This window comes from Telopea speciosissima, chromosome 10 (genome assembly GCF_018873765.1).
Source record: "Telopea speciosissima isolate NSW1024214 ecotype Mountain lineage chromosome 10, Tspe_v1, whole genome shotgun sequence".
In the NCBI taxonomy this organism is placed as follows: Eukaryota; Viridiplantae; Streptophyta; class Magnoliopsida; order Proteales; family Proteaceae; genus Telopea; species Telopea speciosissima.
Genome location: NC_057925.1, coordinates 52,908,231 through 53,026,420, shown reverse-complemented (window position 1 = coordinate 53,026,420; position 118,190 = coordinate 52,908,231). Strand labels below are relative to the sequence as shown.

General features: G+C 40.0%; 2 protein-coding genes across 4 annotated transcripts; one reads left to right on the top strand and one right to left on the bottom strand.

The window, feature by feature from the left end:
- Positions 1-49,043: 49,043 nt before the first annotated feature.
- Positions 49,044-53,127, bottom strand: LOC122643962 (F-box/kelch-repeat protein OR23). Of its 2 annotated transcripts, XR_006330202.1 has the most exons (3): positions 52,088-53,127; positions 49,196-49,595; positions 49,044-49,160 (listed from the first exon to the last, which is right to left on the bottom strand). XR_006330202.1 is itself a non-coding variant. In XM_043837542.1 (2 exons), exons 1-2 carry the CDS (start codon positions 53,038-53,040, stop codon positions 49,304-49,306), a joined length of 1,245 nt encoding a protein of 414 aa, XP_043693477.1. In that variant the 5' UTR covers positions 53,041-53,127; the 3' UTR covers positions 49,044-49,303. The 2 variants fall into 2 exon arrangements, 1 of the variants encoding a protein (XP_043693477.1); XM_043837542.1 differs by having other exon boundaries at positions 49,044-49,595.
- A 6,295-nt stretch (positions 53,128-59,422) lies between these two features.
- LOC122642699 (myosin-11-like) lies at positions 59,423-111,477 on the top strand. Of its 2 annotated transcripts, XM_043836254.1 has the most exons (39): positions 59,423-59,503; positions 59,696-59,728; positions 60,940-61,068; positions 62,725-62,868; positions 62,982-63,127; positions 63,206-63,362; positions 63,463-63,521; positions 66,078-66,237; positions 66,357-66,506; positions 66,619-66,755; positions 66,844-66,990; positions 67,114-67,215; positions 67,325-67,382; positions 67,465-67,566; positions 83,158-83,195; positions 83,380-83,506; positions 83,593-83,763; positions 83,938-84,069; positions 84,172-84,281; positions 84,440-84,500; positions 84,787-84,964; positions 85,195-85,400; positions 85,494-85,613; positions 88,894-88,992; positions 89,230-89,451; positions 92,346-92,485; positions 107,932-108,046; positions 108,145-108,195; positions 108,299-108,550; positions 108,643-108,798; positions 108,899-109,105; positions 109,248-109,391; positions 109,652-109,722; positions 109,936-110,035; positions 110,117-110,173; positions 110,329-110,385; positions 110,479-110,559; positions 110,703-110,785; positions 110,889-111,477. In XM_043836254.1, exons 2-39 carry the CDS (start codon positions 59,726-59,728, stop codon positions 111,010-111,012), a joined length of 4,596 nt encoding a protein of 1,531 aa, XP_043692189.1. In that variant the 5' UTR covers positions 59,423-59,503; positions 59,696-59,725; the 3' UTR covers positions 111,013-111,477. The 2 variants fall into 2 exon arrangements, with proteins under 2 accessions (XP_043692189.1, XP_043692190.1); XM_043836255.1 differs by lacking the exons at positions 59,423-59,503; positions 108,145-108,195 and having other exon boundaries at positions 59,514-59,728.
- Positions 111,478-118,190: the final 6,713 nt, after the last annotated feature.

The window sequence follows — 118,190 nt, the reverse complement described above, 5'->3', positions numbered from 1 at the left end:
AGATTTAGGTTTTAGTTTTTTATTTTGTTTAATTAAATTAAAATACATAAATATGTATTAATACAGCATTTAATATGACGATTAATACGATTGTTTTTAAAAGTCACGCACAAAATTAAGCTATCCCATAGAATACGATAAGAATTGAGAATTTAAATTATACGATCAAATACGATAATTAATATGATAATTAATACGTAAAACTATGGATAAGAAATTGGAGGGGGTAAAGATCTGTGTCGTGAAACTGATTAATCAGGTTACACCTGTTAATTAAAGTGCTTCTTGTGTAAGAAAGAAACAAATTTTAATTACTAAATTTTAGTTTTTCAGTTTTTTACTCCTAAAGTACTGATCTACCACTAATATATGTTTGTTTTATACTTTTACTGTTTGAATGGATTATTATTTTCTAAAAGGATTTTGGGTCAGCTCTTACGGTTGGGTTAACTACCAATTAAACTAAAGACTCTCTTTTTTTGGTAAAATTAAATTAAAGAACACTTGTCGTATAAACGATTCCATGTTTGAAACATTTTTTTTTCCACTGTTTGATTTGGTTCAAATACGCGGGAACCCAATGGTAGAGCTCGTCATCGAGGCTAACGTCATCGCACAAAACCGTGGATTATTATTTATTTCATTTGATTGGTTGCTAGTCTTGTTGTTGTAGGAACATTTCTATTACAAGTGTAGCAACAAATTTTTTTTTATTTGGGGATGGAACAGAAGGAGGGGAAGACGGGAAGGGTGAGGCGTGGTGGTGGGGTGGGGTTGGGTTGGGTTCAGCAGGGACTAGGGGCAATGGTGTTGCAGGATTTGGAAGAAGGAGGGTCGTTCCCCCTCCCCATGATTAGGGCCAATCAGAGTCAGCTTAACCCAACCCTAAGGGCAGGTAAAGAATGGATTTTTCTGGCTCTGAATCAGGGTCTGGTCGGGTCGGACATGGGCCCAACTAATGGGACTTAGGGTTGGGCTAGGGTTTTAAAAAGCTCGGCCAGCCCGACTCTATTGCGGCCCTAATCCCAACACACCCAATTCTGATTGATAGTTCAGCAATACCTTCTCGATGATATTTTTTAAAATAAGGAGAAAGAACGCTATATAATTGTGTGCTATGCGCGGTCCTTGCACCCAGACACAAGGCCATGCAAAATGACCACCGTGCCTTCAAGAATTTCCTTGGAGACACGGCGGTCATTTCACGTGGCTATGTGTCTGGCATAGGAACCACGCGCCGCACACAACTAGGTAGCACTCTTTCTCCCTATAAAATATTTATAAGATTGGATTGATCAAATCTACCGATTCTTTTCGGGATCAATGGTTTATGATCCGTTCTCTTCTTGATATTTAAAACTTTAGATAGCAAGAAAAAGATGCATTCATTTGTATCAAATTATCAATCACATGTAGATTATCAAGAAAAAAGATACCCTTAAGCTTGTTTGACTTAACATATAGTTGAAATACATCACCAAAATTTAACATAGATGGCTTAAAAGGAAATTCCCAAGTGTTTGGAACAGTCAAACTGCAAAATCACCAAATCATGTATTATTGCGGTTGGGGTTGGATTGGTGGGGGGTCTCTAAGCGGGCAGTTTAGAAAGGAATCTCCAAGCAGGCAGATGAATATGTAACAGGTAGTATTTCAGGTAGGCCCAAAATTAATTTATAAATAAGTAGACCCTGAGATCTCCTATACACATGTAAAGTGTCTTCCCAATTAGAAAATTTTCAGGTGGCCAAATACATGTTTTGAGAATTCTACAGGGTATTTGTTGGAGTAATACATTAGGTGTGCATGGGAAATATGGGGTTACATGCATGCCATGCCAATATTGTATTTAATTGCAGGAAAAAATAAGGTTATGTGGCGTCTCTTCCCAGACAAAGGAAGGGAGAAATGACCACCACACCCCTCGTGAAACGAAAAATTCCATCCTTGTTGGATGTCGTTGTGTGCGCTCTCCTTGCCCCCCCCCCCACATTGGTGCATGACTGCATGGGCTACTCGTCCAAAGATTGAGAAGATTTTTGACTGATTAGTATTATTATTAGTGAAATCAATTAATTATTAGAAATCTTTTTATGTACATTAAAAAAATAATTAAAGGGAGAAATAATACTATCTGGGTGTGTGCGATGCACTGATCCTGGGTCTAGACACAGGGCGGGCAAAATGACCGTCACACCCCCATGGAAAGGTGGAATTTTCCAGGGACATGGCTATCATTTCACCCACCCCTATGTCTAGGTACAAGGGTATCATAGGTAGGGTTCTATTTTCCATGCATGCAAGAAATAGAGTAAGAAACTAGCCAGTCTTAATTTATGAGGTTCTCTACCTACTTGTCTTCCACGTCGAAAATAAAGCCATAATATGAGGGAGAAGATGCAATATTATGCATTGGTTGAAGCTCTGCGAAAGCTGACGATGGGGCTTCATCGCCAGTTGAGATGTCTGCCTCTCTCTATCTCTCTCTCTCTCTTTTGTTAGTTTTGCCTGAGAAGAGACTAGGACTGAGGGATGAGATTGAGAAACCCTTGCATGAGAGAGCTCTCTTTGATTTGCTGTATTTTCAACTTGGTTCGTTTTGAGTCTAGAGTTTTGACTCCCAAAACAAGGGGCGGCACATGACCCTGACTTTTAATTTACAAGAGAAGAACTTTGATCTCTTCCTCGTTTTCAATCTCATTTTCCTTGGAAGAATACTCAGTGAAGATGAAGTCATGAAATTGAATAAGATCAAGATGGAGGAGTACTTGGAAACGCTGAAGATCATGTTATCTTAGATGAGAACGATTGGTGGTTAATCATATCTATCTCTTTCACATACTCCTGGGGTTAGAAGGGTTTGGTGCATTTAATGTTGAGAATGCTGAAGGAAATACCCCAACTATTTCTAGATTCAGATCTTCTACGGCTCGTTGCCCTGTCCTGTCCCTTTGCTGCACAAACACAGGGCCACGCACAATGATCGCCTTATCACTACCCGAGCGCCTTGCCGGAGTGGGGGTAAGGCGGTCATTATGCATGGCCCTATGTCTACACAGCACAGACAGGACAGGGCAGCGTGTCGTAGAGAAACTGTTTCCACCAATACCCACCAACTTGATAGGACCCCTACAGCCATTAGGAAGAGGGGTAGGACTACATAACTCGCAGGGGCTGTAAGGACTATATATGAGCTATCTTGAGCCATACTTGAGAGGTCCATCTCATCGATCTGCTCCTGTCGACTATAGTGTGAATCAACAATTTGGATCCTCTACTGCCGAGCTGCCCGTCCTCTGTCGGAGTTCGGTTCCTCTAGATGTACAAACTAGTGAACGTACATGTGAGAGCCAACCACCTGTCCTATTTTTGCCATTTACAAGGGAAGGAGGGGTATTTATGGAAACAAAATTAAAAAATGATTGGCTCTCACATGTACGTTCACCTATTGGTACGTGCAGATGATCCATTCTCCTTGTGCCGTGCTGCGCAGACACAGAGAGGCGCACAATGACGGCCTTACCCCTGCTCGATTGGGGGTAAGGCTTGTTGTGTCTACACAGCCCGGCAGAACGAGCAGCCCGGCAGCTCGGTAGTAGAGATTCTGGATCCATGAATCAATGTATGCTTTGTTGTATATACAACGTGCGTGAAATGAATTGAACTACTAATTTTGGTGTCGTCAAAGCATTGTAATGGGAATACAATTCAAATTATCAAGACTAACGGTTGTAAATTGTAATGGTACGCGTGAAAATGGTTATTGGTATTTTTGCAAGTTGTCTCAATTGTTAAATACTTGAAAATGGTATTTGCACACTTAAAATGGCATTTCCGTAATTATCAGTGTAGGAATTGAAGTGAATCCTTCCATTGCATACCAAGTGCTAATTCCATTCTACGTCTATTCAGGAATTGATTCCAAAAATGTTTTACCAATCGACGATCTTGCTCTCAAAAATCAAGAAATTAAAATTTATAAAAAAAAAAAAAAAAAAAAAAAAAAACAATTTCATCCAGAATCAATAAATTAAATTGAGAGTAGAATTATTACCAATCAGGGCTTATAGTTCCATGATGACATAATAGATCTGTTCGAGAGTTGATTGGTCAGGTGGGTCATTTTTCTTATGGTTATTCGATATGATTGAACTTAATAGCAACTTTAAAGATCGATGCCTGATGGATACAAAGGGAATGAAGAAGTATAGTTGCTTTTGCAAACCCTCAATAAGTCTATAAATCCAACTATTAAAAATCAAATTTTGGAAAGATTTACTTTTGAATGACAAGTATTATTATTAATGAAATCAATCAATTATCAGAATTCTTAAATACACTTAATAAATAAAATAATAATTAAATGAGTACCAATTACGTACATGAGTATATATAACAATTAACCACTATGACATTATTCTTCAGGCCATTGGGTTTATTACCATGCATGCAAGAAAAAACAATTAAGAAATATGTGAAACTAGCTAGGACCCCCCCCCCCCCCCACCTTATTAGAGGGACTAGTGATGGATTGGGTCGGGAAGGGAAGTGGAGGAGATAATTTCTGTCTTTATGAGATTTTCTACTTGTCTTCTACGTCGAAAATAAAGTCATAATTTGATAAGGGAGACGATGCAATATTAAGCATTGGTTGTGGCTTTGCGATAGCTAACGATGGGAGCTTCATCAACATGAACACGGCCACCACCGCCACGGCGACGGCCGGCGAAGCTCTTGGAGTTTACTGATGGGCAACTACCACCACTGTTGCTTGGGACGTTTGTGCAACCTGAAGGTCCAGAAGGTGGATTATTCCCTTGTGGGAGGGATTGAAGCACAACGTCGTGCTTCCTTAACCATTCATCTCCATCGAGAGCTCTTGTCGCCGCAAGAGGCAGGAAGGCCGAAATCGAGATGATGAAGATGAAGAAGACTCCGAAGAGATTTAATATTGGACGCGAAGAAGCCATTACGTCAGACCTGCTTTGTTTTGTTGTTAATTTTGTTTGAGAAGAGAATTAGAACCCAAGATGAGATTGAGAAACTCTTGCATGAAGAGGGGTTATTTATATAGGAAATGGAGCTCTCTTTGATTTGTAGATATTTTTCAACTTAATTAATTGGTCTTGAGTTCAGAGTTTTGACTCCCTAAATGAGGGGCACAAAGACCCTCTGACCTTTGATTTAAAGAGAAGAACTATTTAACTTTGTTCTCTTACTTGTTTTCCTGGAAGATTACTCAGTGAATGAAGATCAAGTCATTAAAACTGAATATTAAGATCAAGAAAATCCGATTCACGCTGTTACGTTTATGTGAATTGTGTGATTATCAAGTCACCCTTGTTGATCAAACACTGACTTGTCAAAGAAAGAACTTTTTTTATTTTTTGGGCCAGGTAAGGGTGTCTTCAGTCTTGGTTTGCATGCATAGACCAAGAAACCAGTCCGGATCGTCTACTTCCGCTGCCCCTACTTCCGTATGCGCCCTACACACAATGAGGCACTCAAATACCGCCTTATCTCCACTCAGGCAAGGCGCTCTGGCAAGGCACTCAGGCAGGGGTAAAGCGGTCTTTGTATACCCCGTTGTATGTAGGACGCACACAGAAATAGGGGCAGGTGGAAGTAGAGGATGTTGATTCCCAAGAAACTTACCCAATCTGCACATTTTTGTTGCCACATGGCAAGTTACTCGAGACTGAAATTTAGGGATAAGTAGACCCAAAGAACCTTGATTATCATATGTCAAGTTTTGGTCCAAACAAAATCTGCCAAATGGCAAAATAAATTAAGAGAAAATTACTTTGATACCCCCTATACTATAGCCTAATTACTTAATCTCCCCAATGTTTGAAATAATTACTTGAACACCCCTGCAGTTTATCATATATGCATTGGATTGTGTTAGATACTTCATCGATACACTAAAAGTGCATTCCAGAGTTGATGGAACACATTAAATCAAGTTCTTTAACCTATCTAATACTAAGCTGACTCAATCTAACGCCCATACACTAGAGTGAGCCTCATCAGGTAGACCACCATGCTTCCGATGGCTCTCACTGTAGGCAGCTTTCATTAGCGGTAGGTAGCTCTTTCTTGACGGCTTTCACTCTACTCCTAGTAACCCTCTCCTAGATAGCCTTTTCCTAGACTAGAACTTGTGACGTGGTGACCCACTCTAGCGCCCATACACTAGAGTGAGCTCCATTAGACACATAACAGATTGGGAGGATATATTGTTAAATTTTAGACTGAAATTTGAAAAGTGGCTGAACCAAACTATTTATATCCAACTATTCATTTCCTAGATAGATATTCAATGGTTGAAAATTACCAATTCGACTCTACTCCAGCTGTGACCGAAGCTGGAGGATCCAACCCAACCAAAAGAGGGGCGTTTGGGTCATTTCACAAATGACCACATCATCTTTCCATGTGGCACGATTTTTATAAAGGGCGCAAAACATGCAAGTTAATTACAAAATTACAACAAACTCATTGTTGATCACTTCCCTATTTTACAAGCTTATCAAAGCGGTTCGTCCTCATTGTATCATGTGGAATGATGGGTGATTCTGATAATTGGACAAACTGTACATGGTTTGAACTAGAAACGTGTCAAATTTTGAAGCCAATTTAATCAAATATCTTCCCATTTATTGGCATAGTGACCATAGTCCATGCTTGCCTATAGTACTCACCTACCACTGGTTACACTCTTATAGACCTAAATTTTGAAGCTCTAATTTGCCACTTGGCAGACTCTATTTGGACTGAAATCCCACAACTGAGCAAACGACTTTGAAGTTTCCTGTCCACAAATTTTTTCCCACTTTGCATGGCAGATTTTTGGGATTATCAAAGCAGCTTACTTGATGAAAAGAAAAATTCCTTATTAATGGGAAAGTAGTCGTCTTTCTAATGGTGACTCATTAGATCATAGTCATTAATGTATAATATATCCAAAATCCGTAATTCATTTCTAAAAATTATTTGTATCCTTTCAAAAGCTAATCAGATGTAGATACGGATATTACAATTTCAAAGATGGTATTTCAATCCGTTGAAGTCCAATTTTAGATATAACACTTCAAAATCAACCCTAGTTGGGTAGTGGATGAAGTCCTTCACCTTCTCTTTTGGTCTTCTCAAATTTTTTTCTTCTCCGATTTTTTATTCGTATTTATATCCTTGAATCCGTATTCAAAATATGGGTTTCCGCAAACTATCCAAATCCAATAAAAAACACTAATCGAATCTGAATACGGATAATGTTATATTCGATTTGAATTTTGAGCTCTAAGATGTGTAAAACAAAGCCGTATAATATAATCAAAGACTATAAATCAAATAGTTACAATTGAATATATAATTGGAAAGAATATTGAGTGACATGTATTAATTTTTCGAGAACAGTTAATCACCAGTTGGAATTCCTTACCGGTACGTACATATACAAAAAATTAAATAAATTAGATACAATTTTGTGGGTTAACAACAATGGCAAAAAATAATAAGAAATGTGTACATGAAACTGGGTATACATTTAGTGTTTTGTGATCAGCTTCTACTTCTCTGCTTCCACCTCAAGAATATTGAAGTCATCGGCAAAAAAACTGAGTATTTATTGAGATGCAGTTTTTTGAAAGTTGACGACAACGACGGGCGGAGGTTCAACACGAGGACGGCGGCCGGCGAAATTCCTGGAGTTATTTAGTCGGCAACTGCCAGTACTACCTTTCTTTGGTATGTTTGTGCAAGCTGAAGGTCCAGTAGATGGATTATTCCCTTTTGGAAGGGATTGAATCACGATATCATGCTTTCTTAACCATTGATCTTCTTCGAGAGGTCTTGTTGCTCCAAGAGGTTGGAAAGCTGAAACCAAGATGATAAAGAGGAAGAAGATGAATCTGAAGAGATGACTTACACTTCGATTAGAAGCCATCACTAGTTTTTAGTAAAATTGGGAATGTAGTTAGCTCTCTTCGCTTCTTGCTTGCTTCTCTGGTGTGAGTTTTTCTTCAAAAGGTATTAAGGTTTGAGGTGAGATCGATGAAGAACACTAGCATGAAGAAGGGTTATTTATAAAGATAGAAAAACAGAGAGACGTAGGAATATGGGCTTTACTCGGTCGGGTATGGACTTTTGACTCCGACAACGCGCGCACAAGACTTGGACCATTAAATTAAAGTAAGAACTTTGATCTGTTCCTTATTTTGAAGGAGTCATATCCTCTACTGCGGAGCTGCCCGGCAGGACCGACATGGTGAAACGCTCAATGACCACCTTACCCCGACTCGGGTAAGGCTTTCAGGCAGGGGTAGGTTGGTCATTGTTCGCCCCTTGTTAGAGGCACAGGGGTCTGGGGAACTAGGTCGGACAAGGTTGTGGAAAATTATCTCCTCTAGTTCACTGCCCGGCCTAGTTCCCTAGTCCCTCTAATACAATTTGGATCCTCTACTGCCGAGCTGCCCAGTAGGACAGTGCTGCTTATACACGGTGACGCATGCAATGACCGCCTTACCCCTGCCTAAGCGCCTTGCTCGAGTGGGGGTAAGGTGGTCATTGCGCGTCTCACCATGTTAGGGCAGCTCAGCAGTAGAGGATCTGAATCCCCCTCTAATAAGGGGGAGTGGACCCCACCTGGGCAGAGTGTTTGGGTAGGGGTAGGGTGGTCATTATGCCTCTTGTTAGAGGCATGGGGGAACTGGACCAAGCAGGAGCATAGTTAGTAAATTCGGGTACGATAGTAATACAAGATCAGATATGTACACCAATTAATCGGCGTACACGACAATAGTTCCCTTTAAAAAGTTCGGTGCAATAACACACGTACGACAATTAATTGATACATGTTTAATACGTTTTTTAATACGATTGCTCTGAAATAGTACGGGAGCAAAAATATAGGTTTATCCTAATAAAAATCAAGGAAAAAACTGATTTTTTTGCAACTAAATTCTAATCTTTTCATGCATTCGTGAACACTAAAAACCAATATGGCTTTCCAATTTGAAATCATTTTCCATTCTTTTGGATTTCTATATCTAATATTAATTAAGTTTAACCATGTCCATCAAAACAAATGTTGATAGGTAATCCATCAACCACAATCTATCATAGCAAATAATAACATGTATCAATAAAAAATTAATAATAATAAGTAGACAACCAATTAATAGGGCATTTAATACGGTGATTAATACATAAATATGTATTGATATAGTAATTAGTACGGCATTTAGGTTTAGATTTAGGTTTTAGTTTTTTATTTTGTTTAATTAAATTAAAATACATAAATATGTATTAATACAGCATTTAATATGATGATTAATACGATTGTTTTTAAAAGTCGCGTACGAAATTAAACTATCCCATAGAATATGATAAGAATTGAAAATTTAAATTATACGATCAAGTACAACAATTAATACGATAATTAATACGTAAACTTACTAACTATGGATAAGAGACTAGAGGGGGTAAAGATCTGTGTCGTGAAACTGATTAATCAGGTTACACCTGTTAATTAAAGTGCTTCTTGTGTAAGAAAGAAACAAATTTTAATTACTAAATTTTAGTTTTTCAGTTTTTTACTCCTAAAGTACTGATCTACCACTAATATATGTTTGTTTTATACTTTTACTGTTTGAATGGATTATTATTTTCTAAAAGGATTTTGGGTCAGCTCTTACGGTTGACTACCAATTAAACTAAAGACTCACTTTTTTTGGTAAAATTAAATTAAAGAACACTTGTCGTATAAACGATTCCATGTTTGAAACATTTTTTTTTCCACTGTTTGATTTGGTTCAAATATGCGGGAAACCAATGGTAGACCTCGTCATCAAGGCTAACGTCATCGCACAAAACCGTGGATTATTACTTATTTCATTTGATTGGTTGCTAGTCTTGTTGTAGGAACATTAACATTCCTATTACAAGTGTAGCAACAAAATTTTTTCCGTTTGAAGATGAAACAAAGGAGGGGGAGACGGGAAGGGTGAGGCGTGGTGGTGGGGTGGGGTGGGGTTCAGCAGGGACTAGGGGCAATGGTGTTGCAGGAGTTGGAAGAAGGAGGGTCGTTCCCCCTCCCCATGATTAGGGCCAATCAGAGTCAACCTAGCCCGACCCTAAGGGCTGATAAAGATTGGATTTTTCAGGCTTTGAGTTAGGGTCGGGTCGGGCATGGGCCCAACTAATGGGACAGAGGGTTGGGCTAGGGTTTTAAAAAACTCGATCAGCCCGACCCTGTTGCGACCCTAATCACAACACACCCAATTCTGGTTGATAGTTCAGCAATACTGTCTCGATGATATTTTTTAAAATAAGGAGAAAGAATGCTACATAATTGTGTGCTATGCGCGGTCCCTGCACCTAGACACAAGGCCATGCAAAATGACCACCGTGCCTCCAAGAATTTCCATGGAGACACGGCGGTCATTTCACGCGGCTATGTGTCTGGCATAGGAACCACGCGCCGCACACAACTAGGTAGCGCTCTTTCTCCCTATAAAATATTTATAAGATTGGATTGATCAAATCTACCGGTTCTTTTCGAGATCAATGGTTTATGATCCGTTCTCTTCTTGATATTTAAAACTTTAGATAGCAAGAAAAATATGCATTCATTTGTATCAAATTATCAATCACATGTAGATTATCAAGAAAAAAGATACCCTTAAGCTTGTTTGACTTAACATATAGTTGAAATACATCACCAAAATTTAACATAGATGGCTTAAAAGGAAATTCCCAAGTGTTTGGAACAGTCAAACTGCAAAATCACCAAATCATGTATTATTGCGGTTGGGGTTGGATTGGTGGGGGGTCTCTAAGCGGGCAGTTTAGAAAGGAATCTCCAAGCAGGCAGATGAATATGTAACAGGTAGTATTTCAAGTAGGCCCAAAATTAATTTATAAATAAGTAGACCCTGAGATCTCCTATACACATGTAAAGTGTCTTCCCAATTAGAAAATTTTCAGGTGGCCAAATACATGTTTTGAGAATTCTACAGGGTATTTGTTGGAGTAATACATTAGGTGTGCATGGGAAATATGGGGTTACATGCATGCCATGCCAATATTGTATTTAATTGCAAGAAAAAATAAGGTTATGTGGCATCTCTTCCCAGACAAAGGAAGGGAGAAATGACCGCCACACCCCTCGTGAAACAAAAAATTCCATCCTTGTTGGATGTCCTTGTGTGCGCTCTCCTTGCCCTTGCCCCCCCCCCCCCCCCATTGGTGCATGACTCCATGGGCCACTCATCCAAAGATTGAGAAGATTTTTGACTGATTAGTATTATTATTAGTGAAATCAATTAATTATTAGAAATCCTTTTATGTAAATTAAAAAAAATTAAAGGGAGAAATAATGCTATCTGGGTGAGTGCGATGCACTGATCCTGGGTCTAGACATAGGGCCGCAAAATGACTGCCACACCCCCATGAAAAGGTGGAATTTTCCAAGGGCATGGCTATCATTTCACCCACCCCTGTGTCTAGGTACAAGGGTATCATAGGTAGGGTTCTCTTTTCCATGCATGCAAGAAATAGAGTAAGAAACTAGCCAGTCTTAATTTATGAGGTTCTCTACCTACTTGTCTTCCACGTCGAAAATAAAGCCATAATATGAGGGAGAAGATGCAATATTATGCATTGGTTGAAGCTCTGCGAAAGCTGACGATGGGGCTTCATCGCCAGTTGAGATGTCTGCCTCTCTCTATCTCTCTCTCTCTCTTTTGTTAGTTTTGCCTGAGAAGAGACTAGGACTGAGGGATGAGATTGAGAAACCCTTGCATGAGAGAGCTCTCTTTGATTTTCTGTATTTTCAACTTGGTTCGTTCTGAGTCTAGAGTTTTGACTCCCAAAACAAGGGGCGGCACATGACCCTGACTTTTAATTTACAAGAGAAGCACTTTGATCTCTTCCTCGTTTTGAATCTCATTTTCCTTTGAAGAATACTCAGTGAAGATGAAGTCATGAAATTGAATAAGATCAAGATGGAGGAGTACTTGGAAACGCTGAAGATCATGTTATCTTAGATGAGAACGATGACTTGGTGGTTAATCATATCTATCTCTTTCACATATTCCTGGGGTTAGGAGGGTTTGGTGCATTTAATGTACAGAATGCTGAAGGAAATACCCCAACTATTTCTGGATTCAGATCTTCTACGGCTCGCTGCCCTGTCCTGTTCCTTTGCTGCGCAAACACAGGGCCACGCACAATGATCGCCTTATCACTACCCGAGCGCCTTGCCTGAGTGGGGGTAAGGCGGTCATTATGCATGGCCCTATGTCTACACAGCACAGACAGGACAGGGCAGCGTGTCGTAGAGAATCTGTTTCCACCAGTACCCACCAATTTGATAGGACCCCTACAGCCATTAGGAAGAGGGGTAGGACTACATAACTCGCAGGGGCTATAAGGACTATATATGAGGTATCTTGAGCCATACTTGAGAGGTCCATCTCCTCCTCATCTCCATCTCATCGATCTGCTCCTGTGGACTATAGTGTGAATCAACAATTCGGATCCTCTACTATCGAGCTGCATATCCTCCGCCGGAGTTTGGTTCCTCTAGATGTACCAACCAGTGAACGTACATGTGAGAGCCAATCACTTTTTAATTTTGTTGCTATAAATACCCCTCCTCCTTGCGCCGTGCTGCACAGACATAGCGAGGTGTACAATGACTGCCTTACTCCTGCCCAAGTGGGGATAAGGCGATCATTGCACGCTTTATTGTGTCTGTGCAGCACAACAGGACTGGCAGCTCGGTAGTAGAGATTTTGGATCCGTGAATCAATGTATACTTTGTTGTATATACAGCGTGCGTGAAATGAATTGAACTACTAATTTTGGTGTCTTCAAAGCATTGTAATGGGAATAAAGTTCAAATTATCAAGACTAACGGTTGTAATGGTGCGCGTGAAAATGGTCCATTTGCACACTTAAAATGGCATTTCCGTAATTATCAGTGCAGGAATTGAAGTGAATCCTTCCATTGCATACCAAGTGCTAATTCCATTCTACGTCTATTCAGGAATCGATTCAAAAAATGTTTTACCAATCGACGATCTTGCTCTCAAAAATCAAGAAATAAAAAAATAAAAAAACAATTCCATCCAGAATCAATAAATTAAATTGAGAGTAGAATTGTTACCATTCAGGGCTTATAGTTCCATGATGGCATAATAGATCTGTCCGAGAGTTGATTGGTCAGGAGATCAAGATCGTCTACAGCCTTCCTGTCCGTAGCAGCCATAGCAGCGCCCTAATGAGGCGCAGCGCAATGACCGCCTTACCCCTGTCCGAGCATCTTGTCGAACAGGTGTAAGATGGTCATTGCACCGCGCCTCATTAGAGCTCTGCTATGGCTGCTACGGCAGCAGGCCGTAGACAATCTGAATTCTTGGTCAGGTGGGTCATTTTTCTTATGGTTATTCGATATGATTGAACTTGCAAAACTTTAAAGATCGATGCATGATGGATACAAAGGGAATGAAGAAGTATAGTTGCTTTTGCAAAGCCTCAATAAGGCTATAAATCTAACAATTAAAAATCAAAATTTTGGAAAGATTTAATTTTGAATGACAAGTATTATTATTAATGAAATCAATCAATTATTAGAATTCTTACATACACTTAATAAATAAAATAATAATTAAATGAGTACCAATTACATGAGTAAAACAATTAACCACTATGACATTATTCTTCAGGCCATTGGGTTTATTTCCATGCATGCAAGAAAAAAAAATTAAGAAATATGTGAAACTAGCTAGGACCCCCCCCCCCCCCCCACACACCTTATTAGAGGGACGTACTAGTGATGAATTGGGAAGGGGAGGCAACTGAAGGAGATAATTTCCGTCATCAATTATGAGCTTTACTACTTGTCTTCAACTTCGAAAATAAAGTCATAATTTGATGAGGGAGAAGATGCAATATTAAGCATTGGTTGAGGCTTTGCGATAGCTAACGATGGGAGCTTCAACATGAACGCGGCCACGTCCACGGCGGGCGAAGTTCTTGGAGTTTACTGATGGGCAACTACCACCACTGTTGCTTGGGACGTTTGTGCAACCTGAAGGTCCAGAAGGTGGATTATTCCCTTGTGGGAGGGATTGAAGCACAACGTCGTGCTTCCTTAACCATTCATCTCTATCGAGAGCTCTTGTCGCCGCAAGAGGCAGGAAGGCCGAAATCGAGATGATGAAGATGAAAAAGACTCCGAAGAGATTTAATATTGGACGCGAAGAAGCCATTACGTCAGACCTGCTTTGGTTTTGTTGTTAATTTTGTTTGAGAAGAGAATTAGAACTCAAGGATGGGATTGAGAAACTCTTGCATGAAGAGGGGTAATTTATATAGGAAATGGAGCTCTCTTTGATTTCTAGGTATTTTTCAACTTAATTAATTGGTCTTGAGTTCAGAGTTTTGACTACCTAAATGAGAGGGCACAAAGACCCTCTGACCTTTGATTTAAAGAGAAGAATTAACTATGATCTCTTCCTCGTTTTGAATCTTATTTTCCTGGAAGCTAGAATACTTAGTGAAGAGCAAGTCATTAAAACTGAATATTAAGATCAAGAAAATCTGATTCACGCTGTTACGTTTATGTGAATTGTGTGATTATCAAGTTACCCTTGTTGATCAAACACCGACTTGTCAAAGAAGGAACCTTTATTTTTGGGGTCAGGTAAGGGTGTCTTCAGTCTTGGTTTGCATGCATAGACCAAGAAACCAGTCCGGAACCTCTACTTCCGCCTGCCCCTATTTCCGTGTGCGCCCTACACATGAGGCGCACAAATACCGCCTTACCCCCGCTCGGGCAAGGCGGTCGGGCAGGAGTAAAACGGTCTTTGGGCGCCCCATTGTGAAGTAGGGGCAGGTGGAAGTAGAGGATGTCGATTTCCAAGAAACTTACCCAAACTGCACATTTTTGTTGCCACATGGCAAGTCACTCGAGACTGAAATTTAGGGATAAGTAGACGCAAAGAACCTTAATTACCATATGTCAAGTTTTAGTCCAAACAAAATCTGCCAAATGGCAAAATAAATTAAGAGAAAATGGTTTGATACCCCTATACTATAGCCTAATTACTTAATCTCCCATGTTTGAAATAATTACTTGAACACCGTTTATCATATATGCATTGGATTGTGTTAGGTAGTTCATCAATACACTAAAAAGGTGCTTCAGAGCTGATGGAACACATTAAATCAAGCTTTTTAACCTATCCCATACTAAGCTGACTCAATCTAACACCCATACACTAGACTGGGCCCATTAGGCACATAATAGACCTCCATGCTTTCGCAGTCGTCGTCTTCGGTGGCTCTCACTCTAGGCAACTTTCATTGGCGGTAAGTAGCTCTTTCTTGACGGCTTTCACTCTACTCCTGATAGCTCTCTCTTAGATGGCCTTTTCCTAGACTAGAACCCGTGACGTGGTGACCCAATCTAGCACCCATAGACTAGAGTGGGCTCCATTAGACACATAACAGATTGGAAGGGTATATTGTCAAATTTGAGACTGAAATTAGACAAGTGGCTGAACCAAACTATTTCTATCCAACTATTCATTTCCTAGATAGATATTCAATGGTTGAAAATACCAATTTGGCTCGCTCACATGGTGGGAAGATCACAAAAGAAGGGTGTTTGGTCATTTCAAATTTGATAAGTGGTTGAACCAAACTAATTATATCCAACTATTCATTTCCTAGATAGATATTCAATTGTTGAAAATTACCAATTGCTCTCTCCCAGAAAGAGGATCATTTCAACGGCCAACCAAAAGAGGGGGATCGTTTGGGGAGGCATTTCACAAATGACCACATCATCTTTCCATGTGCACGATTTTTATAAAGTGCGCACAACATGCAAGTTAATTACAAAATTACCAAAAACTCATTCTTGATCACTTTCCTCTTTTACAAGTTTATCAAAGCGGTTCGTCCTCATTGTATCATGTGGAATGATGGGTGATTCTAATTATTGGACAAACTGTACATGGTTTGAGCTAAAAACGTGTCAAATTTTGAAGCCAATTCAATCAAATATCTTCCCGTGTATTGGCATAGTCCATGCATGCCTATAGTACTCACCCACTACTGTTTACACTCTCATGGACCTAAATTTTAAAGCTCTATTTTGCCACTTGGCTGATTCTATTTGGACTAAAATACTACAACTGAGCAAACGACTTTGAGGTTTCCTGTCTACAAATTTTTTCCCACTTTACATGGCAGATTTTTGGGATTATCAAAGCAGCTTATTTGAAGAAAAAAAACTTCCTTATTAATGGGAAAATAATCGTCTTTCTAATGGTTACTCACCAGATCAAAGTCATTAATGTATATTCCAAAATCCATAATGGATTCCTAAAAGTTATTTGTATCCTTTCAAAAGCTAATCAGATGTAGATATGGATAATACAATTTCAAAGATGGTTTTCCAATCCGTTTAAGTCCGATTATATAATCATGAAGACATCTATGTAATTTTAGATATGACACTTTAAAATCAATCCTAGTTGGATAGTGGATGAAGTCCTTCACCTTCTCTTCTGGTCTTCTCAAATTTTTTTCTTCTTTGATTTTTGATCGGTATTTGTATCCTTGAATCCGTATTCAAAATATTGGTTTCGGCAAACTATCCAAGTCCAATAAAAAACTAATCGAGTCCGAATACGGATAATGCTACATTCGATTTGAATTTTGAGCTCTTAGATGCAAAACAAAGCCGTATAATATAATCAAGACTATAAATCAAATAGTTACAATTGAATATATAATTGGAAAGAATATTGAATGACATGTATTAATTCTTCAAGAACAGTTAATCACCAGTTGGAATTCCTTACCGGTACGTACATATACAAAAAAATTAAATAAATTAGATACAATTTTGTGGGTTAACAACAATGGCAAAAAAGAATAAGAAATGTGTACATGAAACTGGGTATACATTTAGTGTTTTGTGATCAGCTTCTACTTCTCTGCTTCCACCTCAAGAATATTGAAGTCATCGGCAAAAAAAACTGAGTATTTATTGAGATGCAGTTTTTTGAAAGTTGACGACAACGACGGGCGGAGGTTCAACACGAGGACGGCGGCCGGCGAAATTCCTGGAGTTATTTAGTCGGCAACTGCCAGTACTACCTTTCTTTGGTATGTTTGTGCAAGCTGAAGGTCCAGTAGATGGATTATTCCCTTTTGGAAGGGATTGAATCACGATATCATGCTTTCTTAACCATTGATCTTCTTCGAGAGGTCTTGTTGCTCCAAGAGGTTGGAAAGCTGAAACCAAGATGATAAAGAGGAAGAAGATGAATCTGAAGAGATGACTTACACTTCGATTAGAAGCCATCACTAGTTTTTAGTAAAATTGGGAATGTAGTTAGCTCTCTTCGCTTCTTGCTTGCTTCTCTGGTGTGAGTTTTTCTTCAAAAGGTATTAAGGTTTGAGGTGAGATCGATGAAGAACACTAGCATGAAGAAGGGTTATTTATATAGATAGAAAAAGAGAGAGACGTAGGAATGTGGGCTTTACTCGGTCGGGTATGGACTTTTGACTCCGACAACGCGCGCACAAGACTTAGACCATTAAATTAAAGTAACAACTTTGATCTGTTCCTTATTTTGAAGGATTCAGATCAATTTGCATCCTCTACTGCCGAGCTGCCAGGCAGGACCATGCTGCCAAGACATGGTGAGACATGTAATAACCGATTTACCCCCACTCAGGCAGGGGTAAGGTAGTCATTACGGGCCTCACCGTGTCTTGGCAGCATGGTCCTACCGAGCAGTTCGGCAGTAGAGGATCTAGATCTGGATTCAGATTGTCTACTGTCGAGCTGTCTGGCAGGATCGTGCTACCCAGAAATGGTGAGATGCTCAATGATTGCCTTATCCCCATTCGGGTAAGGTGCTAGAGCAAGGATAGATTGGTCATTGTGCCCTCCTTGTTAGAGGCATTGGGGTCTGGGGAATTAGACCGAACAAGGTTATAGAAAATTATCTCCTCCAGTTCATTGTCTGGTCCAGTTCCTTAGTCTTTCTAATAAGGGGGAATGGAACCCCACCTAGGCAGAGTGTTCGAGCAGAGATAGGGTGGTCATTATGCCCCTTGTTAGAGGCATTAGGGAACTCGGTCAGACAAGAAACCAGAGGGGGATAAAGATCCGTATCGTGAAACGGATTAATGGTTACACCTGTTAATTAAAGTGCTTCTTGTGCATGAAAGAAACAATTTTTAATTACTAAACTCTTGTTTTTTACTTCTAAAGTACTGATCTACCACTAATATATGTTTGTTTTACACTTTTACTGTTTGAAGGGATTATTATTTTCTAAAGGGGTTTTTGGGTCAGCCCGTACGGTTGACTACCAATTAAACTAAAGAATTTTTTTTTTGGGTAAAATTAAAACTAAAGAACACTTGTCGTATGAACGATTCCATGTTTTAAACATGTTTTTTTTGTACTGTTTGATTTGGTTCAAATATGCGGGAACCCGTTGGTAGAGCTCGGCATCGAGGCTAATGTCATCGCACAAAGCCGTGGATCATCTGGCCATTTTGATTGATTCCGTCTGAACGGTTAGACCACGGTCCAATCGTCCGGTCTGGAAGTGTGGACACGGTGGTCATTTTTAAAATATCTTTTAAGGAAATCAAATTTTTAAGGATATTTTAAAAAATATCAAAATTTAAGAGAGTATTTATGAATCCAAAGGGTAAGTGAATTATTCTATTTTCTTGGCTGCTAGTCTTGTAACATGAACATTACATTTATTTTCTATTTGGGGAAGGAACAAAAGGAGGGGGAGATGGGAACGGAACGGTACGGTGTGGTGGTGGGGTGGGGTTGGGTTGGGTTCCAATAGGGACTGGGGCAGTGGGGTTGCACGAGTTGGAAGAAAGAGGAGGGCCGTTCTCCCTCCCCATGATTAGGGCCAATCAAGCTTAGCTCGGCCTGACCCTAAGGGCGGGTCAATGGGGCTTCATCGCTAGTTGAGATGTCTGCCTCTCTCTATTTCTCTCTCTTTTGTTAGTTTTGCCTGAGAAGAGACTCTCTTTGAGTTGATGTATTTTCAACTTATTGGTTCGTTCTGAGTCTAGAGTTTTGACTCCCAAACCAAGGGGCGGCACATGACCCTGACTTTTAATTTAAAGAGAAGAACTTTGATCTCTAGCTTCCTCGTTTTGAATCTCATTTTGCTTGGAAGAAGAATACTCAGTGACGATGAAGTCATGAAACTGAATAAGATCAAGATGGAGGAGTACTTGGAAACGCTGAATTAAGATCATGTTATCTTAGATGAGAACGATGACTTGGAGGTTAATCCATCTCTTCTACATACTCCTAGGGCTGGGGAGTTTTGGTACGTATATTTAATCTTGAGAATACCGAAGGAAATACCTCAAATAGTACCCACCAACTTGATTGGACCCCTACAGCCATTAGGAAGACGAGTAGGACTACATAACTCCTAGGAGGCTATAAGGACCATATATGAGGTATGGGGAGCCCTACTTGATAGGTCCACCTCCTCGTCATCTCCATCTCATCGATCTGGTCCTGTGGACTATAGTTTAAATCAATGTATTAGGTCGTAGACTCTAAGTACCCGATTCTCTGAGATTATTTGACGCCTTTTAAAGAAGAGAGATATCACTTGCGAGATTACAGGAAAAGGGGAAGGCAAGCTAGAACCCCTAAGGATCGAGTTGTTTAATCACAGACATTCTTCTTTAAGATCATGTGAATGAATGAGTTTTTACGTTGTCAAAGGGTCAATTTTGTATTTTTAAGGTCTATGCCTGTACCTCCTCAAGATTCAAAGCTTTATCCCAAATGGAAGTTGGACCGAGGGATTGATTCATATCAACGTGTGAATGAACATGTGGTTACACGACATGCATGTATGCCATGAAGTTCAAGTTGACCGGACTCTGTTATACCATTACTATGGACTAACAATCTTCCTGGGCATATGGGTTTTTCTTTTGATATGATTCGTTGTATATACAACATATGTGAAATGATTTGAACGGCTAATTTTGGTGTCTTCAAAACATTCTAATGATACAATTTAATTTATCAAAACTAACTATTGTAATGGTACACGTCTGAAAATGGTTATTGGCATTTTTGCAAGTTGTCTCAATTGTTAAATACTTGAAAATGGTGTATTTGCACACTTAAAATGGTATTTTCGTAATTATATATGTACGAATCGAAGCGAATCCTTCAATTGTATACCAAGTGCTAATTCCATTCGACGTCGGAATCAATTCCAGAAATGTTTTACCAAGCCGTGATCTTACGCTCAAAAATTTCACAGACACCCCCCTATAACTATTTGAAATGACAAATACATCCTAAATTTTGCAAAAAAATCATAGATTACCTTTATTTTATATTTTTATTTTAATTTAATCTACCCCGTTAAGTCTGTGCTGACTGTTAATTCTTTTATAATGATGAAATTACCCTTACCATAGGGTGAACTTTCTATTATACCCTTAAGGTTAAATCCCCAGTATCCCAAATACAAACCAGATTTTCTTCATCGTTTTCGCTTGACTGAAGGTGGAAGAAGCAAGAACAGAGAATTCCTCCACCTGCAATAGATGCCATTATTTACCGATTTTCATGCTCAGTCTAGAAATTGGGAGAAGCAGAAGAGGTGGTGGTTGTGATTAATGAGAAGCTTAGGCTGAGCATAAGCATAAGATTCAGAAGATAGAAGATGCAATAGGGTGTGGAAGATGGGAGAAAACGAGTGGATTACAGAGGCTATGACGGACGATTGGCTTGTGGTGGAAGTGCTGATGCGGCTACGCCAGCCAGAAGAACATGCGTCGCTGCCGACAAAGAGATTGGTGGCTGTGTTGCCTGAGTGGGGATTGAGACAACCACGGTCGAGGCAGATTGTGCGATGCAGTAACGTTCAGGTGAAGAAGGATGGGGAGTCAAGGAGAGCCAGCCCGACGACGCCTCTCTCTTGGAGTGGTGGCACGTCTTTTAGCGGTAGCGGTGCTGTCGATGGTTACGAAGAGTCCCTTACCTGTGAAACCCATTTCCCCCACTTCTTCTCCATTTTCCACCGGACCCCTCTGACCTATACCCTCTCTCTCTCTCTCTCTCTCTCTCTCTCTCTCTCTCTCTCTCTCTACGAGTTATAAAGAGTAGGAATGTCTTACTATAATACCCTCGTCCCCTCCAGAGTTATAAAGCTTCAAAGTCCTTTCCTTCTTCTTTAGGAGGAAATTAAGCAAATATGCTGCACTCACAGCAGAGTACTCTGTTTTGCTACCCACGGCAACTCTCCTCCCTTGGGATTAACAGTACCCTGATCCATTTCACACATTATAACCTCAAAACCATAACCCCTGCCACCCGCGTCGTCAAACTCCGGCGACAGTCGGTTTCCTCTGTAGCAGCACCACCTCAACCACGTCCGGCAGTGCCAGGTCCGTCGAGGACACACTCGATTCCACCTGAGAAGGTGGAGATCTTCAAGTCTCGGGTGGGCTGAGGAAAATATAATCCCTCTATTCAATCAGACCCCTCACTGTCATTCTTTTGATTTTTTCCTCTCCGTTTTCTTTTCTCCCAACCGACATCCACCTCCATCTAACTAAAGCAAACCACTTTCCTTCTTTCTTCTCTACCAAGGCAGTGCCTCTTTGAAATCGTGACAATGAGTTCTACGGACATTGCTAGGAATCTGGAGAGCTCGTGGTTGAAGCTGAGACCCTGAAGCTAAGAACCGATGGCTGCTGCAACTCCCATGCGCCCTCCTGTGAAACCAAGTGATCGTTTGAAGATTTTGGGGTGAAGCTTTTGCAAGTATCAGTGTCGAACAGACTATTGACCAAGCCCCTTTAACTCTCAAATGAAGTAACACTATTGGTCTGAAAAGGAAACTAACGATATACCCAAATCTATGACTTTCACCTCTCTATAACCAACTCTCTGAGATTGCAGAGGACAAGCGATCATCCGCTCCCAACATCCTGTCGATGGTTGTTGTTGTTCGTTTGTTTCTTTCGGATTTTTTTTTTCTGGTTTAATGTCCATGGCTGTTGTTGCGGAGAATGCGATTGGTTCGGATGATTCTTACTATTGGTGATGTTGCTCCAAACTTTGATTCCAAATCTGAGTTTCAGAATGATGTGCGCAAGCTCGTTGATTTGCTATGGCGGTTGAGAAGAGGGGAAGAAATGAAATGAGAGATTTTTGTGATCGGAATTTATTCTCTCCGGTCGTAGAGAGCGTCGCCGGCGATGCTACTGCTCACCGTGTCGTACTTTTCTGCTTATGGGCTTCTGGGTGAAATCAGTGGCGGTCGGGGAGACAATGGTGGTGATGAGGAAGTTCGATTTGGGTAGATGATGGAATCTTAGTAATTTTTATTTAAATTATTAAAGGGTAAAATTGTCATTTTATCTTGGAGGGGTAACCTTGCTTAACATCAGGGAGAAGGTTGACATTTTTACAAAATTTAGGTTGTACTTGTCATTTTAAATAGTTATAGGGGGTGTCCGTGAAATTTGCCCTTAAATAAATTAAAAAATATATATATTCCATCCCTAATCAAGAAATTAAATTGAGAGTATAATTGTTACCAATCAAGACTTATAGTTCCATGGTGACGTAATCATTGCCCTTATTGTTCGATTGAACTTGGAACTTAATTTAAAGATTGATGCATGATGGGGGTACAAAGGGAATAAAGAAGGTAGTACCTTTTGCAAAGCCTCAATAAGTCTATAAATCCAACAGTTAAAAATCAAATTTTGGGAAAGATTTAATTTTAAATGACAGTTATTATTATTAATGAAATCAATCAATTATTAGAATTCTTACGTACACACTACACTTAATAAATAATAATTAAACAAATACCAATTACATGAGCAAAACAATTAACCACCACTATGGCATTATTCTTGAGGCCATTGGGTTTTTGTTACCATGCATCCAAAAGAAAGATTAATAAATAATTAAGGATAAAGAACTCTGTCTCGAGAGTGTGGTTTACGTCAGCACTCCCGATTAATAGGTGAAGAATTTACAAAATTATGCATGGGCTGAGGCTTTCTAAAAGCTGACGATGGGAGCTTCAACAAGAACATGGCCACCACCGCCACGGTGACGGCCAGCGAAGTTCTTGGAGTTTACTGATGGGCAACTACCACCACTGTTGCTTGGGACGTTTGTGCAACCTGAAGGTCCAGAAGGTGGATTATTCCCTTGTGGGAGGGATTGAAGCACAACGTCGTGCTTCCTTAACCATTCATCTCCATCGAGAGCTCTTGTCGCCGCAAGAGGCAGGAAGGCCGAAATCGAGATGATGAAGATGAAGAAGACTCCGAAGAGATTTAATATTGGACAAGAAGAAGCCATTACGTCAGACCTGCTTTGGTTTTGTTGTTAATTTTGTTTGAGAAGAGAATTAGAACTCAAGGATGAGATTGAGAAACTCTTGCATGAAGAGGGGTTATTTATATAGGAAATGGAGCTCTCTTTGATTTCTAGGTATTTTTCAACTTAATTAATTGGTCTTGAGTTCAGAGTTTTGACTCCCTAAATGAGGGGCACAAAGACCCAGCTGACCTTGGATTTAAAGAGAAGAATTAGTTAACGTTGATCTCTTCCTTGTTTTGAATCATCTTATTTTCCTGGAAGATTACTCAGTGAATGAAGATCAAGTCATTAAATCTGAATATTAAGATCAAGAAAATCTGATTCACGCTGTTCCGTTTGTTTGAATTGTGTGATTATCAAGTTAACCTAGTTGATCAAACACCGTCTTGTCAAAGAAAGAACCTTTTTATCTATATTTTTGGGGCTGGGTAAGGTAGTCCCGCTTTGCATGCACAGACCAAGAAACTTACCTAATCCACATGGCAAGTTACACAAGACTGAAATTTATGGATAACTAGACCCAAATAATTAAAATCCGGATCCAGATCTTCTATGGTGCCGTTGCCCATCCTGTCGTGCTGCGTAAACACAAGTCGGTACGCATTGACCGCCTTATCTCTGCCTAAGCGCCTTGCCCGAGCGGGGGTATGGCGGTCAATGTGTGCCGCCTTGTGTCTGCACAGTACAAGCAAAACAGGGTAGCGCGCCATGCACAGTGCACAATTTGGATCCTCAACTGCCGAGCTGCCCGGCAGGACTGTGCTGCCTAGACACGTCAATGACCGCCTTAGCCCTGCCCGAGCGCCTTGCCCGAGTGGGGGTAAAGCAGTCATTGCGCACCTCACCGTGTCTGGGCAGCACGGTCCTATCGGGCTGCTCGGCAGTAGAGGATCTGGATCCCTGCAGTGCCGGCATCTGGCGGTGCACTACAGTGCGGCCCTAAGAGCTCGACACGTGGAGAAGCTTCATCCAACGGTGCAAGCTCGATGCAAAGCAATTTTTTTTTCCTCTTGAGCTCGACACCGTTGGATGTCGCATCTTCCACATGTTGACATCTCTGGCCTGCATTGCAGTGCACTGCAGAGGATTTTTTTTTTTTTTTCACAAAGTTACTTATCATATGTCAAGTTTTGGTCCAAAAATAATCTGCCAAATGGCAAAATAAATTAAGTACTATGGTTGCAAGGGTACTCGTGTACCACTAAAAATGGTGCACATATTTATGCATGGGAGGGTATATTGTTAAATTTGAGACTGAAAATTGACAAGTGGCTGAACCAAACTATTTATATCCAACCATTCATTTCCTAGATAAATATTCAATGGTTGAAAATTACCACATCATCTTTCCATGGGGCACGACTAAGTGCACAAAACATGCAAGTTACATGGTCTTAATTTGTAGAAGTTAAATATATAAAAGAGAAATTTTTTAAAGGGTGCATGTTCTTTATCCGGGAGTGCATGTGGGCGCAGGTTGTGCCCAGACACATGGGTTGAGACGGGGACAGGATTTTGGCCATTCAGAGGGCGAGTCGATCATTTTACCCATCACCCCCATGTGTCTGGGCTGCGCCCCCGGTGCAAAGAACTTTATTCCTTTTTTAAATTTCACAAATGTTAGAATTTTTAAAATATATTTCATAATAAAAAAGTTATAGCCATCTCACATGAACAATTTAAAAGATCATAAAAACAAAATCTCGATCGAATGTCATAAAATAACATATAAATGGACCCAAGTTCACAAAAGAGAAGAAATAGAATCTAGACATATCACTAGACAATCACTCAACGATAGCATTTTCAAATATTTTGAATTTTTAAAAAAGACAAACCCCAACAAAGAAAAGTAGGCCATTCAATTTCATATATTATCACATATAAATTATTACAAAAATACGAAAAATTCATTCTTGATCACTTCCCTCTTTGACAAGCTTATCAAAAGGGCTCGTCCTCGTAGTACCGGATTATTGGACAAATTGTATATGGTTTGAACCATAGTTGGAAAACTAGGTTTTCTAGTTCGATTCGTCTTTCAAAAAAATCTGGTAATTCGGCCTTATCAAATCCGGTCAAGGCAAGTCACATTTATTATTTTTTTAATACAATAAATATGTATAAATTAAAGAAAAATACAGAAAAAATATGGGAAAAAACCAGATAAAATAATGAATCACATATCAATGCATTTTGAATTTATACCATTGAACAAGAGAAAGAAGTCGAACAGTTGAGGGTTTCTTACTATTGTAGAATACAGATATACTAGTTTACTCAACTCAAATTCCAAGTGAACCAGTTTTATGATTTCTTTTAAAAATGACTAAACACGTCGGCTTTGTCATGACTCGAGTCTTATTTGACTCGGATGATTTATGACCCAGTTTTGTCATTTTTTACCCTGACCTAAGTCTACACGACTCTTGAACAGGTTTTCCAAAATTTTGACTCAACTCAGGGGACTCGATCCAATCAAAACCCAATTTTCCAACTATGACTTTGAACTAGCAACGTGTCAAATTTTAAAACCAAATTAATTAAATAACCTCCCATGTATTAGCATAGTCCATGCATGCCTATAATACTCAGCCCCTACTGTGTGCACACTCATAGACCTAAAATTTTAAAGCTCTATTTTGCCACTTGGCAGACTCTATTTAGACTGAAATCTTACAATTGATCAAGAGACCTTGAGGTTTCCTGTCCAATATTTTTTCCCCACATTGTGGCAGATTTTTGGGATTAACAAAACAGTTTGTTTTGAAAAAAAATTCCCTTATTAATGGGAAAACAATCGACTTTCTAATGGTGACTCACTAGATCCTATTCATTAATGTATAACCCAAAATGGGTAATTGACTTGTGTTTGTATCTGTTTAGGAGAATATGTATTTAAAAAACTGATTTCTAAAAACTATCCGTATCTTTTCAAAAACTAATCAAATGCAGATATGGATATTTCATTTCAATTTCAAAGAAGATATTCCAATCCGTTTAGATCCGATTATAGAAAAAAGTACGTAATAATTTTATGAATAATATTTTATAATACTATAATACCTTTTATCAAATTCACATATATTACAAGTAACTAAACAAGAGATATATGGGGAAAAAATATTCATGAAGACATACATGTAATTTTAGATATGACACTTCAAAATCGACCCTAGTTGGGTAGTGGATGAAGTCCTTCACCTTCTCTTCTGGTCTTTTCAAAAAAAAAAATTCTCCGATTTTCACTTCGTGTTTGTATCCTTAAATCCATATTAAAATATCGATTTCCGCAAACTATTTGAATCTATTTAAAAACTAATCGAATCCGAAATTCGAGGACAGAAATGGGAAGAACTTCATAAACATACCATCGTAACAATTTTGAGCTCTATGATGTGTAAAACAAAGCCGTATAATATAATCGATCAAAACTATATTAAAATAGTCACAATTATTGAATGACGTGTATTAATTCTTCAAGAACAGTTAATCACCAGTTGGAATTCCTTACCGGTACGTACATATACAAAAAAATTAAATAAATTAGATACAATTTTGTGGGTTAACAACATTGGCAAAAAATAATAAGAAATGTGTACATGAAACTGGGTATACATTTAGTGTTTTGTGATCAGCTTCTACTTCTCTGCTTCCACCTCAAGAATATTGAAGTCATCGGCAAAAAAACTGAGTATTTATTGAGATGCAGTTTTTTGAAAGTTGACGACAACGACGGGCGGAGGTTCAACACGAGGACGGCGGCCGGCTAAATTCCTGGAGTTATTTAGTCGGCAACTACCAGTACTACCTTTCTTTGGTATGTTTGTGCAAGCTGAAGGTCCAGTAGATGGATTATTCCCTTTTGGAAGGGATTGAATCACGATATCATGCTTTCTTAACCATTGATCTTCTTCGAGAGGTCTTGTTGCTCCAAGAGGTTGGAAAGCTGAAACCAAGATGATAAAGAGGAAGAAGATGACTCTGAAGAGATGACTTACTCTTCGATTAGAAGCCATCACTAGCTTTTAGTAAAATTGGGAATGAAATTAACTCTCTTTGCTTCTTGCTTGCTTCTCTGGTGTGAGTTTTTCTTCAAAAGGTATTAAGGTTTGAGGTGAGATCGATGAAGAACACTAGCATGAAGACGGGTTATTTATATAGATAGAAAAAGAGAGAGACGTAGGAATGTGGGCTTTACTCGGTCGGGTATGGACTTTTGACTCCGACAACGCGCGCACAAGACTTAGACCATTAAATTAAATTACCAACTTTGATCTGTTCCTTATTTTGAAGGATTCAGATCCTCTACTGTTGAGCTACCCAGTAGGATCATACTGCCCAAACATGGTGAGACGTTCAATGATCGCTTTAACCCCACTTGGGCAAGGCGTTCGGGCAGGATAGGTTAGTCATTGTGCACTCCTTGTTAGAGGTACTGGGGTCTGAGGAACTGGGCTAGGAATTTTTATCCTATGCAGTTACTGCACGGTGCAGTACTACATCGTGCGGCGACTGTAGAGGTCATGTGCACCATGTGGGGCCCACTGTGCCATATGGCCTTTGTTGCGCCTCACGATGTAGTATCCTATGCAGTTACTGCACGGTGCAGTACTGCATCGTGTGGCGACTGTAGAGGTCATGTGCATCATGTGGGGCCCACTGTGCCATATGGTCTTTGTTACGCCGCACGATGCAGTACTGCACCGTGCAATTACAGGAGAGAATAATGATTCACTGGGCTAAACAAGGTTGTGGAAAATTATCTCCTCCAGTTTACTGCCTGGCCCAGTTCCCTAGTCCCTCTAATAAGGGGGAATGGGATTCCACCTCGGCAAAGTGTTTAGGTAAGGATAGGGTGGTCCTTGTGCCCCTTGTTAGAAGCATTGGGGAACTGGTCCGGACAGGAAACCGAAGGGGATAAAGATCCATGTCGTAAAAGTGATTAATCAGGTTACACCCGTTAATTACAGTGCTTCTTGTGCAAGAAAAAAACAATTTTTATTTACTAAATTTTTGTTTTTCACTCTTAAAAGTACTGATCTACCATTAATATATGTTTGTTTTACACTTTTACTGTTTGAAGGAATTAATATTTTCTAAAGAAGTTTTGGGTCAGCTCTTACGGTTGACTACCAATTGAACTAAAGACTTTTTTCTTTTTCTGGTAAAATTAAACTAAAGAACATTTGTCGTATAAACGATTCCATGTTTGAAACAAATTTTTTTCCCACAGTTTGATTTGGTTCAAATATGTGGGAACCCGTTGGTAGAGCTCGTCATCGAGGCTAACGTCATCGCACAAAACCGTGGATCATCTGGCCATTTTGATTGATTCCGTCTGAACGGTTAGACCATGGTCTAATCGTCCGGTCTGGAAGTGGAGACACGGTGGTCATTTCCAAAATATCTTTTAAGGAAATGGGATCTTAAAAGGTATTTTAAAAAATACTAAAATCTATGAGGGTATTTATGAACCCAAAGGGGAAGTGAATTATTCCATTTTTTTGACCGCCAGTGTTGTAGTATGAACATAACATTCTTGCTCCAAGTGTAACAGTAAAATTTTTTTCGTTTGGGGAAGGAACAGAAGGAGGGGGAGACGGGAACAGTGAGGTATGGTGGTGGGGGAATTTTTATCACCTCCAATTCGCTGCCCACTCCAATTCCTCACATAGGAGTAGAAATGACCACCCTACCCCACCTTGGGCAGTGTGTTCGGGCAAGGGGTAGGGTGGTCATTTCCACTCCTATGTGAGGAATTGGAGGGAATTGGAGCGGGCAGGAATTGGAGGTGATAATGATTCGGTGGTGGGGTGGGGTTGGGTTGGGTTCCACTAAGGACTGGGGGCAGTGGGATTGCAAGAGTTGGAAGAAGGAGGAGGGCCGCTCCCCTCCCCATGATTAGGGCCAATCAAGGTCAGCCCGGCCCGACCCTAAGGGCGGGTCAAGGTTGGATTTTTCAGGCTCTGAGTCAGGGTCGGGTCGGGTCGGGCATGGGCCCAACTAATGGGACTTAGGGTTGGGCTAAGGTTTTAAAGAGCTCGACCAGCCCGACCCTATTGCAGCCCTAATCCCAACACATCCAATTCTAGTTGATAGTTCAGCAATACCGTCTCGATGATATTTTATAAAATAAGGAGAAAGAACGCTACCTGATTGTGTGTTGTGTGCAATCCCTGCACCCAGGCACAGGGCCACGCAAAATGATCACCATGTCTCCAAGAATTTCCACCTTTCCATGGAGACATAGCGGTCATTTTGCGTGGCTATGTGTCTGATCTAGGGGTCATGCGCCGCACACAACTAGGTAGCGTTCTTTCTCCCTATAAAATATTTATAAGATTGGATTGGTCAAATCTACGGGTTCTTTTCGAGATCAATGGTATATGATCCGTTCTCGATCTTTTGATATTTAAAACTTTAGACAGCAAGAAAAAGATGCATTCATTTGTATCAAATTATCAATCACATGTAGATTATCAACAAAAAAGACACCCTGAAGCTTGTTTGACTTAACATATAGTTGAAATACATCACCAAATTTAACATAGATGGCTTAATTAAAAGGGAATTCCAAAGTCTTTGGAACAGTCAAACTGCAAAATCACCAAATCATGTATTATTGCGGTTGGGGTTGGGTTGGTGGGGGTCTCTAAGCGGGCAGTTTAGAAAAGAATCTTCAAGCAGGCAGATGAATATGCACCAGGTAGTATTTCAAGTGGGGCCCAAAATTAATTTATACATAGGCAGACCCTTAGATCTCCTACAAACATGTAAAGTGTCTTCCCAATTAGAAAATTTTCAGGTGGCCAAATACATGTTTTTAGAATTCTAGGACTATGAGAGAGTGCAGGGTATTTGTTGGAGTAATAATATGGCGTTACATGCATGTCATGCCGATATGTGGGAGGGTATTTAATTGAAGGAAAAAAGAAGGTTGTGTGGTGCCTCTTCGCAGACAAAGGAAGAGAGAAATGAGGCCCATCCCTCGTGAAATAAAAAAATTCCATCCTTGTTGGATGTCCTGTGTGCTCTCTTTGCCCTTGCCCTTGCCATTGCCCCTCCTCCCCCCCCCCCCCCTACACACACACACATTGGTGCAGGGGCCACCCGTCTTGCAAGCTTGGTTGCGATCCCCTTCCCTTAATTGAATTAGATTTTGAAATTTGACATATGACCAATTGATATACTACTATATATCTAAATATCCAATAATCAAAATTATCATATCACCCATCCACATGGCAGGTATTCAAGAGCCCACTTGGAGATTCCTTTCTAAACTGCCAGCTTGGAAGTAAAGTTATTGTGTAAACGCGTGTAAAACAAAGTCATATATTATCAATAAGGGGGCTGCTATATAGGACAACATTATTAGAATTCTTACCAACAGTTAAAATCCAAATATTGAGAAGGTTTTTGACGGACTAGTATTATTACTAGTGAAATCAATTAATTATTAGATTTCTTACATAAACTAAAAATAATAATTAAAGGGAAAAATAATGCTACCTGGGTGTGTGCGATGCGCTGTCCCTGCATCCACACACAGGGCGGGCGAAATGACCACCGCACCCCCATGAAAAGGCAGAATAAAATTCCCGGGGGCATGGCCATCATTTCGCCCATGTACCCCTGTGTCTAGGTAAAGGGGTATCATACCGTACGTGCCCAGGTAGGGTTCTCTTTTCCATGCATGCAAGAGAAAGAGACAGAAATATGTGAAACTAGCCAGTCTTAATTTATGAGGTTCTCTTGCTACTTCTCTCCAGTAAAGTCATAATATGAGGGAGAAGATGGATCTTTATCGTCTCCATTTATCTGCCTCCCATTTCCTCTATTTCCTCTCATAGGGAGGGTAGAAATGACTACCCTATGTTAGAATTTTAGTTCTAATAAAATTCCACATGGACATAATTAAATCCCTAAACCAGGCTAATTAGGGTTTTGGTCTAATAAAGTTGGGTCATTAAGTTATATTAGAAGTCTAATGTGGACTGGCTTAGTGTGGGCTAGATAGATTCCTATTGGGACTGTGATGAGTCAGACCCTATAGGGATTACTATATAAGGAGAGCTAGGTCCCCCCTCTACCCATCACAACTTATTATTCTCAATTGCTATTGAGGAGTGCATTCTTGAAAGAGAGGGAGATATTCAGTGTTCGTCGTCCCTGCACATTCGGTATTCTCATCAGGCCAGTGACTTTGGGAATAGAGGGGAAGCACCTAGATCTTTATTTTTTATTTTCCGCTGCAATCATCATCACTATGGATGCGAAACAAGGTTGGTGGTTCTATCCCTATTTTCTATTATTTATTTGATTGTGTTCTTGAACGCCCTATGAAGATCCTGGCTTTTGGGATTTTGTCCCTATTCGGATCGATTTATTCTAACATGTGGTATCAGAACCACCATAGATTCGTTCTTGAACCTATATGGATTCAAAATAATAGAACATAATAAGGGAATCGAAAATTTTTCGATTCCAATCAAGGTTTTTAGGGTTTTTTTCAGTTTTCCAAAAACCCCTACGGACACTGGCATTCTGTTGATTTTTTTAGCGGGCGAAAATAGAATCTGATCACATGGGGGCGTAGAGCTCGGAAAATCAGAATTTTTGGTGGGTGGATCACCGCCGGCGGCTGCCGGACTAGCTCTCACGCGCCGGCAGCAGCCGCGGGTGATCTTCACTCTCCGGCAGAAGTAAAAAAAAAAAAAAAAAAAAGGGGAATCTGGGTTTTGCTATTGTGCGCCTGGTATTATTTCTGGGTGATGCTAACGTGCGCCGTAGGGTCGGGGCGACCAGTTTTCCCGACCCGAAGACCCGACCCGCCGACCCAGGGTTTGACTTGGCCAAATTGACCCAGGTTCGGTTGGACCATAAGCGACCCGGTCTGATGAACCGGGTTTGGTTCAGAACTAATCCGGTTTGCCTGATCCGGTTTGACCCTTCGGACCAGTCAAACTAGTACAGTCAATCATTTTGGGCTGAAAACTTTGACCGAACTTTCTGGGGGCTACGAGACTCTGTTTGGGGTCCCGTTTTTTGCGTTGGCTCTGTTTTTCTGTGCTCTACACAGTGGTGCCCTCTGTTTTGATCAGATATATATATTTTAAATATTTTTGGTATTCTTTTGATGCATGCCCTATTCTGGAATTTATCGATTCGTTCCATTGGGAACCGAACTAATTTTCTGACTTACTAGAATACCTATTTTGATGAACAATACTATTGGCATATTTGTGTTAATTTTGAGACAGTTAAGCCCCTTGTCATAAAGTATAAAATAACACAATTTTGTTTAAGGATGTAAGTAATTTTGGAATATCCCAAGAGAGGGTTCAATGGGTTCGACAAGATGCAGTCGCCAAAGCGACCTTCCTTGTTGGATTTGTGAAACATCGATCTCATACAGTTGTGGGATGTCCTTCAACTCTAATGTGTGGTCATACACCCAAAGGTGGTGGTCATGTATTGGTACTTGAAGGGGTACATATACAGTATGCATATGAATAGGCTAACCCTAGAATTTTGCACACCCAAAGGTGGTGGATTTTGAAAGTTGAACTGTATTCCCATGGCCACTGGTATGTAGGGATTTTTACAATTGCATGTTGGGAATTCAGCCCAAATGTGTTTTCACAATGATGTGTGTAAAATTCTCATAAGCTTATAAGGTTTCAAGCTGTACTTGCATCATGCTGATTATTGTACTGTTCATTATTTAAATTTTCAGTCACCTTTTCTGTCAATAATAACATGGTCACTATTGAGATTCTTACTGGGTCAAATTTTAAGAAGTGGAAAGAGGACATTATGTTTGCCTTGGAAATGGCAAATGTGCATACGTCCCTTGTTATAGATAAACCAATGGACCTAACAGCTGATAATACTGAGGATGAAAAATCTGTGTATTCTGCATGGGAAAAGAATAATCGCTTAGTTGTACTATCTATAAAGAGGTCGATACCGAAACATCTTAAGAGTGGTCTACCTGATAAATGTACTGCCAGAGTATTGCTGGATGCAATTTCCAAGAGATACCAAGTTTCATCGAATGCTAAGATTGGGAGACTTCTGCAAGGGCTATTTAATATGGAATATCATGGTTCTGGGGGTGTTAGGGATTATATTGTTTGGATGATTGACTATCAAACCAAAATCAAAGCCTTGAATATTACTCTTCCTGATGCCTTGATTGTTCATCAAGTTCTTAATACCCTACCTTCTGATTTTGACATCATCAAAACCAACTACCTTTCCCAGGATGGTGTTTGGAGTATCGATGACCTTATTTCTAGGGTTGTATCCGAGGAAGAGAAACTACTTGTTATTTCCAAATCTCATGAGAGTGAAAAGTCTAAAAACCATACTCATAAGTCTGCCAATAAAGAGTGCGATCGGATTAACAATTTGGGACCTAAGAAAGACTCTTTCAAGAAAGAGAGTGATCGCTGCTTCTTTTGCAAGAAGAAGGGTCACATAAAGAAGGACTGCAACAAATATAAGACTTGGTTATCAACACTCAAGCCATCACGTAACGATTCTTTGACTTTTGTTTGTGAATCCAATCTATCATAAGCCTCATCCAGTTCTTGGAGGCTAGACGGCGGGGCAACTAACTAAGTTACCTTTACCATACAGGGATTAATAAACCGGAAGATGCCAAATCAGGATAAATCAAGGTTTGTCATAGGGAACGATGGATATGATTGACGTAAAGTTCATGGGAGATATCATTTTCTTACTAGTTTCTAGTTTTAATTTGACTGTAAAGAATACTTTTTTATGTACCATCCTTCAGGCGGAATTTAATTTCGATTTCAGTGTTGGACATTGGTAGTTACCATTTTAAAATAAAGAGCAGTATGATAAATTTTTTTCAAATAAAGTTGGTTCCTGCATTACGTCCAATGGATTGTACAGACTGTGTTTATCTCCCAATGATATCTACGCCTTCCATAATGTTGAAAACGTTGTTTCCAAAAGACCCTTACCTAAAGAACGGTCTTTCACATTATGGCATAAGATGTTAGGTCATATTTCTAAGGCAAGAGTGGAAAGGCTGATAAAGTCTGACATCCTACCTACTATCGAAAGTGATCTAGAAACTTATGTAGACTGATGTAAGGGAAAGATGACCAAGATAAAGAAGAAAACTGTAGTCTATAGTTCTGACCTGTTGGAGGTCATTCACACTGACATCAGTGGTCCCTATTCAGCCACATAGTGTAGAAATTTTTTATTTCATCACTTTTAACAGACGACTACTCCCGATATGGCTATTTGTTCTTAATTAAAGAAAATCTGAATCTCTTGACAAGTTCAAGATTTTTAGGACTGAAGTTGACAAATAGTTGGGGAAAATTATTAAAATTGTTAAATCCGATCGTGGGGGTGAGTATTATGGTAGACATGGCGATGCTGGATAGCTTAAGGGCCTATTTGCCAAATACTAAGAGGACTCTGGGATAGTTGGTTAGTTTACTATGCCAGGAAGTCCTGAGAAAAATGGTGTCGCCGAAAGGCATAACCGCACTGGTGAGGAGTATGATTAGTAAGACAAATTTTACCTTAGTTCTTATGGGAGAAGTTTTTGAAAACTACTCCTTGTATCCTTAACCATGTAGTTACTAAACCCAGAAACCATCTTAGAGTTTGGGGTGCCCTGCAGAAGTAAAATTACATTATCCGACTTTGAACAAATTGGATCCCAGGACTACTCATTACTATTTTGTTAGCTACCCAGATCATTTGAAGGGATATAAATTTTATAACCCCTACGGAGACACTAGAATTATGGATTTATAGGCAACGAAGTTTCTGGAATTTGATATGGCCAAAGGGAATGATTGTTCTCAGACTGTTCGAGATAGTGACATGGTTGGTACATCGGTACATGTTCTTCTACCTATTCAGACGGATGTGGGGCATACCACGCCATTAGTTACACCTGCTGGAGTTTAGGAGCCCGATATTGATAGCGATCCTTGACATTCATGTAGCACCTGATGAGATTCCTCTCAATCAGGATGCGAATGAGGATCCTATCATTGATGTAGTTCCAGCTGAGATTTCTCAGATTTAGGGTGAGGCAGTGGTAGCACCATCACGGAAATCCATCAAGGGGAGAAATTCAGAAATACCATCTATCTATGAGGTCTATCTGAGAGAACATGACTACGACATTGGTTGTATGGTTGATCCAGCTACTTATTTAGGCGTTGTTTCTAGTTCTCAGTTAGATTTGTGGTTAGATGTAATGAGAGATGAGGTGGAATCGATGAAACATAATGATGTTTGGGAGCTTATTGAATTAAACATGAGGGTCTTACGGTGGATGGTTTAGACCATCTTGCGTGGACTCAAGAAGTCTATTTACGATCTCAAACAAGCTTCCAGGCAGTGGTATTTGAAGTTTGACAGTGTCGTGACTTCATTCGATTTTGTGGAAAACAAAGCGGATCAGTATATATATCACAAGGTCAGTGGGACAAATTCTGTTTTCTCATATTTTATATGGATGACATCCTGCTTGCTAGCGGTGACCTAGGGATGTTGCATAAATGAAAGCAACTATTATCTAGGAAATTTGACATGAAGGACCTTGGTGAGGTTTCTTTTGTCCTTGGCATTGAGATCCATAGGGATCGTTCTCGTCGTTTACTAAGTTTTTCTCAGAGGGCTTATGTTGATTGTATTCAGGAGAGGTTTAGTATGCTGGATTGCAAACTTGGGAATGTTCCTGTTCTCAAACTGAGCTCGACACAGTGCCCGAAAAATGAAGCTGAGAAGGATGACATAATGAGGTGCCTTATACTAGCGCACTAGGTAGTATCATGTATGCTCAGGTCTGTACCAGACCGGATATTACTTTTGTGATGGGTCTTCTTGGCAGATATCAGTCAGATCCTGGTCTTAGCCACTGAGTTGCTGCCAAGAAAGTATCATGGTACTTGTAGGAGACAAAAGATTATATGTAACATAAAGACACATTCCTGAACTCAAACTAGTGGGTCATACAGATTCCAACCTTGCTAGCTGTGAGAATGATAGGAGATCCACATCTGGTTATGTTTTTCTAATGGCAGAAAGGGTAGTATTATAGAACAGTACAAAACAAACATTGGTAACCACATTGACTATACAGGTAAAGTTTGTAGCATGCCATGGGGTTGCTACTCAGGTTATTTGACTTAGGAATCTCATAAAGTAGTTGACCATTTTAGATTCTGTGGATAGACCCATCCAGAAATATAGTAATAACAGTTTTGTTGTGTTGTTTATAAACAACAATAAAGAACTTAGAGGGTCTAAGGACATGAATGTCAAGTATTTGACCATAAAGGAGATAGTAAAGAAAGGTGACATTGCAGTGGAGCATATTGATACAGATGATATGGTTATAGATCCCCTAACCTAAGGTCTTCGCCCTTGTGTTTTGAAAGACATGTCATAAGCATGGGTTTAGAAGCATCATGGGATGCGGTTGGTTAGTGGGAGTTGTTTTGCTCCATTGTAAAATAATGTTTATTTTCATCTGTAATTTTTACCTTATGGTAAACTTTGATTTATATATATATTAGGTGTCATTGCATGCAGTTTCTTTTAAACACATGAGTGTTTTATTTATTGACATGATGTATATATTTCTGATTTTAAAGACTTAAAGAATGTGTTAACCTTAAGCAAGGCTGGAGCATTAAGTTGTTAGCCTAAAGTTATGTTTTGTAACACATAAAGTATAACTCGAGTTATTTCTGATGAGACATACAAATTCGCTAGAATCACAAAGTTTATTTCTCTAGTGAGCCTGTGCCACTTAAAGAAGAGAAATTTTGGATTGATAAATGGATAATACATAAGGAATCACTACGTGAGTATTATCTCGTTGCCACACTACCACATTGAATCCATGTTAGTAGAGTTGAGGGCTCTCGTGACCATGGAAGGCTCTGTGTCGCTTGATGATAGATGCAGTTACCACCATGATTCGGTGTCTAAAACTCTATGGGATAGGATTGACTTTCTAATATGACCTCTAGACCAATTTATTTTAAAAATTGTGCACATAAAGTTTTCTTAAAGAGTTGTTAGCCTGTGATTTGTTTTGGTCAAAACTGTTTTTAAATCCTTTTAAAAATAAGGAATTTAATGTAAGTCCAAGTGGGAGAATGTTAGAATTTTAGTTCTAATAAAATTCCATATGGACATAATTAAATCCCTAAACCAGGCTAATTAGGGTTTTGGTCTAATAAAGTGGGGTCATTAAGTTATATTAGAAGTCTAATATGCACTGGCTTAGTGTGGGCCAGATAGATTCCTATTGGGACTGTGATGAGTCAGACCCTATAGGGATTACTATATAAGGAGAGCTAGGTCCCCCCTCTACCCATCACAACTTATTATTCTCAATTGCTATTGAGGAGTGCATTCTTGAAAGAGAGGGAGATATTCAATGTTCGTCGTCCCTGCGCATTCGGTATTCTCATCAGGCCAGTGACTTTGGGAATAGAGGGAAAGCACCTAGATCTTTGTTCTTTATTTTCCGCTGCAATCATCATCTCTATGGATGCGAAACAAGGTTGGTGGTTCTATCCCTATTTTCTATTATTTATTTGATTGTGTTCTTGAACGCCCTATGGAGATCCTGGTTTTTGGGATTTTGTCCCTATTCGGATCGATTTATTCTAACACCCTACCCCCTGCCCGAATACACTGCCTAGGTGGGGTCCACTCCCCCTATTAGATGAAATAGAGGAAATGGAAAAGCAGATAAATGGAGACGAAAATTTTCCAAGAGAAGATGCAATATTATGCATTGGTTGAGGCTTTGCGAAAGCTGACGATGGGGCTTCATCGCTAGTTGAGATGTCTGCCTCTCTCTCTCTCTCTCTCTTTCTTTTTAATTTTGCCTGAGAAGAGACTCTCTTTGATTTGCTGTATTTTCATCTTGATTCTGAGTGTGGAGTTTTGGTAATGTCGAGAATACTGGAGGAAATACCCCAACTAGTACCCTCCAACTTGATAGGACCCCTATAGCAATTAGGAAGAGAAGTAGGACTACATAACTCGTAGGGGGCTATAAGAACCATGTATGAGGTACGGAGCCCTACTTGAGAGGTCCACCTCCTTGTCAGCTCCATCTCATCGATCTGGTCCTGTGGACTATAGTTTAAACCAATGTACGTATTACGTCGTAGACTCTAGGTACCCGACTCTCTGAGGTTATTTGACACTTTTTAAAGAAGAGAGGTATCACATGCGAGATTACAGGGGAAGGGGAAGACAAGCTAGAACCCTTATGGATCGAGTTATTTAATCACAGACATTCATCTTTAAGATCATGTGATTGAATGAGCTTTTGGGTTGTTAAAGGGTCAATTTAGTATTTTTAAGGTCTATGCCTCTACCTCCTCAAGATTCAAAGCTTTATCATGATTATCTGTTGTGCGTGCTCTCCATAACCATATTAGAGATGAGCAAGTAGTAGACATCTAGTTTGCTGGATTGAACAAGAGACCGGCTGAGGGTGCCAATGGTATAGTTGAAGAATCTAGTAATCCACGTGGAACGGCAAGGGAGATGCATGAACTAGGGAAGAATATAACAAATCAGATGGCAATACTGCAGGGAATGGAACATATTTGAATTCAATCAATTATTAGAATTCTTTACATAAATTAAATAAATAATAAATAAATGAATACCAATTACATGAGTATAACGTACAATTATCCACTATGGCATTATTCTTGAGGCCAGTGGGTTTTTATTACCATATGCATGAAAGAGAAGAGAAAGATTAATAAATAATTAGGGATAAAAAATTTTGTCGGAGAGTGTGGTCTACATCAGCACTCCTAATTAATAGATGAAGAACTTGCAGTATTATGCATCAGCTGAGGCTTGACGATTGGGGCTTCAACATGAACACGGCCACCGCCACGGCGATGGCGGACGAAGTTCTTGGAGTTTATTGATGGGCATTTACCACCACTATTGTTTGAGACGTTTGTGCAGCCTGAAGGTCCAGAAGTTGGATTACTCCCTTTTGGGAGTGTTTGAAGCACAACGTTGTGCTTCCTTAACCATTCATCTCCGCCGAGAGCTCTTGTTGCCGCAAGAGGCATGAAGGCCGACATCGAGATGATGAAGATGAAGAAAACTCCAAAGAGATTTAATATTGGACGCGAAGAAGCCATTACAGACCTGCTTTGTTATGTGGTTAATTTTGTTTGAGAAGAGAATTAGGACTCGGGGATGAGATTGAGAAATTCTTGCATGAAGAGGGGTTATATATATAGGAAATGGAGATCTCTTTGATTTGTAGTTAGTCTTGAGTTCAGAGTTTTGACTCCCTAAATGAGGGGGCACAAAGACCCAGCTGACCTTGGATTTAAAGAGAAGAATTAGTTAACGTTGATCTCCTCCTTGTTTTGAATCATCTTATTTTCCTGGAAGATTACTCAGTGAATGAAGATCAAGTCATTAAATCTGAATATTAAGATCAAGAAAATCTGATTCACGCTGTTCCGTTTGTTTGAATTGTGTGATTATCAAGTTAACCTAGTTGATCAAACACCGTCTTGTCAAAGAAAGAACCTTTTTATTTATATTTTTGGGGCTGGGTAAGGTAGTCCCGCTTTGCATGCATAGACCAAGAAACTTACCTAATCCACATGGCAAGTTACACAAGACTGAAATTTATGGATAACTAGACCCAAATAATTAAAATCCGGATCCAGATCTTCTATGGTGCGAGTTGCCCATCCTGCCGTGCTGCGCAAACACAAGTCGGCACGCATTGACCGCCTTACCTCTGCCTGAGCGCCTTGCCCGAGCGGGGGTATGACGGTCAATGCGTGCCGCCTTGTGTCTGCACAGCACGTAGTGCACAATTTGGATCCTCAACTGTCGAGCTGCCTGGCAGGACTGTGCTGCCTAGACACGTCGAGGCGTGCAATGACCGCCTTACCCCTGCCCAAACGCCTTGCCCAAGTGGGGGTAAGGTGGTCATTGCGCACCTCACCATGTTTGGGCAGCTCGGCAATAAAGGATCTGGATCCCTGCAGTGCGGGCATCTGGCGGTGCACTGCAGTGCGACCCTGAGAGCTCGACACGTGGAAGAAGCTTCATCCAACGGTGCGAGCTTGATGCAAGGCAATTTTTTTTTTTTTCCTCTTGAGCTCGACACCATTGGATGTCGCATCTTCCACATGTCGACCTCTCTGCCGCATTGCAGTGCACTCTAGAGGATTTTTTTTCTATTCACAAAGTTACTTATCATATGTCAAGTTTTGGTCCAAAAAAAATCTGCCAAATGGCAAAATAAATTAAGGACTATGGTTACAAGGGTACTCGCGTACCACTAAAAATGGTGCACAGATATATGCATGGGAGGGTATATTGTTAAATTTGTGACTTAAAATTGACAAGTGCTAAACCAAACTATTTATATCCAACAATTCATTTCCTAGATAGATATTCAATGGTTGAAAATTACCACATCATCTTTCCATGTGGCACGACTGAGTGTACAAAGCATGCAAGTTACATGGTCTTAATTTGTAAAAGTTAAATATATACAAGAGAAATTTTTTTAAAAGGCGCACGTTCCTGTTCGGGAGCGTATCTGGGTACAAGTTGTGCTCAGACACATGGGGTGAGATAGGGGTAGGATTTTGGCCATTCAGGGGGCGGGCCGTTCATTTCTCCCACCCTCATGTGTCTGGGCACACCCTACACCCTGGTGCATAGAACTTTATCCCTTTTTTAAATTTCACAAATGTTAGAATTTATAAAATATATTTTCATAAGAAACAAGACAATTGTAATCATTTTACATGAACAATTCAAAAGATCAAAAAAACAAAACCCGATCGGATGTATGTGGTTTGAATCATAGTTGGAAAACCAGGTTTTCTAGTTTGACTCATCTTTCAAAAAATCTGATAATTTGGCCTTATTTTGGTCAAGGTGAGTCATATTTTTTAATTTTAATACATTAAATATGTATAAATTAATTAAAAAATTAGAAAAAAATCAGAAAAATATGGGAATAAAGCAGATAAAATAATGAATCACATATCAATGCATTTTAAGTTTATACCATTGAACAAGAGAAAGAAGTCGAAGATTTGAAGGTTTCTTACTATTTAGAATACGGATATACTATTTTACTCAACTCAAATTCCAAGTGAACCGGTTTTATGTTTTTTTTTTTTAACTTGTCAACTTTGTCACGACTCGGGTAAAAATATCAAGTCTTATTTGATTCGGACAATTTATGACTTAGTCTTGTCATTTTTTACCCTGACCTAAGTCTACACGACTCTCGACCAGGTTTTCCAAAATTTTGACTCAACTCAGGCGACTCGACCCAATCAACACTTGATTTTCCAACAATGGTTTGAACTAGCAACATGTCAAATTTTAAAACCAATTTAATAAAATAAACTCCCGTGTATTTGCATAATCCATGCATGCATATAATACTCAACCGCTACTGTGTGCACACTCATAGACCTAAAATTTTAAAGCTCTATTTTGCCACTTGGCAGACCCTATTTGGACTGAAATCTTACAATTGAGCAAGAGACCTTGAGGTTTCTTGTCCACAAATTTTTTTTCCACATTACATGGCAGATTTTTGCTATTAACAAAGCAGCTTGTCTTGAAAAAAATTTACAATCGTCTTTCTAATGGTGACTCACTAGATCATAGTCATTGACGTATAATCAAAAATTCATAATCGATTTGTGTTAGTATCTGTTTAGGGGAATATGTATTTAAAAAACTGGTTTCTAAAAAGTATCTATATCCTTTCAAAAGCTAATCGGATGTAGACATGTATATTTTAATTTCAAAGAGGATATGTATTCCAATCCGTTTAGGCTTAGGTCCGATTATGAATTTTTTTTTAAAAAGTATGTAATAATTTTATGAATAATATTTTATAATATTATAATACCCTTATCAAATTCACAGTATATTACAAGTAACTAAACAAAAGATTAAATGGAAAAAAAAAAGATTCATGAAGACATCTATGTAATTTTAGACATAACACTTCAAAATCAACCCTAGTTGGATAGTGGATGAAGCCTTTCACCATCTCTTCTGGTCTTCTCAAATTTTTTGTGTTTATATCCTTGAATCCGTATTCAAAATATCGATTTCCGCAAACTATCTAAATCCATTCAAAAACCAATCGAATCCAGTGATATACTCGATTTGAATTCGATCAATTTTTTCTTTTTTTTTTTAGTAAACAATTCGATCAATTTACATCTATAAATGTTGAAGACTTATAAAACAAAGCCGTATAATATAATTAAGACTATAAATCAAATAGTTACAATTGAATAATTGGGAAGATTATTGAATGACATGTATTAATCACCAGTTGGAATTCCTAACCGGTACATATACAAAAAATAAATAAATTAGATACAATTTTGTGAGTTAACAAAAATTCCATAATTCTTTCTACCAAAAAAAAAATGCCATAATTCTTGAGGCCCTGGCTAAGTTGTTCCCATGCAAAAAACAAAAAAAAGTGTGAAACTGGGTATACATAAAGTGTTTTGTGATCAGCTTCTACTTGTCAGCTTCCACCTCAAGAATGAAGTCATCGGCAAAACTGAGTATTTATTGAGCTGCAGCTTTTTGAAAGTTGACGACGAAGGCGGCCGGAGGTTCAACACGAGGACGGCGGCCGGCGAAATTCCTGGAGTTAAATGGTGGGCAACTTCCAGTACTACCTTTCTTTGGTATGTTTGTGCAAGCTGAAGGCCCAGTAGATGGATTATTCCCTTTTGGAAGGGATTGAATCACCACATCATGCTTTCTTAACCATTGATCTTCTTCAAGAGGTCTTGTTGCTCCAAGAGGCTGGAAAGCTGAAACCAAGATGATAAAGAGGAAGAAGATGACTCTGAAGAGATGACTTACTCTTCGATTAGAAGCCATCACTTTTAGTAATTTTGGAAATTAAATTAACTCTTTGTGCTTCTTGCTTGCTTCTCTGGTGTGAGTTTTTCTTCAAAGGGTACTAAGATTTGAGGTGAGATCGATGAAGAACACTAGCATGAAGAAGGGTTATGTATATAGATAGGAAAAGAGAGAGACGTAGGAATGTGGGTTTTACGCGGTCGGGTATCGAGTTTTGACTCCAACAACGCGCGCACTAGACTTAGACCGTTAAATTAAAGTAAGAACTTTGATCTGTTCCTTATTTTGAATCTCATGTTTCCCTAAAGAAGAACACATAGTGGAGATGAAGGTCGTGCCTCTAATAAGGGGGAGTGGACCCCACCTGGGTAGAGTGTTTAGGCAAGGGTAAGTTGGTCATTGCGCCTCCCTTGTTAGAGGCACTGGTAACTGGGCCAGCAGGATTGTGGAACATTATCTCCTCCAATTCGTGCCTCTAATAAGAGGTGAGGGAGTGGACCCCACTTGGGTAGAGTGTTTGAACAAGGGTAGGTTGGTCATTGTGTGCCCCCCTTGTTAGAGGCACATGGGCATTGAACCGGTAGGATTGTGGAACATTATCTTCTCCAATTCCCTGCTCGAACCAATTCTTAATGCCTAATAAGAATAAAGGGAATAAAGTGATCATTACGTTCCCTTGTTAGAGGCACAGAACCGAAGGGTATAAAGATCCGCCGTGAAACTGATTAATCACGTTGCACTTGTTAATTAATGTGCTTCTTGTGCAAGAAAGAAACAATTTTTATTTATTAAATTTTTGTTTTTAATTCCAAAAGTACCTGATCTACCACTAATATATGTTTGTTTTACACTTTGACTGTTTGAAGGGATTATTATTTTCTAAAGGGAATTTTGGGTCAGCTCTTAACGTTGACTACGCGTTCTATCAAAGTCATCAGTTCTTACATCATCTGACTTGGCTTTGGTCAATTAATCTAAAGACCACTTTTCGTATAAACGATTCCATGTTTGAAACATTTTTTTTGTTTTTGTTTTTCAAACTGTTTGATTTGAGTAGTTCAAATATGCGGGAATCCGTTAATAGAATTCGTCATCGAGGGTAACGTCATCGCACAAAACCATGGATCATCTGGCCATTTGGATTTGAGTTTGAACGGTTAGACCATGGTCCAATTGTCCGGTCTGAAAGTGCTTTGTCATAATAATCTTGATAAGGTTACGGTTCGATTTCGATTATTCAGTTTGGTTTTCGTTCGATTCAATATCTAAATAACAGATATAAAAAACAAAACCAAATCGAATCGAAAATAGAAACACATTTTTAATATTGAACCGACTCGATTTAATTCGTTTCGATTTTATTAGGTTCTTTATTCAGTTTTAATTTGCTTTCATAATTGATTTAGGTCCTATTTTTGGTGTTTGGGCAACTTTTTTTCTTACCCACCATGATCATTAAAGATCATTAAAGAATGAAAACTCAAGGTGTATTGATGAATTGGAATTTTTTTTTTTTTTTTTTTGGGGGGAGGGGGGGGGGGGAGAGGTTTATGGATCCAACAGTAGTGGACATTCAAGGACAGACCTGCGTGCCATGTTTAGAGGGAAAAGGAGAAAAACTGCATACTTATGGAGGTGGGCATCCCTTAATTGTTGGGGGTATGATGTCTTGTATTTCATCATTTGCATAAGTAGTTATCCAACTGTTGGATATAGGGTTTCACCATATATTTGTAGCGAGTGATTGTAATCTTATTCTCCATTGATGGTAAATCACATTTCATCTGGCCGTGGATGTAACAAACTATATTATCAAATCGTGTAAATCTTTGTGTCCGACTATGTTGACTACCTAGATTTTCTTTGTCAAACTTTGCTTGATAGATCACTTATCTGCCAGGTGCCAACATTCAAAGTACTCCTAGTTGTCATCGAAAATAAGTGTCAAACATTAATTAATTATATCAAAGTAAAAGATACACTTACAGGGTAATGTTCACGGAAATTTCAACTTAGGTATACCTAATGGACCCAAAGGATAACAAAAAGAAGGGTAATCCAGGTTATCCAAGGAATATATGTCTTAGGAAAGTAGGTACCCTTAACCAGTATTGACTATTCAAAGTTTTGAAAAAAAAAGAAAATTGGACAGCTTAGAGATATGAGAAGAAAAGTTCAATATGTGGAAACTATACCGGGTCATACAATTGAAAATGCCAGATAACCCTTGAAATTTTCCATGTAATCAGTCCAAAGGAGCGGCTAATTTAAGGCCACAAATAGTAATTATATGTCCATCTGATCTATCTAATGGATTGCTATCTAGCTAGCTAGACTCTAAATGCCGGTGGTCTGATGCAACCACATGTCCTTTCTTGTAATTTTTATTTTTTTTGGTCAAGTCATAATCTAATCTAAGCTAGAAGGGAAGGCTAAGACAAACCAACTGAATCCTACAACTATCAAGGGGAAAGGGGGAGGGGGGCGAGGGAGTGCCTTTATGGCACAAATGCAATCCGGGAGAGATGATCCCTTGACCTCCTGACGGGCATGCACTCAACCGGCAATGCCTCCAACCAACTGAGCTAGTAGTTATTTGTGTCCTTCCTTGTATTGGAGTTTTCTCCAAGTATCTCATGTGATAGTTTTTCTTCTTTTTTTTTCAGGCCGTATAAAATTTAGGGCAGGGGAGGTTTTCATGCATCGCCGTTTTATGTCATTTTGAGCCCCCGTTTATGAGAGGGAGAACAGGACTATGCATAGAAGCTTTTGCCTTAAATTTGTTTGAAAGAAGTGAAAAGAATAAATGTACAAAGAGGAAGGTGAGAACCATTCTTGTATGTCAGATGCTGCCCTAATGGAATCCAAGAGAAAGTGAGTGGATTCTATATGGGCGTCATCTGGCATACGAGAATGGTTCTTGTACGAGAACCTAATCCAAATTCCTTCATTTCATATGAGAAGAGAGACAGACACAAGGATGCTAGCATATCTAGCCCCACTGCGGTTTAGAAAACATTATGAACTCAATAAAATAATAATTTTTTCAAAAATCCAAAAAAAAATTAAAAAACAAAGGCTAATATAGCACTTGAAAGCATTGTTAAGGCATTCATCCAGTAAAACATCAAGGTTGTCACTGAACTTCCTTTTCACTAAACTTGTCCCATCCGTATAAAGATAGGTATTGGCCTCATCCCCACTCCCCCATCCCACTGGCTATGGCCTGCAAATAGAGGCGGTGACAAGAGGACAAACGGTTTGGGGGATAAAGGTTATCCAAGCCCTGCCCATTACTATTGCTCTTGCCTTAAAAGGCTCTTGGATGTGGAATAGCATTTTATCCGTAAGACAGATCAGTTCAAGTTATTGTGCAAGAGAGCAAGGGTGGGACAATGGGATCAACCAATTAGTACATGTATGGATCGCCTTGATCCCAAACTTTCTTATCCCTTTAAATGTAGACCAAATCATTTAAGAGACCGGATCCTGTCCCTGTACAAGTATCGTCCAAGGTCCTCTAGGGCCACTTACATAGAATCCACTCCTCCTATGGGTCTCACAGTGGATTCCATGTGAATGGCTCTGGAGGACCTTAGATGGTACTTGTACAAGGACAGAATCTGCGCTCATCATTTAAATGTAAGACCAAATCATTCTTGCTCTCATGTTCATGAGCTTTTGACCTCCTCAAGTGAATGCCTGAATGGAATATTACTACCTAAAAAAAAAAAGGTGAATGGAACATCAATCTTTTACGGGCTTTGTTCCCTTGTTCATAGCATCAGGATCAATATCCCTTGGTCAAATTTGATTGTTGGTTGTGTAGAAACGAATACACAATGTAGCAAATAAATGAAAATAGTAAACAAAAATTACACAACGTAAGGATATACATGGTTCGACAAGGTGCCTATGTCCACGAAAAGATGAGAGCAATTTCACTATTAATGGAAAAGGGATTACGAACTCTCTTCCTCACGTCTCTCTCTATGTTTACAAAGAATTCCCAGTAACCCGAATAACCCCAATTGCTACCAATTTGTAGAAAAAAACCAAAAAGATACAATTTCCTGAATCACCCTTATGTAAACCCTAATTATTTTCCTACTGATTTTTAACCATCCTTCAGAAGTAGCCCACAACCCAATCTACAGAATACAAGACATCAACCCTCAACAAATTGGGGCATTGAATATGGTCAATCAACCATAGCATCCCAACCACCTTTCCCTTGGGAGTAAATTTTGGCTTATCAAGTTGCATCCAAGGTTCCAATTACTCCTTTGGAAATTGATACATGGCCTCATCCCAGTCCGACATGCACTATCATCCTTTTTTCCTATGCAAGACATGTTTGGACTCAGTGGCTCTCATTCTGGGACTCTATGGCATTTGTTCCTCTCTTGTGAAATCTCCAAAAGAATTTGAGAAACTGGCCCCCTTGGTCTTAAAACTTATTTCAGCCTCTATTTTTCGTGGATTTCTATAAATCGATCATCTTGATAAAACATACTCCATCCTTGGAGAAGCATACTCTCTTGAGCATCATTACCATTACGTCTCATCTTTCAGAAGGAACCTCCCAATTCTATGAGAAGTATGACTAACATTGCTCGAAGGTTTCAGGTATTAAATCTTTTGAATCCAATATGAATTACAGAATCTCAGGTTGGCTTTGAATTAGCCCTCGGCCTTTTGATCCAAGAGTTGCTATTTCAAACCTTCCTTGGTGCAACTATCTTATGATTTTATCTGATGGAAGCCTTGACAGCCTAAGTAAGGCATCTGGTTGGGCCTCAGTTTTGATTTTGAATGTGAAATTGTTGTGTTCACATGGAAATTGGTTTCTCGGAATGTGCCTAAATCAGAAACACAAGCTCTCAGACAGGAACTCTGTGGACCAATGTCACTGGGGGTGGCGCATGTACAAATATGGTCTGATGCCCTGTCCATGGTCATGTGATCTTTCCATTCTCTTGCATGATATTGCTCAACTTATGAAACAGTTAAAGTCAATTTGTTCTGTTATTGTTTCAGCAGTAGCATATTGAATTATGGAGCTAAGGTCCAAAACAAGGAAGAAACAAGTGTTTCCACAACTCTACCACCCCGTGAATTCTATTCCACTTAATCCCTCTTTCATGGCTACATACCTTTCCGGCTAAGGATTGAAAATTCTTTCTCCTGTTACATGAATCAAATGTTTCATTCCATCTGGAAAAAAGCCATCTATATGAATAGCCCAGTTTGCAAAAATTGTGGTCCGGATGGAAATCCAGAAAATTCAAACAGAGTAGACATGATGTGGTGTTTGCACATGCTCTAACTAATAGAGCTTGCACACACAATAGCACTGCTACTCTATCTTCTGAAAATGTTGTTACTATAGCATCATAATTAGTCTAGTTTTCTTTCTCATTAAACAAAACAAAAACAAAGAGGGGAGGGAGGTAGGGGATTGTATAATTTCCATTTTTTATCATAAGAGTTATCTTCATTTTATGAGGAAAAAATAGAGTAGCTGAAACCATACGACAGTGAGGAACTCTGGCTAACTAGTATCTCAAGGCCAATCTCATACCTCTACTAATAATGCATAAACAATATGACAATAGAAGGATACAAAATGAATAACAACTTTATTATTTCTTAGCTTATACACAAAGTTCTCTTGTACAATTAAAAAAACAACTATAGCATTTACATACACCCACAATTTACAGATTCATGCCCTATAAAGGTAACGATCAAAGGCCACATTAAGCTGCATATTAGAAAATACGTACATATACTAACACGACAGAAATGAATTTGATATAAGCAAAACTTACAAAGATAATAATATTTCATGTTAAATAAAAATAAAGCAGATGTATACCACTACAATCGGACAGTACACATCACTGCAGTTTTGAAATTCAATGAACACTGCAATGGTGGTCTCGTTGTCATGAATCTCCATGTTCTCCTTTTTGGATGGTAGATCTGGATCTGGACATATAGTGTACTTGCCCTCTTCTGCAGTCGAGGATTTCGGATTTCAACAGAATCAACTGAAGTAGACATCACATGCAACTCTCCATCCAGTGCAACAAAACCAAATGAAGAGCCCAGAGCAGCTTTTCTTGGTACACTTGATTCCTTCCTCCATCGGTTCAAAGAGATATCATACCTGTTATAAAGAATACACCTTCTTGTTACAACAAAACGAGAAAAAAAAATAACAACGAGAGTGCCAACATTCCAAACAAATATCCTGGTTTACAATGCAAAATACAAATATGCATAGTGATTTTGCAGGTTGGCCCAAAACTTGGGCTGTGTTTAGTATGCATTCTTGGCCAGGAACGTATTCTGAAAAGTAAATAAAGCTGTTTGGTAAGCATTCCATTCTCAAATTCTTGGAATGTGGTCAAGAATGCAGCCCATTCTGGCATGGGCTTTTTTCCCATTCAACGTTCTAGTTCCTAGCTCGAGGTTTAAGTCACCTCATAGACACTCGCAGAAATTTGCAGCATTTTCCTTTTTCCTTTTTCCTTTTTCCTCTCTCTCTCTCTCTCTCTCTCTCTCTCTCTCTGTGTGTGTGTGTGTGTGTGTGTGTGTGTGTGTGTGTATAGCATGGCCACAGTGATGAGCTCACAAGCTTCCAGACCTTCAAAAAACCTCCAAACTCTTTGACCACAGCAGCATTGTTACCAGCGTCAAGATCCTCCTCTTCCTCTCTCTCTCTCCTCCCAATTCGCATGATTGAACTGAAGCAGCGAATCCCAACTCCTCCCTAAGCTCTTCGACCGAGACACCTACAGATCTCAAGAAGAATATCCAGACCCTCTCCCCTGATGGCAATGGCGCCAACAACCCCAAACGCGTTGTCAAGAAGGAAACCTCCTTGCCCTTCTCTGTTGCTCCCACTCTGATTACCCTTTGACCCATCTCACCAAGTCCGACGCCTCAAAAACTGATTCCAGCGTTCGCAGATCTTGTCATGATGCCATTGGAATATTATCGTCTCAGTACCTGCTGGGTGATGCTGATAATGGGAATATTGGATCAATCATGTCATTGTTCGTGAAGCCTCTGTTTGAGGCAATGGGAGAGGAAGCCGTGGTCTTTGTCAAATTGCGACCTTATAGGTTTCCCATAAGGCTCGCCTATATCGATGACACAAACCGACTCAGGTTACAACCGTCTCTCTCTGTTTGAGGGAATGGCAGAGGAAGCTGTGGTCTTTGCCAAATTGCAACCTTACAAGTTTCCCATAAGGCTCGCCTTGTGTGTGTGTGTACATCTCTCTCTCTCCAGCTGTAAGGCACACACATGAACCTTGTCCATGAGTTATTCCACAAAAACTCCATGAATTGTTGTTGACATTAAAGATTTCCCAACATTGAAAGTATTGTCTACGAGTTATTCGATGAAATGCTTATTTAAGAGTCAGCACTCTAAAATAAGATTGCATTTTAACCAAACATTTTAGTCAAACGGCATTCTCTTTCTCAATTAAGAATGCATTCTACATTCTCAGAATGAGAATGCATACCAAACACAGCCTTGGATAAAAGAGGGCAGGTTGCATCAGGCTGGCTGCTGGTACAACCTTTAGCTTAACCATTTGAACATGACTCTGCCATAGGCAAGGTAAGAAAGAGTGCAGTAATGGCACACAAAACTAGAGAGGATTTCAAAAACGTACAAGTCTCGGAATTAACTGGACATGGTGTTCATTTCTTCTTCTCCTCCTCTCCATCCCCACTAGTATATACACATGGTTCAATGAGTACACCAGATACTGATGAACACAACATGTACAGCGATTTTGACTTTATACCAACCTTTTTCCTTTTCTTATTTTAATATAAATCTATCCTTGCCACCACCTCCACCTCCAACCCCCAAAAAATAAAAAAATTTAAATATGAGGAAACATGCTAATATTGCTCTGGAAAGTCGCTCATGAATAAAATGCAAACCCCTCCACTCTAGAACAAGGATTACAAGCCAACATAGGTCCTAGCAATTCATTTTGCATGAGATCAGACACTTCCCACCAATTTGCTCATAAAACCAGAGGTCACCAAAAATCTCAAATTGACAAAATTTCGAAGACGTATCTACAAGACAGTAATAGGTGAATGCCTAAACTAGTAATTCTAAGGGAGCCTGTGAAAGATCTCTATCAGATATATTCAAGTACCATATAACAGAGGTTGTTCAGTGAGTAAACATGTCAAAACCAATAAGGCAACTTAAGTTCATCTCCTATCAGATAAACAAAGGGGGACCATCCAATCATTTTCATGCCAATTATCTGAAAAAGAGTACTTATACATAACACTATATCCATACCGTTTCAAAGCCAAATAATCAAGCAACTATTGATAAAACAACGTTCTAAAAAATGAAGGTTGCAGAATCAGCAACAGTAAGAGATGTTCATGAATTTCCCACTGTAAATCACCAACCTTAAATCCATGGCATCCCTAATTAGCCCCCTTCCTCCCCCCCCCCCCCCCTTTTTTTTTTCATCTTGCCCTGTTTTCGGCATTCTAAACTCTTCAGTCCTCTAAACAAACAAAACTGAAATTTAGTACATTTATCAATGCTCACAACAGATCAACCACAAATATGAAAATTTTAATAGAACAGAGGAAAAGAAGAATGCACCTGAATATATCAGTTCCATCGAGCATAAAAACGCCAGGAACTTGCCCTTCCTCGCCCTCAACAACAACAACATTGCCAAGACGGCCCCTCTCACCTTCCTCCCACATATCTCCAATCTCCCTCCATTTCCCACCATTTTTCAACTCCAAAACGACCCCATCCTTGTAATACTCATCCACCGGAAACACACCCGAAATCGTCCTCGACTGCCCATACCCACCCATCACCCAAAACTCCCTCTCCTCCGCACTTCCAACCAAGAATCCAACGCACCCAGCCCGAAACCTCGGCAACCCATCCAACGCAACCCATTCATTCTTCTCCACATCGTACCTCTCCACCGAACTCATCCGACTACCAGCAGCCCCAAACATAGCGTGCCGCGAGCCCCCTCCAGCGACCAGAATCTGACCCGAATTGGGGATCGCAGCGCATGCGAAGCTACCCCGAGGGGAGAGCATTGGAGAGAGTCGATCCCAGGACGAAGTAGAGACATCTAAGCGGAAAATGGCGGAAGAAGGGGAAGGACGATCGATTGGGAAGGATCGGGTGTCGAAGAGAGAGCCACCGATGACGTAGAGGTGAGGACCAATGGAGACGGAGATGAAATTGGAGAGGCCATAGACATGGGGGTTGCAGGGCATGGGAGGAAGAGGACACCAGGCCAAGTGGCGAGGGTCAAAGAGGTAGGGTCGGGAGAGTGAGGGGTCCTGAGGAAAGATGCAGAGGAGGTGGGAGAGCGTTGAGTTTGGGAGCAAGACTCGCCTGCGAGAAAGTAGGTTTTTCAAGGAAAAGAACGATCTCCATGATTTGCAAATTGCTCTGAGGCGGGGGTGGTGACAGTATGGGATGAAGGTGAGGATCAGCGAAGAGATGTCGAATGGTAGGCCTGGAATTAGGGTTAGGGTTTCATCTTGAGAAGATGAAGAAGAGGAAGACGATGAAGAACACATTCGATCTATGAAATGAAGAAGGAAATAGAAGACCAGGAGTATGTTTCAGGTGCTCTTCTGCTCGGAACTGAGTCTGAATGTGTGCGAAGCCTCTCTCTCTCTCTCTCTCTCTCTCTCTCTCTCTTTCTCTTTCTCTCTCTCTCTCACTTTCTCTCTGTAGCGTTGTCTTCATTTCCAAGCTTCTAGACTATTAAAACGGGTGAATAGTCATAAATGCATAATATTTGGACACGTGTCCAAACAGTAATAGGTCAGCAACCACTGCATACACGTCCATGTAGGATATCTCTGGTGTTTCATGATCACAATCGTCAGTTATACGAGATCGAGGATCAATAAAAATAGGATTTTCTAACCTGATGAGTGGGGCCCACTTTAGAGAGGCTGAGATCTCATTTTCTATGACGTAGCAGTTAATGGATGCACAGAGGATGTCCTAAAATTCGTACATAATCATATCTCAATCAATAGTTAAATCCGAGACTGGATTCCCCACAAGTGACCAACCAATGTGGATGAGGAGATACCCTACTTTGCAAGGGAATAGGTGCCAGTCCCACTGATTTTTGGAACAAGCAATTTTCAAGGCGGTGGTCCTGGTCAATTACAAATGGTAAACGTGTCAAGTTTTTGCGCAAAGATTGGATAGGCCAAGCATGGGACGAGATCCCGGAAATCCAAACTAATCCCTTTGGCCTTCCCTTTTAATCGATCACGTGCTGTTTTGTGGAAAAAGTAGCAATGCCCTCTTTCCACTTCATTTTGGCCTAGAACGGTAGGACGATTTTAGGGAGATAAGATAAAAAAGATAAAAATCCTCTGCGGTGCGTACTCTTGCCATGTCTTTATATTTCTGGTCTGTGAGCTCCAAACGTCGAAGATGCTTCATCTAATGGTGTAAATTTGAGAAAACCTAATTATTATTATTATATTTTTTCTGTCTGTTAGAGTTTGCACCATTGAACGAAGCATCTTTCACTTTCGTAAATCCTAACCACAAAGACACCGCAAAATTAAACATTGTAGATGATTTTAATCCATGGGGGCTTCAGGGCTAAGGATCTTCTCCTCACTCCACTAAAGAGGAGGAGGGTGTGGCTTGTCTTTGGTTTAGGGATGGATCGATATCGGATATTGATCCTGATCGACTCATATCAATCTGAATTTATGCCTGTTTTTCTTTAAATTAGATTTTTTTTCACTTTAGCTCGTGTCAATACAGTTCAATCCGGCCGATTCCATACTGATTCCTCAACCATTCTTTGATCACCTTAGAGAGCCGGTGAAACAAAATACAATGGGTGTCGAACGGTAATTGGGTCTCATATTCCACTCTCCTTTAGCCACCTTCATTCATACTTTTTAGGCGAGTGGAGAAGATCCATGTTCAATAGGATTTAAAAAACCTAGAATCGAAATTAGAATCAAAATTGGAATCAGCTGGAAATGATATAGAAAACCCTAGAATCCGCTTATAGATTTTAAGGATTATTGATACAATCAGTCCAATCCAAAATGGTTAGAATCGGGATTAGCGTCTGCTGATCTGGTCCGATTTTTAAATCTTTCTGTCAAAAAAGAAATGTGGGGCCCTAGCCTTGTCAATCCAAGTTCTCTAGAGGAGAGTCCCTTAAGCCCCATTTGTTTATAGGGGTTTATGGGGTGGGAGTGTCGTGGGATTACTGACGGGTGGGTCTCATGTATTTGAAAAAGTAAAAAATTAATGGATTATTGAAGCATTCCAAGGGAAAGTTGCACAATCCCATTCCCACGTATTTGGTGAGACTTTGTAAAGCCAAGGGGTGAGAAAATTATGGGATTTGTAATGCCATGTCAGTAAACAATGGTAATGATTATGTTCCCTCCATTATCTCAACATTCTCATTCTTTGCAAACAAACAACCTAGGGTGGGATGATTGCAATGCCATGTCAGTATTTTACCACAATTTTTCCATCTCTTGTAAACTATTCCGCTAAACAAACGGGGCCAAAGCATTCATCAAAAGGGGAGTTGGAGATAGAGGAAAAGGATTAGAAAGATCAGAATTAGGGAATAATTTAAGACATGATAACCAATGAGAAACATGATGTAAGACAAGCATAGTATTGGGTACTATATTTTGAAAAGCCACTTGGTTATGGTGAACCTTGTTAGAAGATTAGTCTCACATCAAATACTAACAAGCGTATAACCCTCACTGTACGTACACCTAGGAGTCCCTCCATTTAACAATTTGAACTTTTAGGATGAAAACTATGATGTAAGAGACGAACTAAGTAGTATCGGATAAAAAAAAAAAATGGGAGAACGTTCTCTGTGTCGCAGCGCAGCCTGTGTTAAGGCACATTGACAGCTTGTGCAGGGGGGTAGGTTGGTCATTGCACCCACCCCCATGTGCTTGAGCGTAGGCTGTACTGCGGCACAGAGAACAGCGCCCCAAAATAAATATACAAACTCAAAAGAGAGTCACTAGAAAGCCGATCAGTGCAATCCCAAAGCCCCTACATATTCCACTGAATGGAATTCCAACCCAAGATCACGAGCTGAACCTATCTTTCTCATTCCCAAAGCACATTAGCAGCAATCTTGGTGTATAAATTCTCATATTTTCATAAAGGTATTCTAGTAACTAATGCAGGCAATCAAAATCCCGATCCAAGGATCTTCCCAAATTCGAGTGGATGATCCATTTCCTATCCGAATACAAACCATTTTTCATAAATTAGGTAGTATACTTACAATACTAATCCAAGTCCAGAGATCCTCTTTTGAAAGTAATAGGGTTGTCCAATAAGGAATGATTAAGAAAATACTTAGCCTTGAGAATAGAGGACCATGGATTACGAATTTACGAGTATCATTCAAAACCCTCCAACCTAAATTAATAGAGATTTAATACGAATGGAAGAATCCCTATGCCCAAGACCCCCAAATATTTTTGTGAAACAAACTACCTGTCATGCAATCATGTTTGGCTTCCTTCTCTTGAGTACCCTCCCCCCCCCCCCCCCCCCAAAGCAAGAATTAATAGAATCCAATTTACAAAAAATACTCAAAGGAAACCTAATGCAGGGATCTTAGATATGAGAGAATGGAGAAACTTATGATCGACATACGAAGGGAAATTAGTTTTTCAAGATAGTTGCATATGTAAATTATTTTGAAATTTGAGGAAAACTCATATAAGCAGCCATTCTGATACGTTGGCTTATCCTCATTTTGTCATGTGGAATAATGTGACAATTTAGATTGCTAGATAGATAGTATATGGTTGGACTCTGGATTAGTTCCATGACAAATTTAAAAGTTTAATTCAATAAAGGGAGAATGGTGGACATGTTGCCCCCTTTTATACTAGCATCATGCATGCCTAGGGGAGGAGAGACATTTCGGTGAGTGTCAATTTGTATGCAAATGAGTTCATATCATTAAATAAGGAAGGAGAGAGAGAGAGAGAGAGAGGCCATGTACACCCGCGGTCACATGCCCACTTTTTGCCCTTTAATCTAACATCATTATCGTATCATATATTGTCATGCACACCTATGAATGTTCATGCATGTAAGGTAGAGTTTTTTTTAGAGGGGAGGGTAGAGTTGAAAACAATTCATAAGGGCTTACCTTGGTTGGGCTCTGGATTAGTTCCATGTCAAATGTAAAAGTCTAATTCAATCAAGGGAGAAGGGTAGACATGTTGCACCCCCTTTTATACTGACATCATGCATGTTTAGAGGAAGAGAGACATTTTGGTGAGTGTCAATTTGTGTACAAAAGAGTCCACATCAAAATATATGAAGAGAGAGAGAGAGACTACGAGGGGCCGTGTACACCGCGATCACATGCCTGCTTTTTGTCCTTTAATCTAACACCATTACTATATTGTATATTGTCAACCATACCTATGAATGTTCATGCATGCAAGGTAGAGTTTTTTTAATATTTTATTGTAGGGGGGGGGGGGGGGGGGCGGGGGTTTGTAAGGGCAAGGTAAAGTTTAAAACAATTCATAAGGGCTTACCTTGCTTGTCGGGTGTGGCTATCAAAGAAATGAAGGATCTTTATCACCTCTGGTTTGCTGATCGGCCCAGTTCCCCAGTTCCTCTAACAAAGGAGGGTAGAAATGACCTCTCTACCCATGCCCAAACACCCTACCCGGGTGGGGTCCACCATCCCCCTATTAGAGGAACTGGGGAACTGGGCCGGTCAGCAAACTGGAGGTGATAATTTTCCAAGAAATGAAGGATAAAATTTTCATTTCCCCACCTTCACTGCTAGCACATGATTGATTCAAGTACTCTGTGAGGAAAAAATTTTGCTGCTACGCCCATAGCAGGAATGTTCCTGCTACAAGGCTAGCAGCCAAGGAAATGGAATAATTCACTTCCTCTTTTTAGATTCATAAATACCCTCTTTGATTTTAGTATTTTTTAAAATATCCTTTAAGATCCCATTTCTTTGGCTGCTAGCCTTGTAGTAGGAACATTCCTGCTACTAGTGTAGCAACAAAATTTCATCCACTCTGTGAACTTAGGGAGCACTACCAATATGCACATTGCATATGTACTATGTGGCTGTGCTAAGGGTCTCAACCGATCTTTTTGATCCGGTTTTTGTTAGGCTGAATTGATTTTGGTTTGTTATTGGGTCAACCTGAAACCAACACAATTAAGTAAGTTTCGTTTTCAGTTCTGGTCCGATTTGGCTGATTTCTTGTCAGTTTTTTGTTAATGATTTAATCAGGCTGCCATCGAATTTGGTTTCGGTTTTACATGTGTACATAAGGAAATCGATGAAAAATTCTGTTTTTTTTTTGTTTTTGGTTTTTATGGGGTTCGATCAGTTTTTTCAGTTTCAGTCAGTGCATTCGATCGATTCAATTTTAGTTTCTAACGTTTTCATAAAACCAAACCAGTAAAGTTTTGAGTTGGTTCAGTCCAGATTGAACTGATCGGTTTGATTCGATCCAACCTGTTGTTCGGAGGAACTTTGACACATTTAGGCCGCACCCGTGGCCCATTAATCTCCCTACACCACTGGCGTGTATTAAGGGTGTCAAAACCAAACCGAAACCGTTTACTGAAACCAATAGGCCGGTTAGTTAAATGGTCCGGTTATGGTTTTAGAAATGACACCTTTTTTTAATCGATTCGGTTCGATTTAGACCGATTAATCCAACGGATTCAAACCGTGTAATCCAATTAAAATCGATTATAACCAAACTGTCTAACCGTTTAAAAACCTTTGTTTCAGGGGAGCTATTGATTCGTACTGTTATGTGCTTCTAGGTCTCTCCATTTTGAAGCTCTAACCATGGCTTCCATTGTTCTTATTTCATTCTTAATTTTTATATGTGTTTTCTTTAATGGTTATGTACACTGCCAAATGCCCCCATTTTCTATTAAAAAATGCCGCAGGTAATTAGTGTAAATTAAACTTTTTAGTAAATGGTTTATGAAACCATCTAGTAATCGTCAAACCAAAACTGTGTAAAACCGTTAAAAATCCATTTAACCAAAACCATCTAAAAATCATTTAACCGAAACCATTTAGTAAACGGTCCAGGTTTTGATTATGAGATCTGATTACGATTTCTACCCTCAAGCAGTCAAAACCGAATCATACCAAACTGTTTAATCAAAATCGGACAGTTTAACACCCTTAGCGTGCGTGTATATCCTCTGCTCTCCCCTTTACCTAATTAATGATTTGGGTCTGTCTTTGAGCAAGCGGCAAAGAGAGCACCAACGAAGTTGGAGGGAGTGGTTTCGTATATAGGGATGGTGAGGTCATTTCATACGACGAGGAGAGATAGATAGACGATGCCAGCAATCAGCATAATCTCTCCACGGTTCAGAGAACCTTTTTCTCTTATTTATATGTTCGATTACGAAAAATTTCCGCCAAAAGTTCTGCCAAAGTTAGAGAGAGCTGCGTGGCAAAGACTCGAGACTTGAGAGAGAGAGGTAGAAGACTAAATTAGCAGCCACGAATCTCCGACAAATTTGGCGAGGGGAATTTGCAGAGACGGAACAATTGAGATAGCGAAATTGAAGGGCCCGAATTTCAAGGTCTTTTGAAGAAATGTCACCTCAACAACCTGACAGACACGAACTCAGGGGAGACAATAGAAGAAAAACAAACCAGAATCGATTGATCAGAAAATTTAGGTGCCCCAAGGGGCTTTTTCCCCTTACGATACTCCTCGGTTCGCCTCGTTACCATGCCAGACTCTCGAAATCTAGACGTAAATACTGTTATCTGACGGAATTTGATTCAAAAATGGATTTGGTTTATCCCTTGTAAATGTTGATTGGAAAATTCTGTCTTACGAGGTTTGGGTTAGTGGAGACTAGGCTGATCCATGGAAGAAGGTTTTTCCAATGGAGACATGGATACGAGGAGTTGAATATGCGAGATCTAGCTTCAATTGAGGGTTAAATCTGATCGGTCAAAGAACCAATGCGTAATGGAGTTGGTTTACTGTTTCTTCTATGCAAATGCTTGTAAATGTTGATAGGAAACGCTGTCTTACGAGGTGTGGGTTAGTGGAGGCTAGGTCGATCCATGGAAGAAGGTTTTTCCGATGGAGACATGGATCCGAGGAGCTGAATGTGCGAGATCTAGCTTCAATTGAGGGTTAAATCTGAGCGGTCACGTTTCTTAGCTTTTCATTGAAGCACAGAATGGTATGTTTTCCTTATTGAATATGAGTTTTTTGTTTTTGATATGTAGGCCTCATGGATACTTGAATTCGGCAGTAATTAGTACAGTATTGGGACTTTATACAAATGCCATGAACTTATGGTCATAGGCTGGTCAAATTTTATCTGAATAATGAAAATAGTAGTCATTGGCAAAAAGGTTGAGTACTTCAACTTCATTTACTGATTTCTGTTCTCTTTCTTTCATTTTTCTATTCTAAGAAACATTAAAGGACTTGATGAATAAATATCTACCTAGTGGACGCGTCACATTTTAGAAAATGGTCAATTTATATTGGTAATGCAACAGCACAAAAAATAATGCAATCCTTTCACCAGTTCAAACAAATTTTGAGAGGGAAATGATATGGCAAGTTATTTCTAATTTATTTTCCTTTAATTGTCAAAATTTTCTTTTGTGAAGAAACTGCCTCATGTGGTTAGAGAACTGCACTTACATACTCTAGGACCTAGACTGGAGCACACAAAGAACTCAAGTAGAACTTAAAACAGAGCAAAGTCAGAAAAAAAGAGAACTGGAAATAAAGAATTGTTAGATATAAAAGATAGGGGGAAGTTTTCATACACGACCGTGTAAGCATGCACGGTCGTGTCCCCTCTCACAAAGAGTTGGAAAAGTCATAAACCCCCACCCATTAATTAATGCCTTGAAACTCCCACCCTCTCACATACATCTTACACAGCCGTGTATGAAAACTTTCCCCTAAAAGATATTACATTAAATTTTGGATCTTGCCTGAAGATTCATAGGGAATCAGTTGTGGAAAAAACTGTAGGATGCAGATCAAAGCATTACAAATCAAAGTTCATATGTCACTGGCAAAATTAGAATTTCATTAGTTGGAATCTCTCTAACGGATTGAAACTCAGTTATTAATTGTTGGAGCAAAACCCCAAGGGGGTAGTAGCTCAGTTGGCAAGGCCAGCACCTCACAATTAAGAGGTCATAAGTTCAACTTTCCTTGGGGCCTACCTATTAAAGCAAAAGGAGCTAAGTCTTGAAATCTCTAAACTTATTGTCCACTTGCAGCCTCATACTTTATGTTGGTGCATATGTGCAATCACAGTAGTTTTAGATGCATATTAATTCTTATATCTGGTCACATTTCTGAAATTCATTCCCATTTAATAGTTCTGTCACTTCTGTGCACTTATCAAAATCTTAATTACTGCAGGGTACACCAGTGAACATTATTGTAGGTTCTCATGTATGGGTTGAAGACTCAGCATTATCTTGGATTGATGGACAAGTAACAAAGATCACTGGTCAGGATGCTGAGATCCAGACCAGTAATGGAAAGACGGTATGTAGGGTTCTTATGTTTTCAACTTCATATTTCTAAATCGCTTAAGCTAAAAAATGAAGATTACAACGATGGTACAAATGAACATTTATACATGCACCTATCTTCTATATTTGATTGGACCAACTCGGGGAAAGTCAACGGTTGTTCTACATGCTAAGCTACAATGGACGAGTGAATAAGTATTTGTCATTTACTCATGTTAAATATTTCCTTTGATTCATTCTAGTTGCTTCATCACTTATATCATAACCTTTCTTCATCCTCACTTAAGGATTCCTAGCATCGCTTGCTTTTTCTATTTTGAGTTGTCCATGTCTTTGAGGACTCCCGCATTTTTGTTTTCCTTTTATTTATGGAGCTTCGTCCATATTTGGGCTGTCCTGTTTCTCTAGTGCCTTTTCTCTATATTGCAAGAAGGGGAAAAAAAAAAGTATTATATTAAGGAGTAAAAATTGTTTTACATGCTTTTTTGAAGTTTAAGTACCTTACCATCTGTAATTTAATCTCTTCCCCCCAACTTCGCCTCTCTCTATCTATCCCTCTTGTGTCTGTCTGTGTGCGTGTATGTGTGTGTGCCTATGTAGCATGATCAGGTCTTGCATGCTTACAACAACAAAAACTCAGCCTTATCCCAACTAAATAGGGTCGGCTACATGGATCCTTGCCCTCCAACCAGCTCTGTTCAAGGTCATACTTGATAGTTGATACAAGGCCTAAGCTGTGCATGTCTTTCCTCATCACTTCTCCTAAGGTCATTTTACGTCTACCCCTGGCGCTTTTAGTTTCTTCAATCTGAATTAATCACTACGCCATGCTGGGGCTTCCAAAAGCGTTCGTTGAACATGGCCATGACACCTCAAACAAATTTCTCGTAGCTTATCGTGTATCGGAGCTACTCCCAAGTCAGCTCTAATATGATCATTCTTTACTTTATCCTCCTAGTTTTGCCACTCATCCATTTCAATATCCTCATCTCCGCTACACTGAGTTTATCTGTATGATGCTTCCTAATTGCCTAACATTCTGCACCATACATCATAGCCAGTTGTATGACTGTCTTATAAAGTTTTCCTTGAAGTTTTAAAGGAATACGCCTATCACTCAACACTTCGGACGCACCTCTTTACTTCATACATCCTATTTTAATTCTCTGTTAAACATCATCCTTCATATCACCTTCTTTATTTATGATTGACCCGAAAAACCTAAAATAATCACTTTGCGGAATCTCCCTCTCGTCAATTTTCACCATCTCATTATCCATCCTAGCATAACCAAAGTTACAAACCATATACTCCGTCTTCGTTTTACTTGATCTTAAAACCTTTTGATTCTAAGGTTGATCTCCCTAACTCCAACTTGGCGTTAATCCCTACTTTTGTCTCATCCACCAAATAAAAGTTATACACCATATACTCCCTCTTCTTTCTACTTATCTTATATCCTAAAATATCTGCATTATCTGGGGAAAAAAAATCAATATTTTGCTTTCAGTTACAGAAGAACTAAGAACATATTGTGAAGTCAAAATTTAGTGTTACGTGTTACCTCATTCCTTGCTTTTGTCTTATCCACTGAAACAAAGTTGTCTTTAGTGTTGCATGTTACCTCTATGCAGCATCATGAAATTTGTTTCACTTTCTTTTTGTTCAGGTTGTTGCAATGTTGTCAAAAATATATCCAAAAGATATGGAAGCTCCTGCTGGTGGAGTTGACGACATGACAAAACTATCTTATTTGCACGAGCCTGGAGTACTGCAGAACCTGGCAACTAGATATGAACTTAATGAAATCTATGTATATTTTCCATCATGTTCATCTTCAGCTGCTGTTTGTTCTTCATTGCAGCATTTTTCTATTTATTGCAACAATTGTTTGTACCGTAAAATAGATGTCCTAATTCATGGCAGACTTATACTGGAAACATTCTTATTGCAATTAATCCTTTCCAACGATTGCCTCATCTCTATGATACACACATGATGGAACAATACAAAGGAGCACCATTTGGAGAACTAAGCCCTCATGTTTTTGCGATTGCAGATGTCGCATACAGGTGATTTTACTGTTATGGTTAAAATACTTGTCTTAAATAATGATGCTGATAATTTGTATTTGGATTCACTGCAAGCAGGGCAATGATCAATGAGGGGAAAAGCAACTCCATTCTGGTCAGCGGTGAAAGTGGAGCAGGTAAGACTGAGACCACAAAAATGCTCATGCGTTATCTTGCCTATTTGGGTGGCCGTGTAGCCACAGAAGGAAGGACCGTTGAACAACAAGTTCTAGAAGTAAGATGGTTCAGTAGCTCAATATTATGATCAGTTCTCTATTTATAAAGTTACATATCTACATCAACTCAGATTTTTGTGTTAACTGATACAATTGCAGTCAAATCCAGTTCTTGAAGCTTTTGGAAACGCAAAAACTGTCAGAAATAACAATTCCAGGTGGAATACCATTTTATTCATGCTACAGGATAATTTGTTATGTTTGTTTCTGTCTTCACATCCTGTGTCTCATTTAGATCTGAATCAAGTTAGACTGACGTGTATCAGATACTGATTCGTTCCATAGTTTGGGAACTCGCGAGATCTTGCCGAGTTTCTCGGTTTTTTGGAAAAAACGAGACGAGACCTTAGGCAAGTCCCAAAAGTGTGAGATCTCGCCGAGATCTCGTTTTGAACCATTTTTATGAGGCATCTTGTCCATATCTTGCTGAGATCTCGGGTTGACCCATGGAAATGACCCATCTACTATGTATTTACTTACCTAACTCGACAGAACTCTTATATGCTAGCTGTGGAGCACTATATGCAACATTACAACAACATTATGTCATGGGAAGACTATGTGACACTAGCATGGTACTAAATTTCGTTTCGTTTCGGTGTTTCAGTCTGACCGAAATTTCCGAGATACCGAAACTTCGTCGAAATATGGTATTTTTCTGTGGGTGTAAAATGCCAAAATGACCGAGATTTTCGAAATTTTCGAAACGAGATTACCGAAATTACTGAGATTTCCGAAATTTCCGAAACGAGATGACCGAAATTTCCGAAATATTAGAAATATTGCACGTGACACTTTTAGTGACTTTTTCAATATCTCGCGATATATCGTGAGTCCACGATATTTCGACGATATCTCACGAGATATCGTCGAAATATGGTATTTTTCCATTTCGGATTGGTATTGTATCTCGGACAACTCGAGATATACGAAATTTGGCGAAATATTGCCGAAATTTCGTGAGATTTTGAACCTTGGACACTAGTGGGGACTGAATACTTGATTCAAAGTCATTTTATGTGATGATAGTTGTAACGCTGTTAAACAGTTTGATATATCACTTTAACATTTCTGATTCTTATTTAAGTTGTTTAGCTATTAATTGAATGTTTTGCTTGCTTTCTATTACTAAATTATGTGTAGAGTATGGTATTTTAGTACATCATCGCCTACCAACCTATGGTCTGAATTGAAACTCATATTTGGACTTTGTTTTTGCAAAATCTGATAGTGTCATTGTGTTTAAATGACCTAAAATAGGTTGAATACCAAGTTTCAAACCCAAACTAAGTCTAAAACCCACCGAGATGAGGCTTCAAGTTGGAAAAAAAAATGTACCAACTCGCCGAGATCTCGACTCGACTCAGTTTTTCCAAGAACCGAGTTGGTTCCGAGATTCGAGTTTTAGAACCTTGATTTGTTCATATGAATATGTAACACAGCCAATAATCAAGGATTCTTCCGTTACATCTTCTATACTTCTCTCATTTCAGGGCAAAGGTTTCCTGAACAATCCATACAGATAAGCTTATCTGAACAGCTCAAATATCTGCTACGTGGTAGATTGGATTGGACCCAAAATTTGTGGACAAGTAGATCCCAATGTCTGTGCTTATGTGTCAAATTTCAGCCCAAAACGAGTTTGCTATGTGGCAAATAGAACTTCGAAAATATAGGGACTATAGGAGAGCACATGAACTTACATGGACGGGTGAAAATACAAGGATGCATGGACATACATGGGATTGTAATTGATTGAATTTGAGTCTGTAATTTGACACGTGGCTAATCCATAAGGGTAACAACTAACATCTAATACAATGGTCGGTTGGCCAAAAACAACTGTCCACATGGCTCAAAATGGTGGACCATTTGGATAAGCGTATCCAAATAGGGCTGTGAAAACGAACGTTTCCCTTTTCATGAAGGGTCTACTAACTCTTAGAAGAATTGGGTCCTGTTTTTTGTGCTTTGTGTTTTTCTTGAAGTTGTGTGTGCACAAATTCTTGGCCAATAACTTCCAATTTTTCAAATAAGGAGGCTTTTGGATTGCAAAATCTTTACCCCAAACTCCTCTTTCCTTTCCTTTTCTGATACACAATTTTACTAGCAAAAAGGAAAATAGTGTTAGGGAGAAAGAACGCCACCCGGTCGTGCCAGAAACATGACCCCTGCGCCCTGACATGGGCGCAAAAACTGCCGCACCCCTGGTCATTTCCGGTGATCTAGGGGGGTGCGACGGACATTTTGCGCCCTATGTCAGGGCGTAGGGGTTGCGTGCGCTGCGTGACTAGGTGGCGTTCTCTTTCCCATAATATTATTAATAGCATAAACTACTGTTAGAATATATGTACTCCAGAATACCGTGGGGGTATTCTGGTCATTTTGGGGGTATTTTTATGTTATTAAGTGTCATTAGCTTATGTCGGCTATGTGGGTTTTAGTCCCACAACTCCTAGCTTCAATTATTTGTAACTTCCCCTCTATTATAAATAGATGGGCCTTTCTCTTATTAATACAAGCCATTCTAGTTATTTTATTTCCTCTCTCTGACCCACGGTTCAACCAACATGGTATCAAAGCTGGTCTGATCTAGGTTAGAGAGAAAAACCCTATTTTCTCCCTTCTTTCCGTAGAAATGTTAGATTGGTAAAATTGCTGAAATTTGTTTACTGTATACCATTATTGATATTCCCTTACATAAAATGGTGCAGCCGGTTCGGTAAATTTGTTGAGCTCCAATTTGATAAGCATGGAAGGATATCAGGGGCAGCTATAAGAACCTACCTTCTTGAGAGATCTCGTGTTTGCCAAGTTTCTGATCCTGAACGCAACTACCACTGTTTTTACCTTCTTTGTGCAGCACCAGCTGAGGTAAATACCATTCTCTTGGAGTAGTAGCTGTTGGCTTGATTTCTATTTCATTGGTGCATATCTATCAATTTATAATGTGCAATTTTATTGGATCATGATTCAAAGTTTTTAATTTTCAGGTTGTTGAGAAATATAAATTGGGAAACCCTAAATCATTTCACTATCTCAATCAATCAAATTGCTATGAACTTGTTGGTATAAATGATGCGCATGACTATCTCGCCACTAGGAGAGCTATGGATATTGTCGGAATAAGTGAGAAAGAACAGGTATTGCCTTCTACTATGGAAAGTTTTTAGACAGCATATTTCAATTGCTGTATAGCTTAAAACTTGAAAGAACCTTTTTCTCACTTTAGTTCTCCCTCCCCCTCCTTCCCAGGATGCAATTTTCAAAGTTGTTGCTGCAATTCTTCATCTGGGTAATCTTGAGTTTGCAAAGGGGAAAGAGATTGATTCATCTGTTCTAAAAGATGAAAAGGCCAAATTCCATCTTCAAATGACCGCTGAACTTCTCATGTATGACTGGTGTTCTAACATAACCTTTAGAGTAATTCGATCCTTTTGATGTGCTGGTCACTGTTTGTTCATTTTATCATTATTTCAGGTGTGATGCTGAGGCCCTTGAAGATGCACTCTGTAAACGTGTTATGATCACCCCAGAGGAAGTCATTAAGAGAAGCCTTGATCCTCTTGCTGCAACAGTTAGCAGGGATGGTTTAGCAAAGACAATATATTCTCGGTTGTTTGACTGGTAACTCCCTGACTCACATCCCAGTATCTGTTCTTGGGTGGTCTCTAAATCGCACAGGTTAATTCGAAGTAGAAAGCTGCAGGTAAAATGCTAAGGCCTAAGGGTGTTTCTGATTATATACAGGTTGGTTGATAAAATTAATAACTCAATTGGGCAAGATCCTAACTCAAAATCTCTCATTGGTGTTCTTGATATCTATGGTTTTGAAAGCTTCAAGGCTAACAGGTAATTTCTGATAACCAGAAACATGTGCTGTTGGAGATATTGCATTTTCTTTGTTTTATTGGCTCTCACAATTTTTGTTACTTGACTTCCAATACTTTGTATTTTTTAGTTTTGAGCAGTTTTGTATTAATTTCACAAATGAGAAACTGCAACAACATTTTAACCAGGTTTTATATTGGATCATACTTCGTCAATTCATCCTTGGTTCAGTTTTTTCAATAATCTAATAGGGTTCATGATGTCTTTCAGCATGTTTTCAAGATGGAGCAGGAAGAGTACACAAAGGAGAAGATTGATTGGAGCTACATAGAATTTGTTGATAACCAAGATGTATTGGACCTTATTGAAAAGGTTTTCTCAACACCCCCCCCCTTCTTGTGTTCTTTTCTTCCTTAATTACTCTTCAGTAGAAAGTGTGCTCCTGTTCTATTCTTATGTCATTATATGTCATACAAAATTACAGTTACGTGTTTTATGTTGTGTGAATTCTAAGTAGTTGATGTCTATGTATAGAGCTCTGGGGTATACTTGAATGCTATGAGCCTAATATATATATATATTTTTTGGGTGAATGAGCCTAATATATTAATAAAATGAAAATACAATCTACTTAATTCCTTTCTCTGTTATATCTGTGACAAAGCAGAATAAAGAAATCCAGCAAAGGAAAAAAAGAGAAGAAGAAGAAAAGAGAGAAGGGGAAGAGGGGAAAGAAGAACTACTGATTGGAAGAAAATGGAGAGCTGTCCAATCGGTAGGTATGTCTTGTATATATAAACACTAAAATATAAGAAATTACAATAAAGTCCCTGACTTATATGTCTTTACACATAAGACCAAAATAATAAGAAACCATTACAAAATACCCCTAAGATATAACATAAAGCTTTATTTCTTAACACTTCCTCTCAAGTTGGAGCATATAAATCTCCTATGCTCCAGCTTGAAACAACCAGAACATAAATAACTACCAAAACCAAACTAAATAAATATATCAGAAGTATAGGCCAGTGGCCAGCAATCACACCCAGATATGTAGGAAACAAAAGAAAACGGAAAAGGAAGAACAACATGAAGAAGAATCTTCTAGTCTCAGCAGCAGATTAAACAGATCAGACCGGCTTAGATATGATCATAGAAACAGCTGCCATTAGCAGCTTTAGAGAGAAATTTTCGTTAAGAAGAAATGCAGAGAACAATGAACAATATAAGTGGCAAAAAGTAGAAAATGCCAGCCGCTGGCCAGAAAATAGCAGTAGGAGAAAATGAAGAACTGATCGCTGAGGCCAGAAAATATAAACAATGCAAGTAATAACGAAAGAGAAAAAAAGAAGAGGAAGAAGAAAGAGAACAGTGAGAACCGATGTGTTTGTGTAACCCTTGGGTATTGTCCATATAGTGTTGGAACTCCCACTTCATTCAATATATATTCATTTAAAGGACACAATAGGGAAATAAGAAAGAAACAAATAAAACATAATACCCAAACTACCCTTCACTAGAACCGAGACACTAAGCAATCTCTACTAACACTCCCCCTCAAGCTGGAGCATAGACATTGATCATGCCCAGCTTGTTACAAATGTAAACCACTCTAGCACTCCCCCAAAGACTTTGTAAACAAATCTGCAAGTTGCTCTCCTGTACCAACATGACTAGGAGAAATGAGCCCTTGTTGTAGCTTCTCTTGAACAAAGTAACAATCTACTTCGATGTGTTTCGTTCTTTCATGAAACACAGGATTTAAAGCAATATGAACAACAACTTGATAATCATACCACGGTTGCATAGGGGAATCATTTGTAAAGCCAACCTTAGTCAACAACTGGTTCACCCACATCAACTCACATGTAACATGTGTCATGGATCGATACTTTGACTCTACACTGGATCGAACCACAATTATATGTTTCTTGCTTTTCCACGACGCAAGATTTCCTCCAACAAATGTGCAATAACCTGTAGTTAACCTTTTGTCAACAGGAGATCCAGCCCAGTCAACATCTGAAAAGCCTTCAACCTGTCCAGGGCCATGATCCAAGTAAAGTAGACCACGTCTAGGAGCCTTCTTGAGGTACCTCAAGATACGTATAACAACATCCCAATGAGATGTCCAAGGAGCAGACAAAAACTTACAACACTGACGGGAAAGGCAATGTCAGGTCGAGTCACAATCAAATAATTTAGTTTCCCAACAAGTCTCTGATACTTCTCAAGATCACTAAGAATATCACCATCATCAACTGTAAGCTTTAAATTAAGATCCATGGAAGTATCTAGAGGTTCAGATCCTAATAATCCTGTCTCTGAAAGAAGATAAATTACATACTTTCGCTGTGAAAGCGGAATTCCTTTCCTTGATTGAGCCACTTCCACACCCAAAAAGCATTTCAATTTTCCCAAATCCTTAGTTTGAAAGTTCTATTGTAAATGCATTTTCAGCTTCTCAATTCCTGAAGAGTCATCTCCTGTAATGACAATATCATCCACATATACAATGAGAAATATTCTTCCTACATCATAATGCCGAAAAATACAAAATGATCACTTCCACAACGTGTCAGTCCAAATTCCAAAACAACTTCAGTGAACCGACCAAACCAAGTTCGAGGCGACTATTCCAGCCCATACAAAGACTTCTTGAGCTTACACACCACTCCATACTCCCCCTGAGCAACAAACCCAGGAGGTTGCTCCATATAAACCTCCTCGTGGAGATCCTCATGCAAGAAAGCATTTTTAACATCCACTTGAAACAAGGGCCAATAATGAGTAACAACAAGAGAAATCAATATACGAATAAAAGTAAGTTTAGCCACAGGAGAAAAAGTGTCCAAATAATCAACACCATATACTTGGGCATAGCCCTTGGCCACAAGGCTGGCCTTCAAGCATGCCAAAGAACCATTAGGATTTACCTTTACCACAAAAACCCATCGACAACCAATAGCTGATTTACTAGAGGGTAACAGAACAAAATCCATGTTTGATTTTCCTCCAACGTTGACAGTTCCTCAGTCATAGCAGGCAGCCAACCAAGACTAGATAATGCGTCTGCAACAGACTTAGGAATAAGGTGATTCTCAATAGTAGTCAAGCAGGAATGGAAGTTGGAGGATAAACCAGAGTAGGACACAAAGTTAGAAAGAGGATGTTGGGTACAACTCCGAACACCCTTACAAAAAGCAATAGGCACATCAAGGTCAGAAGAAACATTAATAGAAGAAGAAGGATTACTTGGGGCAGGATCAGCTGGCGAAGAAGAGGAGGTAGAAGTTGATGAAAGGGGGCCTGCCCAAGCCTTCCGAAGATGGCGCTGGTACACAATAGCAGGTGACGATGATGATGGTGTTGGAGAAACCTGTGAAGCAGAAAACTGAACAATATATAAAGGAAGATCATCATCCAACTCAGAAACAACAAAAGAGGAATCAATATGTGGGTTAGACTCAAAGAAGGAAACATCAGTTGTGACAAAATATTTTTGTAACTCAAATGAATAACATTGATAACCCTTTTGAGTACGAGAATAGCCAATAAGGTGTATTTAAGAGCTTTAGTATCCAACTTAGATATCAATAATGCCCAACTTGCTTACAATAGAAACAAAGTTCTTACTACTCAGTCCCTTAGTAAGTACATCAGCTAATTGACTATTCGATGGGACAAATAAGATACAGATAAGTCCTTGCTCTAGTTTCTCCTTTATAAAGTAATGATCAATCTCAACATGCTTCGTGCGATCATGTTGAACCGGATTATGAGCAATGCTGATTGCATATTTGCTGTTAGAATGTAGGTGCATAGACATCGCCATTGAAACTCCTAAATCCTGAAGAAGCCCTTGGAGCCAAAGTAATTTAATATACCATGGGCCATAGTCCGAAACTCTACCTTTGCACTGGATCGAGCTAGTACAGCTTGCTTCTTACTTCGCCAAGTGACCAGATTACCACCGACAAAGTTGTAGTATCCAGAAGTAGACGTTCGATCACCAGGGCAGCCAGCCCAATCAGCATCTGTGAAAGATTCAATACAATGGTAAGAGAAGAGAACACCTTTTCTAGGAGCTGATTTTAGACATCTCAGGATCTTATACACAGCTTTCAAGTGTGATGAGTGAGGATTATGCATAACTGGCTGACCATACTAACAGCAAAGGCTATATCCGGCCGAGTGTGGGACAAATATATAAGTCTTCCAACCAACCTCTGATAGCTGCCCTTGTCAACTAAGCGAGAACTTCTAAGGAAGACCGTCATTCTCAGCTTCAAAAAGAGCGCAAGGGAAACACCAATGGACAGAGAGAAGGTTGCAGAAGTGCTTCTAGATCTCATGGAATAATGCAGAATTTAGAACAACACTTTCCTTTCATAGAAAAAAATATATTTAGGAGATGATGACTAAAACAAGGCCAAAATTCGATTTTGAACATCTTTTCTCCTGAGATGACAATTAGGTTCAATTGGAGTGTTGCGGGCTTACAACTCAACATTCCTGTATTTGATAAGAGGTCAAGGGTGTATTTCCATTGAGAGAGGAAAATCCCTTGAGCTGAATGAGCCATTTCTATTCCAAGGAAGTATCTCAATCTTCCTTGGTCTTTAAGTTCAAACTTCGTTCCCAGAAAATTCGGTGGGATATTTCATCAATGCTGCTCCCAGTAATTACGATGTCGTCCACGTACACAATCAAGATTGTAATATGGCTGTCCGTCTTCTTAATAAACAAAGTGTGATTTGCATTGCTTTGTTTATAACCAATGGACACCATGGCCTTGTGAAATCGACCAAACCAGGCTTTGGGGGACTGTTTTAATCCATATAGGGCCCTCTTTAATTTACAAACCTTCCCATGAGTCTCCTGAGTTGCAAATCCAAGTGGTATATCCATGTATACCTCCTCTTCAAGCTCACCATAGAGGAATACATTCTTCACATCCAACTGCTGAAGGTCCCATCCTAGGTTGACTGCACATGATAGAATGACTCTAAATGTATTCATCTTGGCCACAGGTGCAAAATTCTCCATTGTAGTCTATACCATATGTCTGTGTCAATCCTCTAGCAACCAATCTTGCTTTGTATCTATCCACTGTTTCATCAGCTTTTTGCTTAACAGCGAAGCCCCATTTACAACCTACAGGCTTCTTTCTTGGAGGAAGTTGTACTAGATCCCACGTGTCATTCTACCCAAGAGCTCTCATTTCTTCATTCATGGCCTCTTTTCATCTTGAGTTAGCCAGGGCTTCTTGCGTGTTAGAAGTGGAAACAAAAAACAAAGAAGAAACAAAAGTATGGAAGGAGGGAGAAACAGAATTATATGAGACAATGTTAGAAAAGGGATGATGAGTACAAGTTCTACTACGTTTATGAACAACAATTGGTAAATCAAGACTTGGATCACTAGAGGGAGGAGGAAGAGACTCACCACATGGTGGGAACTTGTGCAGAACTTGAATCCTGTAAGGCCGATTTGCTAGGTATGATGGTGGTCTTAGTCACTTGCTTTTTACTCCCTTCTTCGAGTACGAATAAAAGTTTTTGGAGGAGAGCTGATTGGGGGCTGCTCCCCTTGGATTTGAACCGGTTGCTCCCCTTGGGCTGGCTGAACTGTGGGCTGTTGTTCCTATTCCTGCCTTGTACCTTCTTCAAGTTCTTCATCTTCCATTGGGGTATCCATGGGAGTAATAAAGGGCACCTCTTCCCTAGAATAAGACTCCCCCTGAAGAGGTGGAGTAGGGGAACAAAATGACTCCGATTTTTGAAAAACCAGATCCATGGTGATATACATCTTCCTCGTAGGGGGATGATAGCACTTGTAACCCTTCTGAGTGGCAGAATAACCAATGAAAATACACCGGAGGCCCCTAGGATCAAACTTGCCACGAACTTGGTGGTTACTGTTCAGTTTTAGAGAGGAAGGAAAAGAAGAAGAAGAGAGGAGAGGAGAAGAGAAATCTCGATTTGTGTAATCTGTTGTGTCTCTAACTAGAGACAAACATACTTATATTGAAAAGAATAATAAATTACATAGGGGCCCCTGGCCTTATACAAATAACAGAAGAAACATAAAACACATGGGGTTATGTACAAGAATACCCCTTAAACTCCTATTCTTAACACTCCCCCTCAAGCTGGGTGGTATATGTCATACATACCCAGCTTGTTCAATAAACAGTCAAAATGATGAGTGCTAAGTCCTTTGGTGAAGATGTCGGCCACTTGTTCATTTATCTTCACAAAAGGGGTGCAGATGGTCTTTGACTCAATCTTTTCCTTAATGAAATGTCTATCAACCTCAACATGCTTTGTCCTGTCATATTGCACTGGGTTGTGAGCAATACTTATGGCTGCCTTGTTGTCACAATATAAACTCATAGGTTTAGCAGTCTCAAATCCCAATTCTTGAACAAGTCTCTTTAGCCACAAGATTTCACACACTCTGTGAGCCATGGCTCTAAATTCTGCCTCAGCGCTTGATCTAGCCACCATAGGTTGCTTCTTACTTTGCTAAGTAACCAAATTTCCACCAACAAAAGTACAGTATCCTAAAGTGGATTTTCGATCAGAAATAGATCCAACCCAGTCAGCATCAGTGTATGCTTCAATCCTCAAGTGACCATTCCTAGAGAAGAGAAGACCTTTTCCAGGACATGACTTTAAATATCTGAGGATTCTATAAACTGCATCAAGATGTCCCATTTTTGGTGCATGCATAAACTGACTTACCACGCCGACAGCATAGGTTATGTCAGGTCGGGTAAGGGAAAGATAGATTAGCTTGCCTACTAATCTCTGATATTTTTCAGCATCTACAAGAGATTCACCATAATCTTCTCCTAGTTTGTGATTTTGATCAATAGGGGAGGAGGCTGGCTTACACCCTAAGTACCCTGTCTCTGTAAGTAGATCAAGGACAAACTTTCTCTGACAAACATTGATCCCTTGCTTGGATCTTGAAACTTCAATCCCCAGAAAATATTTCAATCGACCAAGATCCTTGATCTCAAACTGCCGAGCCAAGTAAAGTTTAAGCTTTGAGATTTCAGCCTCGCTGTTTCCCGTGACCACAATGTCATCAACATATACAACAAGAGCTGTAATAGTGCTGCCCTTCCTTTGTATAAACAAAGTGTGATCGGCTTGACTTTGGGTGTATCCATTCTGTAGGATAGCTTGTCTAAACCTCTCAAACCAAGCCTTAGGAGATTGTTTAAGGCCATAAAGAGCCTTCCTAAGACGACACACTTTTCCATTGCCACTAGGATGCTTGAACCCAAGAGGAGAATGCATGTAGACTTCTTCTTCTAAGTCACCATGTAAGAAAGCATTCTTTACATAAAGCTGGTATAATGGCCAATCAAGATTTGCAGCCATTGAGAGGAGTACCCGAATGGAGTTATGCTTGGCCACTGGAGCAAAGGTTTCTGGATAATCAATGCCATACACCTGGGTATAGCCCTTAGCAGCCAGCCTTGCCTTATATCTCTCTACAGTACCATCAGACTTGAACTTGACTGTGAATACCCATCTGCATCCAACCGGAACTCTCCCCTTTAGGAGTTCAACAAGATCCCAAGTGTGGTTCTTCTCAAGGGCCACCATCTCGGTATTCATTGCTTCTCTCCATTTTGGATCAGCCATGGCCTCTACTACATTCTTAGGAATAGAGATGGAGGAGATAGCCACTGTGAAGGCAACACCTGTAGGGGAGATAGAATCATAGGAGACAAACTTGGCAATGGGATTAGTACAAGCTCGAGTTCCTTTGCGGTGAGCAATAGGAAGATCTAAGTCTGAGGATGGAGGGGTAGAGGAAGGTATACTTGTCTCAATGGATGGAGGCTCAGGATGAGGGGACGAAAGAGGATGTTGGCAGGTCTTCTTTATAAGAAGCCATGAAGGAGGATTTCTCTTGTCCTTTGTATACACAAGTAGTTCCCCCTGTTCTCTGTTCACCTGTGCACTCGGAGACTCCCCCTCAACAACAGTATCCTCAGAACTTTTCTTTCCCTTGTCAATCTGAAATGGGGAAATAGGAACGAGGGAGGAGGAAGGAAAGGATACAAACTCAGATGCCTCTTCAACCTTACCACCAAGATACTCCCCCTGAAGAGGTGACTGAAAAAAGGGAATGGTTTCAAAGAAAGAAACATCTTTGGAGATAAGCCACCGACGGGTAGGAGAGTGATAACAGGTGTATCCTTTGGAGGTAGAGGAATACCCAAGAAAGAGGCACTTCAAGGACTTAGGATCCAATTTAGTGCGGGCAGATTTGCTAATATGGACATAGCATATGTAACCAAAGACCCGTGGGGAAGGGAGAAAGAAGAAGAAAGTGAGGGTAAGATCTCAAGAGGTACTCTGAAGTTCAAGACACTGGAGGGCATATGATTGATAAGAAAGACTGCAGTGAGTAAGGCATTGGACCAAAAGGTTTTTAGAACATGCATTGTAAACCAAAGAGATCGGGCTACTTCCAGCAGGTGGTAGTTTTTTCTTTCAGCAACCCCATTTTGTTGAGGGGTATCAACACAAGCCACCTGGTGGATAATGCCATGATCAGAAAAAAAGGACTCCAAACTACCATACATATACTCTCCACCTTTATCAGAACAGACAATCTGAATACGAGTTTGAAACTGAGTATACACCAACTCATAAAAGTTTTGAAACGCAGCATAGACATCACTCTTTTGTTTCAAGAGATAAACCCAAGTGACTCGAGAGAAGTCATCAATAAAGGAGACAAAGTAGCGGAAGCCACGTATAGAAGTAACAGGGGAAGGACCCCAAACATCAGTATGAACAATGTGAAAAGGTGAAAGAGATCTATTACTAGAAGATGGATAAATTGTCTTACAACTTTTTGCAAAAAAACAAGGTTCACAATGAAAAACATGATTGACAGGAAAAGAGGTAAATAAATGTGGCAACATTTTTCACATAACAGAAAAAGAAGGATGTCCCAAACGCTGATGCCAAAGCAAAATATCCTCCTGTGTACGTCCGCCATGTTGCCCACACACATAAGATTGAGCTGTCGTCACAGGGGAAGCACAAGTGTCCAGAACATATAATCCATCAGTCTCACGTCCACTGCCAATCACCCTCTTCGTCACCAAATCCTGAAACAGACAATGGGTAGGAAAAAAGGTGACAAAGCAGTTCAAAGATTTAGTTAATTGGCTAACAGAAAGAAGATTAGTAGCAAAGTTGGGAACATGAAAGACAGACTTCAAAGGGATAAGTGGAGTGACTTGGACATTTCCCTTACCCGAGATGGAAGAAAGGGAACCATCAGCAATTTTTACCTTATCTTTTCCTAAACAAACAGAGTAGGAATTAAAAAGCTGAGACCTACCAGTCATGTGATCTGTGGCCCCCGAGTCAATGACCCAGGGAGTAAGGGCAGAAGAAGTAGAGACCTGTAGAGCAGTGGAAGTAGTGGCAGCAGTAGAGGAGGATCCATCCAAGTGTACTACAATCCGACGAAAAGCTGCTATGTCTTCTTTGGAGAGGGAGGATGAATCAGACTCATGAACCCCAACATGGGCTTTAGGCCCATTCTTCTTCGGTCCTTGCTGTCCTCCAGATGCAGTAGAGGATGGTTTTCCATGAAGATCCCAACAAAACTCCTTCTTATGCCCAGACTTGCCACAATAGTCACAGGAGAAGCGGCCTTTACCAGCCCCCTTAGTGAAGGGAGGACGGTCCTGTGGAGTGGATGAAACAAGAGTAGAACGCTTAACAGTGGGAGTGGTCTCCATAGCACTTCTACCGGTCTCCTCACTCTGTAAATAACTACACACCTCCTCCAGGGAGGGAAGACTTGGTCGACCAAGTATCTGTACCCTTATGGGTTCAAACTCAGAGTTAAGACCACCAAGAAGCAACAGGACCCTCTCCTTCTCAAACAACTGATGCACTTTAGGCTCATCAACAGGACACAGCTGGAGATCTCTGTAGTGATCATACTCCTCCCAAAGTCCCACAACAAGGCTAAAGTACTCAGAGATACTTTTGTCATCCTGGCGCAGGCTAACAATCTGTTGGAGAAGTTGATAAACCTTTGTAGAGTCCCCCACTCTATCAAAAATACGAGCAACACTATCCCAAATATCTTTGGCTGTCTCCTTGCTCATAAACCTTCGTCCAATCTCCGGCTTCATTGAAAAAATGAGCCAAGTCATCACAAAGGAGTTCTCAGTTTCCCATTTGGAGTAACCTGGATCAGCAGAGGAAGGGGCTTTAAAGCTCCCAGATATATATTTCAACTTCCCCCTACTCCGAAGAATGAGTTTCATTAACCGTGACCAATCCAAGTAATTATTATTGTCAAGCTTGACAATGGGAAGCTGAACATTTGGATTCTCATATGAAGGGGTAATAGGCAAGGCTGCTGCACCAGTGGGGAGTTCAGATGTCTCAACAGTCTTTTCACCCATGGTGGCTTCAAAGCAAACAGAAAAAACACTTGGGAGAAGCAACCAACAACACCTCAAGCAAGAACAGTTGGTTCCCAAGAAGCAGCAGAAAAAAAACAGAGGAAAACTAGGCCAAAAAACACTTGAAATGACTGGCGGAAAAACAGGCAGAACAGCCCTGGCCGAGATTCTCTCCTGTCTCTTGAATGCTTCTAGATGGCTTGAGAGAGCACAATGGAAAGAAATGAGACCTCCAAACGAAACTAAAGCACCTGATTGCTCTCCATTTGGGTTAGAAACAAGGGAGAAACAGGTCTGTGAAGAACCTTAGGTTTGAGTACAAACACCAGCAGCAACCAAGAGGAGAACCCAACTCTTAGCCTACTAAATTCCCTTCTAACCTCTTCAAACTCCAGGAACAAGAAGCTCTGATACCATGTTCAGTTTTAGAGAGGAAGGAAAAGAAGAAGAGAGGAGAGGAGAGGAGAAGAGCAATCTCAATTTGTGTAATCTGTTGTGGCTCTAACTAGAGACAAACATGCTTATATTGAAAAGAATAATAAATTACACAGGGGCCCCTGGCCTTATACAAATAACAGAAGAAACATAAAACACATGGGGTTATGTACAAGAATACCCCTTAAACTCCTATTCTTAACAGTTACGGGCAAAGACCATACAAGCAAACACCTTTGGTGGAACAATAAAAGAAGTGGAACCTAGGAGAACATCAAGAGGGCAGCGAGATGCCAACATACGGGATGGCATTCGATTTATAAGACAAGTAGCCAGGAGGATTGCATTATCCCAAAACTGTGGAGGAACTGACATGGCAAACATCAGGGAGCGAGCCACTTCCAATAGATGCTGATTCTTCTTTTCAGCCGTGGTTCAAAAACTCGTCTCGAACAGCCATCTCGACTAGGTCGAGTTTTCCGAGTTCTCGAGATCTCGGCGAGACAGTGTACGTTTTTTTTTTTTGGTTTTGGAACTATGTTTCGGTGGGCAAATGGCTACAGTTGGCTCTGAAACTTTAAGGGTTGAATAGTCTTAATAAACATATTTAAAGCTTCAAATTGGAAAAAAAAAAAACACCTGATGTTTTGGATTTGCACCCGTGGATGGCAGGAAAGGCTGAACCCTTAATGTAATATTGCCTATTCTACACACTGTTTGAATGATATGAGACATAATTGGCAAGTAAAACAAGTAATTTATGCAATAATGGATGAAGACACATAATATTGAATAATTATTTAAGAAATAGTTAAAGACTTAAAGTTTCTACGACAAACCATAAGATATACTGAAGTGTTCACAATGCATATTACATAGACTCCCAACCCAAGTACAATGAATAATACATAGTTCATAATGCATGTCACATAGTCCCAAGTCTTAACAATACAACACTATGACTTTAGGAGTACTGAGGAGGTCAAGATTGTCGAAATTTTTGAGATTTCACCAAGATTTCTCGAAATATTCATAATTTCGGTCGAGTTTTTCGAAACATTGCATTTTTATTTCGCATGCTATCTCGTCTCGACCAGGTCGAGTTTTCCGAGATCTCGGCGAGTTTTAGAACTATGCTTTCAGCAACACCATTCTGGGTAGGGGTGTCAACACAGCTAGTCTGATGGGTTTTCCCATGATCAGATAAATATAACCGGAAAGAACCATCCAGATACTCCGTACCATTGTCAGTTCGAAGAATCTTGACCTTGGCATCAAATTGAGTGGAGACCAGACCATCTTATGGAAAGATTGAAAGCATGAGAACACATCGCTCTTTTGGTATAGTATATAAACCCAAGTGGTGTGACTAAAACAATCGATAAATGTAAAAAACCATTTAAAACTAGAAGTAGACATACACCAGGGAGCGCCCCAGACATCAGAATGTATCACACTAAAAGGAAACAAACTTCTATTATCAGAAACGGGGTAAACAGCCCTAGTTTGTTTTGCAAAAATGCAAGCATCATTAAAAAAAAACTATTTGGATTACATTGTTTAACCAACTCAGGGAAAAGCATAGTACTATATCTCGCGATATATCGGTATCTCGGGCCTACCGAGATATCCGAAATATCCGAAATTTCTCCGAAATATTGCATTTTTTCTGCGATATTTCGGGAGTCCATCTCGGTGGGTATTTGGCCATATCTAGGCCTGATACTTCATGGACACCCTTATTTTAGCTAAATAAACACATTTAAACCTTCATATTGCAAAAAAAAATGAACTCAAAGTGGTGTTTTGGGTTTGCACCCTTGATTGACTGTATACGGTCGGACCCTGTTGTATAAAATAGTTAAATACATATTGTTTAAGTACTAAAAGACATAATAAGAAATTTAAACAAAGTAATGAAACAAAAATAAAGTCAAATGTAGCCTTTAGTTTAAACTTTAAAGTTTAAACTCATAAAGTCATAAGTGCATAAGTCATAACTCATAAACTTCATAATAGTCAATAGTTCAATACTCAATACACAGTATTTCTACGAAATTTACCGAAATATACTGCTCAATTCACAGTATTTCCATGAAATATACCGAAATATGCCGAAATATACCGAAATTTGAACTTTTTTCATTTCGGAAGCCCATCTCGTCCCGGTAGTGTCGAAATTACCGAAATTTCGGCGATATATCGCGAAATTTTGTACCATGGGGAAAAGTCTAGATAAAGTTCCTAAAGGGGGATGACCCAAATTACGATGCCATCTATGTAACTCCGATACTGCAAAAGTAGATGAACCAGGAAGAGAAGCAACAATAGTCAAAGTTGGTGGAGAGTTCTCAAGTAGGTAAAGACCATCCAATTTACCATTGCCAATCGTACGTCCCATTTCCATGTCCTGAAAAATACAGTGAGATGGAAAAAAAGTTACTTGGCAATTTAAATCCCTTGTGAGACTACTAATAAACAATAAATTAGTAGAGAAATTAGGGACATGGAGAATAGATGATAGAGATAAGTTATGGGAACACTTGATGGATCCCTTGTCACAAAGAGAGGAGAGAGATCCATCAGCAACACGAACTTTTCCGTTACTTGACAAGGGAGTATAATGAGAAAAATAGGGAGGAGAAGCAGTCATATAATCGGTGGCGCCTGAGTCAATTATCCAGGGAAGGGAAATGACTGAGGCACAATGGCCACCGGAAGGAATACCTGAAGTAGAGGAAGAACTGTTAGATGACGGTGGTAAGATAGTGACAGAAGCAGCGCTGGCAGATGGCAATAAGGATGATGAAGAAGTCTTGAGCTGGGTCATCAGACGACGCAGATGGTGGAGATCATCAGAAGAGAGAGGAGCATTGGTAGCGGAATCCTCAGTAGTGGTAAGATGGGCAACAGCACCAGTGGGATGACTCTGCCTACAACCACGAGAAGGAGAAGGAGGAGGACGCCCATGTAGCTTCCAGCATCTGTCTCTAGTATGGCGTTCCTTCCCACAGAAATCACACTTCACAGGTGCCTTCTCAGGGACAATATTACCCGCACCAGGAGGAACATTTCCATGGGAAGAGTTCCCACGAGATGGAGGGCCAGAACCAGTATGAAGTGCTGAATGTTCCATGGGCACAGGATGAACCATAGCAGTATGATGGTTATCTTCAGAGTAGACCATAGCATAAGCTTTCTCCAAGGATCCCTATTAAGGACACTGAGCCCTAATCTGGTCGAATTCCATGTTTAGACCAGCAAGAAAGTCATAAACACGGAGCTTATCTCCCTACTTTCTGAAAGCAACAATATCTGCATCACATGTTGCAGTGACATGCCCAAAAAAATCCAAGGTTTGCCACATACCTCTCATGGCAGGGTAATATTGGGACAGAGATAGCTCTCTCTGTTCCAGGTTATGGATCTTCTTCTTGATTTCATAGTGCTGGGCATCATTACCAACATGGGAATAAGGTTCCTTTGCGGCCTTCCAGATCTTTGCGGCAGTGTCAAGAAGGTAACCCTGGGCAATGGTATGATCCATAGAATTGAGGAGATACGACATAACCAGGCAGTTGTCAGTATCCCATTTAATTTGAGCGGGACCAGCAGCATCAGGCTTAGCAGAATCTCCTGTAAGGTGGCCAGACAAACCACGGGAACCCATAGCAAGAGAACAGGACCTAGACCACATCAGGTAGTTGCTCCTATCGAGTTTAACGGAGCTCATAGGGAATGAAGGAAAGTCGCGATAACGCTGTAGGACTACTCCTTCATGTCTGGTAGATGCAGTCGACATGTCTAACATGGCTGCTGATCACAGTGAAATTGGGAACAAAGAAAGAGATCCTACCACATAGAAAACTCCAAAAAATACAAGGAGATTTAGATCATAAACAAGGAAAGATCCCTTGGTGGGAAAGAAATCATCACCAAGGGAGACGAAGAAGGAGAGGCAAGGCAAGGCGATGGGAAAAGTGGTGGTGGGGACTGGCGGTAAAACCGAGAGAGAGAGAGAGAGAGGTGGCCGGTGATAAAACTGAGAGGCCAAGAGAGAGAGAGAGAGAGTGTGAGTGACAGTAGTTGGTGGCGCTGAAACCGAGGCGGCGGTGTGTCTAGGGCTTCATTAGGGTTCAACTCCCAATGTCGAGACTTTGCTCTGATACCATGATGGCTTTTGAGGAATTGAACTTATGTCTATGAGACATAAGCCCTCTCTTATTTATAATGAAACTTATGAGATACAAGTTACAGTTATACCCTTCGGGCAACACCAACTAAACCCTAATGGACAATTATACCCTTGTACCCATATTACAACCACTTTGTTGAGTATGTCTTGTATTCTAAGGATCCGAGTGCGATGCGGATCAGAACCGAAGGGAGAAAAAGTTGAGATTTAGTTCGTAACGCGGAGGGTTGGGCCAAAAATTTTTGTAGCCGTATATTTAAGGCACTTTCTCTCATTCTAGGGTTAAACGAAATAAGTTGTATCTTCATTTTTGCTTAGTGAAAAGTTTGCCGCTGCTCTTCCCGTGGATGTAGGTTTCTCACAAAACTGAACCACGGAAATCTGATTATGTTTGCGATTGTCTTGTTCGTGGTTTTCTTCGATCTCATATTTGACCATCTTGTGCGATTCCGTTTTAACACACTTTTTACCTACCTTTTGTTCCTAATGAGATCTTGTAGCAGTTGCTAACCCCCTCCCCCCCCAAAAAAAAATAAAATAAAAATATATATATATATATATATATATATATATATATATATATATATTTATAAAAGGAAAAGGGGGAAAAGTTCTGAATTATCTCAAAGTTTGCAAGTCGTGGTCTTAAATACTGCGCTGAGTGGTTCTAGCTAAATAGAAACTTTGGGGCTTATGATAACCTGCAGTCCAGGTTCAATTTTAATGCATGCTGATTTCCTTATTGTTAAATCATCTACAATGCTTTCAATTCAGATATTAATTCTGGATGAACTTTACTTTCGTTTCACTCATTTGCATACTGTAGACTGTATGGAATTTTACTACGCCGTTTCTTTTGCAGAAACCTGGAGGAATCATTGCTCTCCTAGATGAAGCCTGGTATGTTAATGTTTCTTCTGATTTACTTTTCTCTAGAATTCTTGAGGGACTTGGTCCTCTACTCATGATTCATTTATCATAGAAAGATTAGGTCTTATAAAGCTGTTTATGGAATAGACGTAGTTAAGCTTCTTCTTTTGATGCCTGAATTAAGTTTTATTTGTTTCAATTATTCTATTTCCAGTATGTTTCCAAAGTCTACACATGAAACCTTTTCTCAGAAGCTTTATCAGATATTCAAAAATCACAAACGCTTCATCAAGCCAAAACTCTCCCGTACAGATTTTACCATTGCACACTATGCTGGAGAGGTGAGTTTGACTAATACAGCATCAAATGCTTTGTAAATGAGTTTTTGTTGCATCTAAATATCTTCATGCTACATATTTCCTTTCAGGTGTTGTATCAGTCTGATCAATTTCTAGACAAAAATAAAGACTATGTTGTTCCTGAGCATCAAGACTTGTTGAGTGCTTCCAAATGTCCTTTTGTAGCAGGTTTATTCCCTCTGCTCCCAGAGGAGACATCCAAATCTTCCAAGTTCTCTTCCATTGGTTCTCGTTTTAAGGTATCTCTTCTTCTTTGATGTGGTTGAAAAGGCAGATTCTACCTAAAGTAATTTATGTTCATTAAAAGGTATCAAAGCATACATCATTCACATGAGATCCCAGCACCAATCTTAGCTCCCTTTTTACCATGTGACGAGTTAATATCTAATCATGATAGAATCTGATTGATGCAGCTGCAACTTCAGCAATTGATGGAGACATTAAATTCAACTGAACCTCACTACATTAGATGTGTCAAGCCAAACAATCTTCTCAAACCTGCCATATTTGAGAATGTCAATGTCATGCAGCAATTGCGATGTGGTGTGAGTATAATTTGAAATCAAGCAATCTTTAGCTGCTTTATCAAACAGATATCCTTTTTCATTTGTTTATGTTCCTTCAATACTTATTTCATTGTCATCTAGGGTGTTCTAGAGGCTATCAGAATCAGTTGTGCAGGATACCCTACTCGCCGTACATTTTTTGAATTTCTCAACCGGTTTGGCATTCTTGCACCAGAGGTCTTGGAAGGGAAGTAAGTACCCTCTATATAGCTTCAATGGTAGATTACATAGGAGGTTTTTTGTGCTTTGTAGGGTGTTTGTAGTTGGTCACTTGAAGTCTTCAAGTCTGCAAATTTTACATGGTCATAGGGTATGTTTTCTTGTCTGAGCATCTTTTGTTCCTGTACAGCTATGATGAAAAGGTTGCATGTAAGAAGATACTGGAAAAGAAGGGTCTTACTGGTTCTCAGGTACTATGACTATCATTACACATGGTATATAAACTTAAATTCTCTAGATGTTGAATTCCCTTCGGGGCATATGCTTAGGAACTTAAATTAGATATTCTAGCAGAGTAGCACCCATTCATGTTTCATTCAGCTCTATGGGATTACCAAGGACCTACTCTTTTATGCACCGCAATCAATACAAACTCAGACCATTCTGTTCTTTTTCTCTTCTTATTTTCCCATTCAATAAAATCATGTGCTTATTAGTCACTTTGCTCATTTAGAGGATTGCTAAATGGTTTTGCAGATAGGGAAAACCAAGGTTTTCCTAAGAGCTGGCCAGATGGCCGAGTTAGATGCACGGAGAGCTGAGGTACTTAGTGGTGCAGCTAATACTATTCAGCGGAAAATGCGAACACATATTGCTCGGAAACAGTTTGCTGCATTACGGAAGGCTTCTATTTGTATTCAGTCTTGGTGGAGAGGTGAGTCCTTCTGAAAAAGCTTCAAAATATGAAAGTAGGTTCATAGAAGCATGCAATGAACCGATTTTCATTGGTTTGTTGGTTGATAAGGTAAATAGAAGCACATGGTTATGATTTTATCAGCTTGGACCTAGTCATGTTAAATTGTGGCACGGAAATATGCAATATTTATTCTTTTTTCTCCATGAGAAAGAAAGGGAAAATTCACATGCTTGCAATACGACTTGTAGGAAGACTGGCTTACAAAATGTATGAGCTTATGAGAAAGGATTCAGCTGCTGTGAAAATTCAAAAAAACATGCGCAAATATCAGACCAGAAATGCTTACAGCCGGCTTCGTTTGTCAGTGCTTGTCGTGCAGACAGGTCTAAGGGCAATGGCTGCTCGCAATGATTTTAGATATAGGAAACAGACCAAAGGAGCAATTGCTATTCAGGTTATTTACTACAACTTGGAAGACCCATTTTTTTTCTTTGCACCGCTCTAAAAAATCTGCTCTCTCCTGGGAAAAATAATAATAAATGTGCAGGCACGGTGGCGTTGTCATAGAGCTTCATCCTACCATAAGAAGCTTAAGAGGGCATCAATTGTGTCTCAATGCAGATGGAGGGGAAGAATTGCCAGGAGAGAGCTGAGGAAGCTCAAAATGGTCAGTACTGGTGATCCTTGTGGCAGAGTTGTAATATTTATTTTATATTCTGAATATTTGTGCCAGAAATTTTCAATATATTGATTGTTTGATACACAAATAGCATACATAAATTAGACATGAGATTGGTGAGGGCAGGTAAGGATCAAATGCCGGCGATAGTTGTGGGCATATCCAATGGTGCATATTTGGCTGATTTCTTTTATAGGTAAAATACATTTGATTGGAAGTGATGAATACTCATTTGTTGATGAACTAAGCTCATTGACATGTCTGGTCTGAAGATGTGAATATTTATATTGTTGTTGCTACTTTCTATCTATATGACTCATTGAGCTTGTCTGATGAGGCACAGAAAAAATGTCAAGCATATACTCTGGGAAATTGACTTATGAACTTGTCTGGGTATTAATCAATAAAATTATATTAGATTTGAGGAAATTATAGAAATGCCTAGCCATGTAATAACCAAGGTTTTAGAGTTCGGTTTCGCCAGGCCACAAAACCAAGATATACAGAGATGCTAGATCTTGCATTTTTTGCTATCTTAACTCGATGGTAGGTTTCAGTGGCCATATGGCCAAGATAGGTCTTGAAACTTGACATCCTCCCTATTTTAGGCTTTCTAAACACAGTGGGAACATTAGTTTTTACAAATTCAAACCCAAAATGGTACTTTGACTTCGGACCCTAGATTGATAGTCTATGGCGTATGTGAGGTCTACCTTAGGGCTTAGGCTAAGTCACACAATATTTAGAACTCATACAATTTTTTTTGTTGAATAAAAAATTCATTACCAAAACCCCAAACGCAGGGGAATACACAGGGGAAAGGGAGGGGGGAGGGGAACTATATAAAACAAAAGCCACAGTCTAGGGAGCCTGGTTAGGAGAGTTAAAGAGAGAGGAATCGAAACCCTAGGTAACAACAATGTGCCTGTTCCTTGGGGAGTCTAAAAGAAATCTATGGGAAAGCAATGAAGCCTAGAGCTAATATAAAAAAAGATGGCTTTCCAAATCATGTCAATAGACTGGGAGTTGGAAGTCCATCTATGAAGATTCCGCTCCATTCAGATGTGAGAGATAGCAGCCCCGAACACAAGCTTGCCAACAGTGTCACAAATAGAGCTACTAGAAAAGGACATACCAAGTCAAAGCTAGTCCCGAGCGAAGGGAAGGTACCGTCTGGATTGGGGCCACATGGACTGAAGAGCTTTTTTCCAAATAAAGGAGGCTAGGGGGCAAGAAAAGAAAAGGTGGTTGAAGTCCTCAACACTGTTCTGGCAAAGGATACAGGAGGGGGATGTAAGGATGCGGCGGTGAATGAGGAAAGATTGGGTGGGAAGGCAAAGGTTTAGGGCTCTCCATACATTGAAGAAGTGTCTAGGAATATGGCCTTCGGACCAAACAAGGTTGTGCCAATGGACAGGTGGGCCATGGGGTCTAACAAAATCCCAAGCGGAGCGGGAGCTAAACATACCAATGTGGGAGGGGAGCCAGGTTACTTTGTCTGAATGAGTGGGATGGGGGTAGGGGAGGGGGGGAGAAAGGCCTAGACCTAGGAGCCAGGTTACTTTGTCCGAATGAGTGGGATGGGGGTAGGGGGGGGGGGAGGGGGACAGAGGGGACCAGGAGCCACGGGAGATAATTAATGAAAGAGAGGCAGATTTGGGGATGCCAGTAGAGAGAATTCATATAATTAAAGTAGAGGTGTAAAACAACTTAAATAAGCATTAGGAATTAAAATACATCAAACCATAAACCATTTAAGCATTAGGCTTCATATTCATATTTCATAATCATGTATGGTGATGATTCGACGGTTTGTTAATAATTGTTAGAAACTTGGGAAGAAAGTCAGAGACACAAATTAAACAAATACAAGTGTAAGTGTGTAACAAGTCTTACCTTTTGAGAGTAACTAGTACTAAAACGAGTGGCTGAAGGTAAAACAGATATTTTTCACTATTTTGATCATGTTTCTATGAAAAAAATGATCGGTGGACATTGTATCACATATAATAAGTACATAATAACAGACAAGCATTGATCATGTTTCGATGAAAAAAAATTATTTTTGAGACGAATAGTTACCTAACAGTATTCTTGAGAAGCAAACTAACTCCCTCTCTTGATGTTGAAGCTTGAATGTTGAATCCACAGGCTTTAATCTTCACTTAGAGGTGAGATTTTCCAAAAAAATCCACTAAAGTTGGGTTTTCTCTTCACAACAGACTGAGATTGGCGAGAGGAGGTTTTTAACTTTTTATAAGTTATTAGTTGGTCTGGTTCGACTCGAGACCAAGATATAGGTCGAGATGTTGGTGAGATACCGAGATCTCAGCCGAGATATTGTATGTTATTGGTATCACAACTGGTTTCGTTTGGAGAGCTGCCGAAACCGAGAATATAGAGAGATCTCACCGAGATCTTGTACTATGGTAATAACACATTAAAATATTGATGTGAACAGAATAATTTTCCTTTGGTGACTTATGAACCTCCGACTTTGTAATTACTGTGCAACATGTTGACATGCTCAAATTTGTGCCAAAATTTTGTTTAAAATATGTGTATGAAAGCCCGTATATTTTCCATATTACTCATATAGCAAACAGAATACAAAATAATTTTATCTTTTACGTGCAATATTTTAACTTCCGAAAAAGAAAAGAAATATGTATTGGGCTTCTTATCGGTGTATTAATATGCATGTCATATGTTTATGGCATGCACGGTTGCACCTATGGGCATCTGACATGAAGATCTTCATTATGATCCACTGCCTTGTAAGATAGTGCACTAAAAAAAAAATAAGATAGTGCACTCCATTTTGTTACATTGGGGGCTGTTGTAGTCCTCTTTCTCATTGGTAATGAATTTTTTTTATTCACCCGGGAAAAAAAAAAACGATAGGGCACTCACTTATGTTCAATGTAACAAAATGGAGGTGTAATATGTGCTTTGTGAGAAGATGAATGATATCTTAATACGATTTTGTTCATTTCCATCTAACGGAGAAGTTCTATTTATTCGTTGAACAATGTGAAACCATAAAAAGCTCCTAAGCTTCAATAAAGAACTCAACATATGGTGATTTAAGATAGGAACTGCATTCAATTTTGCATTTTTCTACATGCACACAAATTTATGAAATGTTCAGTGCAAACTTTGCTTCATGGATATGACATTTCGTAAGTGAATCTTTGAAAACTTGTTTCACATCCTCACTTCCTCTAGCCAATTTCAAGTGTTAATGTGCATTTACAATTTTTTTTAGGCTGCAAGAGAAACAGGTGCACTTAAAGAAGCGAAGGATAAGCTAGAAAAAAATGTGGAGGAACTCACATGGCGTTTGCAGTTGGAGAAACGCTTAAGGGTAACATGAATTTTCTGCATACAAGTCAAGTCTATTTTATACATAAGATATTGCCACAATGTAATGCATTTTGTGTAAATTTCAGTCCCAATATTTCACAAATCATGATTTGTGGCATTCAAATTCTTGCATCCATCAATTGTTCTCTTTTGACCAATGTAGAGTGTGGACGACTTATGTTCAAATTATATGATGGTTGATATTTATGGCCTCTTAGCAAGGTTTAAATGTATGCAGACTGACTTGGAGGAAGCAAAAGCACAGGAGATAGCCAAATTACAAAATTCATTGCAAGCTATGCAGATCAAAGTCGATGAAACAAATGCTTTACTTGTTGAGGAACGAGAGAATGCACAAAAGGCAATGGAAGAAGCACCCCCTGTCATCATGGAGACTCCGGTTATTGTCCAAGATACTGAAAAAATTGAGTCTTTAACAGCAGAAGTGGATGACTGGAAGGTATTTCTATTTAGTCATAGTAAAGTTACCTTCTCTTTCATCTTCAAGACAACCATTCTGTTGGGACTTGGGAGGGATTATGGTCAAAGCTTCAAAATGTCCAATTAAATACAAGAGCAATAGCCATTACATGAGAATTTATCTAAACAAGCTTACGGATGATAAACATGAAGACAATTAAGTGGTTCTATATATTTTATGGGTAAATTACACTTGGGGTGCCTAATGTTTAGGGAAACTACATCTTGGGGACGTCACGTTTCAAAAACTATGTTTGGGGTAACTCACGTTTCATAAATATAATGTTTGTGATATTCCCAGGTTGACGCTGAGAGGGGGTGATGTAGATCAAAACATGAAGAAGAAAGGCCAAAACACTGTTCACGTGAACAGTGTCACAGCCCCATATTTGACTTGGTGAGAATGCAACTAGAAGATCCTGTGGGCCAGGACCAGATCGTGTGAAGACTTTTTAGAAGGGTCCATTTTGTCTATGTGTGGGAATTTAGGAGTTTAGTTTAGTTTTTATTTTCAGAATTATTCTCTTAGATATTTTGTGGTTGTCTATTAAGCAATCTTAGCTCAGTTTAGTTTCTAATTTCAGATTTAGAAAGTAGGTTTAGCTTCTATTTAGAAGTTTCAAATTCCTTAATTTTCCTTTTCCTTGCAACTAATTTTCTCTTACTTGTAAGGCAAGCATAGCTGCCCATAAATATGTAATGCCCTTAGAGCGCCCCCCCCCCCCCCCCCCAATGATTTAATGAATCATTGAATGAAGTTTTGAGGCATCCTTGCACTCAGTTATGGGAGTAAAGACTTGTTTCGACAGCTGGGATAGCTGTGGGTGAGAGACCCAGGGCTGAGAAAGCCCATCCCCCTATCCCCGTTCTTCTCCTATCTTCTCTTATCCTAATCGATCTGCCCTTGTGCTGCTATTATTTGAGACTGCAACAACTCTCTGAGATACACATCCTGAAGACCAGATTCCATCCCCAATTAATTTCAAAGGCTGCAGCTGTTCTTACCCATCGACTGAAGACTCCTGCTGCTCCCTGCGATCTGATTCGTTTCTGCAACCTTTGGGTTTTATATCTTCACATCCATTGATCAGAATAGGCCGAGATTTGGATGAGTTCTTCACTGCTACTGGCCCTCCACTCGATCCAAGTTTGAGCCCCCGTTGCTGGCTGGATTGGTCCGCAGCCCTAAACCTTCTAATTTGGGATCTTCTTCATATCTCCCAAGTTAGCCATTGGAATTGGCTGAAATTTTCAGCAAAGATTCTCACTGCCTACTCCACTCGATCAGCTTTGGACTTTGGAGCCCATTCCCACTGCAGGTTTGCCTAGTATTTGTTACCTTCTATTTTGGTGTTTACCTTCTAATTCTGATTTACTTCTATTATTGATGATCTGCTGCAACTATTATTGATCCTACTGTAGAGTGGCTCTTAGCCGAACCCCTTCTACATTAGGGGAGGTGAATCAGTGTACTTTAAAATTTTTCAAAACTGACCTTAGTTGCTTACTAATGACTGTCTGTATTGGAATGTCACTAGCTATTGCAACAAATGTAATCAGCACTGTTATTGTCTCAATTTCTGCACACACACTCTCACAACTCAATCACATAGTCATGTGCACATCCACCCTGCTGCCATATAGTTGCCAGGTCTACCGAACTATGCATACCTATCCTGCAGTCAAACAACAGTCCAATTCTACAGATACAGATGCAATCACCCACAACACAGCATGTACATGGTTTGGCAGTGTGCCTACATCCACGGGGTAATACCCTAACTAGGGTTTCGTATTATACCCAATAAACTAAACAATTTTGACTGCTCCAACAGCTAGGAGCTCCTACCCCTGCTTCTGACAATACAATGACACTGTCTGGGGCACCAACCCCAATCTGGTCAAGCCCCAATTTTACCAGTAATACAATATATGAAAGTAAAATTCAAACCCCCAATTTTACAAACACCTTCTAGGTATACATCATTCTACTACCTAGGTGAGATACCTCTCCCCGGGTAACCTTGATGCTCAAAAATCGACTCCGGCGGCATGCAATATCCAAGGCAAGTGTCGCCATTGTCCCAAATCCCAATTAAGCAAAAACAATGAAAGACAGTTTTCACAGCTCCAAAACTCTCCAAAAAGGGTTTAATTACGTTCTACCTTGTTATCTTTGTTAGAGTGGCTATGTAATAAGGGTACTTTGGGCATGAGTTATTATCTTGTTAGTTTCCTTGTATTATGCCACTATGTTCTTTTATGTTTTTTACCTTTTACCTCCCTAGGGAGATGGATGTAATTTTTTTTATCTTAAGTTACTAAATCAATATAGGTGAGGGAGGTCACTTCTCCACCTCCACAGTTAGCACTCATCTTTTTCTTTTCTCTCTCTTTCACCAACTTCTCTCTTCCTCTTCTCTTTCTCTCTTCTTGTCTTCTCTCCTACCTTTGATCCTTTTGTTTCCAACTTGGTATCAGAGCCAAGAAGGTTTAAGAGTCGACTAGAAGCTCCCTGTCATTCTTTGTGCCTCTTTTGAAACCCTAGAAGAGTAAAGGGGTTCATTAGAGGATGTACCATGTAAAGCTATACAAGTAGAAGACCTAATGGAGTTTGAATGGAGTTGTCTCACCATATAGAAGATGCATCAGAAGGTTATAGGTTTGTGAAGCTCATTTAAAAAAGAAAAAAGGAAAAAGAAAAGGTGTACCAGCAGCAGTACCTTGCAGCATGCATGGACTTTATTCAAAAAAAAAGTTTTTTTTTTTTTTGGGGGGGGGGGGGGATGAGTATGTGCTGACATATGTTATATCTGCCAAAGATTCCTGTCATGGTATTTAGGTTGAGACTGATCCTGGTCTTATGCCATGCAGACATTGTTCCAGTCAGAAAAACAAAGAGCTGATGATTTCGAAAGGAAAAATTCTGAAATCCAAGAATCAAGTGAAGAAAGACGTAAGAAGTTAGAAGAAACAGAAAAAAAGGTTATTCAACTTCAGGAATCGTTGAGCAGGTAGTTCAACCTTTTTGTATTCATTATCATAATATCATCATCTAAACCTTTTTCTCCCATTTGGGGTACAGAGAATAAGCCTTGCAGGATGATGTGAACTCCAATAATTGATTTGCTGTTAATAGAGTTCATTTTTTTTATGTTAGACCTGGAACTAAATATGCAGTATCTGCAGGCTTTTACAAACATACTACAGTCTAAAGCTATCCCCAAAATGGCAGACACGTTGGTGTATGATTTTGACATCCATAACCTACGCTTATCAATAAAATATTTACCCTTCTGTTTACCATATAGAAAATATTTTAAAATGAACTGGCTGGCTAATCATCAACCGAAAACACCATGTTCTGAAGAAAAAAGACCTATAAATGTGTTTAGTTTTATGTTTCTAAAATAGAACTTAGAGTTCTTAAATTTTTTTTTTGTATGGACACCTCTTCTATTGGAAGAATGACATGCATAGTCTGGGTCTTGTGCCAAGTATGACCTCAGATAGAGCCTATTGGAGGGCAAGGATCCACGTTATCGACACCATGCAGCTGAAATTTTCCTGAATTCCTGGGCTATCCTCTTTCCGCTTACTTTCATCTTTCATTTTCCATTACTTACCTTTCTTGTCTCACTTCTTTTTTAAGTTTCTCTTACTTTCCTTTCCCTTCGTGAGGACCTCAGTTTTCTCTACTTTGTTTTGGGAAGGATCCATGCAGCCGACCCCATTTAGTTGAGGCTGTGTTGTTGTTGTTGTTGTAGTTGTACACCTCTTCTATTGGAATGCAGGACAGACCACTAAGAATCTCATAATTGTGTACAGAAAGCTAATATTGTATGTGTGTGTATGTGGCTTTAGACAATAAAAGTACTAATGGGTTTTTAAGTATATAGTTATGCGTATCATTTATGGCAAGATCATCTGAGATGGTTCAGTCATGCACAGTGAAGACCATTGACTGCAGTAATGATAGGGCATGGGATGGTGCAAGTTGAAAGTGTTTAAAGGACAATATAAAGTCCAAAAATGACTTTGGTTGAAGCAGTGAGAGAATACATGATTTCTTACGATTAATGGCTGATATAGCTCTAGAAAGGGTGGAATGATGTAACAGACATTGCATAGCTGACCCCACTGGTTGGGCTAAGGCTTACTTTGAGTTGATTTATCACTCCTGGCAGAATTTTATAGCTAATGAATGCATTAACTTTAGATTTTGAAGTGGAACTTTGATTCTTCTAGCAAAATTGATTTGGAAAAGCCTACGATCACATAAACTGGGAGTTCTTGGAGCACCTTATGCAGAGGAACACTTTGGCATAAGGTGGCATAACTGGATTAAGGTTCTCTACTCTTCAACTTCCCTGAGGCAAGTCCATAAGAGTGCATGTTTAATGTGTGTATGCAGTATGGAATGCGTTCACCATCTTCTCCTCTACTCTTCATTTTTCCCAAAGGGTGGGCCTTAATTTTTAAATCCTTGATCCTGATTGGGTCTTTATATAAGAAATGAGAAATTGTATATGGGTATTGGGTTGTCTGGAAGGTCTGGAGTTAGATGGTGACTCGTGCTGTTTTCAGTTGGAACTTGGAAGTCAAAGATTGTAAGATAATAAAAAGACAAGAAGAGAGATGAGAGTACAAGGTTGAAGGAGAAGAAGAAGAGAAATGATGGTAAAATGTTGTGTGTTAGAGAATGTTCTCTACCATATTTATATTACTTCACTAACATAATGTATAGAATTACATACGACTCCCTAGGGAGGTAACTATTAAAAAAGGAGAATAAATGCCATACATTCTCAGCTTGCTCAACAGGGTACTGAATTGATGATGAATGAGTCCCTTTGTGAAGATATCTACCAACTAATAACCAGCCCTTACAAAAGGAGTGCATATGTAGCTAGAGTCAATCTTCTCTTTGATGAAGTGTCTATCCACCTATGTGCTTCGTCCGGTCATGTTGCACAGGATTGTGGGCTATGCTAATAGCAGTTCTGTTATCACAATAGAGATGCATGAGTGCCTCAAAATCAAACCCCAACTCTTGAACTAGCCTTCTCAACCATAAAGGTTCACATACTCCATGAACCATGACTCTAAATTCTACCTCTGCACTTAATCGAGCAGTTGGATTTTAGGTTAGGGATGCAAGTAAATGAAGGAGAAGAAGTTGAAGGAAGAAGAAAAGAGGAGAGGAAGAAGAAGACAAGAAAGGAAAGAAGAGACTGTTTCGGTTGTAATTCCTTGAGTGGAAGAGACTTCTCCACTCAGCTATATTACTTCATTACTAATGATAAACATATTACATCCACCTCCCCAGGGAGGTAAAAGGTAAAAGAGGAAAAAAGAAGAAATACATAATAGGACTGCTGGAACTTAACCAGTTCCTAAAATACCCTTAGACCAAAATATATAATAACTCTAACACTCCCCCTCAAGCTGGAGAATAAATCAAGGTACTAAAACTCGGGTCTCGGTGCCAACTCGACTCTTGGAAAAACCGAGACGAGTCGAGATCTCGCCGAGTTGGTGCATTTTTTTTTTTTTCAACTCGAAGCCTTAACTTTGGGTCAACCCGAAATCTGGACCCGAGATCCGAGATCTCACCGAGATATGTCAAGTTTTGTCCAATTAGGTAAGGTATTTAAGTGGTAGGTGGGTTAAAATAATGGGTCGAAACCGAGATCTGAGATCTCACCGAGATCTCACCGAGATATTGCACTTTTGAGACTCGTAGGCAGTCTCGTCTCGGCTTTTCCAAAAACCGAGAAACTCGGCGAGATCTCGCGAGTTCTCGAACTATGGAATAAATATTATGCATTCCTAGCTTACATAAAAGAGTACCAAATTGAAGGGAGGTAAGTCCTTTGGTGAAGATGTCTGCCAGTTGATCACCAGTCTTCACAAAGAGAGTAAAAATGCAGCCAGAGTTTATCTTCTCCTTGATGAAGTGTCGATCCACTTCAATATGCTTGGTCCTATCATGTTGCATTGGATTGTGAGCAATACTAATGGCTGCCTTGTTGTCACAGTAGAGTCTCATAGGGCCTTTAGTATCAAAACCCAATTCATGAATTGGTCTTTGCAACCATATGAGTTCGCACACTCCATAAGCCATGGCTCTAAATTCTGCCTCTACACTGAATCTAGCAACAATAGGCTGTTTTTTGCTTCTCCATGTGACCAAATTACCTCCCACAAAGGTACAATAGCTGGAGGTAGATCTCCTGTCTGTGATGGATCCAGCCTAATCGGCATCAGTAAAGCCTTCCACTCTCAAGTGATCATACTTGGCATACAACAGTGCTTTCCCTGGAGAAGACTTCAAATATCTGAGAATACGATATACAACATCCAAGTGGCCACTTTTGGGGGCATGCGTAAATTGACTCACCACTCCCACTGCATAGGGCATGTCATGGAAAGGTAGATAAGTTGGATTTTAGTTTAAGGATGTAGGTAAGAGAAGAGGAGGAAGACGGTGGAGAGGAAGAGAAGAAGAAGAGAGCAAGAGAATGGAAGAGTAATATTTCGGTTGTAATGGTTGTGTGTGAGAGAGATCTCCACACATCTATATTACTTCAAAGTCATAAATTAAAGTATTACAACTCACTCCCTAGGGAGGTAAAAGGTAAAAAAGAAGAAAATACAGAATTACATAATAAGGTAACTAGTAACAAGACTAGTACCAGAACTACCCTTATTACAACTCTATACACATCTAACACTCCCCCTCAAGCTGGAGAATATATATCATGCATTCCCAGCTTGCTTAGGAGAGTACTAAACTGAGGAGAGGCGAGAGCCTTGGTGAAGATGTCTGCAACCTGATCACCGGTCTCCACAAAAGGAGTACAAATACAGCCAGAGTCTATCTTCTCCTTAATAAAGTGTCTATCAACCTCAATGTGCTTAGTTCGGCCATGTTGGACAGGATTGTGAGCAATACTGATGGCAGCCTTGTTGTCACAGTATAGCCTCATAGGCCCTTCAGTGCCCAATCCCAATTCTTGAACTAGTCTCTTCAACCAAATGAGCTCACACACTCCATGAGCCATAGCTTTAAATTCTGCCTCTGCACTAGATCTGGCCACAACATGTTGCTTTTTGCTTCTCCATGTAACTAAGTTACCTCCTACAAAGGTACAATAACCCGAGGTAGATCTCCTGTCTGTAATGGATCCAACCCAATCGGCATCAGTAAAACCTTCCATTCTTAAGTGACTGTGTTTTACATACAACAGTCCTTTCCCTGGAGAAGACTTCAAATATCTGAGAATGCGATACACTGCATCCAAGTGGCCACTCTTGGGGGCATGCATGAATTGGCTCACAACTCCCACAACGTAAGAGATATCTGGGCGTGTCATAGAAAGATAAGTTTCCCCACAAGCCTTTGGTATTTTCCCGCATCAACAAGAGAAGGACCACAATCTTCTCCTAGTTTGTGATTCTGTTCAATAGGAGAATTTGCCGGTTTGCATCCTAACATCCCTGTCTCTGTCAACAAATCAAGAACAAATTTCCGCTGACATATGTTGATTCCTCTTTTGGTCCTTGATACCTCAATGCCTAAGAAGTACTTCAAGGGACCTAGATCTTTGATTTCAAACTGTTGAGCGAAGTAGATTTTCAGTCTTTTAATCTCAACCAGATCATCTCCAGTGACTACAATATCATCAACATACACTATAAGGGCTGTAATGGTACCATCTCCTCGCTTGGTAAAGAGAGTGTGATCAGCTTGACTCGGGAATACCCATCCTTTAGAATAGCTGTTGGAGCGCTCAAACCATGCCTTTGGTATGTTTGAGACCATATAGAGCCTTTTTGAGGAGACACCTTTCCTTCACAAGGCATTTTAAAGCCTGGTGGAGTTTGCATGTACACTTCCTCTTCCAAGTCCCCATGAAGGAAGGCATTCTTCACATCTAACTGATATAGTGGCCAATCTTTATTGGCAGCCAAGGATAATAAGACTCTTATAGAGTTGCGCTTAGCCACAGGAGCAAATGTTTCCTGATAGTCAATCCCATAAACTTGACTGTACCCCTTGGCTACTAACCTTGCTTTGTATCTCTCAACTGTCCCATCTGACTTATACTTGATTGTGTAGACCCATCTGCATCCAACTGGGACACGTCCCCTTGGAAGGTCCACCAATTGCCAAGTACCATTCTTTTCAAGGGCCATCATCTCCTCGGACATGGCTTGTCTCCACTTTAGGTCAGACATAGCATCAACAACATTCCTGGGAATAGAAGCAGTAGAGAGAGCAGTAACAAAGGCAAGACCTGTAGGAGAAAGAGCATCATAGGAAACAAACTGGGCTACAGGATTAGTACAGGCTCTTTTCCCTTTTCTAACAGCAATGGGAAGGTCTAAGTTAGATGGAAGGGAAGGAATATCACCTGATTGAGGAGGCTCAGGATGTGGATCTGGATCCAAAGAGGACTCTTGGTAGGTCTTCTTTCTTTCATTATGCAAGCCTTTACCTCTCTTATAGGTAATATGGTAATCCTTATCCTTACCAGTATCATTGTCAACATCCGGATTTGTATTCACATCTACACCCACAGCCCTGTGCTTACCAATGTCAAGTATAAAGGGAGAGATAGGTAGGGAGGAATGAAGGAGATCAGCAGCCTGTTCACTACCACAATTCTCCCCCTGAAGAGGATGCTGAGAGGGTGCAAAGAAAGGGATAGACTCAAGGAAGGTCACATCTTTGGAGATGAAACACTTGCGAGAAGAGGGATGATAGCACTTGTAACCTTTGGTAGTAGAGGAGTACCGAAGAAAGAGACACTTGAGAGCTTTGGGATCAAGTTTAGTGCGATGTGATTTATTAACATGCACATAACAAACACATCCAAAGACTTTAGGAGGAAGAGAGAAAGCAGAGACTGTAGGAGATAGAATGTCCAAGGGAGCTTTGTAGTCAAGAAGTTTAGTAGGCATGCGATTGATGAGGAAGGAGGCCGTAACAAGAGCCGCAGACCAGAAGGTCTTGGGGACATGCATGCCAAACAAGAGACTACGGGTAACCTCTAATAGATGGCGATTTTTCCTTTCAGCAACCCCATTTTGTTGGGGGGTGTTAACACATGCAAGCTAATGGATAATGCCATGATCAGTAAACAAGGTTTGAAGGCCACCAAACATGTATTCCCCCCCTTTATCAGACCGAACAATTTTGATCCGGGGTGGGTAAGGATCATCGATAAAAATGTTGAAATGCATCACAAACATCACTTTTATGTTTCGAAGAACAGTCCATGAGACGAGAAAAATCATCAACAAATGGCACGAAATAACGAAAGCCAAATAAAGAAGTAGTAGGGGAAGGTCCCCAAACATCAGTATGCACAATGTGAAAAGGGGCTGCAGTTCTATTACCATGATATGGATAAGAGGAACGACAATGTTTGGCTAACATACATGATTCACATTGAAAAACATGAGAAGAAGCAACAGAAGAAAATAAGTGAGGCAACTGTTTCCTCATTACAACAAACGAAGGGTGGCCAAGACGACGATGCCATAACAAAACAGCCGCCACAGAACTACTATCATTACGGCCACACACATAAGACTGAGTTGTAGACACAAAAGGATCAAAAAGATAAAGGCCTTGCTCTTCACGTCCACTACCAATAATCCTCTTCGTCACCAAATCCTGAAAAAGACAGTGAGAAGGGAAAAAGGTGATGCGATGAATTCAAAGATTTTGTCAGTGACTCACGGATAAAAGATTAACTGTAAGGTTAGGAACATGAAGAACTGAAGTAAGAGAAATAGATGAAGTGCAGGGAATGCTACCCTTACCGGATATGGAGGATAGGGAGCCATCACTATTCTAACCTTATCCTTACGAGCAAATGGTATAGGAATCATAATTATGGGGCGTACTCACATATGGTCGATGGCACCAGAATCAATGACCCAAGACTGGGCTGTAGTAGAGGCTGAAGTAAAGACCTGTAAAGCGGAGGATGATGAGGAACTGGCTACAGAAGGTGTAGAAGATGTGCTAAGGTGTGATATGACCCGGCGAACCACTGTATCCATAAAGGCAGAGTCATCCTGTGTAGTATCTGCCTTAGTCATCACAGAGTGAGCTCGAGCTCCCCCTCTACGGCCACCACGACCACGTGTGCCAGGAGGACGTCCATGAAGAGACCAACACCTATCCTTGGTGTGGCCAGTTCTCCCACAATGATCACATTTAAACCGGTCACGACCAACTCCACTAGCACCTACTGTCTCCACTGTATTGGCTACCTCTCGGTTAGGCCCTTGGCCTCTACCACCTCCACGGGTGTCTCGGGAAGAACTGGAGTTGAGGGCTGACCTCTCAATAGAAGATACAGAAGTGGGCTCCATAGCAACACGCCGAGTCTCCTCACTCTGTAAGTAACTGCAGACCTCACTAAGAGATGGAAAGGGAGACCGGCCTAAGATCTGAAGCCTGATGAGCTCATAGTCAGGGTTCAGACCACCAAGTAAGGTAAAGACACGCTCTTTTTCAAGAGTCTGATATACCTTGGCCTCATCCTCTTGGTCCTTCAAGTGGAGATCCCTGTAGTGGTCATATTCTTCCAAAAGGCTAAGGAAGGCATTGTAGTACTCAGAAATGGTCCTATCACCCTGCCTCATGGAGTTAATCTTTTGGTGAAGCTGGTAGACCTTGGCAGAGTCACCCACTCGATCAAAAGTTTGTCCAACACTGTCCCAGATGGCCTTGGCAGTCTCCTTTCTTATAAACCTTCGCCCAATCTCAGGTGTCATAGAGAAGATCAGCCATGTCATGACTGTAGAATTGTCGGCCTCCCATTGGTCAAAGCCAGGTGAACTAGGCTCTGGAGCCTTAATGGTACCTGTAATGTACCCAAGTTTCCGTTTGCTTCTTAGTGACAGCCTCACGGAGTGTGACCAATCCAAATAATTGGTGCCATCAAGTTTTACAAAGGAGATCTGTGTAGGCACACTCTCATAAACAACTTGAGGTGCGGTGGGAAGAGGTCGTGAGGTAGCGAACCAAGTTCGATGCGGATGTATCACCCATAGTGTATGGGAAAGAGTACTTGACCATAAGCAGTAACAACCAGCAAGGAGTGCGCCATCAACCCAAGGAAATTATCCCAACACACAAAAACAGAGCTGCCAGCTTAAAGACAAAGATTCCAACACAACAAAGCTTCACTCCCACACTCTTCAAGAGATAAAACAGCTTAAACAAGCCCCAATATTTCAAATGCAGATATTCATCATCACTTTTCAATCAAACAAGAGGTCCAATATACCCTAAATGCAAGAACAAGGAAAATGCAGCATTATCGGGTTTACCTGGGCAGAGAACAACACCACGAAACTGAGTAGAACTCAAAGAGGAGTCTCATCCATCAAAGGAGAACACGAAGACTATAACTAGGGTCCTTATACAATCCTAGTAGGCTGGTCCAACAGCCAAACCCATGCTGAAATGGACCTGATCCATGGATTCAACCTGCAACTGGCGGAAATCTGGGCAGAAGAGCAGATCCACAAAACTGAGCTATGCTTGGACAGTACCTTCATTCATCAAGGAGGCACACTTAGAGCATATAGAGGACCCTTATACGATTCTGTTGAGCTATTCCAAGCTCCAAAAACATGCCGAGAATGAGAGAAACATGGCCTTTACTCTTGAGCTGGAGGAAACCCTAACTGCTGCTTGGTTCACTTCAAAACAGCTTCAATGGAGCTCCAAAGTAGCTCAAGAATCATCCTCAATCACCTAAATAGGTTATAGAGAACCTACTTCATACCTCTTTTGCAAAGGATTTACATAGGAACCTCTTCTTTGAAATCCCTTGAATTCTAGGATCTCAAAGAGAGGGAAAAAGATGAGGAAAATAGAGATGATACGACTCTCAAACCTTTGGCTCTGATACCAAGTTGGATTTTAGTTTAAGGATGTAGGTAAGAGAGGAGGAGGAAGATGGTGGAGAGGAAGAGAAGAAGAAGAGAGCAAGAGAATGGAAGAGTAATATTTCGGTTGTAATGGTTGTGTGTGTGAGAGAGATCTCCACACATCTATATTACTTCAAAGTCATAAATTAAAGTATTACAACTCACTCCCTAAGGAGGTAAAAGGTAAAAAAGAAGAAAATACAGAATTACATAATAAGGTAACTAGTAACAAGACTAGTACCAGAACTACCCTTATTACAACTCTATACACATCTAACAAGATAAGCTTCCCCACTAGCCTCTGGTACTTTCCCGCATCGACAAGAGAGGGACCACAATCTTCTCCTAGTTTGTGGTTCTGCTCAATCGGGGAACTTGCTGGTTTGCAGTCTAAGATTCTTGTCTTTATCAACAAATCAAGGACAAACTTCCTTTGACATATGTTGATTCCTCTCTTGGACCTTGATACTTCAATCCCTAAGAAGTACTTCAAGGGGCCCAGATCTTTAATTTCAAACTGGTGGGCCAAGTAGAACTTCAGTTTATCTATCTCAGCTGTATCATCTCCAGTGACAACAATATCATCAACATAGACAATAAGGGTTGTAATGGTACCATTGCCCCGCTTGGTAAAGAGAGTGTGGTCTGCTTGACTCTGAGAATACCCATTCTTCATAATAGCCTACTGGAAGCGCTCAAACCATGCCTTTGGTGACTGTTTGAGACCATATAGTGCCTTCTTGAGAAGACACTTTCCCTTCAGCTGAAGGTATTTTGAAACCTGGTGGAGTTTGCATGTACACTTCCTCTTCCAAGTCACCATGAAGGAAGGCATTCTTGACATCTAACTGGTATAATGGCCAATCTTTATTGGCAGCCAATGATAAAAGGACTCTTATAGAGTTGTGTTTAGCCACAGGAGCAAATGTCTCCTGATAGTCAATTCCATAGACTTAACTGTACCCCTTGGCCACCAATCTTACTTTATATCTCTCAACAGTAGCATCAGATTTATACTTTATTGTGTAGACCCATCTACATCCAACTGGGACACGTCCCCTGGGAAGATCCACCAATTGCCAAGTACCATTCTTCTCAAGAGCCATCATCTCCTCAGACATAGCTTGTCTCCACTTTGGGTTAGACATAGCATCAGTAACATTCCTGGGAATAGAAGTTGTAGAGAGAGCAGTAATAAACGCAAGATCTGTAAGAGAAAGAGCATCATAGGAAATAAACTAGGCCATAGGATTAGTACAAGCTCTTGTCCCCTTTCTAACAGCAATAGGAAGGTCTAAATAAGATGGAGGAGAAGGGATATCACCTGATTGAGGGGAATGAATCTCGGGATGTGGATCTGGATCTAAAGAGGACTCTTGGCAAGTCTTCTTTCCTTCATTATGCAAGCCTTCACCTCTCCTGTATTTAATGTGGTAATCCTTCTCCTTCTCATTACCAGAACCACTTTCAACAACCAATTTTGTATTCACACCTGATTGATCATTAGTATCAACCACATCCAGTCCTATGTTTTCCAATGTCAAGCATAAAAAAAGAGAGAGGGAGAGGAGAATGAAGGAAATCAGCAGCCTGTTCACTTCCACAATTCTCCCCCTGAAGATGATGTTAAGAAGGGGCAAAGAAAGGGATAGATTCAAGGAAGGTGACATCTTGGAAAGAATACACCGACGAGAAGAAGGATGATGGCACTTGTAGCCCTTGGAAGTAGAAGAGTACCCAAGAAAGAGACACTTGAGAGCCTTGGGATCAAGTTTGGTGCGATGGGGTTTGTTAACATGCACATAACAAACACAGCCAAAGACTTTGGGAGGAAGAGAGAAAGTAGAAACTTGTGGAGATAAGGTTTCGAAGGGAGATTTGGAACCAATGAGTTTGGTGGGCATGCGATTTATGAGAAAAGAAGCAGTGAGAAGAGCTTCAAACCAGAAGGTCTTAGGAATATGCATGCCAAAGAGAAGACTCCGAGTGACCTCCAATAAATGGCGATTTTTCCTCTCAGCTACCCCATTTTGTTGGGGTGTGTCAACACACGCTAGCTGATGGATAATGCCATTATCAGTAAAAAAAGGTTTGGAAGCCACCAAACATGTACTCCCCCCCCCCTTTTATCAGAATGAACAATTTTGATTTGAGTATCAAACTGAGTGAGAATCATCTGATAAAATCATAAAAATTTTTAAATGCATCATAGACATCACTTTTATGCTTCATAAGAACAGTCCAAGTAGCACGAGAGAAATCATCAACAAATGAAACAAAGTAACGACAGCCAAATAAAGAAGTAGTGGGGGCAGGTCCCCAAACATCAGTATGCACAATATGGAAAAGAGAAGTAGATCTATTACCATGATATGGATAAGGTGAACGACAGTTTTTGGCAAACATACATGGTTCACAATGAAAAACATGAGAAGAGGAAATAAAAGAAAATAAGTGAGGTAATTTTTTCCTCATTACAACAAAAGATGGATGGCCAAGACGACGATGCCATAACATAACAGAATCCACAGAACTACTCTTATTACGTCCACACACATAGGACTGAGCTGTGGGCAAAAAAGGGTAAAAAAGGTAAAGTCCTTGCTCCTCACGACGACTGCCAATAATCCTCTTTGTCACCAAATCCTGAAACAAACAATGAGAAGGAAAAAAGGTGACACAAGAGTTTAGAGATTTAGTTAAATGACTCACAGATAAAATATTAAGAGTAAGGTTAGGGACATGAAGAACAGAAGTAAGAGAAATGGATGATGTAACAGGAATGCTGCCCTTACCAGAGATGGAGAAAAGGGAGCCATCAGCTACCCTAACCTTATCCTTACCAAAACAAATGGTATAGGAGTCATCATAATGGGACGTACCAGTCATGTGATCAGTGGCACCAGAGTCAATGACCCAAGACTAGGCTGCAATAGAAACTGAGGTGGAGACCTGCAAAGCTGAGGATGAAGAGGAGCTAGCCACCGTGGGTGTAGGAGATGTGCTCAGCTGTGACATGACCCTGCGAAACACCGCATCTGCCAGAGTAGAGTCATCTTATGTAGCGTCTGCCTCAGTCATAACAGAGTGGGCTCCTCGAGCTTTCCCTCTACGGCCACCACGAGCACCACCCCGTGTACCAGGAGGACGGCCATGAAGAGTCCAACACCTATCCTTGGTGTGTCCAGATCTCCAACAATGATCACATTTAAACCTATCTCTGCCACCTCCACTAGTACCACCTGTCTCAACTCCCCATGTTTAGGCCCCTAGCCTCTACCACCTCCACAGGTGTTCCGGAAAGAACTAGAATTGAGAGCTGACCTCTCAAGAGATGATGCTGGAGTTGGTTCCATAGTAACACGTCGAGTCTCCTTACTTTGTAAGTAGCTACACACCTCATCAAGAGATGAAAGAGGGGACTGACCTAAGATCTGGAGCCTGATTGCTTCATAGTCAGGGTTCAGACCACCAAGTAATGTGAAGACTCGCTCCTTTTCAAGGGTGCAATGCACCTTTGCTTCATCCTCTGGATCGGTCAATTGAAGATCCCCATAGTGGCCATACTCCTCCAGAAGACTGATATAAGCATTGTAGTACTCAGAAATGGTCTTGTCACCCTACCTCATTGAATTAATTTTTTGGTGAAGCTGATAGACCTTTGCAAAGTCACCAACCCTATCAAAGGTTTGGGAGACACTGTCCTAAATAGCCTTGGCAGTTTCTTTTCTCGTAAACCTTCTCTCAATCTCGTGCTTCATGGAGAAGATGAGCCATGTCATAACTGTGGAATTTTCTGTCTCCCATTTCTCATAGGTAGGGGAACCAGGCTCTGGGGCTTTAATAGCACCTGTAATGTACCCAAGCTTCCCTTTGCTCCTAAGGGAGAACTTCACTGAGTGTGACCAGTCAAGGTAATTGGTGTTGTCAAGCTTCACAATGGAGATTTGTGGATGGAGGATCTCAAAAACAGCTTGAGGGGCTGTTGGAATGGGCTGTGAATCAGCCGAACTAGCCACAGAGACATTCGAATCAGCCATATTGTAAGGAAAAAAGCGGCACTTGACCATAAATAAGAGTACCCTAACCAAGTGGGGAGTACACACTCAACCCAAAGATGAAACTCAACACAAGAATCGAATTTCAGCAAGGTAAAAAAAAAACTTGACAAATTTCACCCCAATACTCTCCAATGAGGAACACAAACTTAAACAAGCTTAAAAAACTTCACACATAGCTGTCCCTAATCAGTCCTCAACCAAGAAAGCAACCATTTGCAGTCCAAAAGCAGGAAAAGAGGAAGACAAGCATTCTCGGTTTTACCTGGGCAGGAAATGAGACTCCACAAAATGGAGCTATGCTCAAAAAGGTCTTGTAATCAGCAAAAGGGGACATGTGGAGGATAATAACCACCCTTGGGCGATTCTAGTAGTCCATTCCAAGACTCAAGCTCATGCCGAGGGAGAGAGAAACCAGGCCTGCAACTTTCAGCTGGTGGAAACCCTGGGCAGTGGCTTGATGCTCTTAAAACTTCAAGAGAGCTTCAACTCAGCTCAAATAGCATCTTCAAACACTTGAATAGGTTACATAGAACCTATTTCATACTTCTCCAACAAGTTCTTCACATAGGAATCTCCTCCTTGATATCCTTTATGACCTAGGATTCCAAAGAGAAGAAAAAAAAATAGGAGCAAAAGGCTGAATACGACTCTCAAGCCTAAAGCTCTGATACCAAGTTGGATTTTAGGTTAGGGATGTAAGTAAATGAAGGAGAAGAAGTTGGAGGAGGAAGAAGAAAAGAGGAGAGGAAGAAGAAGACAGGAAGGGAAAGAAGAGACTGTTTCGGTTGTAATTCTTTGAGTGGAAGAGAATTCTCCACGCAGCTATATTACTTCATTACTAATGATAAACATAATACATCCACCTCCCTAAGGAGGTAAAAGGTAAAAGAGGAAAAAAGAAGAAAATACATAATAGGACTGCTGGAACTTAACCAGTTCCTAAAATACCCTTAGACCAAAATATCTAATAAATCTAACAGCTACAACCGGCTTGTTTTTACTCCATGTAACCGGGTTACCACCTACAAATTTACAATATCTAGATTTAGATTGTCTGTCAGAAACTGAACCAGCCCAATCAGCATCAATGTAGCAGTCGATAAGGGTATTTTGAACACTATCGATCTGCACTCTTTTCTCCCATATTTTCTTCCTCTGTTCTTTCTTTTCTTTTGGTCTTAAATACTGTTGAATATTCTGATCAAGTAACATTTTTCCTCTCTTTTTCCCCCTTTTTTGAGGGGGGATTTCACCAAAACCACTTTGAACCTAGGATTTAAAATTTAGCATCGGAGTGAGAATCATTTCTGGCAGGCATCATGTAACACCCCGCATGCATGTCATGATTATTTTAGTTTCCTGAGTTTGCTCGATTCTGAACTTGAACCCTTCCCTTTCCTTTGGGAGTGATCTATGAGTGAGCTCTCTCGATTGACTATGAGTGATTTCCTTCGTCTTGATGGAGTCTTTTCCTCTGATCCTGTGTATGTGAGTGGGTAACATGTTTCCTATCGATTCAGTCTGAGCCCCTAGCTTTAGCTATCCCTGTGTTCCCTTGCTTGACTCGAGTGAGCTCTCTCACTGCGAGTGTGCCTCTTCCCAGGGATTGAATGAGCGAAAGCCTAGATTATGCGAGGCGTGGCTCTTCCTTTCACTTCGAAAAGAAAAGAATTTCTGTCAATTTATTTGAATGGAGAAAGAGACACCAGGAAAGTGCTTTATGAGGGCTTAGATAAAGTAGAATTTAAATGTGGAGAGAAAGGACACATGGCAGTGAATAGCCTTAAAAAGTCAAAAGAAAGCTTCTGATGCGGCATCTAGAGGACAAGAAGAGAAGCCTTGTTGAGATAGGGGTTGTTTTCATAGAGAAGGTAAGGAGAAAGAAAGTCCGGCGAAGGGAGGGATCCGGAATGCTTCTGGAAGGTATGGGCGCAGGGGCACACCACAATGCGCGACTGGGTGGCGATCCTTTTCCCATATATATAAATGCTGCTACTAAAACAACCAAAAAACTGCTACCAAATATCTTAAGATAAAGGAAGAAAGAAACAACAAAAAGAGAAGTTATTTGCACCAAACCTGTTTTCGTTTTTCCTTAATGAGCAAACTAGAATTTACCCTCTTTCTCTTCTTGATATTAATCCCTTGTATCTTCTGATGTCTAATTATGTATACAGATCTTTTTATAATGCCATAGCAAATTGAAGTGCATGAGTGCATCTATTTAGTTTCCCAATGTCTTGCTTTTCTGACTTTTGCCACACCTGATACTGATACTTCACTTCAGGGTTACCTATATTTATATTCCTAACATAAACATCATCAAAAGGGCCATCTGTCTTGAGCCATCATATATATCATATTTGAAACATCCGATGTAACTCTTCACTTATAATTGGTGCATTTTAATGTTATACTTATGTTTTTGCAATTAGGCTTGAAGAGAAGCTTACCAATCTAGCATCAGAGAATCAAGTTCTCCGTCAGCAGTCATTGACCATGGCACCCAATAACAAGTTCCTTTCAGGACGCACTAAATCAATTAGTCTGGTACGCCGTACTCATACAAGTTATTTTTTGTTAGTCTGAATTATTCTTCTCACTTCCCAGATATTTAGTTGACATTCTTTTTGCTTGATAACTGTCAGAGGCAATCCGAGAGTGGTCGTCTAGTGAGCGCTGATACCAAGACAACTGTTGTACGTGGGAGTTCTTTTATGACTGTCAAATGTTCAAAATTTTTTTTTTTCAATTTGTGATTTTAACTCTGTTTTACGTTTATCTTCTGGGACAATATGGTAGGATATGCACGGGGCTTTAACAACAAAGGAACCTTCCGAAATAGAAGAGAAACCACAGAAATCTCTAAACGAGAAACAGCAGGAGAATCAGGACTTGCTCATTAGGTGTATTGCACAACACCTGGGTTTCTCTGGCAGCAGACCAATCGCTGCCTGTATCATTTACAAATGTCTTCGTCACTGGAGATCATTTGAAGTAGAACGTACCAGTGTTTTTGACCATATTATCCAGACAATTGGACAGGCTATTGAGGTTTGAACTGTCTGTGCTTTTATCAGGCAATGTTCTCAGTTTTTATATCTTGCAAGGGCTTGTTTTAACCCTAAACTATCCGTGGATTAAAGACTCAGGAGAACAATGACGTCTTAGCTTATTGGTTGTCCAACGCATCGACATTGTTGTTGCTACTCCAGCGTACATTAAAAGCAAGTGGTGCAGCTGGCATGGCTCCACAACGCCGTCGATCGTCATCAGCTACCCTCTTTGGGAGGATGACTCAGGTAAGAAATGGGTGCATTATGAGTGAAATTTTTATGGCCTTGAGGAAAGTTATCTCTTGTGAGCTATATAATTTATGTCCTGCAATTCTATCCTTATTAGAGTTTCAGGGGAGCACCACAAGGTGTTAATCTATCTTTTTCCAATGGAGGGGTGGTTGGTGGAGTAGATACCTTGCGCCAGGTTGAAGCGAAATACCCTGCTTTACTTTTCAAACAGCAACTTACAGCATACGTAGAAAAAATATATGGGATGATCCGAGATAATTTGAAGAAAGAGATCTCTCCATTGCTTGGGTTATGCATTCAGGTATTGCTTTAGTCAGCTTACATGCTTGAGTGATATATCATGGCCAAGTAATGGTGTTGTGTTCTCTTAGTTATTGAAATTTTATTTCTTCCCATTTTATACCACTTCTCATATAGTTTTGTATGAATGAATTGGATGTTAGGCACCAAGAACATCTAGAGCAAGCTTAGTCAAGGGATCATCCCGTTCACCTGCAAATGGTACAGCCCAGCAAGTTTTGATTGCTCACTGGCAGGGGATTGTAAAAAGCCTTGGAATTTTCTTGAGCACATTGAAAGCCAATCATGTTAGTTGTCTGTTTCTTCTCATTCCCTTAATTTCATCATTTCTTTTTCGGGAATCCAAAGCATGGACTGGAACGAGAGCATTAACTTGTAGCATGGTCAATGAGTCTCTCGAATAGATCAAGCAGTCTGATTTCTGGATCAAATTGTTGTGCCTTGAACCCTTGTCAATTGAATGCTAATTAGAAGCTCATTATGATTTAAGTTATATGATTTAAATGTAGTTTTTGTCATTTACATTTTCCATTACTTTCCTTTATAGGTGCCTCCATTTTTGGTGCGAAAGGTGTTCACACAAATATTTTCTTTCATCAATGTGCAACTCTTCAACAGGTTCGTGAATATAGTCATTTGTCCTGTGTGGATGTTCTGGAGACTCTTTACTGCCCTTCCCCAAAAAACTCAGCTCTACTAAGCCTTATTCCAACTAAATAGAGTCAACCAAAAAAAAATCCTCTTTTGTTATTCCACTGTGTTACCCCACCCAAACGTTCAGAAAAGGAGAAAATATAAGGAACTTACCATCATGCCCTCATTTGGTTGCAGTCTCCTATTGAGGCGAGAGTGCTGCTCATTTAGTAATGGCGAATATGTCAAGGCAGGATTGGCCGAATTGGAACATTGGTGCTATAAGGCAACAGATGAGGTACTTTTACTTTTATGACATACTAGTTATTGGCAATAATTTTCGCTGCTTTCCTGTATTTAAAAAGAGAAGAATTTGCAGTATGCAGGTTCAGCTTGGGATGAGCTCAAACATATCAGACAGGCTATTGGGTTCCTTGTATTTCTTTTCCCTTCTTGTAATACTTAATAGCTTGTTCTCATTGCCTACCAACATAGAAAGAGATATCTCTTTATTTAATGAGATAGGAAAGCATGAAAATACTGCCTCTGGTGAAGATGATTGAATCTGCTATTTACTTTCACTTGTCTCAGGTCATACATCAGAAGCCAAAGAAGACACTCGATGAAATAAGCCATGACCTCTGCCCAGTGAGTAAATTTTCTTAAGTACTCCAAAAGAGCATTCTGCTCCTACCTGCTCCTCTTCCTTGGATCTCAACCAGTTCTATCTCCCATCCATAGGTGCTCAGCATACAGCAGCTTTACCGGATTAGTACAATGTACTGGGATGACAAGTATGGAACACACAGTGTGTCCTCGGATGTAAGTTATTATGGGCACCATTACCTAAACTAGGTTTGAATCATTGTCATCATCATAATGAATATTATAATATTTGAGTCAGCAACAAAATTGTGCATAATTCCAGACTAGGGTTAGCTGTCTTATTTGATGCTTCTGGCTAGGTTATATCCAACATGAGGGTGCTGATGACTGAAGATTCAAACAATGCCGGCAGCAATTCTTTTCTGTTGGACGATGATTCAAGGTTAGAAATGTGATCAACCATCGAGTTGTCTCTGACGTTCATTTTCTGGATGTTGGTGCAGTGGTGGTCTGTGGTAACTAACATTCTCTCATTTATGGTGCAGCATACCATTTTCAGTTGATGACATATCAAAGTCCATGGAACAGATTGACATTTCTGACATTGAACCGCCATCCCTCATTCGTGAGAATTCGGGCTTTGTATTTCTGTTGCCACGTTCTGAGTAATCATTTTATCATGTAACACTCATCTGGATGGTTTCTCTTCCTGTCTCCTTTCAACATCACCTCATTCAATGTAGTTACTTCAGCTTTTGTATATTCACGTCAGAGCTCCTTCAGTTTGTTTGATGACTCCCATTGGGTGGGTTGATGTTGCTTCTTCCTTGGATTAAGGTTGTTTCCTTGACTTCCCCCTACCATGTATAATCCAACACTTAAAGTAGGAACACCCAGCTGTTAATAGGGACACCCTGCTGTTTCTAGTCAATGAGATGTTAGTTACTTCTCCCATCAGTCATAAGTTTGCCATATCTTTCTTGAGTCAATTATATTTAAAATTTCTTTTTATGTGAACGCTTTTCCCCCAAGCCACACCTTTATCTTCTTGATGTAACATGTAATTCCATCTGTTATTCATTGATTCCCTTCCTTCAAAAGTGCCTAGTAAACCAGATTTATAAAATGTTTCAATGTCATTTGCTTCCATTTCATCTGTGAAATTATTGAACTAGTTCAGAATATATACAGGTTCTCAAGATGCTTATTTTGGCAGAAACTGTTGCATAGTTATTTATAGAATAATTGTACTTTCATAATTCATAATTTTGGCCACAATTTTTTATTATCAGCTTATTGGTCTCTGGGTCATCAAATAATCACAATTTTTCATGCTTGGCATTTTATGTGTTTCATCACCTTCCTCCCCCCTCTCCCCTCCCAACCAAAAAAAGGGTCAAAACCAGAAGGAAAAAAAAAAGAAGCAATAATAGCTCAGCTTTAGCTCACACAGACTGAATACCATGTCTTCGTCACTCTATTCCTTGAGCTCCTAGTAAAGAAAAACAATTCAAAATTGTTCAGCACATCCATGCTAAGTAAATGGATATTATTCTGAGCATTCAAAGATGGAGAAACAAGTAGCATATACTTGTTTTTTACCAGCACGACCTGTGATCATCGTATCAAATACCTTATAGGCAAAATTTTGATTCTGAAACTACTTGTGCAGCTACTATTAACAACGGTTTCAAAATATGGAATTGGATAGATGACCCAGGTCTGCAATTGTGGCTATACCGCCAGCTTCCTACCAAGAAGTTGAAGGCTGAATCAATTCTCTTCTCTCACCTTAGTCTTGATGATGTAAATCTTGACTTTCAATTTCTGAACTCAACCCTTCACTGCATGTTGGTATTTTTAGGGGTGTTAAATCCTCCAATATTCCAACATAGGCATTCCATAACTGATAGGACAGAGAGAGGATGACAGATAGAAACTAATCCTGCCTCGCAGGGAACCCAGTCATACAACTAACAATCATCTCAGTAGATTCTAACAACATCTGAAGGATCTTCTCCTCCTGCCCACGCATGGGAATGGTTACACAAGAACTAAACTGAATTCCTCCTGGAGGGTTGAGGTTTTGGTTTTTGCAGCATACTAACCATTGTAGTTTCTTCCCCTTCACATACTGATGTTGCAAACCTATTGTGGCTATAATCGGGTCCTATATATTGTCAGGTGTCTACCCATTTTCATGTGATCTTGAGCCTGCGGAGCCCCATTGGTGTTGTTCTCTCTATCCATTCCCACTCTCTTATCACGTATCAGGCCAGACCCAGAAGCCACACCAGCATCTCTCCTCAACAACAATCTCAACCTCCTTTGCAATCTCCAGTAGCTGCTCATAATTGGAATCCGAACCATGCTCCTCTGGCAGAGTCTCTGCACCATTTCGAGGTTGTTGAATAGGCTGCCAAGGCTGTTGCCTCTTCTGCAACAAGGAGGTGGTAGAACCCCTCCTCGACGATGGAACGTTGGGAAGATGCTTCCCTTTTGCTCTCTTGAGGGGCACCTGGAACAAACTAACCTTGGTGGGGGCACTGATTGTCGCCATGGCCAAACACAAGGCATTGGAACAATGAGATATGCGCCAATCATATAGAACCTCTTGGGTGGAGCTCGCACCATCTTTAGCAGCAATAATAATAGAGGGAATATCCTTTGCTGCTGAAACTTCATTAAAAAGCCTAGCTAAGGACAACATTTTCTGGGATTTAGTCCATTTCTCTGAGTACAATGGAGTCCCAGAGTATTGCCTATAATACTCAAGGCTTTTTCTGTCCATAAATGGAATGGGAGGTTAGGTAAGTAAGTAAGTTAACCCAAATGGGGACTGAAGAGCAAGAGATACTGTGTCAAGGAAGAATGGGGAGACCAGGGCCTGAGGAGGATAGGTTTCTATTGCACAAACCATGGTCCCCCTTCTGGAATCCAGAGTTTATCAGCTTTAGAGGTAAACTAGAAAATGTAAAACCCACTCTCCAGGAGAAAAAAACATCAATGGAATCAACTACCCTTCATTTTATCTTAGCAGCACATCACAAGCTAAGTTGAATGGCGGCCGACGTCCAAGATAATAGCCCATTGAAGTGTTGGTCCATTGTGAGAATCCCTCCTCTAGAATAGCCCTTGGATACACAACAATTAACTTCCTGTCCATTGGCGTAGGCAATACAAAGTGTAGTCTAAACTCACCATTCATCCTAAGCTTCGAGAGAACAAAGAGGACCAAGGGTCACCAGCTCCAACGGTTGTCCCTGACTCTGGACCATGCGCACTGTGATCCTCTTGCAAAGTTTAAGAATCATCCACCCCATCACCCTGAGCATACCTCCCCATTAATCCTTCAGTAGGCATAGCAACCCCAGCACCAAGACAACCCTGCCCGCTCAGAACCTCAATCCCAATCAATTGATACCAAGGACCTTTTAAATTGCTATTTTGTTAATTCATGTTGAGTCTGATAATATGAGGAGAATCATGAACACACAAGCCATGCATTATTGGATGGACTCTATTTGTAGGAATTAACCACTAAACTGAAGTGGAGATTGCAGACTTACCTCCAACAGGATCATGAAGGTTTGTTTGCTGTCCAATTCCAGCTTATGCTTTTCCGTCGACGGTGGCAATGACAATGCTTGGATGCCTAGGTGCTTCTGATTTTTAGGGTTTATTAATGGCTGCTCTTGATGATAGAGTACAACCCTCGTAAACCCAAAATCAGGAACCTAATCAGACTTTAATATCGATTTGATAACTACCTCTTATCAAGGTAGTTATTTGATGAGTCATCGTCATCCACATTACTTACTTATGCTGACATGGAACACTGGCCACATCATCTTACATTCTCCTACTTGCGTATATTATCACATGACAAGTAAATGATACAAGTTCAAACTGAATGTATGACTATATTAAACTTATTTCAAAAGGGAATTTTAAAATGATCAAAATGAAAATTTCAACCCACAAATATGGTGGTGCATGTTCATATATACAAAGAACATTTCCTTCCATGTATCACGATATATTGTCCTTAAAACGAACCCTAATGTGGTGAGTGAGACTTTATTGAATCAACCCATTGGTCAATTCATGGTCCAACCAAAATTTTCCTGCAACCTTATAGGCATCTATCATTACGTAACTTAATGTGTACACCAAATACATAAGTAATGACAACAAAAACAAAATGGTAGATGGTTTTCTTTGGAATCATAAATTGTACATATAATGCAGTGTCTTAAGTATGATCTTAAGTATCACAAGTTGTAGAATGTGCAATGTCTTAAGTATGATCTCAAGAACACTTCCTTCCATCTCAAGATATTTTCAAGGTAGATCTCCCCTTATCTCTATATCCAGTTTCTTGTATTGTTTATGTTGATTGGTTTGTAGTTCAAGGTCACTCTTCTTAATCCGAGTTTGAGATGGGATAAGACCCAGACGTAGACTCTCGTCAGCCGGGAAGGGATTTTTTTCGATGGGTTTTGGACTCAAGTCTCCTTCTGGCCTTACCTAATAGTAGTTCAGTCTCTTTTCGAGTAGCAAATCAATCCCAAATGATCAACACACCAATTGTGTGATTCTTGGTCCCCTTGAGGTATCTCTATACCTTCTTCATTGCCATCTAATGTGGCATTCTTGGGTTCCTTTGAAATTTAACCAACACTCTCATTGCTTTGGCAATGTCAAGTCTGAAACAAATCTGAGGATATATTAAATTGTCAACAATAGATACATATAAGATACTCTGTATTTCTTACTGCTTCATTTCATTCACCGGACATTGTTTCAGCCAAAGTCTGTTGCCTTTAGTTATAAGTGTTACATTTGGCTTAGAATCCACCATCTGAATCGATCCAAAATTTTATTGATATTTCCCTTTGGGACAACCCTAATAATTTATATATATAGTCATAAAAGCTTTAGTTTCATGTAGTAACCCAAGATCACTACTTCTCAAGAGAATCACATCTTCATATACATAGGACTAGGATGATGAAACAACTATTCTAGGTCTTAATGTAAATACATCAATCGGCACGATTCTCCATAAAAACAAAGGAAGTAATGGTTTGATCAAACTTCAAGTCCCACTACTTATATAAGCTTGTTTCAACTCATAAATGAATTTCTTAGGTTTGCACACAAGGTGATCCCCTTGTCCGATAAAACTTTCAAGGTAATCTATTTATAAGGCCTCCTCAATAGGTCACAATTCATCATTTTGACATTCCATGATGCATGTAGCTCAAAATGAAAATAAACTACTAACACCATGACTATCATGGCCTATAAGGATGTTGTTGGATCTACCTAATCAATTTCGACACAATTCTCACGATCTTGGAGGTAAACATGGTAGTAATAAGGTATTGCCCAATTTTCTAACTTTCGAGGATATCCAAAACCCTATTTGTTTAATTCTGGTATCCTCATGGTGATCAATAATAGGTTTAGCAACAACACATCCTCATGAGGTAAATAAATTTCTCAATACCAAAATATATATGGGGTAATTGTTGGAACAAGAACTTTATGTCTAGTGAGAATAGACATAAAGTACCTAGTTTCTCTCGAGTTCGGATCCTTTGCATGTATGTTCACCTGCAAGTATAGGCTAAGTATCGACACATGTCCCTTTTGCTTTCTTAAATATTTCTCTTCACTACTGGCAACAAGTGGGACAGGTGTTAGCACCAGACTCGTACGTGCAAGCAAACATACGTGTAGAGGGACTCAACTCATTTGTCTCCACCTATGATAAAGAGAGAATCTCTTCATTCACGTCTTATTAGACCCACAAAACAAATACCTTGAAATAACAAATCTCCAATCATGAAATATTTCCAGGTTTAGAGTTGCAAAAAAAATTTTCAGTTATATTGAGTGAGCCCTCAAAAGTCAGACTTTTGCCTTTCTTCCATTTTGTATCTTTTCTTCACGCATGATAAACATTTCTTCCAATAAAACAAATCGCAAAAAATAAATGGGCACATAATATTAAATTCTAATGTATTAACAATGAAGAGATGTTTTGAAGCTAATTTGTTTATTACATGGGAATGGTAAGGGATTTCATGTAGGTCTCTCCAAGGAGGGAGCAGAGAGAGCTTCAAATGATAAATGTAGGTGAGGAAAAGGGAAATCAGGCACCATGAGTCAAAACCCTCAAGTTGGGATCACCGGCCCATACCAAACTAGGGGTGCAAGTTTGGCCCTGGCGGCTCGAGCCCGCCCTGAGCCCAAACAGGGCCTGGATTGAGATACTTTAGCCCTGAGGGAGGGTCTGGTCGGGTCAAGGTTGAGGCCTCGGGCTAAGCCCGGCCCGGGCCGGTCCAACCCGACCCTATCTTCTTCTTCCTGTTCTTTCTTCTTCTTTTTTTTTTTTTTGTTCTTCTTCTTGTTTTTCCTCTTCTTTCTTCTTTCTACTCTTCTTCTTCTTCTTCTCAGCCTAGCCAGCCCATGCATCTCCCTTTCCTAGCTTGTCCAGCCCATGCATCTCCCTTTCCCAGCTTGATCAGCCCATTCATCTCCCTTTCCTAGCTTGGCTAGCCTATGCATCTCCCTCCCCCCCCCCCATCGTCATGATTAGGGCCAATCAGGCTCAGCCTGGCCTGGCCCAACCTTGAGGGTGGGTTAGAGTTGGATTTTTCTGGCCCTGAGTCAGGGTTGGGTCGGGCCTAGGCCCAACTAAGGGGACTCAGGGTTGGACAAGAGATTTAAAAGGCCCAGCCCAACCCAACCCTATTGCAGCCCTATACTAAACCCTTAGCACAACAACAACATTCTTGGTTGTTGTTCAAGTAGGAAGAAGATGAGCTACTATGATCATCCTAACCTATAGGTGTAGGACCATCGTTATTTCAGTTGATCGGTTTTACTCAAGAGATAAGCTAACATAGCCATTGTTAGTAGTGTGACTAGGGCTACAACAGGGTCGGGTTGGGCTGGGCTTTATAAAACCCTAGCCTAACTCTAAGTCCCCTTAGCTGGGCCCAAGCCCAAACCGACCCTGACTCAAGGCCTAGAAAATCCAACCCCTCGCCCTCAGGGTCGGGCCGGGCTGACCCCGATTGGCCTTGATCATGGGGAGGGGATGGGAGATGCATGGTCAGTATTGGGCTGGGGAAAAAATTATCAATTTTATATAAAAATTACACTATTATCAAATGTATTATATCACTTATTATCTTCATATATAATATATTATATGACAAATGTGGGAGACATTTAAAGCATATTTAGAAAACCAGGTTTTTTTACTTGACTCATCCTTCTCATAACCTGGTCAAGGAGTGTTATGTTTTTAATTTTGAAATATATTTAATAATTAATTTACTTCTGTCGCTTCTCGGCTGCTTCTGGCCTCTCCCTCAACAATGACAAGACTCATCTCTTCTTTCCGAATTGCCCCTCTCCCCTGTAGATTCAGATTTTGACTTCCTTGGGCATTCCGATGGGCTCTTTCCCAATAAAATACCTCGGTGTCCCCATTTCGTTGAAGAACCTACAGCCTAATGATTTTGAAGAGCTCACTACCAAGGTGGAATTGAGACTCTCATCTTGAAAAGAGAAGGTCCTATCTTTCGTTGGTTGGGTGCAGCTCATCCGCTCTGTGCTCTTTGGCACAATCTCCTATTGGATTAGCGTCTTCAAGTTGCCTCAGTTGGTGATCATCGCCTAGAAAAGATTATGGCTAGATTCCTTTGATTTAGGCATGCAGACCGAGGATCTTTCAAAGTGGCTTGGCACAAGCTCTATCACCCAAAGGATGAAGGGGGCGTCAAGCTTCGGAGACTTTCGGATTGGAATCGTGCCAGTTTAATGTG

Excerpts from the sequence above, each read along its gene's own strand:
- LOC122642699 (XM_043836254.1), top strand. Across the intron at positions 66,991-67,113 it reads TATTCTCGGTTGTTTGACTG|GTTGGTTGATAAAATTAATA; the intron begins GTAACTCCCTGA and ends GATTATATACAG. Across the intron at positions 84,282-84,439 it reads CCAGAGGTCTTGGAAGGGAA|CTATGATGAAAAGGTTGCAT; the intron begins GTAAGTACCCTC and ends GTTCCTGTACAG.
- LOC122643962 (XM_043837542.1), bottom strand. The coding sequence starts at position 53,040 with ATGTGTTCTTCATCGTCTTCCTCTTCTTCATCTTCTCAAGATGAAACC. Across the intron at positions 49,596-52,087 it reads GATGGAACTGATATATTCAG|GTATGATATCTCTTTGAACC; the intron begins GTGCATTCTTCT and ends TCTTTATAACAG.